This window comes from Eublepharis macularius, chromosome 14 (assembly GCF_028583425.1).
Source record: "Eublepharis macularius isolate TG4126 chromosome 14, MPM_Emac_v1.0, whole genome shotgun sequence".
Taxonomy (NCBI): domain Eukaryota; kingdom Metazoa; phylum Chordata; class Lepidosauria; order Squamata; family Eublepharidae; genus Eublepharis; species Eublepharis macularius.
In genome coordinates this window covers 44,759,374-44,902,303 of record NC_072803.1, presented here as the reverse complement: position 1 = coordinate 44,902,303, position 142,930 = coordinate 44,759,374, and the positions used below count along the sequence as shown (strand labels likewise).

The window sequence follows — 142,930 nt, the reverse complement described above, 5'->3', positions numbered from 1 at the left end:
TTGCTCCTGTGCCTTTTTAACAGCAGTTCAATCTTCATAGAACAGTGAAGGATAATTGACAAGTAGGCCACAGCCATGCCTTGTATTACGTTGTCTGATAACAGGAGATGGTTTTGGAATATTTCATAAATGAGCAACAGTTCTGTACCACTTGCCCGCTCTTTGTTGTGGACTTCCTGGAGGTGGGGAGAGGGCATCTTTTCCTTTTCCTTTTCCATGTTACTTGAAGTTTGAAACTGTGGATCCATCTGCCATTTGTCCCAGAGCACATACAATTCCCTCATTACAGACAAGGCCTTCTTTTTTACTAACCTTGCTTGGTTGTATGTCATTTCTTTCGGCTGTTGTATGGCTGTGTACATACTGTATTTAGAAATTGCATTCAGATGTGTACATAGTATAATATATTGGAATTTAACCAGCAGTTCCTCTACAATTACACCCTCACGGAGGGGTGGTTGTTGTTTTATACTGACAAATGACCAATAAATTCTGTTGGTTTTCAATTTTGTGGGGTGTTTTTTCTCTCTGCTTCTGCATAGGGTTGCCAATTCTGGCTTGGGAAATTGCTGGAGATATGAAGGCAGTGCCTTGAGAGGGCAGAACTTGGGGAGGGGATGAAGCCAGCAGAGTCCATACCCTGAAGATTCCAATTCTTCTAGGGGAACTAATCTCTGTAGTCTAGAAAGCCATTGCAATTCCAGGAGAACTCTGAGCCCCACCTGGAAGTTAGCAGCCCTGCTTCTGTGGCTTGTAGAGAACCAGATCCATGCTCGGGGCTATAGGGAAACAGACTGAAAATAAAACAGCCAATATTGTAATGCCCTTGTATAGAGCTTTAGTGTGTCCTCATGTAGCATATGTGCAGAGCTGGAAAAAGAACAGAAGACGGCAACCAAAATTGCGCAGGCGGGGCGGGGGGCGTCGGGGGGAGCGGCGCAGCCGCGACCCCCGGGGGCCCCCGGCCCGCCGCAGGCGGGGCGGGGGGCGTCGGGGGGAGCGGCGCAGCCGCGACCCCCGGGGGCCCCCGGCCCGCCGCAGGCGGGGCGGGGGGCGTCGGGGGGAGCGGCGCAGCCGCGACCCCCGGGGGCCCCCGGCCCGCCGCAGGCGGGGCGGGGGGCGTCGGGGGGAGCGGCGCAGCCGCGACCCCCGGGGGCCCCCGGCCCGCCGCAGGCGGGGCGGGGGGCGTCGGGGGGAGCGGCGCAGCCGCGACCCCCGGGGGCCCCCGGCCCGCCGCAGGCGGGGCGGGGGGCGTCGGGGGGAGCGGCGCAGCCGCGACCCCCGGGGGCCCCCGGCCCGCCGCAGGCGGGGCGGGGGGCGTCGGGGGGAGCGGCGCAGCCGCGACCCCCGGGGGCCCCCGGCCCGCCGCAGGCGGGGCGGGGGGCGTCGGGGGGAGCGGCGCAGCCGCGACCCCCGGGGGCCTGGCTGTCTTTGTCTTTGTCTTTGTCTTTGTCTTTGTCTTTGTCTTTGTCTTTGTCTTTGTCTTTGTCTTTGTCTTTGTCTTTGTCTTTGTCTTTGTCTTTGTCTTTGTCTTTGTCTTTGTCTTTGTCTTTGTCTTTGTCTTTGTCTTTGTCTTTGTCTTTGTCTTTGTCTTTGTCTTTGTCTTTGTCTTTGTCTTTGTCTTTGTCTTTGTCTTTGTCTTTGTCTTTGTCTTTGTCTTTGTCTTTGTCTTTGTCTTTGTCTTTGTCTTTGTCTTTGTCTTTGTCTTTGTCTTTGTCTTTGTCTTTGTCTTTGTCTTTGTCTTTGTCTTTGTCTTTGTCTTTGTCTTTGTCTTTGTCTTTGTCTTTGTCTTTGTCTTTGTCTTTGTCTTTGTCTTTGTCTTTGTCTTTGTCTTTGTCTTTGTCTTTGTCTTTGTCTTTGTCTTTGTCTTTGTCTTTGTCTTTGTCTTTGTCTTTGTCTTTGTCTTTGTCTTTGTCTTTGTCTTTGTCTTTGTCTTTGTCTTTGTCTTTGTCTTTGTCTTTGTCTTTGTCTTTGTCTTTGTCTTTGTCTTTGTCTTTGTCTTTGTCTTTGTCTTTGTCTTTGTCTTTGTCTTTGTCTTTGTCTTTGTCTTTGTCTTTGTCTTTGTCTTTGTCTTTGTCTTTGTCTTTGTCTTTGTCTTTGTCTTTGTCTTTGTCTTTGTCTTTGTCTTTGTCTTTGTCTTTGTCTTTGTCTTTGTCTTTGTCTTTGTCTTTGTCTTTGTCTTTGTCTTTGTCTTTGTCTTTGTCTTTGTCTTTGTCTTTGTCTTTGTCTTTGTCTTTGTCTTTGTCTTTGTCTTTGTCTTTGTCTTTGTCTTTGTCTTTGTCTTTGTCTTTGTCTTTGTCTTTGTCTTTGTCTTTGTCTTTGTCTTTGTCTTTGTCTTTGTCTTTGTCTTTGTCTTTGTCTTTGTCTTTGTCTTTGTCTTTGTCTTTGTCTTTGTCTTTGTCTTTGTCTTTGTCTTTGTCTTTGTCTTTGTCTTCGTCTTCGTCTTCGTCTTCGTCTTCGTCTTCGTCTTCGTCTTCGTCTTCGTCTTCGTCTTCGTCTTCGTCTTCGTCTTCGTCTTCGTCTTCGTCTTCGTCTTCGTCTTCGTCTTCGTCTTCGTCTTCGTCTTCGTCTTCGTCTTCGTCTTCGTCTTCGTCTTCGTCTTCGTCTTCGTCTTCGTCTTCGTCTTCGTCTTCGTCTTCGTCTTCGTCTTCGTCTTCGTCTTCGTCTTCGTCTTCGTCTTCGTCTTCGTCTTCGTCTTCGTCTTCGTCTTCGTCTTCGTCTTCGTCTTCGTCTTCGTCTTCGTCTTCGTCTTCGTCTTCGTCTTCGTCTTCGTCTTCGTCAGCAGACAGACTCCTCCTAAGAGTTTAATGGCTTCATTTTTACTATTTCCAATCATGTGACATTCTACCTAGCCAAAAGTACCACTATGCCCAGCTGCAAGATAAGAGAGATGGATAGTAAAAATGACAGGAAAAGTTACATCACCAGATCATCCTTGGTTTCTGCTAACAATTACAGAACATTTATCTGATACTCTTCACTATTTTTAATTGGCTGTCAAAGATAAAGAAGCACCAGTTATACACCATACTAGAAAAAGAACTACAGTGAAGTTCATACAGCGTTATTTGGAATGCATGTTTCACTAAGTATGTGTTCTAAACCATAAGCAGCAGTCTACTGGTTTGAATCCCACTACTGACATGAGCTCAGTAGGTGGCCTTGGGTCAGCCACTCCTCTCAGCCCCAGCAAAATAGAGGAGGAAAAAATCCACAGGGAATACAATACTAATTTACAAAATTACAAAACTGTAGTCAGAGTGCAAAGGCTACAAAATTTCATCATTGTATTCAAATAAGTAAATAACAATCTCTTGATGCAATTTTCAGGCACACACATCAACATTACAATAATCTTTTACATAATCATACAGGGCAAGTTGCAGTAGACACACACAATTCCCAACAATCTTGGAATAGTTACAACAATTCTTTCCAGGGCTCCCCTCAGTAAGTGAACGGTGAAGCCCAGCCGTGAAGCAAAGCTCCAACCCATGCTCAATCTGGCGCCGGCTATCTGTGGCAGCCTCTATCTGTGGCAGCCTCTATTTTGCTGTTTCGCAAGGGAATAGCCATTTTGTTCTCCACTCCTCTCAGCCCCAGCTCCATTGTGGGGATAAGAATAACACTAACTTGTTCACTGCTCTGGGTGAGGCACTAATATGTGTAGAAGAGCGGTATATAAGCACAGTTATTATTATTATTTATATTTCCATGACGCCATCCCTTGACCTGTGAAATTAAGTATTTTGATAAATATGAAAGTGATACAAAATATAAATGCATTGCATAATGTGTGAGTGTACATATACAAACTTTAAAAATTGTATTGGATAATACAGCAAAGCATGATTACTGACAAAGCTGCTTTCACTGCTTTCAGTGTGGAGAGCTGCTTGTAGATCAAAACAACCTGGCGAGCTGTCTTCATGCACAGTGCACTTGATTCTCTTGGCTTTCAATTCTGCTTTCGTTCAGCATGGGTAAATCAATGTGTCAGCAGTAAACATTTGTATCACTCCTCTCTGAATGACCTTTTAAATTTTACTGCCTATCGTGTCAAAGCAATTAAAATTAACAATACAGTTACTAAGCTGTTAAGATCAATTAATGGCTCTTAGGCTTTATTTATTGATCTAATGACATCTTCAAAACCCACTGGTAACAGACTATACATACTTCTCTTCTATCCACAATATATACACAAGGATTCATTACATATTCTTATCTTCTAAATTACATATTTAAATGACATATTCTTATCTCCTAAATTAATTAGTCAAACTCTTTACATCAAGGATTTGTGACAAGTTGCAGACGGACTATGCTTGGACAGAATGTACACTGAGAATAAATGACATCAAACAAATCGGAAACTAAATAAATAACTTTTATTTAACAAATAAATTTCTTCTGAAGTCTCTTTAGAAGTTAAACAATAGAAACAAACTATGTGGCATTCCTCAAATCCACGTGTAGGATGCTATGGAAGTGGTACTTAGAGGGAAATTAATCTCCGTTGCCTCCTGTCATGAAGAGCAAAAAGAAAACATTAGAAATGAAATGATATCTAGAATAAGAAAACTACAAGATGAACACAAAAAAGGCCACCCAATCTATAAACTTGCTTGCATGAAAATTAGAGGAAAAAACCTCCTCACATTCTATACAAGCTATTAAAGGCACCCAGGAAAAACTCAAACTAATTCTGTAAAATTAGCCGATGTATTTGCTGAATACTACCAAACCATTTGTACATCAGACAATCCTGACACTAATCATATTTTAAATTATTTATCATCACAGGAAATTTGGGGAAAAAAACTCACAAGAACATAAACAATATCTGGACCAACCAGTCACAACAGAAGTTGTTACAGTCACTATCAAATCCTTGAAAAAAATAACAAAGCTTCAGACAGGGATGGATTCCCTGCCAAATTTTTACAAAAAAATACATTCACCTACTTTCAACTCCACTAACTGCCACATGCAACTCTGTTATGTTAGGAGGTAGCATCCCTCTATCTTGGTCAGAGGCTGAAATAGTAGTTACTCCAAAAAAGGACAACCATATTACAAATACTAAATCTTCTCAACCAATACCCTTACTGAATCAAGACCAAAAGATATTTACAAGCATATTTGCCAAAACATTGTCTAAATTTAAATAACCAACTACATTCACCTTGACCAGACAATACACGTAACACTTTAACTATAATTAATTTCTGTGAAGCATACAAAACCCCTGCATTACTTCTGGCCTTTGATATAGAGAAGGCATTGGATTAAGTGGAAATACCATATCTAAAACTTTTACTTCAAAAAATGGGTTTTGGCGACCAATTCTAAAATGCCATTAATGCTCTTTATCTTTCTCCAAAAGCTACAGTTGGGACTAACAATGTACATTCAATAGATATCCATATAGCAAGGGGAACTAGACAAGGCTGTCCCCTTTCCCCATTTCTGTTTGCCATAACTATAGACAGGGCCAATGCTACCATTAGACCAACTAGGCAGCCGCCTTGGGCACAGACCTCAAGAGGGGCATAGTTTTAAACAGATTACTTTCTTGAAAAAAATGCAACTGAGAAAACCTATTGAGCACCCCCTAAATGGTCCTGTCCACAGACATCAAGCAGCTCAAAAGCTCACCGTAACTTTTTTATTTATTCATTTATTTATTTATTTGATGTATACCCTGCCCTCCTCACAGATGGGCTAAGGGTAGCTAACAACATTAAAAAATACATTAAAATCACAGAAACTTAAAATCAATAATATTTTTATAAAAATAATTAAAATAGTCCAGGAGCAGGCTATTTAAACAAATATTGGGAGTCCGTATACAGGCATGGCAGATGGCTGAGGGCAGCTCCGGAAGAAATGGTGGTCTTAGATAGAAGAAGAAGGACACTCGCTGGCACTCAGCCAAAGGCCCAGCAGAACATCTCACTTCATCCTGGGCATAAAGATAATCAGACCGGACGCATATCCATTGCGAAGCACATGACACATTCTCCCACCGCTTACAACAAAGAGATAAGGATGAAGTGAGTTTTTTCACTCACAAAACGGGTTAATAATAATTTGCCTGCGGGTTAATAATAATTTGCCTGCAAACTCCCGTCGGCGTTTTTTTCAAGCATTTATTCTATTTCTGGACCGTGAATGAACAACACCTTGCACAATCTCCCTACCCACCGGCTTCTTTCATTGTATCCAGCATTTGCACTTTAACGGATTTCGGACGGTGAAGATTGATGTTTTCATGTTCCAAACGGATGGATTTTGTATCTTTGTAATGATTTCATATTCCAAACGGATGGACTTCGTAATTTTGTAATTGTAATTATGATGTATGTTAAATTTATTATAGCACTTTTGCACCTTGCACTTTGGAAATATACATAATTACTTTCTAGATTTGTGTATCCCCAGTTTGTTGGTTTCTCTCAGTTTGGTTCTGGGGCTGCCCATTGTTTTCTTTCCTTAGGAATGAATCATAGAGCAAAGGTTGTTACATTTCACACTCCCGGAGCCCAGCCTCCCCCCCAAGTTCATACAGCAAAACTTCTCAGAGGTGCGCTGAGCTGGCCAAGGTCAAAACAGCAGATAAGACAGGATCCTTTCCCATGGAATCGGCTCCTTGCAGGTGTTGCCTGGAGGGAAAGAAGTCTAAACACTACACGATTAAATATGGCGTTACTTAGGTTAAAACAGTTTCTGACAATATGATTGGTTGAGGACAGAGAGGGTGGGTGGAGTGAATGCAGTTTGAGACTGAGAGTAGAGAGAAAATTTTTAGTCAGAAGAAAGCAGGCTAGCTGTGTGCTGCCTGAATATGTTGAAGTGTTTATGAGAGAAATATAACCTGTGTGGAACCTGAACTGAGCATGTTTGGGAAAGGACACTCAGTCAGGGAAAGAGAGGCCAGCTGTGTGAATGAGAGTAAATGAAGTAACTTTAAGAACCGAGAACTACGTTTATGAAACCGATACGCTTCTCGAATAAATACAAGCTTATTTTTGTTTTGCTATATCCCAGTGTAGCTGTCATTGCTATATCCCATTTCTATCTTCAGGGCCACATAGAACCACGAAGGAGCCTGACGCTTAGGAACGTTACCAAAGGGAAAATTTAAATAAAATATCTTGGAATAAAATATTCCGGGTGGCAGCAGACTACCCAGAGGGTTAAGGGATAGATTAAAAGAAAAATCTACCCTAAAGAAAGTAAAGGTCATAACACCATCCATCAGCAGATAGAGCTGAGTGTCATCTGCATACCAGTGACAACCTAGCCCAAAGCTGCGGGCTAACGGGGCAAGGGGGCACATATAGATGTTAAATAGCATCGGGGAAAGAATCGCCCCCGAGGGATGCCACATACCAAAGAATGGTAAGCAGACATCTGTTCCCTGAGTGCCACCCTCTGTCCTAGATTGTGAAGGAAGAAGTTCAGCCATTGCAGGGCTGTTCCACGAATCCCCACATCGGCAAGGCAATGGGTCAGAAGATTATGATTGACCATGTCAAATGCTGCTGTAAGATCTAAAAGTATCAGCAGTGCCGACCCACTCCGGTCCAGGTGTCGCCGCAGATCATCTGTGAGGGCAACCAGAGCCGTCTCTGTACCATGGCCAGGCCTGAAGCTGGACTGGAATGGATCCAGGATAGAGGCATCACCCAGGTATGGGTGATGGCGCCAGGACCTGATGGACTGACAGCTAAATTCTATAAGGTAATGGCTAATGAACTGGTGCCATTCTTAAAAGAAGTGATCAATGGAGTTTTGAGGGACCAAAGGACTCTAGATACTTGGAGTGAAGCCAATATATCATTGATCCCTAAAGAGGGACAAGACTTGACTAATGTTAAAAACTACAGACCTGTTTCGTTACTGAATAATGACTACAAAATCTTTGCGAAAATATTGGCGGAAAGAGTAAAGGGATGGATGTCCGAATTTATTGCGGAGGAACAAGCTGGTTTTTTACCAAATAGACAAATTAAAGACAATTTAAGGACAGTTATAAATGCTATTGAATACTATGACAAGCGTTGTGACAAGGAGGTTGGATTCTTCTTTGTGGACGCTGAAAAAGCATTTGATAATTTGAACTGGGACTTTATGTTTGCCACTATGGAACAGCTACAAATGGGGGAAAGATTCATAAGAGCAGTGAAAGAAATCTACAGGGACCAGAGTGCAGCAATTGTGGTGAATGACGAGGTGACTAAGAAATTGATTATAGGTAAAGGTACAAGACAAGGTTGCCCGTTGTCTCCACTGTTGTTTATTTTGGTTTTGGAAATATTGATGATACAGATTCGAGAGGACGATGCAATCCATGGAATAAAAATAAAAGAGTTTTCCTATAAGGTCAGAGCATTTGCGGATGATATAATGTTAATTGTGGAAGACCCAATTGAGAATATGCCAAAGGTAATAGAGAAAATTAAGGAGTTTGGAGATTTGGCAGGATTCTATGTAAATAAAAAGAAGTCAAAGATACTATGTAAAAATATGACTAAACAAAAACAACAGCAATTAATGGAAATAACAGACTGTGAAGTAACAAATAAGGTGAAATATCTGGGAATTGAATTGACTGCAAAGAATATAGATCTATTCAAGAATAACTATGAGAAACTGTGGACTCAGATAGAGCGAGATTTGATTAAATGGAATAGACTGAATTTGTCATGGTTGGGAAGAATTGCAGTAGTTAAGATGAATGTGTTGCCAAGAGTGATGTTTCTGTTACAAACAATACCAATCATTCGGGACTCTAAGCAGTTTGAAAAATGGCAGAGGAAAATATCGGATTTTGTCCGGACAGGCAAGAAGCCTCGAGTGAAAATGAAAGTATTGCAGGATTCAAAGGAGAGAGGTGGAATGCAGCTGCCCAACCTAAGACTCTACCATGATGCAATTTGTTTGGTGTGGTTGAAAGACTGGATGACGCTGAAAAACCGCAAACTACTGGCCTTAGAGGGATGCAAAAAAATATTTGGATGGCACGCATACTTGTGGTACGACAAAGTAAAAGCAGACTCTATGTTTTTACACCATTATATTCGGAGAAGCCTCTTTACAATTTGGAAGAAGTATAGAAATTACCTACAGGATGGAATCCCTTCCTGGGTGGTTCCATATGAAGTAATAGATCCGAGAACTGTCGATAATGAACAACAGTGCTTAACGTATAAGGAGATAACACGAATAGAATCTTCTAAATTAAGAATTAAGATGCAGGATGAGTTGTCTCCAAGTTATGATTGGTTTCAATATGGACAGATTAGAGATCTTTATAATTCGGACTGTGTGAAGGGAGGGATAAGAATGGAGAATTCGGAATTAGAGGAGGTAATTCTGCAAGAGGATAAAAAGGAAATCTCTAAGACCTACAAAGTGTTGTTAAAATGGTTTACAGAAGATGAGACAGTTAAAGTTCAAATGGTGAAGTGGGTAATAAACTTTAATAAAGAGATAACAATGGAGGCGTGGGAATACCTGTGGAAAAATACGCTGAAGATTACGACATGCACCAATATTAAAGAGAACGTCTACAAAATGATCTATCGTTGGTATTTGACACCAAAGAAAATTGCGCTAGGGAATTTGAACATGTCTAATAAATGCTGGAAATGCAAAAAGCATGAAGGATCTTTGTATCATATGTGGTGGACTTGTGAGGTAGCTAAGCAGTACTGGGGGGAAATAATAGAAGCAATAAGTGAGATTCTACAATTTCAAGTTAATAAGAACCCAGAACTGCTGCTACTGAACTTGGGAATGGAAGATATTCCAGCATAATATAGGACATTGTTATTCTACATGACAACAGTGGCCAGACTTTTATATGCGCAAAAATGGAAAGTACAAGAAGTGCCAACTATTGAAGACTGGATTTATAAATTGCTGTACATGGCGGAAATGGACAAAATGACAAGGAAACTGAGAGATCTCGATCCAGGACAGTTTAACATGGATTGGGAGAAGCTGAAGCAATATCTGGGGAAAAGATGGGAGGTGGGAGGAGAACTGTGGCAGTTTGAAAATTACTGAAATATAATAAAAGAAGAGAGAAGTGAATTTACCGGGGGGAGGGAATTTAAACAAGAAGTTCTAAGCAACTATTTTATTTGATTACTATATATAGTATTAAATAATAGAGGTGTTATTATAAGAACTATAAGGATATAAGTTAACCAAACATATTTCTGGCACATAACTGTATAAATAGATAAATTATATACTCAAAATAGACTGAATATAAGAAAGGTGGAAAGGTGGAAAGAAGTATATAGTAACATATAGAATATAAGTTAAATTGATTTATTTATATTGAATGTATACAGTGTTATAGAAGTACTTAGAAGTATGTAGAGTATGGATCAAATTGGTTGACCCATATTGATGAGAATAGAGTGATTAAGTAAGAGAATAGCAAATGGATAAAATGTTATATTATTAAAGAATATATGCTAGGAATGTAATAGTTAGCTTTATAAGTCAAAAGGGGAAGGGAACAAGATAGCACTGTGTTATAATATATAAGCTTAGAAGAGAACGAAAGTGTAGGTTTAATAGTATAAAGTAAGTCTGAAATGAGTAAGAAAAAAGATAGACAAGGGGTTGGAAAACTGTTGGAAGTCAACAAAAGGGCGGGGGAAAGGGAGGGGGTTAGAACCGAAACTATTTAAAGGGAAATGATTGTATTGAATATTTACATAATTTCTAATCCAATAAAAAAAAGAACCGAGAACTACGTTTATGAAACCGATACGCTTCTCAAATAAATAAAAGCTTATTTTTGTTTTGCTATATCCCAGTGTAGCTGTCATTGCTATATCCCATTCCTATCTTCAGGGCCACATAGAACCACAAAGGAGCCTGACGCTTAGGAACGTTACCAAAGGGAAAATTTAAATAAAATATCTTGGAATAAAATATTCCAAGTGGCAGCAGTCTACCCAGAGGGTTAAGGGATAGATTAAAAGAAAAATCTACCCTAAAGAAAGAAAAGGTCATAACACCATCCATCAGCAGATAGAGCTGAGTGTCATCCGCATACCAGTGACAACCTAGCCCAAAGCTGCGGGCTAACGGGGCAAGGGGGCACATATAGATGTTAAATAGCATCGGGGAAAGAATCGCCCCCTGAGGGATGCCACATACCAAAGAATGGTAAGCAGACATCTGTTCCCTGAGTGCCACCCTCTGTCCTAGATTGTGAAGGAAGGAGTTCAGCCATTGCAGGGCTGTTCCACGAATCCCCACATCGGCAAGGCAATGGGTCAGAAGATTATGATTGACCATGTCAAATGCTGCTGTAAGATCTAAAAGTATCAGCAGTGCCGACCCACTCCGGTCCAGGTGTCGCCGCAGATCATCTGTGAGGGCAACCAGAGCCGTCTCTGTACCATGGCCAGGCCTGAAGCTGGACTGGAATGGATCCAGGATAGAGGCATCACCCAGGTATACCTGCAGCTGTTCTGCTACTGCCCTCTCAATTACTCAAAGTTATCTCAGAAGTCTCAGTCAACTTGAGAGGAACAATACTTAGTAAAACTACTCCTTTTTAGCTCTCCAGAGAGCCAGCTAAAAGGAAGAAAGCAAACAAATTAAGTAACTGCAGACAAAAGTATCTCCTTTTCAAGTACAACACAATTCTCTCATTGTCTCACTGCAAACATGAGAAGGGGGTGGGAGTAGAAGACACTCTGTTGTGCCAGCCAGGAAAAAGGTGGGGAAATAGCTTCCAATGCTACAAAAAGAAACTTTTCAGCAACTTGAGGAAGCCAAGCAAGAAGTGAGAAGGAAAACAAAAGGGAAAAGTTGGGAAACTGCCTCCAGAGCTAAGAAAAAAACCCACTTCTTAGAGCAAACTGTATCCCAGCAACACCAAAAGAAGAGGCAGAGTGGAAAACACTAAAATCTTCACAGCTATTCTGATGTGTCTGGAAAGAAATGGGCAGAAAGTCAGCTTCATGGCTGCAATAAAAGGGAGGAAAGTAGGGAAATTCTGCTGTAGCAATGCGCATAGCATACTTGCTGCAGAGGAACAACTGCAGGGAAAAATACCTCTGCACTAGAACCTACATCTATATAGCCAAGCTTTTAAGGTTTCCTCAAAATCTGAAAATCCTTTAAAGAGTTATGATGACATCGTCCAGTCCTTAAGGCCACTTTTGGTAGGTGCTCGAGAGGGAAAACTGGTCAAGACCAATTTGTCATCTAAACCTTGGTTTGATCAAAGCTGTATTTGTGCTAAAAATGCTTTAATCTATGCCTATAAGCTAGCACTGAGAGCTGATGAAAAGACCAGACAAGATGCATATCGTTCTCTTTCATTTTTAAAAAAGAAGTATAAATCACTGGTTGCCCGCCGTAAGAAAGAACATACCAGAAAACTGTGGGCCAATATAACTGAAGCAGCTACGAGCAAAAACTCAGTGGTGTTCTGGAAACTAGTCTCAAACCGCGCCTCCACAGCCGCCTCCCCCTTGGCTTCCTCTATCCCCCCAGATAAATGGACTTCTTTTTTCCAAAAAATGTATGATGATCCGATTCAACCCCCTCCTGCCCTAACAATAGAAAATCTGGCCAAATGCCCCCCAGTTCATGCCGAAGAGGTAAAAGCTTATATTAGCCAGTTAAAGAATGCAAAAGCCCCTGGGCTTGATGGAATATCTCCAGAATTACTAAAAACAAATTAGGACTGGTGGGCAACTTTCCTAGCCTCCCTATTTACTTATATTGATGAAACCGGCTACATCCCCAATGATTGGGGAATGGCTATAGTAGTCCCCTTCCATAAGAAGGGAAAGAAGGAGGATCCATCCAATTATAGACCAATCAGCTTACTAAGCATTGTAAGCAAGTTGTCTACAAAACATCTGCTGGAGAAATTTTTAGACTGGCTAGAACAGGAGGATATAATTGCGGATGAGCAAGCTGGGTTTAGAGCTGGCAGGTCAACAATAGATCACTGCCTAGTAATGCAACACCTTGTAGAGAAAAACGCTACAGGAGACCAAGCATCACTTTACTGGGCATTTGTTGATTTAAAAGCAGCTTTTGACACAGTCTCTAGAAATAGACTTTGGAGAAAATTGCAGGCCTCCTCTATTGATAGGCGACTGCTGTCCCTTTTGGGGGCTATGCACAAGCAAACTGCCCTGACTAAGGTGCAGCCGAATTGGGCATTTGACTGACCCCATTCAAACTTACAGGCAGGTGTGCCTTCTAGCCCCCTTTCTGTTTATCTTCTACATCAACAATTTGGTAAACCTTTTGAATGACCCTGGATTGCACCCTCCCAAATTAGCAAATAGGCACATTCACGTACTGCTCTATGCAGATGATGCTGTATTACTTTTTAGGACCCCCATAGGGCTGAAACGAGCCCTAAAAAAATTCTCCCAATTCTGTGATACTGAACACCTTCTAACTAATTACCAAAAAACTAAGATCCTGGCTTTCGGTAAAAATCCAAAGATCAGACGATGGGAGCTTCAGGGGCATCAGTTAGAACAACTTACCAGCTTCAAATATTTGGGTGTAGTTTTGCAAGCCTCAGGTACCAAAACAACACATAGCAGCTTCATTGCTGATGTGGGAGAAAAAACAGCACACGGTATACTGAAATTCTATCGATCACAAGGGGGGCAGTATGTACCGGCTGCACTCAGTTTGTTTAAAGCCAAACCATTGGCCCAATTAGTATACGGATCATTCTTGGGGCTGCCATCCTCCTCTTTCCCTCAACTTGAGAGATTGCACTCCAAATTCCTTAGAGCTCTATTACAACTGCCCAAATGCATGCCTAACTCATGGGTTAGACTGGAAACAGGAAAGTTAAGGGTAGAGGCCAGAATCACCATCCTTTCAATTTTCAAAGGGCTGTTAGGACGTCTAAACCCGCAAGGTCTGCTCCCTCTGTTATTCCAAGACAATCTAATTGGCAAAAGGCAACTCTGAAATCCCTGGGAAAATTGGGTCTTTCCCCTCAAAGTTTGTTAGTCATGGGGTTAGACCGAGCAAAATTACTCATTAAGCAGAGAGTGACAGACATTGAAAGACAAACATTTTCTTAGAGCACCAGGTTTTATTTCTTCAGGTACTTTGTCTTTGTCTTCCCCGGGATCCAGTCTCAACTGCTTTTAAACTGATTTGCAAATGGTTTTATATGTACTGGTCGCAGACTGTAATAATAAACTTGACTTGACTACCTCTGCACTAAGAACAGCAGAAATACCTGAACCTACTTCATGGGGTGAAATATCCTAGCTACCACCAGAAGAAGCTGAGAAATGGAGAAAAGCGGAGGGTGTGGTGTCAGTGTTGAAGAGAATGATAGCACTTTGAAAGAGCGCCGTCTCTCCCATGCCTGAAATTTAAAATTTATGTTGAAAAGGTAAAGTAAAAATATTTACCCTTCCAACGTAAAGATACGCTAAGAGATCCGAAAGGCAGATTCATATTTATTAAAGGCACTATAGAAAACCCAACTTACACATTTGGCTCAATTTATGCCCCAAACCAAGACAGCCTAATGAAATTCTAAAACAAAGTTCATTAGAATACACATGTATCACTTAGTATAATTTGCTCTAAACCATATTTTCATGACAAACCCACAGAAACAGCAGCAACATAATCTAAGAGTATAATGGAGACCAACACAGAAACAGAAGGATTAAAAGTATCCTGCTCACTAGGTTGGAGGCAAGTTCTGACGACAACAGGGCCAACAACAAAGATTCTCAGGTCAAACTCCATGGTCAAGTAACAGATTCCAAAATCAAAGACTGTGACCCACCAAGGCTCAGGCAGCCAGAACCGAAGAGCTCACCAACAGCCAAGTGCAGAATACCACAATTGTGACTAGCTAATCCCATGCTAGCTGCTGCCTTATAAAGGGAGTTTCTCCTACAGGTGAGGCTGGGTTCATTAAGCTTCTTTCTCCAAGCTGGCTCATCTCTGCTACTCAGGAGGAGTAGATCAGATCCTGTACTGGCTCTCCTGACATTTCCTCAGCAGGGGGAAGGCCGTGGGCTGCCAGGCATGCGCTCCTGTGCTTGGTCCATGCCTCTGCCCTTACCCTCAGCCTTCGCTGCTCCTGGGGTTCTTTGGGAGACAGTGGTAGTTCTGGCAGCAGGCAGGTCCATGCTAAGGCCGCCTGGCTTGATGACACTGTGGTTGTCAACCCTCCTGGAGATCTCCACAAATTACAACTGATCACCAAATGACAGGTATTAGCATTTACTCCTCCTGAGTAGCAGAGATGAGCCAGCTTGGAGAAAGAAGCTTAATGAACCCAGCCTCACCTGTAGGAGAAACTCCCTTTATAAGGCCGCAGCTAGCATGGGATTAGCTAGTCACAATTGTGGTATTCTGCACTTGGCTGTTGGTGAGCTCTTCGGTTCTGGCTGCCTGAGCCTTGGTGGGTCACAGTCTTTGATTTTGGAATCTGTTACTTGACCATGGAGTTTGACCTGAGAATCTTGGTTGTTGGCCCTGTTGTCGTCAGAACTAGTGAGCAGGATACTTTTAATCCTTCTGTTTCTATGTGTTGGTCTCCATTATACTCTTAGATTATGTTGCTGCTGTTTCTGTGGGTTTGTCATGAAAATATGGTTTAGAGCAAATTATACTAAGTGATACATGTGTATTCTAATGAACTTTGTTTTAGAATTTCATTAGGCTGTCTTGGTTTGGGGCATAAATTGAGCCAAATGTGTAAGTTTGGTTTTCTATAGTGCCTTTAATAAATATGAATCTGCCTTTCGGATCTCTTAGCGTATCTTTATGTTGGAAGGGTAAATATTTTTACTTTACCTTTTCAACATAAATTTTAAATTTCAGGCATGGGAGAGACGGAGCTCTTTCAAAGTGCTATCATTCTCTTCAACACCGACACCACACCCTCCGCTTTTCTTCATTTCTCAGCTTCTTCTGGTGGTAGCTAGGATATTTCACCCCATGAAGTAGGTTCAGGTATTTCTGCTGTTCTTAGTGCAGAGGTAGTCAAGTCAAGTTTATTATTACAGTCTGCGACCAGTACATATAAAACCATTTGCAAATCAGTTTAAAAGCAGTTGAGACTGGATCCCGGGGAAGAACGATGAATAAATAAATATAAGAGTAAAAAAATAAGATCATAAATTAGTTGTTTAAGCTGCCTTATGTGATTTACGTTGCTTGTAGACCTGGGCACAGAATCTTGCTACTTGACATGGTGTCTGGTGATTCCGATCAGACAAAAGATAATCAAGTTTGATTTTATTTGAACTTCCAGGGAATCTTTCTATTAATGGACTGATGGGTTCCGCTCTAATTTTACTATGACTTGGGCAGTTGAAGAAGATGTGCTCCATTGAGTCAATTTCTCTTAGGGGATAGGAGCAAAGCCTAAGAGAGTAATGGACAGCTTTAAACTTTCCTTCCAGAACGGCAGAGGGTAGAGTTGAACTTCTAGCTAAAGCAAATGCCCTTCTGGAGTTACTTCTGGATTCAAGAAAGTAAAAATAGGCTGCAGGAGTGGCAATATATTTAGTAGTACCTGAAGAAATAAAACCTGGTGCTCTAAGAAAATGTTTCTCTTTCAGTGTCTGTCACTCTCTACTTAATGAGTGATTTTGCTCAGTCTAACCCCATGACTAGCAAACTTTGAGGGGAAAGACCCAATTTTCCCAGGGATTTCAGAGTTGCCTTTTGCCAATTAGATTGTCTTGGAATAACAGAGGGAGCAGACCTTGCGGGTTTAGACGTCCTGACAGCCCTTTGAAAATTGAAAGGATGGTGTTTCTGGCCTCTACCCTTAACTTTCCTGTTTCCAGTCTAACCCATGAGTTAGGCATGCATTTGGGCACTTGTAATAGAGCTCTAAGGAATTTGGAGTGCACTCTCTCAAGTTGAGAGAAAGAGGAGGATGGCAGCCCCAAGAATGATCCGTATACTAATTGGGCCAATGGTTTGGCTTTAAACAAACTGAGTGCAGCCGGTACATACTGCCCCCCTTGTGATCGATAGAATTTCAGTATACCGTGTGCTGTTTTTTCTCCCACATCAGCAATGAAGCTGCTATGTGTTGTTTTGGTACCTGAGGCTTGCAAAACTACACCCAAATATTTGAAGCTGGTAAGTTGTTCTAACTGATGCCCCTGAAGCTCCCATCATCTGATCTTTGGATTTTTACCGAAAGCCAGGATCTTAGTTTTTTGGTAATTAGTTAGGTGTTCAGTATCACAGAATTGGGAGAATTTTTTTAGGGCTCGTTTCAGCCCTATGGGGGTCCTAAAAAGTAATACAGCATCATCTGCATAGAGCAGTACGTGAATGTGCCTATTTGCTAATTTGGGAGGGTGCAATCCAGGGTCATTCAAAAGGTTTACCAAATTGTTGATGTAGAAGATAAACAGAAAGGGGGCTAGAAGGCACACCTGCCTGTAAGTTTGAATTGGGTCAGTCAAATGCCCAATTCGGCTGCACCTTAGTCAGGGCAGTTTGCTTGTGCATAGCCCCCAAAAGGGACAGCAGTCGCCTATCAATAGAGGAGGCCTGCAATTTTCTCCAAAGTCTATTTCTAGAGACTGTGTCAAAAGCTGCTTTTAAATCAACAAATGCCCAGTAAAGTGATGCTTGGTCTCCTGTAGCGTTTTTCTCTACAAGGTGTTGCATTACTAGGCAGTGATCTATTGTTGACCTGCCAGCTCTAAACCCAGCTTGCTCATCCGCAATTATATCCTCCTGTTCTAGCCAGTCTAAAAATTTCTCCAGCAGATGTTTTGTAGACAACTTGCTTACAATGCTTAGTAAGCTGATTGGTCTATAATTGGATGGATCCTCCTTCTTTCCCTTCTTATGGAAGGGGACTACTATAGCCATTCCCCAATCATTGGGGATGTAGCCGGTTTCATCAATATAAGTAAATAGGGAGGCTAGGAAAGTTGCCCACCAGTCCTAATTTGTTTTTAGTAATTCTGGAGATATTCCATCAAGCCCAGGGGCTTTTGCATTCTTTAACTGGCTAATATAAGCTTTTACCTCTTCGGCATGAACTGGGGGGCATTTGGCCAGATTTTCTATTGTTAGGGCAGGAGGGGGTTGAATCGGATCATCATACATTTTTTGGAAAAAAGAAGTCCATTTATCTGGGGGGATAGAGGAAGCCAAGGGGGAGGCGGCTGTGGAGGCGCGGTTTGAGACTAGTTTCCAGAACACCACTGAGTTTTTGCTCGTAGCTGCTTCAGTTATATTGGCCCACAGTTTTCTGGTATGTTCTTTCTTACGGCGGGCAACCAGTGATTTATACTTCTTTTTTAAAAATGAAAGAGAACGATATGCATCTTGTCTGGTCTTTTCATCAGCTCTCAGTGCTAGCTTATAGGCATAGATTAAAGCATTTTTAGCACAAATACAGCTTTGATCAAACCAAGGTTTAGATGACAAATTGGTCTTGACCAGTTTTCCCTCTCGAGCACCTACCAAAAGTGGCCTTAAGGACTGGACGATGTCATCATAACTCTTTAAAGGATTTTCAGATTTTGAGGAAACCTTAAAAGCTTGGCTATATAGATGTAGGTTCTAGTGCAGAGGTATTTTTCCCTGCAGTTGTTCCTCTGCAGCAAGTATGCTATGCGCATTGCTACAGCAGAATTTCCCTACTTTCCTCCCTTTTATTGCAGCCATGAAGCTGACTTTCTGCCCATTTCTTTCCAGACACATCAGAATAGCTGTGAAGATTTTAGTGTTTTCCACTCTGCCTCTTCTTTTGGTGTTGCTGGGATACAGTTTGCTCTAAGAAGTGGGTTTTTTTCTTAGCTCTGGAGGCAGTTTCCCAACTTTTCCCTTTTGTTTTCCTTCTCACTTCTTGCTTGGCTTCCTCAAGTTGCTGAAAAGTTTCTTTTTGTAGCATTGGAAGCTATTTCCCCACCTTTTTCCTGGCTGGCACAACAGAGTGTCTTCTACTCCCACCCCCTTCTCATGTTTGCAGTGAGACAATGAGAGAATTGTGTTGTACTTGAAAAGGAGATACTTTTGTCTGCAGTTACTTAATTTGTTTGCTTTCTTCCTTTTAGCTGGCTCTCTGGAGAGCTAAAAAGGAGTAGTTTTACTAAGTATTGTTCCTCTCAAGTTGACTGAGACTTCTGAGATAACTTTGAGTAATTGAGAGGGCAGTAGCAGAACAGCTGCAGGTATACCTGGGTGATGCCTCTATCCTGGATCCATTCCAGTCCAGCTTCAGGCCTGGCCATGGTACAGAGACGGCTCTGGTTGCCCTCACAGATGATCTGCGGCGACACCTGGACCGGAGTGGGTCGGCACTGCTGATACTTTTAGATCTTACAGCAGCATTTGACATGGTCAATCATAATCTTCTGACCCATTGCCTTGCCGATGTGGGGATTCGTGGAACAGCCCTGCAATGGCTGAACTCCTTCCTTCACAATCTAGGACAGAGGGTGGCACTCAGGGAACAGATGTCTGCTTACCATTCTTTGGTATGTGGCATCCCTCAGGGGGCGATTCTTTCCCCGATGCTATTTAACATCTATATGTGCCCCCTTGCCCCGTTAGCCCGCAGCTTTGGGCTAGGTTGTCACTGGTATGCGGATGACACTCAGCTCTATCTGCTGATGGATGGTGTTATGACCTTTTCTTTCTTTAGGGTAGATTTTTCTTTTAATCTATCCCTTAACCCTCTGGGTAGACTGCTGCCACTTGGAATATTTTATTCCAAGATATTTTATTTAAATTTTCCCTTTGGTAACGTTCCTAAGCGTCAGGCTCCTTTGTGGTTCTATGTGGCCCTGAAGATAGGAATGGGATATAGCAATGACAGCTACACTGGGATATAGCAAAACAAAAATAAGCTTTTATTTATTTGAGAAGCGTATCGGTTTCATAAACGTAGTTCTCGGTTCTTTTTTTTATTGGATTAGAAATTATGTAAATATTCAATACAATCATTTCCCTTTAAATAGTTTCGGTTCTAACCCCCTCCCTTTCCCCCGCCCTTTTGTTGACTTCCAACAGTTTTCCAACCCCTTGTCTATCTTTTTTCTTACTCATTTCAGACTTACTTTATACTATTAAACCTACACTTTCGTTCTCTTCTAAGCTTATATATTATAACACAGTGCTATCTTGTTCCCTTCCCCTTTTGACTTATAAAGCTAACTATTACATTCCTAGCATATATTCTTTAATAATATAACATTTTATCCATTTGCTATTCTCTTACTTAATCACTCTATTCTCATCAATATGGGTCAACCAATTTGATCCATACTCTACATACTTCTAAGTACTTCTATAACACTGTATACATTCAATATAAATAAATCAATTTAACTTATATTCTATATGTTACTATATACTTCTTTCCACCTTTCCACCTTTCTTATATTCAGTCTATTTTGAGTATATAATTTATCTATTTATACAGTTATGTGCCAGAAATATGTTTGGTTAACTTATATCCTTATAGTTCTTATAATAACACCTCTATTATTTAATACTATATATAGTAATCAAATAAAATAGTTGCTTAGAACTTCTTGTTTAAATTCCCTCCCCCCGGTAAATTCACTTCTCTCTTCTTTTATTATATTTCAGTAATTTTCAAACTGCCACAGTTCTCCTCCCACCTCCCATCTTTTCCCCAGATATTGCTTCAGCTTCTCCCAATCCATGTTAAACTGTCCTGGATCGAGATCTCTCAGTTTCCTTGTCATTTTGTCCATTTCCGTAGTTCTCGGTTCTTAAAGTTACTTCATTTACTCTCATTCACACAGCTGGCCTCTCTTTCCCTGACTGAATGTCCTTTCCCAAACATGCTCAGTTCAGGTTCCACACAGGTTATATTTCTCTCATAAACACTTCAACATATTCAGGCAGCACACAGCTAGCCTGCTTTCTTCTGACTAAAAATTTTCTCTCTACTCTCAGTCTCAAACTGCATTCACTCCACCCACCCTCTCAGTCCTCAACCAATCATATTGTCAGAAACTGTTTTAACCTAAGTAATGCCATATTTAATCGTGTAGTGTTTAGACTTCTTTCCCTCCAGGCAACACCTGCAAGGAGCCGATTCCATGGGAAAGGATCCTGTCTTATCTGCTGTTTCGACCTTGGCCAGCTCAGCGCACCTCTGAGAAGTTTTGCTGTATGAACTTGGGGGGGAGGCTGGGCTCCGGGAGTGTGAAATGTAACAACCTTTGCTCTATGATTCATTCCTAAGGAAAGAAAACAATGGGCAGCCCCAGAACCAAACTGAGAGAAACCAACAAACTGGGGATACACAAATCTAGAAAGTAATTATGTATATTTCCAAAGTGCAAGGTGCAAAAGTGCTATAATAAATTTAACATACATCATAATTACAATTACAAAATTACGAAGTCCATCCGTTTGGAATATGAAATCATTACAAAGATACAAAATCCATCCGTTTGGAACATGAAAACATCAATCTTCACCGTCCGAAATCCGTTAAAGTGCAAATGCTGGATACAATGAAAGAAGCCGGTGGGTAGGGAGATTGTGCAAGGTGTTGTTCATTCACGGTCCAGAAATAGAATAAATGCTTGAAAAAAACGCCGACGGGAGTTTGCAGGCAAATTATTATTAACCCGCAGGCAAATTATTATTAACCCGTTTTGTGAGTGAAAAAACTCACTTCATCCTTATCTCTTTGTTGTAAGCGGTGGGAGAATGTGTCATGTGCTTCGCAATGGATATGCGTCCAGTCTGATTATCTTTATGCCCAGGATGAAGTGAGTTTTTTCACTCACTCAGCTGCGCCGCTCCCCCCGACGCCCCCTGCCCCGCCTCCGGCACCTCTTGCTGGCGATTCCGTCAGCAGTTACACTTTTTGTATTGATATTAATGAATTTTTCTAGTGGCATGTGCAATAATATGTTTGGATATAAGACATTATTGAATATTTGAATGAAATTAACATTGTATGTATGGAACACTTTGTTGTTGCTAATTGTACTCTTGAATGATATTTAAAAGCTCTTTTAAATTGAACTTGAGGGTTCTATATATTTACTTTAGTTAGTTGGGCACGGTTATTTGCATTGTTGTTGGATTGACTCCATGCCTCTCTCTGTTTGTTTTTGCTGGTCTTACATTGAGAGCAATGTCTAATTTATCCTTTGAAGGGTTTTTGACTTTTTCAGAAGCTGATAAGGCTAGGATCCTAGCAGATATGTCTTCCATAATGAATGTTGCTAGGACATCGGATGAGGACTCTTGGGGGCAGTTGCAGTTCATAAAAAAGAAGAGAACTAGATATGATTTGCATGCAACTTCCCTTACTGATTATGTTCGTTGCAATAGGATCCCGAGGGGACTTAGAGTGAACAAAACCCCGGGCATGTTTCAGGGTAATGAGGAATTCAAGAGTCGGTGGGCAGCAGTCCTGAATAAGTGCTCTATGGACCTGATGCTATTGGTCATTGAACAAGCTAAGGTAGAGGTTAATAACTCAGATAAAGAGATTGCTGCCTTAGAAACCACTCTTAAACAGGATATGGTACGTACAGAATTTGACACAAAATTGGCCGAATTAGAAGTACAATTGTTAGATTTTGAGAAGAAGACCAAGGAACTTAAAATAAAAAAATCCGTAGAGATACTAAGGATTACTCTACGGGGAGAGTATACTCGTGGTGGCTGGAATCTAATACAGCATGTAAAAAAGTAACATGGTCAAATCCACTGGAAACTAATTCAGAATTAGATACTACCGATGGGGAAGAGACTGACACCTCAGTGGAGGAAAGTACCCAGAACAACACACGAGTAAATAGACTCAGTCGTAGCAAACCCAGAGGGAATTTTTTGGGGGGAGGCACCAGGGGACGGGGCAGGAGAACTTAGTAGTAAATTTATCCTCCAAGGAACTTTCTGACAAGGAAATGGAAGTGTTAAATCTCGGCTTAGGCTTTGTTCCCACCCCTCGATATAATGCCTTTAAGACGAGGGTGGATTTATTTAAACAAGTAAGACACTTGAAACTCCGGGATTTTTTTGGCGATTCCCCTCCATCCCGCAACATTCCAGCGGGACTTCGTTATCGCTCTAGTTTTGTTCCTGCAGTCACCAACCACTATATCCAAACCTTTGAGGCTATGGTTAACAAAGAGATTGAGGAAGCTGAAAGGATTCTACCTTTTAAAAGATCTAACCTCAAGCATGCACAGAGTTTGGCATTGCACTCTCTGATGCAGGATGAGTCTATAATAATTAAAGAGGCAGATAAAGGGCGTGCAATTGTAATATTGAATAAGCAGGACTATATTGGGGAAGTGGAACGCCAACTGAACGATAGAGAGAATTATACAAAAATCCCAAATGATCCTACAAGGAGAATAGCCGGCATTATAAAAAACACGCTGGATGAAGCTTTGGCTTTGGATTGGATCTCAGAGTCGGTGCATACAGCCTTGATTAATACTTGCCCTAGGACACCTATTTTCTATGTCTTACCTAAAATCCATAAACCAGGCTTCCCCCCCCCCCCCGGGACGCCCAATAATTTCTGGATCAGATTCCATCTTAGAGCCATTAGCCAAATATGTGGATAGTTTTTGCCAACCGTTTGTTAAGCAGCTGCCGTCATATATACAGGACACACGAGCCTTCATTAATGCAGTGGAAGGCATAGTTGTCCCACAAGGAGCAACGTTTGTAACTCTGGACGTGGCTTCCTTATATACTAACATCCCGCATGAAGAAGCCATGGAAGCCGTTAGAGTAGCTTGGGAGCATAGGATCACGTATAGCCCACCCTCTCATTTTTTGTTGGAACTATTGGAGATAGTCCTGTCAAACAATTATTTTCGTTTCCAGGACCAATTCTTTTTGCAGGTCCGCGGGGTAGCCATGGGTTGCTCCGCGGCTCCAAGCGTTGCAAATCTTTTCATGGGCCGGCTGGAGGAATCTTTTTTATTAAATCCAGTACAGAACCCCTTCCATGATAAAATTATCTTTTATTGCCGCTATATTGATGATCTTTTTTTGATTGTGTCTGAATATAGCATAGTAGAGGTGTTATGCGAGTGGATGAATACCTTGCATAATATTAGCTTCTCCTGGACGGCCAGTGAAAGTAATGTGAATTATCTGGATGTGTCCGTGATTCGTTCCAGGGATAATGTGATACAAATACAACCATATAGGAAGCCCACTGATAGGAATGCACTTTTGCACTTTCACTCCTTCCACCCTCCCCACCTCCGTAACAATTTACCCTATGGTCAATTTCTGAGGTTATGGCGAAATGCAACTACAGTACAAGATTTTCAGGTGCATGCGGCACGGCTAGAGAAACAACTTGCAGAGAGGAGGTACCCAGCCAAGGTGATTGGTCTGGGTAAGAGTAGAGCTATACGGAGGGATAGGCAGGAGGTGCTTAAGGGTACTGGAAGGGAGCAGAAGGATAGGTTCTGTTTTGCTTTGGATTATACACCACTGACGAAACAGATTAGAAGTATAATTTGGAAATACTGGACTCTAGTTGAAAATTTGCCAGGCTGTAAAGATAAACCTCTCATCGCCCTATGCAGGACTCAGAGTATTGGGGATAAATTAGTACATACTGATATGATAGGAAAAACTGGGAGTAGAGGACTACCGAGGGGGCATTATAAATGTGGCAAGTGCAATATGTGTGATTTTGTTATGTCACCACATCAAATGAAGGACTTGGGACTATATTGGAGGGAGTTCTCTAACTGCAACAGCCAAAATGTGGTATATTTAATTATGTGCCCTTGTAAAAAAATGTATGTGGGATGCACGGGACGTGTAATAAAGATAAGGATACAGGAACATCGGTCCAGATTACGAAGGAACGTGGAGGATGCACCGTTGGTAATGCATTTCAAGGCTATGGGACACAGTGAAAATGACTTTGTGTATACTGTACTATATAGGAGTCATCATAAGGATACAGCCTTGTCACAACGGGACCTATTGCAACAGGAGGCATGGTGGATGTTTAAATTGCATACGATGGAACCAAGGGGTTTGAACAATTCATTTGACCTAGCAGCATTCTTATGAGACATTTCAGGAGCACTAGCACTTTAAGAGTTGTGGGAATCTTTGATGTACCCTTGATTGATGTTACATTTAACAGCTACATGCTGTGAGAAGGATTTGCTAATGCCACGTAGTGAATTATTGCTTTGCACTTTGCACGTAAACGCTTTTTGACTGGAGGATTGTAAGTATGAGAATTGTTTTTATAAGGTATTTTCATGAAATAAAGATGTAGTTTTAATAAATGTAGGAAGTAATAATGCAGGAATTGGATATGTTTTTACCTTACAGTAACTAATGAGAATTGACATCTATCAAATTGGTAATTGTGAGTATGAATATCCCAATGAATGTTTCAGGATCTTTGTATGAAAAATGACTTTGTATGTTTCATGTATATTTCATGCTTGTATCTTATAGGAGTAACTGCTTTGAGAAAGGGGAATCCGGAACGGGCACCTCTTGCTGGCGATCCCGTCAGCAGTTACACTTTTTGTATTGATATTAATGAATTTTTCTAGTGGCATGTGCAATAATATGTTTGGATATAAGACATTATTGAATATCTGAATATTTGAATGAAATTAACATTGTATGTATGGAACACTTTGTTCTTGCTAATTGTACTCTTGAATGATATTTAAAAGCTCTTTTAAATTGAACTTGAGGGTTCTATATATTTACTTTAGCTAGTTGGGCACGGTTATTTGGATTGTTGTTGGATTGACTCCGTGCCTCTCTCTGTTTGTTTTTAATATGATTATAGAAGCAATACTGTTTGAATTATCTATAAACTTATTTGAGTTGGATTGTTAGTAAAATTACAATTTTATGAAATTTTTACCATTTTATAACATTACAACTTTGTACCAAAAAAGTTTTGCATGTAGAAGAGGTTGCCAAAAATAAAATTCCCCATCCCCATCCCAAGACCCAAAGACCCAAAGACAGCTGGGCCCCCGGGGGTCGCGGCTGCGCCACTCCCCCCGACGCCCCCCGCCCCGCCGCGCCGCTCCCCCCGACGCCCCCCGTCCCGCCTCTGCCATCTGTTATCAAACTCAGTTCAAGGTCTTGACTGTGACATGACCTTGGCCTGGCATATCAGTAGGACAACCTCTTCCTCTATGTTCCACCACAGCAGCTTTGCTCACCTGATCAGGGCTGTGTTCAGATACCGTCGAGGAGGGAGGGAGAAAGCTGCCATTTGTCTACTGAATGTAAAGCCTTTGTCCTTCACATATGTGAGAAGCTGTTCTCTTCCACATATGTGACAGGGGGAGGTAAACCCCCCCCCCCAATCCTTTCCTTTTGAGTGCTGACATCTACAATTGATGCCCTGGCTCCATTTTTTGGGGTTCACCAACGCACACTTTACAAACCAGTGGGTGAAGAAGACATCATTTGTGCATAGTTATCTACCTACCTCTTTGTGGCTGCATGGCAGACAGATGTTTGGGATATAAACTTCCCTGTGTCCCAAATACCTGGTTCCAGGTCACAGCATTAGCAAATATGAATGCTGTGCTGTCACAGGATGGCATTGTCAATGATATCAAAAGGCACTAAGAAGTACAGGAAAACAAACAAGGATGCAGTTTCCAAATAAGAGGATCAGTGTAGGGCATTCATCAGGGCAACAAATGATCTTAGTCTGCCATGATGAGGGCAACAATCAGACTGAAATGGATCATCTTTATGACGTGGCAACGGGGCTGGACAGGGTTGCCAAAGAAGCCATGGAAAATGGTTCTTCACCATTGGTCCCATCCCTCTTCCATCAACACTGCCTCATCTGGAGGAGATCCAACAGATAATGGGCTAATATGCAAGTACAAGCCAGCAGCAGGAGGCAGCACCACAGTGAAGCCAAGGACTATTGCTGCCTGTCTCCCTCGGCTCGTCTTTGCCTCACTTGCCTCATCATTGGTCATCTGTGGCTGGTGTCTCTGATCAAGAGGGATCACTGATGGGGCAACTGAGGCAAAGGCAAGCCAGGTGAGGAGGACAGGCAGCAGCTGCAGCACCAGGCTTTTCTGCACCACTAGACCACTGGCTGATTCTTGCCTAGCCAGCCTTATTGGCCCTCCTGGCTGCCTGGGCACTGACGTGTGTGTGTGTTGTATGCAGACAAGTGGTACCCCAGACCACCATCCCATAGGAAATTTTCTCCTAGAGGCCATAATGGCAAACCTGATCTTGCTTAGAAGCCCTTTATCTGTTACATTCTAGAGTATGATATTTGCTGCTTCACCATCCTCAGCCTCCCCAGTCTTACAGTTGCTGACTCCTGCTTGTGCCAGCAGATTTAGGGGTAATATCAGAGGATGGTGTGGTTTAGGAAGGAAAGGAACCTCGGTGGCATATAATGTCATTGAGTCCTCCCTCCAAAGCAGCTATTCCAGGGGAGTTGATCTCTCTTATCTGGAGATCAGCTGTAATTCCAGGAGAACTCCAGGCTCTATCTGGAGGTTGCAACCTTACGCAGTCTCCTTCTCTTCAAATCAGCTCTGCTGTTCCCTCCTGTATGCTTGAACCGTCTCTCCAAGCACCTGCTGACACTTTAGTCAAAACCCTCTTCAGATACCAATACTTCATGCAGCTTTCCAGCCAAGCTGTCACGAATTTTTGCATCACTGATTTTGTTCACATTAATCCACTGTTCACTGTACAAACACACACACCCTTTGCATCATTTTTGCACTCACCTTCATTTTGACCCTCTAACTGAATTGGTCTATGGGAAGCAATCCTTAAAGTGGATTCCTTTTTTTGGTTTATTATATATATTAATCGGACATCTCTTAATTTTTTTTTCAAATAAATAAACAAACAAATAACTGAAAAAATAGGACATATTTTTTTATTGTTACTTGGAGCATCCAGCCAGGTAACTCCTCTTCGCCTGAGGCTAAGTCCCAGGCTACCAACAGATAATTGTTGGGGTGGAGGGAAGCGAAAAACATGGTCTGGGTGTGCTTTCAGTCCCGAGTCTGCAGAAAACTGCAGTCTGTTTTGTGCTGTTCCATGAACATATTGGCATAGAAAGGGTTAATTGAAGGGTGCCAGTCCAGAGTTTTCATTTCTAAAATATTGTTCTGGAGTGTCTCTAACACATTCCACTGTTTTTTGTGGCACTGCCATTTCTTTAGTGCCCGTTCCGGGCTGTTTTGTGCTGTTCCGGGAGCTTTTTGGCATGGAACGGGTTAATAAAAGCGGGGCAGTCCAGAGTTTTCATTTCTAGAATATTATTCTGGGGTGTCTCTAACACATTCCACTGCTTTTTGTAGCACTGGCCTTTCTTTAGTGCCCATTCTGGGCTGTTTTGTGCTTTTCCGGGAGCTTTTTGGCATGGAGCGGGTTAATAAAAGCGGGGCAGTCCAGAGCTTTCATTTCTAAACTATTGTTCTGGAGTGTCTCTAACAAATCCCACTGTTTTTTGTGGCACTGGCGTTTCTTTAGTGCCCGTTCCGGGCTGTTTTGTGCTGTTCCGGGAGCTTTTTGGCATGGAACGGGTTAATAAAAGCGGGGCAGTCCAGAGTTTTCATTTCTAAACTATTGTTCTGGAGTGTCTCTAACAAATCCCACTGTTTTTTGTGGCACTGGCGTTTCTTTAGTGCCCGTTCCGGGCTTTGTGCTGTTCCGGGAGCTTTTTGGCATGGAACAGGTTAATAAAAGCGGGGCAGTCCAGAGTTTCCATTTCTAAAATATTGTTCTGGAGTGTCTCTAACACATCCCATTGCTTTTTGTAGCACTGTCCTTTCTTTAGTGCCTATTCCGGGATGTTTTGTGCTGTTCCAGGAGCTTTTTGGCATGGAATGGGTTAATAAAAGCAGGGCAGTCCAGAGTTTTCATTTCTAAAATATTGTTCTGGAGAGTCTCTAGCACATCCCACTGTTTTTTGTAGCACTGGCATTTCTTTAGTGCCCATTCCGGGCTGTTTTGTGCTGTTCTGGGAGGTTTTTGGCATGGAAAGGGTTAATTGAAGGGTGCCAGTCCAGAGTTTTCATTTCTAAAATATTGTTCTGGAGTGTCTCTAACACATCCCACTGTTTTTTGTGGCACTGGCGCTTCTTTAGTGCCCGTTCCGGGCTGTTTTGTGCTGTTCCGGGAGCATTTTGGCATGGAACGGGTTAATAAAAGTGGGGCAGTCCAGAGTTTTCATTTCTAAAATATTGTTCTGGAGTGTCTCTAACACATCCCACTGTTTTTTGTGGCACTGGCATTTCTTTAGTGCCCGTTCCAGGCTGTTTTGTGCTGTTCTGGGAGCTTTTTGGCATGGAATGGGTTAATTAAAGGGTGCCAGTCCAGAGTTTTCATTTCTAAAATATTGTTCTGGAGTGTCTCTAACACATCCCCCTCTTTTTTTGTGGCAGTGGCATTTCTTTAGTGCCCGTTCCGGCCTGTTCTGTCTCGTTCCGGCTTTTACCCTGTCCCTAAAAAATGGAAGCTTCCCACTGAAAATGCAAAGAACGAACAAGTGGTCAAATGTCTTTCTAACATCAGATCTTAGAAGGCTGACAGCGGAAGAAAAATGTCATAGAAATTGTATTAGCAATCCTGAAGATTTAATTTGATGTGAGCCGCCGTGAGCTCATTCGTGGACAGGACGGGGTATACATAAATAAATAATTTCCGTTGGTGCCCACAGTAAAAAGTAAGTGGAAGCCAAACTGTGTTCTAGTACCTTGTGTTGTGGGGAAAACCCATAAGTACAATCTTTTTCTAGGTTCTTTTTCCTCCAGTCGAACCCTCTCTTTATCAGCTGCATTTAGGTATCCTCAGAGTAGAAAGAGGTTGTATCCAGCATGGTGAAGAATTCTGGAGGACTCAAAAGCTTACACAGTTTCTGTCATTTGGGTTGGTCCTAAAAAGATATTATGTGGACTTTGGTTTTTGGCTTTTGCTTTGGACAAGTGTGGCTAAGCATAACCTCAGTTACAAACATGCCTCTGGTGACCTCTAGTGTGTATTCCTCTCAAAGGAATTGTTGCACCTGGTGATCTGATGCCATGAGCTTCACTAAACCCAAAAGCTTCTACTAGTTTGTTGGCCTCAAAGGTGCCCAGAGGATTTCTCTTGGGTTTTGCTGAAAAAATCCTCAGGCCACACATTCCAGAGAAGGAGGTACCAGAGTGCTGAGTCAATAGAAAAGAAGGTGTCCAAATCACATTGCAAGAAGAGGATCCCAGTTTAGAATGCTTCACTATGTTTTATATATTTAAAGTATTTATTAGCTGCCTTTCCATCTAGAAGAGCTCAAGGCCGCTTACAATATGAAACAGAAACATATAAAAATACATTTAAAACCCCATACATTAAAAAGTGGCTAAGCAAAAGCCATCTTAAATTTTAAAAAGTTTAAATCCCTGCAAATCTAATACAACAAACAGAACCCTTCTCCTGCTATGCTGTTTGCAGGGGTTTTTTTGTTTTTCTTTTAAATATGAGCAGGCCTTTTTTTCAGCTGGAACACGGTGGAACAGAGTTCTGGAACCTCTTGAAAATGGTCACATGGCTGGTGGCCCCGCCCCCTGATCTCCAGACAGAGGGCAGTTTAGATTGCCCTCTGCACCGCTGAAGCTTCAGTGGTGCAGAGGGCAATCTAAACTCCCCTCTGTCTGGAGATCAGGGGGCGGGGCCACCAGCCATGTGACCATTTTCACTGAGGGCGATTTAAACTTTTTTAAAAAAAACCTTGTTCCAGCTGACCCAAAGTGACGTCATTGGCCCTGGGAGCATGTATGCACTTTGCACATGCACATGTGGTTCCAGGGACACCACCTCCCACCAAGAGTTGCCCCTTGTGCTAGCAACCCACTGAGTTCCACCACCTCTTTTCCCAGAAAAAAAGCCCTGAATATGAGGGAATATTCAAGGTGGGGGCTGACCACCTGCAGCCTGAAGTGGTACAGTCCATTCCACCACCTCCGTGTTCCACCGTATCATTTCCTGCTTCATTCTATGGCATGTGCCAATGGGGTCTAACACAGCTTCTCCACTGGGATTAGCTTCAAACTGTGCTTGATCCCTGACTGAATTAAGGCATGCTGCAGAAACAATCTCCATGGGTCCTATAACATTAGCAAAAAGAAATCTAGTGATTAAGTAATTAGTCATTTTTAATATTTACATAATCTGAGGTGCTAAAATGTAGTTTGCTTAGTTTGTGCATAAATCCTGCTTTGGCTGGACTATACCTGGGTGAGGCAGAGAGCAGTCCTACATCCAAGAAAGAAGATTCCCTCTCTGTGTCTTTTAAAATGCAGCCACAGCAAGGGGGCAGCTGCTCTTGCTAGTGCATCTGTATTCATGGACGGGAAGGTAATAAGAGCTGTTAAAACCAGAATATTCAAGATTTAACAGAGGTTTCCACTTTGTCTGCATAATAAAGAGCTCCATAATGCCAGACATTCTACAGGTGCAGCTTCCCCTTTGCTAGGCCAAACTGCACCTGCTGAATCTGCTTCTGATGCACGAAGCAAAGGAGCCCAGCTTTAAAAAAAGGTGTCTTGGCAGGTGTGTGTGTGTATGTCGGTGTTTGTATTTTGCTTCATGTCGCTGTAAAATAGTGTCTGAGGACTCCTTTTCCTCTGCAGAGAAGATGGATACCATTACCTGGTGGCCCCTTATTACCCTGAGAGGGGTTGCCCCCTTAAAGCCAGCAGCATCTTTTATGTCTGACAATGGGGCCAGGCAGTCATGCAACAGGCATATTCGAGGGGCAGGTGGGTGCCTGCCACTCCAGTGTGGATAGCACGTATTGGGGAGTTTTAAAAGCTGCTTTTGAATGGGATTGCTCCACTGCAATAGGCTGAGGAAGCCAAAATCTCTGAGCTCCAAGTTCACCAGGAAATCCCTATGGGAGATGCAATTGCCTTGCTGCAACTGGGTCAGAGATGTATGGACAATGTGAGTGTGCGTTCACAGTTTTCTAACTGTTGCCCTCTTTTCCTTGTTCCATGTTCATGGATGGATCATCAATGTCCATGTTTCTTCTTGTTATTAAGCTTAGAGCAGTTTCCTTATTTGAGCCCTTTCACTTTGTGGTTCTATAGAATGGGGGGAAGAGGGGAGGCAACTGGGAAAAGTCCTTTAGGAGGAAACATCATCCTCCCCTCTCCCCAAGTGCAACAAGATGTGGCTTGGAAGGGGGTGCCTTAACCTTAGGCAGCAAAATTGATTCAACTGGCCATGCTTTTGAAATGAGCAAACAGCAGATCTGGCGGCAAAGATAGGGATCTGTCCTGCAAAATCCAGAATGCTTCCATTGAGCTCTCTGTGCAGGTTCTGAACATTTCAGAACTTATTCAGTGCCACTCAAGTCTCATTCTGGATCCTCAAAGTATACATAAAGACCCCAACAACTTTACACTCCAGTCCATTTGAATATTCATAATGCCTGTATTTCTATGATATTATCTTGAAGATGCCTTTGCGCCAAAATCTCTCACCTAATTGCTCAGTTTAGTATTTGACTGTTTGTTGATCACTCATCATTCTTTAAAGACTACAGATTCCACATGCAGTTCATCTCACAGGAAAGCACGTATAATGGCGCGGTTTATATCAATCACTACAAGACCCATGTTAAAGTGCAAACTGCATATCTAGCACCATGAAAAGTGCTTCTGATCCCCATACTTGGAATTTCCAGGAAATCTCCACATAGATGATGTTTAAACTTCTCTGGCATTTTTTTCTCAGAAAGTCTGCATCCCAGTCTCCCATCTTCAGCCCATGTGCCCTGCTGGACGAAGCAGAGGGGTAAGGCAACATTAAATTTTGATCTCTTCATTGAGAACCCACTTTCATCCCAGTTCTATCACCACATTCCAACTCTCTTATTCTGAGAGTAGAACCAGCCAATGGGCAGTGGCGTGGGCCTCAATGGGAAATTAGGGGGCTTATATCCTCCTGAATCCCTCACTTCTTGAACTATAGACTTTACTTCTATGTACTGTCTGTTGCTGTCAGTATGATCCTACTGGACAGTTTCTATGTCGTTTAATATTTAAATCTTAGAATTGCTTATGCTCTGCTTAGCATTTCTTTAACTCTGTATTAGATTCCTGGAAGTTTTAAAGCTTTGCAAATTTGCATTTATATACCCAATTGTACATTGTAATGTCTTTGAAATTGACTGTACTGACTCACACTGTGTAATCCACCAAGAGTCTCAGTGAGAAAGGCGGACTATAAATAATGTAAATAAATTAACATCAATTGTATAACACTGATTTTGTTCACTGCTCTGAGCAGGGCACTAATCTGTCTAGAAGAGCAGTAGATAAGTACAGTCATTGTTGTTGTTATTGCTGCTGCTGCTGTTATTGTATAGTGGCACCCAGAGTTCTCACTTTTTCTGGAATCTGTGCCTGATTCATCTTCTTCCTCGCTTGCTCCCTCCAACTCTGCCTGTTCACCCCTTTTTATGTACCAGGTTGTGTCCAGAGCCATTGCCCTGTCCACTTGCCACCTAGACCTTTTCTTCTTCCCAGATTCCCTGTCACTACTGGCTACCCACAACCATTAGAATTACCAGCTGAACAGGGGAAAAAACTATATGTAACCATCAACAGGCAACACTTTTCACTGGAAACTGAAACCTTTTCACCTGCTATGATCAGATCAATTTACATGTTATGGTCTGCATGGGTTGATCCTGGGCTCCCTGTGAGTTGTAGGCTCCTTTTCATTCTCAAACAGAAGGACCCTACCTAGTTTAGATCAGGACCATGGTCAGAAGCTGCTTCAGTGTTCCTGCGGGAGCCCTTTCAGATTGGGGAAACAGCACAGTGGAAAAGTCTGAAGCTCCTTCTCACCGTGGGCCACAGCCCCAGTCTAAGCGAGGCACCACACATAGGGGGATGAAGGAGCACCTGCAACTACGATGGAGTGGGGAGCTCCAGACACAACCTGTGTAGAATGCAATGTGCCATAATTGTAGTATTAAAAGCTGCTGATAAAGGCATAGTGCGAGGACTGGCTGAAGAGCTGGCAACCCTGTTAGCCTGTCCCAGGTGTGCCTGCAATCCTTGGCTTAGTCTGGTGCCCCCTTACCTGTTTTGTTATCCAATTGCAAGAATGGCCTGTTTTAGTAAGGACCACGGCATGTTCCAAAGCTTCCCTCTCTGTGTTCTTGCAGGAGATCTGCAATGGGATTCCCCCCTTCCTCTGGAAAACTGCCCCTCAAATGCCCCCCAACTGCCACCAGGTCAGCATCAAGATCAGAATTGTGGGTGGAGCAATGTTGAGATTTAAATGGGGGTTAAATTTAAATTAAGACTGTCTTACATTCATGGCTTCCTCCCACTTCCAGAGATCCCATTTTAGTATTGGGAACTTATTCATATGTTGCATGCAATCACTCATAGTTGCATCAAATTATCTCTGAGCATGGACGGTGTGCCTTTCTGTCACTGCTAAATAACCACAAGGCGCACAGCTGAGATTATTAAAGAAATGCCTCTTTTATTTCTGGCAAGGTTCTTTTGCCTTTAAATTTACCAGGCAGGCAGACATTTAAGAAGGAGAGCTGCCTTTTCCTCTCTTCCCCATGCTGAGCAGAAATGCAGTTGGTGAAAGTTTTGTTTCACTGTATAAATATTAGATATTCAGGAGTCCTTCCAGGCAAATAAAAGGAGGCAGATCTTGATAGGGAGAATTGGTGGGGAAGAGTGGCTTCCAGGCATCCTTGTAAGCTCCAGAACCTCTCAGTTTAAAGATTCAACTTCTGATTTCAGACACACCTCTGGTAAAGGAAACCAGATTTCCTGAGTGATTGTCCATACAGCAAGCATCAGAACATGGTAGCTGGACAGTGGCAGTAAAACGATCCTGATGTTAGTGGGAGGTTTGAAAATAAACTTTCCTGTCCAGATGATGTGCAAACCTACTTGAGCTGCACACTTCCTGGAAAAATTGTAGCAAAGCAGTTTTGGGAAACTATTCAGAGAGCCTGTTTGATGTAGTGGTTAAGAGTGTGGGACTCTAATCTGGAGAGCCGGGTTTGATTCCCCACTCCTCCACTTGTAGCCAGCTGGGTGACCTTGGGTTAGTCACTCTCTGGAGCTCTCAGTCCCATCCACCTCACAGGGTGATTGTTGTTGTGGGGATAATAATGACATACTTTGTAAACCGCTCTGAGTGGGCTTTAAGTTGTCCTGAAGGGTGGTATATAAACCAAATGTTGTTGTTGTTGTTATATGGCACTAAACTTACTTTGCAGCTACAGACTGTCTATACAAAGGAGACAAGTGCCTGCCTACCCACCTTGGGGAGACTGCAATTTTTGATAGGGAGGAATTTTGCAAAGAGAGTCCCAATAGCGTAGCATTCTATTCCCCCCCACCCCCACAGGAGGGGAAGGTTATTTTACACAATTACATTTTTGTGGGAAATGGGGGCATTTACCCCCTTGAAAATGGGACTAGCAGTTCATTCAAGGAGAAATAGCACCTGGATACATGGACTAAAGACCCCACACCCATAAACGACTCTGCTGGAACAACTGAAGAGTTGGCTTAATCCTTGGCAGTTGCCCTTCCAGCATCTGGTATTCATCAATCTACTGCCCCTGGACATGGAGGCTTTGCTTAGCCACCACAGATAACAATACACGGTGTTTTATCTCCCTTCCACCAAAACCATTTTAGTCCAATTTCACACAGACAGATGACTTTCATATAAAATTCCTAGCTCCCAGATTTTAATTCCATTGTCATACCTTCGCAAGTGCTTTTGTTGATGGGGGTGGTAAACCATTGATGTGAAGCAATTGTCTGAACGGCATGGTGGTATTACAAGCAACCACATGCATGTGGGGATAAAGAGAAAGGTATGAAAGGGAAGAGGGGGAAGATAATGATATTCTCCTTCTCTGCATGCTCTTGCCTTTCTAGGTGACAAAGCATCTATATACACAGTAACTATTAACCATATTCTGAGTGTCTTCAAGTGTTCAAAGCTGTTCACATACATTGTCTCAGTAATGTTAACAACAGTCCTGTAAGGTAGGCCAATATCACATTCCCATTACAGATGGAGGGGGTAGGCAGAAGCTGAGAGTGTCTGTTGAGTCCATGGTGGAGGTAGGATTTTAAGTGGGGAATACCTGTTTCATGCCCATGATACTTCAGGAAAAGCAGTAAATAATTTCACCTCAGCAGTTCCTGCATGTACAAAAAGTAAGTACTAAAGTGGTTTGAACAATCACCTGGCATCTACCCCATTAGGCCACAGTGGTCCTTGGGAGGTTGGCTGGGGTGGTAGGCCGAACCTTCATCAAGTCAGTGTTTCCCACAAAAATAGAGCATCTTGACAATTTTGGCTGTGAGGCCAGGTTGGTTCAGGTGCCCCTCAGACTGAGCCCCCCTCTCAAAATCTTGAAGTGCTGGGTGCAGATTGTCTGAAGGGTATTTCTGTTACTTCAGAAAATAGATGAGCAGAAAAACAAGGCACAGCGCCAACATCAGAACAATGAAGAAAATGCTTGCTATCCAAACTCCCTCTTCATGTCCTCTCAGTGAACTGGGGGATTCAGTGGGGATCATGTTGGTGAGGTTTAGCATATAGCCTAGGGTCCAGCCGATGTCTGAATTGGCAGCCTGCAGGAGGAAAGAACACACTGTAATCAAAGTGGGAAAGGGTGGTGCCCTGCCCCTCAGCACTGGCAATCCGAGGAAGGTGGCACATGAGGCACGGATGAAGTTCCTTCCTCTGACTGGTTGGTAGAGTTGCCAGCTCTCCATTAGGAAATTCCTGGAGGATTTTGGGGGTGAAGCCGGGAGAGGGTGGTGGGGTTTGGAGGGGAGGGACCTTAGCAGGGTATAATGCCATAGAGCCCATCCTCCAAAGCAGCCATTTTCTCCAGGGAGACTGATCTCTGTAGTCTGGAGATGAGTTGTAATTCCAGGAGATTTCCAGGCCCCACCTGGAGGCTGGCAACCCTACTTGTTGGCCTTTGCAGGATGCCTCCTTGACCTCTGCCCTCACCTGCATCTGGAAAGCAATATTGTCCCAGGTGTCATTGTTGAAGCCGTAACCTTTCAGGAGGAGCGTGAGGATGAAATTGGCACTGGCGCAGTAGTTCTTCAGGTGAGACGTCTTCTCTTTGGGGTATGTTGACTGCAACTGGAAAAAAGCAAGATATTTTTGACAAGAAATGTTGGATATTTATTGAAGAATAAGAATTTTACAAGCAAGATGTAAAGTTTTAAGAGGAGGAAAAGGCAGTTTGTTAGCGATTCCAGAGTTACGTAGAAAAGACTTTTCCTTCTTCTGGGCAAGCTGTAAACAAAACAGTTCTCCCGTTCAGCTTGAATGGGGGAAAGCTGGATAGAGAAGGTGCCTATTGACTAGTGCATATGAGATTACCTACACACTTCCTCTTTCTCCCACCTCCAACATTAGAGCAGTTTTTACAATTTTTTTTGTAAGAAGGCAGCTTCCCTAGTAGGTTTGCCAGGTGTCCGGTTTTCCCCTGGGCACTCCGGGTTTTTATGAGACTGCCTGGGGGAAATACATATAAATGGGCATATAAATGCCCAGTATTTTTTACTATGAGGGAGGAGGGGAAACTGGCTGTTGGCATTCACAAGCTTGACGTAGCACCAGCAGGTCTTCTTATGCCAGCTCCCCCTCCCCCCCCCCCGTTTCCAGGCACCCCAGCCTCTGCACCACCTCCGCCTCCTCCCTCGATTCCAGCCTGCCCAGGAAAGCAGCAGCCCACTCACCTACTCAAGTGCCAGAGGAGCACCCAGCCCAGACAGCCCAGCCCAGCCCAGCCAACCTCCTCCACCTTGCCCAAGAAGCTGTGGGCCCACTCACCTGCTCAGCCTCCTGAGCGCTGGAAAAGTGGCCAGCGATGACATTGCTCCATGAGCGGTGTCATTGCACCAGGCCCAGGAGCATGCACACGCTTTGCATGTGTGCGAGGAACTCCAGGGTCCATTTTTCAGGGGGCTTCAATCTGATAACCCTATTCCCTAGACCTAGTTTGACATTCTAGCCACTATACCATACTAATTCTCATAAAGATAGCCTGCGGAGAAGATATGGGGGGATGAGGGGTGGAACAGCAGATGGAGCAAGAGTTCAACATCTCCTTCCCACTCCTTGCTTGAAATATGTTCCCCACTGCTTTACAACTGCCCCACACAACCCACAATCTAAGGGTCTCTCTACACGAGATGCCTTGGCATGTGTTCATCAAGTGTAGGGAGATGCACTATTAGCCAGGAAGTGTAGTTTAAAAAGAAAGAGCAAGCTGAGATCGCTCCTCAGAGGGTTTGTTAATTTCATCTTTGCCTCCCTGAAGGCTCTGTCAGTTTCTCCTCTCAAGTCTAAAACTGTGTGGGATCGCAACCAGTGGACAGTGAGGAATGGAAATGGGCTGGAGCTGCCTTCCAAAGGCAGGCGTGGACCTGCAGAGGTTGTAATGGGCTGAAGTTTCCCAGCTGGCATTTCACAGCCCCTTCATACAGCAAAGCCGTTGCCCTGCTACTGGTTCTGTCTTTTTAAACTAGCCTTCCCGACTACCATTGCATCTCCCAACACGTGTTCTTCATGTGTCAGATATCTTATGTAGAAAGACTCTGAGGGTCTTGCTATACATTATGTTTCTGCATGGGCATGTACTGGTTTTAACATGCTCCCTGCAGCCACATGTCTCCTGTGAGGAACTGCTTCTTTTTAAAAAGGAGAGCTGAAACAAACTCAGAACAGCACGGGGGGGGGGGGAGAGACTCCTGCCCTCTCCCCAATGCCATTTTCTCACATGAAAACCATGTGTAAGGGGAGTTATTCCCCTGACTGCAACTCCACTTAGAATATCTGGGCACAGATTCTCCACGTGGAGCAGCAAAGTCAGCAAAATAACTCCTCCCATGTGTTGTTTTTGAGCAGAAAAATGGATTGGGGGAAGGCAGAAGCGCTCCCTTCCCTCTGGGTACCATTCTGAGCTTGTTTGAGGTCTCTTTAAAAGAAGCAGCAGCAGCAGTTCCCTTCAGCTGATGTGTGTCTGCAGGAAGCATGTTAAAACCAGTGCATATCTGCGCAGAAATGTATCGTAGAGAGACCCTCAGATGCAGGTCTGTGGTTATAGTATGTTATAGCTATGGTGGCCAGATGGGTCCTGCTGTGATTGTGGTGACTCACAGCATAGATCATGCATGTTCACAATATTTGTGTAGAAGAGGGAATTTTGATGGGTGCAGTTTGTCACGTCCTAGTATGGCAGAGCTTGGGAAAGCTGCATCTACTCTAACTTGTTTCTTGCACTCAGCCATCACATAGTTCAGGAGTCCATCTTCCTTAACACTCACTTGCCCTAATCGGAATTCTTTGCTTCAGAACTTGCTGCAGAGACCGCAAGCAAGCAAGAGTGAGCTTTATCTGTGAACCAGGCTGTCCACTATATGCCACAGGGGAATACCCACCTCGGCCCAGTTTTTGGCACAGAATGTCTGGACAGCAGCTTCTACCATGGCCAGTGGTTGCCCCTCGGTCAAGTTCAGGAAGTTGAAGGTGTAGTAATAAGCAGAGAAAGCCTGGCAGACAAACAGCAAGAGGTCAATGGAAGCGCCCATGTGGTGTGATGGAAAGGCAAATGGGCAGAAAATCTAGCAGGGAAGCGCTGAGAACGTCATTACAGGCAATATGTTTGAATTGCCCTTAAGGACTGGACTGCTAGGGCAGGCAGGCTCTGCAAGCTTTTGCTGGAATGGAGCAAAACAGCTCTAGTCTTGTGTAGGGTAATTTGTTAGCTAGGAATGGAAGCTTTCCTACAGAAGGTATTGCTTTTGGTAATCATACCAGACCCCTCACAAGCCTTGCAGAGCCTGAGTTGCTAGGCTTTTAACTATTTGGCAATGCCAGCTAACTTTTGCTAAACTGAAGCTGTTTGGTAGCTCAGTTCAAAGGTTTTGCAAGCAGATCTTGTAAGTGAATCTGAGCTGTACAGACACAGCAAACCAACATACAGTTAAGTCTACCTTTCGGCATTAACAGACATTAATACACATACAATTATTACTAATTATTTCGATCATTAGCAATATGACCAGAAAAAACATAATTGTTATGTGATGCACCCTGCTTTTTCCTGGCATTCTTGCTTTTTCCTGTTGAAGTCATGGAAATATGACCAAAGCTTCTTTTCCTAGAAGGCATGCCTATTGCTTTCTTATGGTGTTAAAGCCTTCCAATTTCCTTCCTGCCCAGAGCACTTGAATACTGGAAGGACTGTGATTGTCCCTCCTGTATTTTGCATGTAGGGTCACAGGTACCATAACTGGCAACTTTGGTTAAGGGATCTCAGGTTAGCTTGCCAATTGGACAGGAAAGCAGTGTCCTGTACTTTTAATAAAAATTTAATGAGTGGAATGGGCAGTTCCATGGCATGAAATTGAACAATGGCCGTTTCCACACTATTCGCCTTCATCCGGAACACTGCAGAATGTCGCAAAAAAAACGCGCAAGATAGCGTCCTCTCGCGCGAGAAGACGCTATCTTCCGTGGTTTTTTCGCGACGTTCTGCAGCGTTCCGGATGAAGGTGAATAGTGTGGAAATGGCCAATATCACCAGTAATTGCTTGCACATTAAAACTGCTATTTAATGGACAGCTAGAGGGACCAGTTTAAAAACTGGCAATCCTAATTTCAGGAAGAAAGTGGTAGGAAAGCCCTGAGACCCTGCTGCCAATCAGAGTAGACAGGATGTAGATGGACCAGTGGTCTGAATCACCATACAGTAGCTTCATATGCTTTTATTTAGCTAAGTCACATGATCAGACACGATCAGGTCCATGAAACAGAACCTTGTCCCCTAGTCTTTGTGCAAACCTAAGGAGCACAACACACACCTGACTCTCATCCCTGTCCCGAGCATTTCAGGATCAACTAATGCCATGTCATACCAGGAATTTTCCATTGACTTTTGGCTGGTAGACTCCATTGAATCCACAGGATGTGTTGTGACCACATGAGAAATTGAAGATCTTTTGAAAGGTTTCCCGACATTTGCTGGCATTACCCGTGCCCTGTAGAATCACATTCCCAGAGGCTGCAGATTCCTGCCGTTCAGCACATGGGCTGCTGTAGAAGGATGTCCTTGTGATGTTCTCAGAGTAACCCATGGGATAGCAGGGGTGCTCAAACCGATCTGAGCTGCTTGAGTTCTGGAAACAATACAAAAATCAGAGGCACCTTCACTTATGAACAACTTACAAAAGGGTAGAACACTACATGTGAAGGAAACAACTAATTTGCAAACATTAAAGGATTGACTTAATCACAATAAATACAATGAAATCACAATAAATACAATAAATATTTACTCAGTGAAAAATTATGTTCCAATCAAAAGGTAAACGTCAGTAGTCAATAAGAATAATCAATCAGCAAATGGTGCAAACTCAAGCCGCTGTTGTAAATTAATGAAGAATAACGTCCTTATGGTCCAAGCAACACATTATAGTGAAGTCCACCGAGAACATCCCATAGGTAAGTCTCCAGGTAAGTAACCAAACAGTTTTTTTGTTAAATAGATAATATTCCGTGTTTTCTTTTTCAGGTGATGTGTAGAAAGTCAGAACGCCCAGCAAGGGCGTAAACCGTCCGCCCAACAACCAGGGCCGGCAAACCCTGTTGTTTCATCCGAAGACCTCCTCCGGGGTGGTTACAAATCCACCAATAAAATATTGTGTATTCTCTATGAGTACTCTAATTTGCCATAAGGTGTACAGTCACAAAGTCAAAAGCAGCGGTAAAGAAGCCTGTGATGTTCTCAGAGTAACCCATGGGATAGCAGGGGTGCTCAAACCGATCAGAGCTGCTTGAGTTCTGGAAACAACAGCAAGAGTGAAACCCTGTTATACCAAAGGAAGTCGCTAAACCACCCCATTATAGCCACTGTACCGTGAAGGAAATGAGGGCTACAGAACACTGGCATAAATTAACGTTGATTGCTTTGGATGACTCATGACTACTAGTTACTGTAACAGTGGCTACATTGCTGGGCCAAGATCTTCAAAAGGTGGATGCAAACCTCCACTCTGCCAAGGAAGCTCACTGGATGACCTTGGGCCTGTCACTTTCAGCCTCACTTGCCTCTTAGGGATGTTGCTGCGAGGTTAAATGGAGAGGAGGAGAATGATGTAACCTGCTTTGGGAGCAAAGCATGGTATAAGCGTCTAAATAAATAAATAATATGTGTTGCCTTCTTGAACAAGTAGCACTAGCAAAGAAAACAGGGAGGATTTTTGCAGATAGTTAGCCAAAAAGAGCTTGGGTGAGCAAATGGGTGCCTCCCTTTCTCTCTTCATGTTCCTTGTGTACAGAAGTAAAAAGATTTCTTTAAAGTACCGAGTCTCCAACATTGCCTTTTTCCACAGGGGAACTGAATTCATAAAAAGCGGCCCTAAAACTTCTTACCACCTAGGAAGGAGTTGTGTCAGAGCACCTGCGCTTCATGCAGAAGGTCCCAGATTCAAGCTGCAACATCTCTAGGTTGGGAAAGGCTTTTTTGTGACTGAGGACTTTACATTATCCTCAGGTCTTCCTACATTCTCTTCAGGTCTGCCATACAGACTTTGATCAGACATACCTTGTGAGTTCTGTTCCTGGAACTCAATTCCCAGATATGTGGGAACCAGGGCTTTTTTTCAGGGGGAATGCGGGGGAACGGAGTTCCGGAACCTCTTGAAAATGGTCACATGGCTGGTGGCCCCGCCCCCTGATCTCCAGACAGAAGGGAGTTGAGATCAGGGGGCGGGGCCACCAGCCATGTGACCATTTTCTCCTAGGGCAACCCACTGAGTTCCACCACCTCTTTTTCAAGAAAAAAAGCCCTGGTGGGAACCAATTAATATTCAGAACTGTGGTACATGAGCACTTAAACGTCCCCCCCCCACACACACACAACACTTTCCTGACTGGAAATGGCCCTCAGAGCTCTTATTTGTCCCGCTGGGGAGATTTACATGTACTGATGGTGACAGGTAAATGTCCCCAATAGGACAAATTGCACCCTGCTGAGGGCCATTTCAGGTCATGGGGGGAGAAGCTTAGGTCCCCTCACATGCCATCTCATAGTACTTACCTGAATTGTGTCCCCACAGGCCTAGGAACTAAGTTCTGAGCATGGAATGTTCAAAACACATCTGATTGAAAATAGTATTATGGACGACCCAGGGAAGATACAAGGATAATGCAATACTTAAACCCACTTCAGTTAGACTCTGGAGATCTAGTGTCGGTCAGAGAAGAAAATAGGTGGATCAATGGCCTGACTCGCCCGAGATCAGGGGTTTCCAATGTGGTGCCCATGGGAACCACGGTACCTGCCAATACCTTTCCTGGCACCCATCAAGTGTTTTTATAAAGTGGGCAGGGCCAGGTGGACCTTTCCCCTTGCAGGGTGGCCACTGGATATCCAAATGACTGTGCATATTAAAAGGCATCTTGTTAAACAGAGCTTCTTTCTGAAATGTTGAACAGTTACTATTAGATTTAAGCATGGCCTCTCTCCCTGACATTATATGGTAGGCTCTCTCTCTTGTGGCAGCCATTCTGTGGTTGTTGTGCCCACCACCTTGTGCCAGAATTCCAAAGGTGCCCACAGGCTCCCAAAGACTGAGGGGCCCTGCCCTAGATAGGGTTGCCAGGTTCCCTAGGAGCCAAACCACGGGGTGGGGTGGGGGAACAGGAACTTACCTCCCATGACCAGCCATCACACTGGAAAATAACAGCATTTTCCAGCACAATAGGGAAGAGTACACACTTTGTGCATGTGCCTTCCGCCCCGCCAGCCAGGTTGAGTGGAGGAAGGCAAGAAGGAGCAGAAGATCCTCCACCCCAGGGGGTAGATGGTGGCAGCCCTAGTTGTCAGTGGTTCAGTGTTAAAAGACATCAACTTAAGTTCACGTGTGTTCAAATGTTAATGGAGACGGATTGTGGCAGAGGACAAAGTTTGTTTGCAAAAGGTCCCACGTCCAAACCTCAGCATCTATAGTTCAAGGATCTTTTGTAAGACGTGTTGGGAAAGACTTTTTCTTTGCCTGGGGGACCCTTGAAAAGCCATTGCCAGTTGGAGTAAATTTTAAAATTCTTTGTTTCCCCAAGGAATATCCCCTTCGTTTTTAGTCTGAACTCCTGTCCTTGCTCTCTCTTACCACAGTATGTGCTGGGGTAGCTTATGAATGTCAATGGGTGACTTACAACAATAATCCGGAGGGCGTGCAGGAGTGCCTGGTTCTGTCCATAGCACAGGTAGCTGTGAGTATAGATGGTGTAGTCAAACCCGTAGAGTCGGAACTGAGCAGCTTCCTCTCCCTCCGTGATTGGGCCAGCTGGGACAAAACTTATTTGAGTCGATGCCCCTCCAAGATCCAGGGCCCCCCAGATACTGGCTGATGAGGGGTGAATCCAGTCCCGGTATACTAGGGAATACTGAGAAGATATAACAGGGTAGTACAAATGACATCAAAGTGTTTTGATGGTAGAAGGATACAATTTTGAGGCCTGTCAATTTTTCTTGTCTTAAGATTGATCTCTGTGAAAGCTTATTTCTCCAGATTTGATTTATCCTAGTCAATTACATTTCCTAAAACACAGTTATCGATAATGAAAGGCTAGCTTTTAAAGACCTTGCCAGATCAATGCAAACCATTAAATGATTGCTTGGTAACCATGATCTTGAAATTACAGACAGGAATGTCTGAAACAGAACTGTCTTTGAACACGGATTGGCTCCTTGCAAGGTGGGTGGGATCAGAGGTATATAAATAAGTCAGGACAGCTGTGGCCAGGAATGGATCACTTTTGTCAAGTCCCTCCTGGTGAAACATTTGTATCTTCCACATGGGGACAGGATTTTGAGGTTTCCTCATTGCTGGTGCAGCTGCAATGGGGCTTCCCTGCCCCAGTCCCACAGAATATCAATATACTATTGTATATCAATATACTATTGTAACAATAGGTGTAGCAGTTTCTCTAAATTCCCAGCTTTCAATTTTACAAACGTAAGCCTTTCCCATGTCGATATATGCCTTTTCCCTTACTATCTCCACAAGGGAAAGGGCTAGAGATTTACTTAAAAAATAAAATCAGAGAATTCAGAGAAACAGCTACACTCGCTGGTATAATGCTATACAATAATATTCTAGAGCTGATTTAAAAAATAAAATAAAAAGCCTTCTCCCCATGGCAGGGGGAGAAAATGGCTGCTGTGAGGACAGGCTCAGGGAAAATGCCTGAAGTATAGGCCAAAAATCTGAATATTCCCACTCACACAGCAGACTTTATTGCAATCTTTCTCAAAACTTTGGAACAAAGAAGGTAAGAGAAAGATTGGAGAACAGATGTGCATCTTGAGAAATGCATCTTGATACTTCCCAATAGCATTGAACTTAGGGCAGATAACCCACGTGGAAGACACCACAATGTAGTTCTCCAATTTTTGGAGGACTTCCTATCCTACCTTACATAAAATGCTGAGGTTGTCCATACCCTGTTCCCATATTAAGCCTAAACCCTTTTAGAGTTTGGAAATGTCAGCCCCACCTTGGTGAAGGAGTCCAGCAGATAGTTGATGGTGATCCAGCCATAAGCACCCTCCTCCTTCCCAGTAAGGATTCTAGCCCCCTGGAAGTTTATGGGATATTCCTGGATAGTCTTGCTGACTTCTGTCAGGATCTGTGTTGCTGCAGACTCATTCTCTCGGCTGTAGGACCCAAAACAAAAGTATTGTAACAATATGAGGATAAAATGGGATGCAGGATTACACATAACCAGCCCTTCATTTTAAAAAAAATGGATTCTGCTGCTCCAAGGCAATCTCAGTTCTGCATCAGGGAAATATTAAGATGGCAACCAGTTAGGAAAACTGAGTTGGTTTTCTCTAGTGGATTGCTTTGTATAATTTGGTCCCAGCTCTTCACTACTGAAAATCTTGCTCAGCCCTACCTTTGGCTTTCGAGATCTATAAAAGGAATCCCACACACTCAAGCCCATTTCTGCTGTCTTCAGGACTAAGAACTTGTGTTTATTTATTTTACGTATTTAGGTTATTTATAGCCTGCTTTTCTCACTGGGACACAAGGTGGATAACACACAGAGTAAATCAATACAATCAACATAACCAACCAGAAATCTAAAAAAGAACTGAAGCAAAGCATAAGTATTAACTTTGTGTTAATTGATGCAAACTGATATATAGTAGAGTCCTGCCTGCAGCAACAGACAGTATGAACTATACACAGTAGTATAAACCACAGTTCCTAACCCTTTACTCAAGCATCTTTCTGAACCAATTACACTACAGCACTATTAGCTGTGTAGAAAAGCCCTCTTGAATAATTCAGTTTTGTATAGTTTGTGGAAAGTCAAGAGGGTGACCTTCTCAGGCAGGTCATTTCATATGGTGGGGGCCACAACAGAGAATGGATGTGTATAGGCAATTGTTGATTTTGCCCATTTGCTGGGTGGCGCCTGCAGAAGGCCTTGCTCTTACGAGTGAAGCTATCATGGCAGAGCATAGGGGGAGGGGCACAATCACAGATATGAGGGGCCATGATGAGCTTTACATATGATAGCGAGCACCTTGAATTGAGCCTGGTAACTGATGGGCAGCCAGTGAAGTGACTGCAGAATGGAAGTAATATGCATGCTCAAATGACACTGAAGCATTCAGTACCAACTGGAGTCTCCAAGTTGATTTTGATGGGAGTCCAATGTAAAATGCATTACAGTTGTCTAATCTCAGTGTTACTATGGAGTGGACCCAGGTGGCTAGATTGGCTGTATCAAGGTATGGGGCTATCTTCTAGGCTAGACTGAGTTAGAAGAAAGTGTCTTTTGCAGCTGCATCAACTTACTTCTACAGCAATAATGTTGCATCCAATACAACCAAGCTGAACTCCATCAAAAGTAGAGAACGCAGAGACATTCTAGAACGCATTAGCTCTGTCTTTTCAGCAACTCAGGCCCTCTACCACATTACGAGGAGTTAATGGCCCTTTTCACACTGCTTACCTTGAGTTGCAACGACGCGGAACATCACGCTAAAAACGCGGAACATCGCATTTTCTCACACGAGATTTGCGCGATGTCCAGAGGACAGTCTTGGTTTAACATTTATTTTTATTTTATATTTAACAATTCTTGACCAGCATGCCATAACTAGTTGTGCCCTATTTGAATGACAATTGAGCCAGAGATCTCACGCTTGAAAAAAAATTTTGTACAGCAGCTTTTAAGTGGACATTCGGGAGAAACTGGCAGAAACTGAGTGCCTGGCTTTGGGCTAAATACCTTGCTACAAGTGACATTTTACACGTGAAGGATAAAGGATAATTTTTGCAAGTCTTTCTGGGAACTGAAGTTCCTCTCCCCCACCCCTTTTCCTTTTGTTCCTTCCCCTCGCTGCCTGAAGAGATAGAGAAAGCCTGCGGCAACAGCAACTTTTGCAAGTCGTTTCTCCAGTCACAAGTCTGCTCTCAATGATCTTTGGGGCAGGCAGCTGCAACTTTCTCAGCTTTCTCCGGAGCATTCCCCCGCAGTTGCTTAGGGGAACTCCCCCGCAGCGAGGGGAAGGAACAGAAGGGAAAGGGGTGGGGGAGAGGAACTTCAGTTCCCAGAAAGACTTGCGAAAATTATCCTTTATCCTTCACGTGTAAAATGTCATTAGTTGCCAATTGCAGCATGCTAGGAAATTTATGTTGTTTTTTTTTAAAGGAATGGGTTGATTTTTAAAGTGGGATGCATTCTGTATGGTTCCAAAGGGCCCCATGCTTTTCTATGTAACTTGGGACAAAACATTTGTAGTTTTGGAATTAGGTGTCATCAATATGTAAGGTTGCCAGCTTCAAGATGGGAAATTCCTGAAGATCTTGGGGGTGAAACCTGGAGAAACCTGGAGAAAGTGGGGTTTGGGGAGGGAGAGGACCTTGGCATGGCAAAATTCCATAGAGTCCACCCCAAAAGTAGCCATTTTCTCCAGGTGAACTGATCTCTGTGGCCTGGAGACCAATTGTAATTCTGGGAGATCTCCAGCCACTACCTAGAGGCTGGTAACCCTATCAATATGCTAATGATACTCAACTCTATATATCCTTATCCAAGGCCCTTTTCACACTGCTTACCTTGAGTCGCAATGATGTGGAACATCGCGCTAAAAATGCGGAACATCACATTTTCTCGCGCGAGATTTGTGCGACGTCGCATGCTGGTCAAGAATTGTTAAATATAAAATAAAAATAAATGTTAAACCAAGACTGTCCTCTGGGTAAGTGGTAGCTAAGCTGTTCGATTTTATTCTGGTGTAATTTTAACAAAGGCAGAGCTCCTTCTTTCCAGCCCTATAGGAATCAAGGGCACACTTGGCAGGATAACCAAGATTCTCCCACTAAACTGCATTTAAAAACTGGTTTTCTTTTTTTATCAAAGCTTTTTTATGTTCTACGTTTTTAAAAAATTCTGCAGAATGTATAAAACTGAAATGTTCAGGAGGGCATTTTTATGAAGGAACTAGAGCTATAAGATAATGGAATAGTTAGGGAGGCTGCTTTTATATAGTTAATAGGATTGTAGTCTACTGCACTGTTTATTGTATGTGTTAATCTTGTTTTCACCACCTTTTGTAATCCATTTTCTGCATTGTTTATGGTATGTCAAAGCATTTGTTAATGTTTTTGTTGTTGTTCTAATTTTGAAATCCTAGTACTCTTGCATTGTTCATTGGCTGCCTTATGCTGTCTGATTATATTGTTTTTATATTTTGTAATCGCCTTGAGTCTCAGCAAAAAAGGAGGGCTATGAATGAAGTAGATAAGTAAATAAAGTAAATGAATTAAGCAACTGCTTCAGACTCAGGTTCTGAAAGAAAGAAAGAAAGAAAGAAAGAAAGAAAGAAAGAAAGAAAGAAAGAAAGAAAGAAAGAAAGAAAGAAAGAAAGAAAGAAAGAAAGAAAGAAATTCAGTAGAGCAATAGAGCCCAACAACAAAAATTACATCCAGAGATCAAGAACTACAGACCACACTTCATGATTAATTGAGCTCATTGACAAATCTGACTCTGTTAATAATAAAGTTGCAATCCTATGCTCATTTCCTTGGAATCCAGTCTAATGGAAATCTGTTGAATTTACTTCTGAATAAACAAGGATTGGATTGGATTTGTCCTTCTGTGTTTGCGTAGGAATTACACAGCCATGCTATTTTAGTGCAGGCTAGTTTTACCTGCAACAAGCAGGTATCCTTGTTAGAGAACACAGGGAAAGTAGGATCACCAAACTTCCCTCTATGTCCTCTGTGGCTCTGCCAGGTAGGAAAAGATTGCACCCCTCGCCCCCCCGCTCAATACAGGGGAATGATGCTTGGGGTTGGCCTCATGATGTGTCTGAAGGGCCCAACCCTGGGTCCTTCTGAATTACCAGCTATGGAGACGAGAGAGGAGACAATCTGACAGCTAAGGGGCAGCGTTATGCATTATCCCTGCAAATCAGTTTTTTAAACACTGGTGACTTGAATGTAGTGACATTGCCTGCCCGAGGAGGTCAGGAGAGCCCCCACTCTCCTGGATTTCTGCAAACGATGCAAAACCGAATGATTCAAAAAGGCTTTTAACTCAGATAGGAGGGCTGTATTGTAGGGAGGGGAACCATAGACCTCATCACTACGTTGCATCGGATTCTTACTAATGCTATGTCTTTGTGAACTTGTATCTCTTACCCTATGATATTGTTTATGGAAATGTTCCTGATATTGACTATGCTAATCTCACACTGTGTAATCCGCCTTGAGTCTCAGTGAGAAAGGCGGACTATAAATAAATAAATAAATAAATAAATAAATAAATAAATAAATAAATAAATAAATAAATAAATAGGTAAAGGAAAATTGTTAGCAACTGTATATTAGAGGCAGCAGTTGTATGCCTAAGGAAGGTTGTGAACATCCCAGCCGTTACACAATTCAAGGGATTTGCAAACTTCCTTGTGTGTATAACTTCCAGCTGCAATGTACAGCAGGTAGCCAGAAATGTTTGGGCCCTAGCTAAACTGCACTATAACCCCTCTGGCAATTTCTCCTGCAAACACTCACAAGCCATTTTTTCCCCAGTGGGACTTGTGAATAAGGGGGCTATTTTCCCCAAGAAAATACACACTCCACTGTGATCTCAGCCATGAAATTCTCATATTATGCTCAGGGCAGGAAACACACCCATTTATGGTATTAAACAGGGAAAAGAGCAGCCCATTTAGGTACCCTTGTCAAGAAGATAGTTTCAGGTGCGTAGCTGTGTTGGTCTGCAGTAGAAGGGCAAGATTCAGATCCAGTAGCACCTGAAAGACCAACTAGATTTTGAGGGTATGAGCTTTAAGCTCCCTTCATCAGATACATCATCTGATGACAGGAGCTTTGACTTTCAAAAGCTCATACCCTGGAAATCTTGTTGGTCTTTAAGGTGCTACTGGACTCAAAACTTGTTTTTGTCAGGAAGGGGGAAGACAGATTGCTTTTAATAAGCCAGGCTGAAGTCCTAAAAATGTATTGCACAACATTACATGATTGGTCAAAGGCAGCTTGATGGGAAAAGGGTAACAGCCCCCCAGTACAGGATTCCCTCCCTTCTAGGAATGAAAGGGTTAATTGTTCAGCTCTCTCAGTGGAAGTTTGCCAAGACCAGAATGACAGGAAAGAACAGAGCTGAAGTCTGAACAAATACTGAGAGGGGTGAGGAAGGTAAGAATTTGTCAGAGGAACTCAGATTTAGGTGGAAATGGAGAGGGGGCTGAGGCTGGAATTAACTATTTGCTGTGTGTACCTCAGTAGCCTCATACCAGCAGTGGCTCCCAAATAAGTGGGCGCCTCCCGTTGCCTGTCTGCAGGAATCACTGACATGGCTGCATCAAGGCATTCCCTGAGGGAGTCACCTGCCCGTGCTGGAACCTTGACAAAGCTCGAGATCCCAGATGCTGAAAGACAAGAAGTGGGGTCAGGGGTCACCCTGTGCCTGGATGGCCCTGAATAGTTAAAGAAACACACTTGACTGCTCCCTTCAAATCCCTCCTCAAATCTCAATTTTTTGGGGTGACCTTTTGTACCCCATATACCTTGGTCCAAATCATGAGAAAGGATCTAATTGCATGTTGCTGTGGTTTCCCCACATCCCTCCCTGTTGATGTAACCATTGTCTTCTTGCAGGCAAGCCTGTTTTTTCTTACAAAACTTGGTGAAGAGCAATGTAACTTAGAGCCAAGTTACAAATGACCCCTTACAACAGGTTGGACACTTGTCAGCTTCCCTCAAGTTTTGAAGGGAAATGTAGGTGTCCTGGTTTTACAGCTTGGCTCTCCATTACAGCTGCAAGACCAGAATGCCTACATTTCTCATCAAAACTTGAGGGAAGCTGACAAGTGTTTAACCTGTGTCAGGCGTCACTTGTTGCTTGGCTCTTAGAGAGGATGCTACAAAAAAGGCCAGCTTCATCACTTAGGAGGACAAACTGGATCTGATGGGGAATACAGCATAATGTAGAGGTCAGAATGCCAACCTAAGAATGCTGAGATGTTCAGTTCAGGGTATACTCCATTCCTATCCACCCACTCAGCATGAAGTACTGGGTGACCCATGGGTAAGCTACCCTCATTCACCGTCTGCTGAAGCTACTTCATAGGCTTGTTGTGAAGAGAAACTGGAAGAGGGGAGAACTGTGTGCCACAGAAAACTGGGGAAAGGGGTGAAATAAAAATGTGACTGATAAATGTATTCAAATGTATCTAACCTCTTGTTCACATCCTAAAGGAGGGTGGATGTATCTATTTTTCATGTATTTAATGAAATGTTCATAGATCTCCTTTCCCATTGACAATTGTGGCTCAGCATGGTGATAGAACAAGGGGGCAAAGGGAGCTAAAACCTGCCCCCCAACACAGATTGCCTCACTCAAAGAAAGGGGTCTCAAAGCAGCTTGCGACATCATTCATCTCTCTCTCTTTTATTCCCACAACAACCCTGTGAGGCAGATTAGGCTGAGAGGGAATTACGGGTCCAATATCATCCAGGGATAGGGTTGCCAGCTTCCAGGTAGTGGCTGGAGATCTCCCAGAATTACAACTGGTCTTCAGGCCAAGAGATCAGTTCACCTGGAGAAAATGGCTACTTTTGAGGGTGGACTCTATGGAATGATGCCATGCCAAGGTCCTTTCCCTTCCCAAACCCCACTTTCTCTAGGTTTCACCCCCCAGATCTCCAGGAATTTCCCAACTTGGAGCTGGCAACCCTATCCAGGGACCTGAACCAAAATTCTTCTGGGCTGTACGGAATCTCATCAGGCCCAAATGGCTTTACTGCATCCACTCCTGCCCCGCCCTTTTGACACAATGTCTGATGCACCAATATGAAACACTGGGAGCCACAGCAACTAACCACCACTCTCTCCTACCACCTTTAGCGTAAGTTGGAAAACTAACCATTCACATGACAGGAGAAGGTTTGGCTGACCATCCCAGTGTTGTTCTCTTTATCTGCTGGCCACTGGTAGACAAACAGGGCAGTGTGGGATGAACCTGCATCAAAAACCAGTCCATACTGGAAGGAAGAAATTCAGGTCAGGCAAGGGATGGACGTAGAGACTAAAGCAAACCTGAGCTACCAAATCAAATCAGCGCCTCTTCCAAACTCACAAGGAACTTAACTGCTCTCAGATGTGGAATGTTATGGGAGAACAAGATGGAGGTAAGGAAGCTCAAGTGATTGGTGCCTTCTGTCCCCTCCACTCTGCACCTATCTTGCTTCTCCCTCCAGTCTTCGAGCAAGCTGCAACCTCTTTTTTTCAAGCACAGCATTCATGTAATTTGTTCATTCTTTTCTTTTAAAAGAGGGAAATCTATTTTTATAAACTGCAAAGGTGATGTGGGGAGATGGGCTTGTGACATAAATGCAAGCCAATTAATGCTGGGCAGAGCTGGTTTCCCCTGAAAACTGGAAGAACTGGTTTCGCCAGGTTCAGACCTAGACAGGGAACTGGAACATCTGTACATAATGCCCAAAAAGTATAATCCTGCATCCAGCATTAATCGAAACATTAAAAACATATGCATTTTTCTGCATATGTTGCAGAATTTCTTTTGATTCTACTAGCCATTTGAAGAGCCAGGGCTTTTTTTCAGCTGGAACGCAGTGGAACGGAGTTCCGGAACCTCTTGAAAATGGTCACATGGCTGGTGGCCCGCCTCCTGATCTCAAGACAGAGGGGAGTTTAGATTGCCCTCCGAACCATGTGGTGCGGAGGGCAATCTAAACTCCCCTCTGTCTGGAGATCAGGGGGTGGGGCCACCAACCATGTGACCATTTTCTCCGAGGGCAACCCACTGAGTTCCGCCACCTCTTTTCCCAGAAAAAAAGCCCTGTGAAGAACCATATAATTATGAAAAAAACCCACATCTTCTCTCTCTCTCTCTCTCTCTCGTATGAAACTGAAGGACATTTTTCCTAATTTGCAAACTAATAATCCTGGAGGACTTTGGATAACTAGAAACTTTACTGGGATAACCTCCTTCCAATTTGGAATTAAACAGTTTGCAGACATAAGACAGAGCTTGTAATGTTCCTTGGCTGGCAAAGAAACATTTTATTTTTGGCAGTCAGCTTGAGGAAGAAACCTGTCGGACTTAGAAGCTTGTATCTTGCTATTTATTCTATATACCTTGTCTCAGAACAGTAGGTTGCACTCACCTTATTTTGCGGGGGTAGTGTGACATTATGTATACCCACCAAGATGAGAATCAGGGCTATGAGGGAGATTATGCCCAAAACCAAGAGGGCTACAGGGATGAAGGAACCATTCCATTTGATACCCATTTCTAAGAGCAAAAAGGAAGGAAAATGTAAAAATTACCTTATGCAATCAAGGACTAAGGGCCCATCAAGTTCAGCTTTCTGTTTTCAGCAGTGTCCAACCAGATGCTTCTGGGAACATCACAAACAGGGCAAGATGGATCTATCCCTCCCCTGCAGTTTGCCGCCAGCACCTGGCAATCAGAACACTGCTTCTGAACATGGAGGATCCATTGTTAGCTCTAATAGTCTCCACAAATTGTACCCATTTAAAAAAAAGTAGTTAATGGCTATCATTACCACATTCTGTGGTAAGCAAATATTCTCCTTGAGGTTTGGCATGTATAGAGCCTGGGTGTAATTCAGATGTATTATGAGTTGTTCCAGTGTAGACTAATGACTGAAGTTAACTCAGTAGATGGATGAGGATGAATATACATGTACAGTTGCATGGTTGTAGATTACTTTGATCTGAATGTTGATAGAACTGATAGAATTTTCAAGGAATATGCATTATAATCTACTGTGACTTCTGGAATCACATCTTAGTAATATCGGGCCTACGCACTATACTTATTTATTTACTTCATTCATTTATACCCTCTATTTCTCCCTAATGGGAATCCATCATTCCCTTATCCTCTGTTTTATCTTCACAACAACACTGTGAGGTAGGCTAAGCTGAGAGTCCAGGACTGGACCAAGATCACCCAGCAGGCTTCTGAACCTGGGACTCCCAGTTCCTAGTCCAACACTCTAATTACACCATGCTGGTTCTGCCTTATATGACGGATAGTGTGGTACAGGGATTAAAGTGTTGGACCCAGGTTCAAATTCCCACTCTGCCATGAAGCTTGCTGGGTAATTTAAGGCCACTCACAGGATTGTTGTGAGGTGAAATATACACTGACCAGAGCTTCTCTGGAGAAAGGCAGGATAAAAATATACTAAAATATGACCTTATAGAAATTCAACTCCCAATGTTCTTTTTAACTTTCCCAACAAACAACCTGAGGTTGAGAATCTGTCAGACTGATGCTCATCATCTTCATCCGGCTATGCGCCAGAATCAATGACACAGGTAACTAAAAGACTGACATGTACCACCAAAACCTTGTCACCCCATACCACACATGTCAGACACAGTAGGAGGTTTATCCCTGCTGAGTCTACATACAATTTGCTAACAATTGATACTGTTTCCTCCCTCTCTTGGGGCAGGGGAAGGGGGAAGACACCAAGGTTAACAGCACAATAGTGTTCATCAAATTATAAATATGGATGTGCATACTGGCCCTTTAAGTCTTCAACAAAAGAATAAAAAGCAGTGTGTGAGATTTGGACTGGGAAAATCACACCATGGGAAGGGTTCTCCCCTCTTCTCCACAAAGTGCCTTAGCTCCAAAAATTAGGAGTCCTTTTCCAACAGTCCTGAGGTAAAAACAAAAATTTCAGGGGACCCAGTCATGGATGACATGGCACAAGGGAGCAGGGGACCATGGCATCAGAATGCCTGCTTAAGAGCTACTGCCTCTTTAAAAAACTTGAGCTAGATAACACAGACAGTTATAGGGACACCTTCCTTTAAACCAGCCCTTTGATAAAGCTAAGCAGCTCTGGATCAGCATCTGAACTGAGGCCTCCTAGGAACTCTGGGTATGCTATCTTGATTTCTATGGATGAGAGTAAGAGAGACATGATATAAATAAATCTCCCATATAACTTGTTGCTTGGCCCCTCAGGCAGACTCATAAAAACAGAGGGACAGGGACAGAAGTAGAGGAAGAGAAAGTCCTCTTTGCAACTGGAGGAAATATTTGGGAGCCTTTTAGAACAGGAAAAGCTGCAGTGGTGAGTGAGATGGAGAGCGTGCTTTACACTTTTCCACCCATCAATTCCCTCCCTCTCCAAATCACACTGCAGTCAAAACCACATGCAACACATCTGGTGTGCTATGGGCTCCAGAAGACATCATGCCACTCAGGGGTCATTTCGTAGAAAAAGAGCTGGAGGAACTCCTTAGCATAACTCATTAGCATAACTCATTAGCATATGCCACATCCCTTGCTATCACCGGAAGTGTGTCATTAGCACAACTGATTTACATATGCCACACCTCCTGACATCCCATATCCTGGCTGTTTTGGACCCAATCCTGGCCATTCAGGGCCGAAATCGGGCCCAAAATGGCAAAAAGGGGCTGAAAATGGCCGAAAAGGGGCCCAAAATGGTCAGGATCGGGCCGCTGCTGAGTAGGAGAGTGATCCACCACCTGTCAGAGGCCTGATCCGGGCCGTTTCGGCCCCAATCCAGGCTGAAATGGACCCAAAATGGCCGAGGGTCAGGTGGGCGGGGCCACCTAACATGTGACACCCCCCCCTTTGGGCAACTGCTGGAATTGTGTTCCTGTGCGTTCCCCCTCAAAACGAGCCCTGATGCCACTGTAGATTTCCTAGCCTAGTTATTCTCAAATGGCATGCTATGGATACATTAACAATGCAATCTTAAACAGAGTTACACCTTTCTCAATTGGTCTTTGAAGGGTGTAACTGAGCTTAAGATGGCATAGCACTGTATGTCCTTAAAGGCTCACTTGAGCTCGCAACATCCATTTGCAGAACAGAAAGTCCATCTTGTCCATTTGCAGAACAGCATGTCCATTCTCTGCTTGAGTCACTGCATGAACAGCTATGCTTCCTTCCCTGTCATCCTCTGCTGAGGACAAGCAACCCTGCTGCATCTCTCAACTTCAGGGTGTGATTGGATTATTCAATTGTTCCCTATACAGAAATCACCTTTGGAGATGGCTATGTCTCTGTATAAGTCAATCAAGAGTCATGCCCAGAATACTGACTTGTTACAAAAACAAAAGCACACCGACTTTCATTTTAACTCTGAATAATAACAGCATTCAAAGCTGCTTCAAGTTTCCGGAAATGCTGCTATGGCCTTCCTCAGGCCACTGACAGCAACTCAACCCCTGCAGAGAGGGGAATGCCTCTTGGGTTTGCAAAGGAGGGTTAAACTGTACCTTTTGGCAGCTTGCCAGGTTTGCTGGCGTGGCTCAGGAGGGAATGAGTCTGAAGCATGTTTGTACATTACGGCAAGGTAAACACAAGGTGCATTCAGCACGGAGTGCTAATCTTCTCTCAAGGAAATTATTTTGCTCTCCTTTTGTGGTTTACTTTGCATTCTGTGATTGCAAATGATGGGGAAGTCCAGTCCAATGAAAAGAGGCATAAGAGATCTGTCTCCAAGGAGGCAAGGGAGGAGCTGAACCATATGAAACTGCTTCAGTGTCTGTCCATTGGTCCATCCTTTTTTTTTTTTTGAAAAATTTTTATTGGGTTAGAATCCATTATTTCCACATTTACATTCAATTTTCCCCAATTTTTTCATCTCTAACCCCCTCCCTTTCCCCCCCCTTTTTGTTGACTTCCAACAGCTTTCCAACCCTTTGTCCCCTTTCCCTTACTTTTATTAGCTTCCTCTATCTAAAACAAATATATATTCTCCATTATTCTAAGCAGTACATCCTTAACTATTTTTAACATTATATGCCCAAACTGTAAGTCTTTGTTTCCATCTTAGATAAACAATTTATCCCAATTTTTCAATTTCAGATATTTCTATATATCATAAACCATATAGATCATACATTCGTTTATATCAAACAATTTGACTTATTCTCTATATATATTACTCATTCTATCTTTTTATAATAGTTCTATATATCTCTCCTCACGTAGTCAATCAATTTGACCCATCTATATCTTCAGACATTCAGTTTGGTACAAAACTTATCAGAAAAAAAGAAAATATTGTTAGTTAATCGCTCCTTATATTTAGTCCTTATAATTAATTATTTTCTCTATGTTCTGTTTGTTAACCTATATATATCTATATATATGTCAATCTATTAATCTGACTGCTTATTAATTCACATTTATCTCTTCTCCCCCCGGTAAAGTCTCCCCCCTCTACTTCAATACTTCAGTAGTTCTCAAACTGCCACAGTTTTCCTCCCACCTCCCATTTCTTCTCCAGGTATTGTTTCAGCTTCTCCCAGTCTGTGTTGAACTGCCCTGAGTCCAGATCTCTCAGTTTTCTTGTCATCTTGTCCATTTCAGCCATATACAGCAATTTGTAAGTCCAATCTTCAATAGTTGGCACTTCTTGTACTTTCCATTTTTGCGCATACAAAAGTCTAGCTGCTGCTGTCATATAAAATATCAACGTCCTGTGTTGGGCTGGAATTCCCTCCATTCCCAAGTTCAGTAGCAGGAGTTCTGGGTTCTTATTAATTTGAAATTGTAAAATTTCACTCATTTCTCTTATTATTTCCCCCCAGTACTGCCTGGCTACCTCACACGACCACCACATATGATAGAGGGAACCCTCATGCTTCTTACATTTCCAGCATTTATTAGAAGTATTCAAATTCCCTAGCGCAATCTTCTTTGGTGTCATGTACCAACGATAGATCATTTTGTAAATGTTCTCTTTGATATTAATACATGTCGTTGTCTTCATTGTAGTTTTCCACAAGTATTCCCATGCCTCCATTGTTATTTCTTTATTAAAGTTTATAGCCCATTTCACCATTTGTGTTTTAACTATCTCATCCTCGGTATACCACTTCAACAGTACTTGGTATACCTTGGATATTCTTTTCTTATCTTCTTTAAGAAGGGTCTGCTCTAGTTCCGAATTCTCTATTCGTATACCTCCCTTTACAGAGTCCGAATTATATAAGTCTCTGATCTGTCTATACTGGAACCAATCGTAGTTAGGTGATAGTTCCTCTTGTGTCTTTATTCTAAGTTTGGATGCTTCAGTTTTAGTTATTTCTTTATACGTTAAACATTGTTGTTCATTATCAACAGCTCTCGGGTCTATCACCTCATATGGAACCACCCACAAAGGGGTTCCTTCTTGTAGATAAATTCTGTACTTCTTCCAGATTATGTATAGACTTCTTCGAACAAAGTGATGCAGGAACATCGAGTTGACCTTTACTTTGTCATGCCATAAATATGCGTGCCATCCAAATATTTTTTTATATCCCTCTAGGGCTAATAGTTTCTTGTTCTTTAATGTCATCCATTCTTTCAACCAAACTAGGCAGATTGCATCATGATAAAGTCTCAGATTGGGCAGTTGCATTCCGCCTCTTTCCTTTGCATCTTGTAAAACTTTCACTTTCACTCGAGGCTTCTTGCCTGCCCAAACAAAATCTGATATTTTCCTCTGCCATTTTTCAAATTGTTTGGAGTCTCTGATGATTGGTATTGTCTGTAGCAAAAACATTACTCTTGGTAACACATTCATCTTAACTGCTGCAATCCTGCCCAACCATGACAAATTCAATCTATTCCATTTAATCAAGTCTCTCTCTATCTGAGTCCATAGTTTTTCATAATTGTTTTTGAATAGATCTATGTTCTTTGCAGTTAATTCGACTCCCAAATATTTCACTTTACTTGTTACTTCACAATCCGTTGTTTCCATTAACAATTGTTGTTTCTGCTTAGTCATATTTTTGCATAATATCTTTGACTTCTTTTTGTTAATGAAGAAACCTGCCAAGTCTCCAAACTCCTTGATCTTATCTATCACTCTTGGCATGTTCTCCAATGGGTCCTCTACAATTAACATTATGTCATCCGCAAATGCTCTGACCTTGTATGAATAGTCCTTTATTTTTATTCCACGAATTTCATCATCTTGACGTATTTGTATCATCAGAATCTCCAATACTAAAATGAACAACAATGGAGATAACGGGCAACCTTGTCTTGTTCCTTTACTTATCGTCAATTTCTTGGTCAATTCATCATTCACCACGATTGCTGCAGTCTGGTCTCTATAAATTTCCTTAATTGCTCTGATGAATCTTTCTCCCAATTGTAGCTTTTCCATAGTGGCAAACATAAAGTCCCAGTTTAAATTGTCAAACGCTTTTTCAGCGTCTACAAAGAAGAAACCAACCTCTTTGTCACAACGCTTGTCATAATATTCAATAGCATTGATCACTGTCCTTAAGTTGTCTCTTATTTGTCTGTCTGGCAAAAAGCCTGCTTGTTCCTCCTCTATGACTTCCGAGAGCCACCCCTTCAATCTCTCCGCCAATATCTTCGCAAAAATTTTATAGTCATTGTTGAGTAGCGATATAGGTCTATAATTTTTCACATTAGTCAGGTCTTGGCCCTCTTTTGGGATCAATGATATATTTGCTTCACTCCAAGTTTCTGGAATCCTTTGATCCCTTAAAACCCCATTCATCACCTCTTTTAGGAATGGTGCCAGTTCATTAGCCATTGTCTTATAGAATTTAGCCGTAAGTCCATCTGGCCCTGGCGCCTTTCCTAGATTTGCAGATTGTATTGCCTTACTTATTTCCTCGTCAGTTACTTCACTATTCAACTTATTTCTCCAAGCTTCCGAGATTTCTGGAAGTTTGGTTTTCTCCAAATATGACGCTATTGATTCTTTGTTTACTTCTTTTTTATTATACAGCTTAGCGTAAAATTTATAAAAGGCTCTACTAATGGTAGCCTGCTCCAAATACGTTTTGTTATCTTCGCAAATTTTATTTATTATCTTCTTTTCCCTTTTCTTCTTCAATTGCCATGCCAGGTACTTCCCAGGTTTATTAGCACCCTCAAACGCTTTTTGATTCAGTCTTTTGAGATTCCACTCCAATTCTTTATTGCTCATTGCTGTTAGCTGTTCTTGAAGTATTTTAATTTCCTGGTATACCTTCTTTTTCCCTGGTCTCTTTTTTAGCTGTATTTCTTTGGCTTTTATTTTCTCCTCAATCTCTTGTCTTTTCTCCTCTTTCTTCTTTCTTGCTCTACCATTTAAGTCCATTAGTATGCCCCTTACAACCGCCTTGTAAGCATCCCAAACTTTATTGGTTGGTACTTCTTTATTCACGTTGTATTGTATAAAAAACTTTGTCTCTCTTCTCAATATTTCCATATTCTCTCTTTCCTGTAACAAGTCCTCATTTATTCTCCATGCTTTCCTTTTTCTCTTTTTTCCAAATTTCCACATAATTGGGTTGTGATCTGAGCCTACCATAGGCATTATTTCTACCTCCTTAGTCCATAATGCTAAGTCTTTTGAGGCCCAGATCATATCAATTCTTGATAATGTAGAATGCCTTGCAGAATAAAAAGTAAACTGTCTGCTTTTAGGATATTCTCTCCTCCATACATCTTCAAGAGTCTCTTGTTGAATCAACTCAAAAAAAAGCTTTGGTAATAGTCCTCTTTTCTTTTGTGCCGTTGTAGTCTTTTTGTCTAGTTCCAAGTCTGTCACTCCATTGAAGTCTCCAGCAAGAATTATCTGGTCATATGCAAGATCGTCTAAATGCTTCCTTAAATCCTCAAAGAAGCTTTCTTTTGCACCGTTAGGTGCATAAAGTCCGACTACCAACACTCTCTTTAAATTCCAAATACATTCCACTGCTACAAATCTAGCTTCCACATCTCTCATAACAAATTTTGGCTGTAGCTCCTCTTTTATGTACAACACCACTCCTCTTTTTTTCTTGTTGGAGGCCGCTACAAATTCTTTGCCCAGTTTTCCAGATTTTAAATATTTTACATCCTGCTTTCTGATATGGGTCTCTTGCAAACAAACAATGTCACATTTTTGTTTTAGTAGCCAGTGAAAAGTATTTTTCCTCTTATTCGGTGAGTTTAGTCCATTTACATTCCAAGATAATACTTTACACTCCATACTCATGATCTTGTTGGTAAGTCTTTTTCATTGTCCTTAATAAATCGCTCCATCTCTCGCTCAGATCTGATGCGTTTTTTGGCCCCTCCAAACTCAAAGGACACTCCTTCCGGTAACTCCCATCTGTACCTGATTTTCATGTCCTTCAAAATCTGAATTAGCACTTTATATTTTTTCCGGTCCAGTAACACTGATCTGGGCAGTTCCTTCATTATAATAATCGTCTTGCCATCAATCTCCAATGGATCTTGAAACTGTTTTGTCACAATCCTCTCTTTCATATTTCGTGTTGTAAACTGCACAATCACATCTCTTGGTAGTTTCCTCTGGGTTGCTATTCTCGAATTCACACGGTATGCCACATCTAGGATAGCCACAACTTCCTCCTCCTCCTTCCCCAGGTACTCAGCCAACACCTCAGTCATCTGTTCTTGCGCTGACTTTCCTTCCACTTCTGGCAAGCCACGAAAACGTAGCTGCTTCTCCATATGTTTAGTTTCTGCAACTGACATTCTCCCCTTCACCAATCTCATCTCTGTTTGTTGCGTGTCTGCTAAATTCTCCATCGCGTCTTCTACTGTTTTAACTCTCTGCTGCGTTCCTTGTAATTCACTTCGTATTGTTTCCATACCTTTTTTCACTTCTGACAGCTCCGATTTTACTGTCTGTGTAACCTCTTTAACCTCTTTTATCAGCTCCAATTTCGTGTCCTTAAGTTCTTTAATCATATCTAAAAGTTTTTTGTCCAGGTTTTTATCCAGGTTTTCTATTGCCGATTGCCACTCTTTTTTTGACATCGTGGGGCTTGCTTTAGCTCGCTCCCACGAATCCGCTCTCTTCCTTAACTCCGTGGCGTAAAATTTAACGTTTTTCTATTTTAAATATCCCGGTCTTCTTATAGAAATTAAATTTTAAAGAGTCCAAAATGTCGGGCGTCTTTTCTCTATGGTTTCTCTATGATTTTGTAATCCAAGATGGCCTACTTCCTCTTCCGCTGAAGCCGCGACCCTTCCCCTTTCAAAAATGGCGATTCCCTACTTCCTGCCCTCCAGCAAGGGCCGCTTCTCTCCAGCCACTCTATTGTTATTACGCACTTCCTGTCTCCTGTCTTCCCACAGCAGATCTCGCGATGGTGTCTTTTTCTCACAGCTCCAAAGCCACAGGTATTCAAAACAATAGTCCCATTTCTTTAATAACTTCTTTAAACTTAGTCTCTTTTTAAATTCAATTCCTGCCGAGTCTTCCCCTCCTTTTCACTAGTCTGTTGCAGTTTAAAAATCTACTTTTTTTCCTCTCTGTTTTTATCAATCTGTCCCGTCTCAGAAGATAATGATCTTTACCTTCTCTTCACTTTTCTCGGGTTGTAATCGCTGTTTCGATTTTAAGTTCTCCTCTCAGCTTCTTCCCCCAATCGAAGCTTGGGTATGTAGGTCTTATGCCAGCCGAATTGGCCCCAAAACTGCCGCAGAGATTATAGCCGACCCGTCGCAAGGTGGGACCTCAAGGATCGGGAGGGGACCCGTTGTGTAGAGCCCCCCCTCGTCCGAGATCTAGCTCACCCTAGGGTCTTGAGCGTTCTTTGCCTGCTCCCCGCCTGAGAGCAGTCGGCCGCGGGCTATTTTCACCCCGCCGGCCGGTTAAAACGGCAGTCCGGTCAGCTCCGCAAGTGGAGCTGCGTTAGACCTCCATGGATCCCAAACAGGAAGTGGTCCATCCTGCTGAGTATTGTGTACTCTAGCAAGCAATGGCTCCCGGGAACAGAAATAACCTTCCCCTCACCTGCCACCTCCTTTTAACTGAAGATGAACCTGAGAACTTTTTCATATAAAACACTTCATATAAAGTTCTTTGCCACTGAGTCACACAGCTGCTGCCTTAAATAAACAAGTTCAAAACCCATCAGCATGCGGATATGTTTTAAACATACAATCCGAACACATGAAGCTGCCATCAGACAGTCCATATATTTCAGTACTGCGACCTCTGACAGGCAGCAGCAGTTTTCCAGAGAAAGCTCTTTCCATGTATTACTACTAAAGATAGATCAAGATGGGTAGCCGAGTCAGTCTGTCTGTAGCAGTAGCAGTAGAAAACAGCAAGAGTCCAGTAGCACCTAAATGACTAACAAAATTTGTGGTAGGGTATGAGCTTTCGTGAGCCACAGCTCACTTCTTCAGATACAGCTTGAATGTGAGTCCAGCTGTCCTTCTATCTTGAAGAGTGGAGTGATTACAGAAACTGAATGACAGTCGCCGGTGAATGACAATGGCAGGCGTGAATGAATAGGGTGGGGTATACAGAGGGGTAGTGGGTGTGAAGAAATCAGCACTGATAATGAGTCAGGGAGCTTGTCTCTCAATTCAGTCCAAATGGAGGCATTGTCTTGTACTACTCAAGATGTACACATGAAGCTGCCTTATATTGAAGCAGACCAGGGGTCATTTCGTAGAAAAAGAGCGGGAGGATCTCATTAGCATAACTCATTAGCATATGCCACGTCCCTTGACATCACCAGAAGTGTGTCATTAGCACGAATGATTTGCATATGCCACACCTCCTGACATCACCTATCCTGGCTGTTTTGGACCCAATCCTGGCCATTCAGGGCCGAAATTTGGCCCAAAATGGCAAAAAGGGGCTGAAAATGGCCGAAAAGGGGCCCAAAATGGTCAGGATCAGGCCGCTGCTGAGTGGGAGAATGATCACTACCTGTCAGAGGCCCGATCTGGGCCGTTTCGGCCCCAATCCAGGCTGAAACAGGCCCAAAATGGCCGAGGGTCAGGTGGGCAGGGCCACCTGATGTGACCTCTTTGGGGAACTGCCAGAACTGCGTTCCTGCACGTTCCCCCTCAAAATGAGCCCTGAAGGAGACCATTGGTCCATCACCATCAGTATTTATTTTATTTTCTTTTATTTACTTTATTTATACCTTGCCTTTCTTCCCAATGGGGACCCCAAGCAACTTGCATCGTTCTCTCCTCCATTTTATCCTCACAACAACCCTGTAAGGTCAGCTATGCTGAGAGAGTGTGACTGGCCTAAGGTCACCCAGCAAGCTTCCATGGCACAACAGGGATTTGAACCTGGGTCTCCCAAATCCTTGTGCGACACTGTAACCACTACACCACACTCGCTCTGAGAAATTTCCGCTCAGACTGGCAGAAGCTCTCCAGGGTCTTCTGCCGATATCTTTCACATCGCTGGCACTATCTGATCCTTTTTAACTGGAGATAATGGGAATTAAACTGGGATCTTCTGGACGTCAAGCAGATGCGCAGCCACTGAGCAACATGGGGAGTGAACCTGGGACTTTCTATATACAAAACATTTGTTCTGCCAAGTTCACCAACAGTACCCCATCCAACATTACACAGATGAAAACAGAAGCAGCCTACCATATTGAATATCCTTATTATTGCACAACAAAGCTGGTTGTACTAAGGCAGCTGTTGCAACTCCCTTTCAGTGTGTAACAAAAATATGCACAAAAACCTTGGGGCAACTTACAGGGTGATATAGGCATATTGGCACAGAAAGTTTTGTGGACTTATAGCCCATTTCATCTGATGTGTGAAATGATATCTTAACTGGTGTACATACATAATCACAGGCATAAAGACAAATAAGTTATTAAACAATGGGGCTAAAAGGCAATTAAATTCAAGTCTGAGATTTCTATGGAAAGTATATTTAAGATAAGGACGGTGACTATTCATATAGTAGTAATTTGCATTGGCAGTACAATCTACCTGACTTTGCTTGGCTAATTTAACATCTGTAAAGGGAGAGAAACCCCTTGTTTCCATCAGGGTCTAGAATCAAATCTGCTGGAAGGAGGGAGTAGGTTTATATATTCCTCCTGACCAACTGCATAGCTTCCCTTTCCCCCCACTGGGCATGCCAAATCCTATGTATTTTTACTTGAAAGTAAATTCCATTTTCTTGAAAGAAATTTCTTTCTGAGTAAGTGACACAGGCTTGCAACCATGTTCTTTAATCTGTAACATGTTTTACAAACTGAATCCCTACAGTGAGTAGAATAACTGCCAGTGCCTGACATAAGATGAAACAAAAGGAAACGTGGCTTGGAAGAACGTAATTAGTTTGCTGTTGCTTCACACTGACCTTTTTCTTACTTGAGGATCCCTTTTTGGTTATTCAGGGCAAGTAGAATTAAAACCAATTCTATCTACACTTAATAAAATGCTATATTCTCTGTTAAAAACAGGCAATCCCTATTTAAAGATGAGAATAGTGGAACTATTTGTTTGTTTATATTCCATCTTTCTACTTAAGACACTCGAGAGGCTTACAAAGTAAAGTAAAATAGTAAAGTAATTAGGTCATTGTCAGCAAAGGTCTTACTGACCTTTTAAATTTGGTCACTTCCCTTTTTGCTTTCACAACGTATTGTATGCTCTTGCTTAATTACTTCCCATTAACTAACAGTCGCCATGGCATTCCTGAATAGATATATTCCTGGTGAGGTAGTGGTGTCTTAAATTATAGCTTTCCTTTTGCAGTCACAGTGACTGTTCATTCATTTTCTTTTGTTTTTCGTGCTCACCACTGTAATTATGGGAAAAACATGAACGAACAATTGCTTTTGCTGCAAAGAGAAAAGCTGTAATTGAAGTGTCCTCCACTCCCTGGCAATAACTGATTACGGATATATTCAGAAAAGCCAGGAAGTCGGCTGAAAAGTTGAAGCTTATTTAAGACAACTGTTAGGATACAAAAGCCCCTTTCAGACATTGGGAGTGGGGGTTAATAAATCTGCGAATGTGCCTGGGGAGAAATGGGATCCGAGCAGCAAGCTTCACTCTCAATGTATGCTCATTCATTGGAAATGCCTTATAGATCCTATTCACATACAAACATGCAAGGCTTTCTCCACAGGTTTGGGAAGGTTACTTTTTCAAGTTTCCTTATTGCTCAGAGAAAGCTATATTGTTTTATATAGGTGTTTGAGAGCAAATGCAGAGATGGGGGGCAGAGATTGTTGCCATAGCCGATAGTCATGAGTCCCTCCGAGAATGCCAAAAAAGGCTATACTATTTCATTCAAGTAGAAAATGGAGCAGTAAGTGGATGTTTCTTCTATCTCCACCCTTCTTTGTATAGTGCCCCAGTTGGCTCAATCCGTTGTTTAATGATCCCTTGTAACAGTTGTAAGTTACATATAGAAAAGGCCTGAGACAAATGCAGGGAACCACTCCCCTGGTCAACAAGGTCCATAAGCTTCAGCGACAAACAGCCTTGGTCACATTCCAAAGAGCCAGTGCCAAAAAAGAGGGCACTCACGAATCCTCCAGCCAAGCCCACTTACCACAAAGTGTGGCAATCCAGAAGAAGCTTTGTAGGTAGGGCCAAATGAAAGAAGGTATCGGCTTCTCTTTTGCCACCCCCCCCCCCCCCTGTTCTTGGCTTGTGGCTTCATTCCAACCCATAAACTGGCAACACCATCAGCAGGACAATGACAGAGAATCCAAGAAAAGGTGCTCCTTATTTTACAAACTGTGGGAAAAGCACCCTGAATCTAACTCCAAAGACCAATGAATAGTTGGGAGGAGCTGTGGATTCCTGTCCCTCTCAGAAATATTCCAGGCCCCATCTCTGAATTTTTAGTATATGTATGGGATATGTAGATGCAAAAGCTGGGTAGGATTTGTGTCTTTCCCTCCCCAGAGTCATTTCTCTAATTTGATCAAAACTCTTTACTCAGAATTCCTCAAAATTTACTCCGAACTTTTCCTGAGATTTTCACATTCATTTTTGTTCATAAATAGAGCCCTACGGGATTAAATCAATGCTCCATCTTGGCCAGTATCCATTTTTCCACAGGGCCCTAGAAGGCCTGCAGCAGTTGCTTCTTCTTCTAAGCAGAGATCCTCTGCATATAAAAATGGAGGTCCTATTTAGTTATCATGGTTAATAGCCACTGACAAGCCTTTCTGCCATGAATTTCTCTAATTCCCATCTGCACTAGCCACATTATTATATCTTATGACCAGGGCTTTTTTTCTGGGAAAAGAGGTGGTGGAACTCAGTGGGTTGCCCTCGGAGAAAATGGTCACATGGCTGGTGGCCCAGCCCCCTGATCTCCAGACAGAGGGGAGTTGAGATTGCCCTACGCGCCGCATGATCAGGGGGCGGGGCCACCAGCCATGTAACCATTTTCAAGAGGTTCCGGAACTCCGTTCCCCTGCGTTCCTGCTGAAAAAAAGCCCTGCTTATGACGGTGAATTCCACATGCAATGTGGGAAGAAGTTCTTTCTTCTGTGTGTCCTAAATTGACCTGCCCATAAACTTAGATTCCTCTACTGGGTATCATTTTATTTCTGGCCACAGTTCTGTACTATTTGTCACATTTTCACCTAGGACAAGAATTTGGGTGTACAAAGTTTTTAACTCCATTTCCCCCTCAAAATAACTCTTTGAGGTAGTTTCGGCTGAGAGTGTGACTGGCCCAAAGTCACCAAGTGAGTTTTACAGCAGAATGGAGATTTAAACCGAGATCACCATGTGAATCAGATCCTTTTTGCATGAATCACTAGAGCTCATTTGGCATTTTATATTATTTAATGTTTATCTTCTCTTTCCTCTAAGGAGTTTAAGGTGGAGTGTTTAGCGCTTAGCATTCAAGGTACAAGGAGGATGCTGTGATTTCTCCCAGGGTCCTGGCGATGTATACCCTTGGCTCAAGTGTATTACAAGCTATTACTGTGGCCCTCTTGAAGGTAAAGGTACAAGCACCAAGCACCAAGGTGCAAGCACCAAGTCATTACTGACCCATGGGGGGATGTCACATCACGAGGTTTTCTTGGCAGACTTTTTACAGGGTGGTTTGCCATTGCCTTCCCCAGTCATCTACACTTTACCCCCAGGAAACTGGGCACTCATTTTACTGACCTCGGAAGGATGGAAGGCTGAGTCAACCTTGAGCTGGACACATGAACCCGGCTTCCACCAGGATGGAACTCAGGTCGTGTAAGCAGAGCTTGGGCTGCAGTACTGCCGCTTACCACTCTGTGCCACGGGGCTCTTATATGTGGCCCTCTTAGCAAAAAGTTAATTTTGAAACTGCCCCTCCAGTCCCTCTAAAACATAACTAGCAGCTAACATACTTGTCAAGTAATTTATTGCATCCGTTTATTGCTGCAAACATCATACTGGCTCTTTTCCTTGTCAAATAAATCTAGAAGCTTAAAATAAGGAGAGGGGAACACTTCCACTCACACCAAGCCAAAAATGCAATTCTTAGTACTTTGAAAAGAACAAAACAAAGGTTCTCAGAATGTTTATGGTTCCCAGGGTGGAGAACTAACACCATTCCCAGCTGCCAAAGAACATTTCTGTTGTAAGCAAACTGAGAGACATACCCTCCTAAAAAAAACGATTGCCATCATGACCGTCACTAACATGGGGCGACTGCTAGGCTCGGAAGCCTGTTAGAGCAAGGTGGTTAAGAGGGTAAGATACAAACTGGGAAAACCCTGGTTCAAATCTTCCTTTTGCCAAGTTTCCACTAAAAAAGGCTTCTGCTTTTTTAGGCTCCCCCATCTGCAATACTAACCTACCTTACAGGATTGTTGTAAAGTCTACTGAGAATTTTTTAAAAATGCATTACTGAGTACACAGGCTGTTTCTGGTACCTCTAGCCTATGTCAGACATAACACAGTCAGGCGTGAATTGCAGGTTCCCCTCAATTCCTGTACATGTGACTGGGATCAGGAACATGGCCTATTTGAAGAACGTGCTTCAGCCTTACTCCTGACATCCTTTTCCTTTTTTTAAAAATTTTTTTTATTGGATTAGAAATCAATATAATGCTCATTACAATCAATTCCCTTTAAATATTCCAGTTCTAACCCCCTCCCTTCCCCCCCTTTTGTTGACTTTCAACAGTTTTCCAACCCCTTGTCCATTTTCCCCCTTACTCATTTCAGACTTACTTTATTCTATTAAACATATACTTTCATTCTCTTCTAAGCTTATCTATTATAACACAGTACTATCTCTATTCCCTTTCCCACTTAACTTATCAAACTAAGTATTACATTCCTGACATATATTCTTTAATAATGTAACATTTTATCTGATTTTTGTACTCTATACTCTGTCTTACTCATTCTAGTCTCGTCAATATGGGACAATCAATTTGTCCCCTATTCTGCATAACTCTGAGTATTTCTATAAACATTGTATACATTCAATATAAATCAATCAATTTAACTTGTACTCTATATATTGCTATTTACTTCCTTCCACCTTTCTTATATTCATTCTATTTTGATTATATATTTTACCTATTATACAGTTATCCGCCAGAAACATACTTAGTTAACTTATCCCCTTATAATTCTTAAAATAACACCTCTATAGTTTAATACCGTATATAATAATCTAATAAAACAATTGCTTAGAACTTCTTCTTTAACTTCCCTCCCCCCGGTAAAGTCACTTCTCTCTTCTTTTATTGTATTTCAGTAATTTTCAAACTGCCACAGTTCTCCTCCCACCTCCCATTTTTTCACCAAATATTGCTTCAGCTTCTCCCAATCCATATTAAACTGTCCTGGATCGAGATCTCTCAGTTTCCTTGTCATTTTGTCCATTTCCGCCATGTACAGCAATTTGTAAATCCTGTCCTCCATAGTTGGCACTTCTTGTACTTTCCACTTTTGCGCATACAAAAGTCTAGCCGCTGCTGTCATATAAAATAACAACGTCCTGTATTGTGCTGGAATATCTTCCATTCCCAGGTTCAATAGTAGGAGTTCTGGGTTCTTATTAATTTGAAATTGTAAAATCTCGCTTATTGCTTCTGTTATTTCCCCCCAGTACTGCCTAGCTACCTCACAAGTCCACCACATGTGATACAACGATCCTTCATGCTTTTTACATTTCCAGCATTTATTAGACATATTAGAATTCCCTAGCGCAATTTTCTTTGGTGTCAAATACCAACGGTAAATCATTTTATAAACATTTTCCTTAATATTGGTGCATGTCGTGATCTTCATCGTATTTTTCCACAAGTGCTCCCACGCCCGCCCCCCCCCCCCCGACATCCTTTTCCTGACCTTTTCATGAAGGGGGCATTTGACCTGTAGAGGAAATCCATGGGTATCCTATGGCACATATGGGTTTCCCCAAATAACCCTAACCCTCTAAAACTTTACCAGGTTGGAGAAAAGGCACTGGGAGGAAGACTGAAACCACTTTTCCTTGCACAGTACAGCACTCATCTGAATTTGGCATCAGGAATGAGGATATCCCGCAACTGATGTGTGACACAGAATGGAAACACCAGCCCAAACATGTGTTGTGTACTCCTCTATGTGTGAAATGTTAGGTGCTTCCTAAATCAATTTTATATCACATGATCCATGTAACTGTTGTTATTGTTTTTAACATTCATGTTTTGCTTGCAGCTTTGTATGTTTTCAATACAAAACTGATGACAGAAAAATAATCCTACAAATAAATGCTATGTCTAATTATTATTCAAGAATATGCCCCAGGCTACTTTATGCATATCTCTCCAGCAACTTAGCACTGACAGAAGTCTTGTATTTTTGGTGTGGCAGAGCTTGGACTCTCTGCACCAGCTCCCTGCATTTTCAGTTACTACCCTGATATTTGCAGGGGGAAAGAATCCAGTAATCTGAAGAAACTGGATGCAACTGCAATTGTTGATGGAGGGAATGAAATGAAAATTAACATCCATTTTTTAAAAATTTCAGAATTCAATCAGTAATCTCTGAATGCCGAATACTTTTCATATTTAACTTTTCAAAATTTTGACTTTGAGGAACACTGTTTAAAAAACACACCCATATTTCATTAATTGTTAAGGCAATAACATGAAACTATTCACTTGCTAAGCTCATTGGTTTTACCTCCTGTTTATTTTTTTAAAAGCCCAAATCCCCCAGCGTTCAAAATAGGGAAGACTAAAAATCAACAACCGTCAAATCAGGAAAATAAACTGCCTAATTTGTACAACCAAATCGGTATCCTTTACATCCCCCATACATTTATTTCACCTGCAGATGGAACAGCCGCTTTGTACCGAAGGAGGATCCAAGTGGTTTGTAAGGTCAGCCTTCTCCCAAGGCAGGCTATCCTTGCAGCTGAAGCATCTCTAACAGCTCTTCCTCCAACTTTCCAATGACAGGGCAAGGTGTACTTTGTTAAATCGCCCACCACAATAAGCCTGCAAGGCATGAAACAAATCTGAAGTAGTCGAAGAACTACAGAAGGCTAGCCATTGGGTCAAACCTCATATCGGCCACAAAAATGCATGACCTGGCCTCAGGCAAACCACTGTTCTCTGCCTCCCTTTTCTGGGATCTGAGGATAATTAGCCTGATCTACCTTTTGAGGATGTTGCAAAAATTAGTGAAACAAAACGTACCAAGGCCCCCATACAATGAAAAAAACCCAGTCACTGCATGATAACGAATTACTCAGTGTTATCTGCCTCAATTACTTTCTCTTCACTAAAGACTGCAACATTTTGGAAACTGAGCAACAGGTTGTCCATCCATTAACTAGCCCTACTGGGGACCCCCTGCACACTTAGTTTGCCAGACAATCTGTCTTGCAGACCAAAATGAGAACCCCTCCATATTCATCTCACTATTTCCCGAGATGGGTTGGGGAGAAATGGGCATTTGTCACTTACCTCCGGAAGGTAAAGCAGGGCGGGACTCGTGGGCACCAGAGCCAGAGAGAATCAGCACACTCGTCACCACCCAACTTTGACGTGCGGCTGTGCAAAGGTTGCCTGTTTGTCGAAGTTTGTTCAGTTAATCAAGCCCCCACCTCCTCCCTCTTCACCCGTCAATGCAACTGGAATCCTCTCTTTCCTTCCCCTTTCCTGGCTGCGGAGAGCACACACCCCCTCTGGCATATCCTGCCCACAGGTTTGTTTACAGGCCGGGCCCAAGCCAAGCGACTTCTCTAGTGGAGCACATCAAGTCACCAAGTGTGACTCGGAAGAAATTAAACAACAGTTTCCTTGATGCGTCCACAATGAGGATCAAGGACGTGGTGTTTGCCTTGGCTTCTCCTGTTTCAAATTGCTGCAGGTGAACAAGTACCTGTTGAAGCTGAGGAGAGAGGCACAAGGCAGGCAGTTTCTGTGTGTGCCACAAAGCTGGAGACTTCTGTTCTGGCCTGCATCCTCCACAGTTTAATCATGCACAGAATGCTTATTCTTGGAGACACAGTGAAAAAGCAGGCCAAGTGTACTGAAAACCTGTATACAAAAATCAATATAATTTATATGGGACATCCATGATTTCTCTGACACCACCAGCAAGCATGGCAGAGTGACAGAAGCCAAGAAAGGCAGGTCCCTGCCCAAAGAGCTTACAGTTTAAACCAACCACAAGAGCAACAATAAAAGGTGAAAGGTAACATGGGACAATGATGGTGGCTATCCACGACTACAACCAAATTTATCCTTCTTTAGTAGGGCTGGTTTCTCCCAAAAGATCCTGGGAACTGTATTGGCAAAGATTATGAGGATTACCTGCTAGATGTCTGTGTTAGGGCAGAGCCCCATGTCTGTATAACCCCAGTCTGTTTGCTTCCCTGGAGACCAGCGTTGGGGATTGCCTTCTTAAATTACTTGCCTTTGTTCATCGCTACCTCTCCAGCAGAGGGAAGGAGTTTTTGGGAAAATCTTGCCAGCTGTAGGACATCTAGCTGAATTTCTGTCTCTTTACTATCTGCCAGGGCTAGTCTGACAAATCCATGCCAAAAAATGTGCAAAGGCAGCAGACCCAAAGCTAGGGGTGGTCACTTTTATGCTGTGCTTGGGGACCACTGGGCTTACCAGCCTCCAAGAGGTAGCTGGAGATCTGCCAGAATTGCAACTGATCTCTAGGCCATAGAGAAGAATTCCCCTGGAGAAAATGGCTGCTTTGGAGGGTAGACTAGACTCTATGGCATAGGGTTGCCACGTCCCCTTATCTTCCTGGTAGGAGAGGGGGCACTCACCGGTTTTTTCTTCTTCACATGTGCATAGCACACGCATGGTCTTGGGTCTACATGATGACGTCACTTCTAGGAAATGATGTCATTGTGCAGGCCCAGGAGCACTCACGCCCTTCACGCTGGGCCAATTTGGGCCCAGCCTTCAACAGCAGCCATCAAGAACACCTATTTAGGTTCCATATATTCTTGTTCAAACAGAGTGCAAATAGTGTACTTGCAAGAGCACTGATAATTTGACCTTTGAGACTGTGATAGCCTAATGGGGAAGAGGACATCACTGGACTAGTTCAAGGTGTTTTCATCTATCACTCATTAGCTGACGGAGGCAGAATTGCAGTGGCAGAGGGCCCATTAATTAATCCCTTAATTAACCATAAATCAAAGGCAATCCGAGAAGACAGCTGCTTGCTGCAGCACCTTTTTTAGGGGCATGAGCAATTTTCCAGTTGCCTTTGTAGGCAAAAACTACTTCACAGTCCAACTTCTCATTCTTGTCTTGCTGAATGGCAGCCACATGAATATAAAGCATGTTTCAGACACTGACCACTAAATACACAACTGCCCTACTTCAGATTTTTATAGTGATCAAGTACTATTTCCACACAGGGATTTTTCCCCTCATGGACTGCAGGAAGCCCCCAAAGTAAAGGGAAGCATCCATCATTGTCCCCATTCTATATATGTCTGGCTCCCCTCCCCACGCTTTATCCTGCAGTCAATATAAACAGAATTTTCTCCAAAGTGAAGAAGGAACTTCAGAGGCGACTGTGGGTGCAGCATCCAGGTAAGGGGGGGGTGGCCCTAAGTGTCACCTTCCCAGCCCTTTAAAGGTTTTTTTTTCATTTCTTTACTGAGCAGCACTGCGGTAGTGATCCAGTGTGATTTGAGAAAAGCGTGATTTGAGATTTGAGGGTGAGGTTGAGGGGGTGGAACACTGTGCAGGGTTGCCAACTCTAGCTTGGAAAATTGGGTATTTGGGAGCGGAGCCTGGGTAGGGCAGAGTTGGGGATGGAGGGGAGCTCAGCAGGGATGTGATGTCATACAATCCACTGATTGAAGCAACAGAGCAAGGAACGGATGCGTAGATGCCATTTGTATCCATTCCCATGTCATTGGCTACTGGGGCACCCATCGGGTAGCAGCCAACGTGTATCAGGCAGCACAGAAGCACATCAAATTTCACCTTTCTAGCCGGTGTGACATTATCCTAACAATATGAAATATGCCTTTTCTTAGTTTTCCAAGTCTTTAGGTATTTAGATGCTAAGTTCGGTCAGGTTAGGGGTACGATATTAGTGATGAGACCTGTGAAAGAATGAAGAGAGCTGCAGGGGGAAATTTCTGAAATCGTCCATGTGTCATCATAACTGAGAATATTACCCAGAGGAGAGAGGGCGAGGAGCCCCCCTCCCGACATGTCTACATTTATTTCTCTGACCTAATTGTCTTCTGGTTTAACATAAACCAGATGCATTAACAGTAATAAGAAGCAAATATATGATGCCTCCTGCAATGAACAGAATTCACCTTGCAAGCTGGGCAAACAGCCCACGGCTGTCCAGCAAGTGGCAGCATGTTGAGTACCAGCAAAATCTAGTTAGTATCCTATGTCTCAATTTGTACTACATTATCAAGGGGAAGATCACCCAGGAACTGGCTCATTAAGCTTTAAAAGATCTGCCAGGGAGAAAAGAATGAGGAAAGGAGATTTGTTTAAGAGATCTGACGAAGAGAACTGTGATTCTCGAAAGCTTATGCTACAGTAAAGTTGGTTAGTCTTAAAGGTGCTACTGGACTCGATTTTGCTACTACAGACTAACACGGCTAAGTCCTCTTGTTTAAGAGAAGCAAGGAGACCATAAGAGAAGCAAGCACTTCCTCATCTCTTATTGCCAATGGATGACAAGGATCCTTGGTTTTGTGTGGCAAGAATAAGAAGCTGCAAAAGCCTCAAGTTTCAAAAAGTGGGCCATATGGCCAGTATACCCACATACATATCATCCTCCAGAGTAGTGGTGATTTCAAATTTCTCATCCCTGTTTTGATCTAAAGCCCTTCCATCTTTACATATTCTTGTACCTTTTCCCATTTCCTCACTTTCCCCCATAATTTACACATTGTTCAATGTTATTTGTGCATTAAGTAAACCAGGATTACACGTAAGTTATGCATACAAGTCATGCCTTGCATGCATAGATGTTGCATAAATGGTGTATAAAAAACATACAGCATGCATGCACAGTCCAATACTATCTACAAAACAAAGTACAAAAAGCAGAAAACTGAAACCAGTAGGGAAAAAAACTAAAAAACTAAACTAATATAACTAAGAAACAAGGAACATTCTGGCTTGTTGAAGGAACTGAAACAAGTGTTGTTCTAACCTTGTGTTTGGCTGTAGACAATAGATTGTGTAATGTGTTCAGGATGGTAGCTAGAAGCACATAGATATATGTAGTTGTTAGTGGATTTTCAGTACAAAGTGATGCTTCTCTTATACAGTGGTGTCCTGAAAATGGATCTGTTGTATGGACTGTTCTAGGCTCAGGTTGGTAATAAGGTGAAAAAGAAGTCCTGGTAGAATCACTCAATGGACTGGCATTCTCTAATGCAGTCCTGTTCTACAGCGAGGGTTCCCAGGTTGTTGCTATCAACCCTTGGGAGTTTCACCTGGGTGGAGCTTTGGGAAAACCATGTTTCTGATGCCATTAGGTCACTTCTGGTACAATGGATTGATAGGCTGTGACCACTTCCTGGTGAAGTTACATGGAAATAACCTAATACTGTTGATGATGCTGTTTCCCTCCTCCTATTTCTTTCTCCTGCTGTCAAATTGATTGGTGCCAGGATGATGAGCGCAGCAGTAAGAGATTGCCTGCCATTGATGGGCAACCCCATCTATAGCTGATGAGTGCATAGGAATCCTTGAGCCAAACATGACTGGGCAGAAGAAAGGATGGAATGGCAGGAGACAATATTAACTGGGTTAACCCATGAGCTCCCTCTCAATCAGAGGGAGCTGATTGAGAGCTATATATACAGGGATGCTGAAAATTTTGCAGAGAACATGTTTGATACATGAACTGATCATATGTGACACCCACAATCCCTCATGGAACTCTTTGCCTGTCCAAGGCTGTGCACTACTAGACTAGCTGCTTGATTTTCTTGCGCCTTGCAGGATGTTTGTGTGTGCACCTCTGCAGCAGGTCAAACTGATTCTAGAGTTGCAGATGGCAATTACATGGAATCTGTGTGAGGGTGAAAAACTATACCTCCTATAAGGCTGTGCAAAAATGCACATGCATTAAATAACATTGATAACACAGAATGAAATGAACACTAAACAAAAAACCTTTGTAAAGAATTTTTTTTTTATTTTTAAAATTGGCTAACATTTCTTCACTCTGTTTAAACTGTGTTCTTTGGCATGCACTAACATGGCTTGCGGGAAGAGTGGAAATTAGAACATCCTGGGCTGTGTGAGCACATTCAGGCATAAAACACTGCCAAAAGTACAGCATTGTACTGTCTGAAGTTGTGAAAAAGTAAACCAAACAGGCTCAAAGTGTTTGCTGACAGCTGAACTGCTCAATGAAAAATAATCTCCCTATTCTCAACTGGTGAACAGAACGTGAGTCGAACCTGTGTGTGTTCATGCACCTCCAATTACTCATAATTTCCAAAAACCAAATGTGCCTCCAATTTTAATTGAGGGTAAAAACTGTACTTCGGTTATGAAAAATTTAGGAAAGAAACTGTTGTACAAAATGTATATTGGTAGGCTAAATAGGAAGGAGGTTTGTTAGCATCCAAGGAGATGCAAAAGCATTTCTCACACCCTATAACCCTGACCTGGATAGCCCAGGAGAGCCTGATCTCAGAAGCTAAGCAGGGTCGGCCTTGGTTAATAATTGGACAGGAGACCTCCAGTGAAGACCAAGATTGCAGATGCAGGCAATGGCAAACCACCTCTGTTAGTCTCTTACTATGAAAACCTCACCTAGGGTCATCATATGACTTGAGGGGAGGATTTCAATCATAACCAGACTAGCAGCATGAATAGCCAACTAGCCTGAATCACATCAAAGCTTGGAAGCTAAGCAGGGTTTAATCCTTGGATGGGAAGACTGGGGTTGGTGTGGAGAGGAAAGCGATGGCAAACCACCTCTGCCCGTCTTTTGCCTTGAAAACCCATGGTCCTGAGGTTGCCGTAAGTTGGTTGCAACTTGACTGATGTGACAACTCCATGAAAATTCATTCCATGCTCCATGGCCATGAAAGGCCCTGTAACACTCAAGAAAATGCTTACACACTACAGAGATTCATAGGTATCATGAACCAGCCAGGTGTGTTTACACAAAAAGAATTCTGGATCCAGTGTATTCGACAGACAGGTAAGACAGAACGCAAATATCACGCACCAGGACCTTTTCTGTAAAGAGATCAGAACATGAGAACAAGATTTCAATGCTAAGCCTGCCAAGTGCATTTGGGATTCTTTTAAAAACTTGACAGGGACCTTGGCACCCAGTAATTCTATCACTCCACTGAATTTACATAAAGGAACTGAAAGATATGTGATGGGGGTGGAGAAGAGAAATATGCACAAATACTTCCTATTCATTTCACACATCCCCCCCTTTGTTGGCTTCCTCTTCACGCTTTCACCCTCAAAAAGATATCTATTTTGTCTGTTTGTTTTTAGAATGCAATGCCGTATTATAAAGGATCGTTCACACGCATGCCTTACCACAGAGCAATAGGGAAGTGTCCACTGACCTTTATTTACTCAAGTGCAGGGCAATTTATTCTTTGAGATGCACAGGAGGTGACTCAGGCAGATACTCTAGGCTGATTCTTCCATTCCAATATGCTGCCAGGCAGAGCTAGATTCGAGGGACAAGCTGGCAAGGTTCACTGCCTAGCAGAGAGCACACAGCTGAGGATAGTTGGCTCCTCTGCTCCCACTAGAAAATAGAAGAGTGTAACAGGGGCTTCTGGGATGATTTCTCATTTCCTGATAGAAGGGATGACAAAGGGGAGGAGGCAAGAGAGCAGTGTTCTTCTGCCTCCCCTTAGCATCCTTCCCTCTGGGAAATGGGAAATCACCTCAGCGGTTTTCGCAGCATCATAGAGACCTCTAGGGGGATCTTCCAGTTCTTAATTGGAGATATAATAGAAGGTGTAGAGGAGCTGCTCTCTGGTTCCCCAGTACAGCCTTACTGTTCCTAGAGAAATTATCAAGATGTTTAGTTGTGTGTTTGTGCAAGGACAATATTTGATACATAGCAATGCACTATTTGGGGGAGAGGTGCCCTGGAGGACATCTAGCTGGCTCTGCCTCTGGCTATGGACACCTGGACATAAGACTTGACATGTCTTTTGTCCAACTAGAAGATGGTGTGCAAAAATTAATGTGTGCACCTTTAACATCTCTGAAAGCTCCCACTGGGAAAGGATAGGACAACTGCCAAGTACTTTCTAAAAACTCTCCAGAAATGTTGCCTATTTAAGCCAGATTTGCTGAGGTCGTGAGTGATATAGCTGGAATCCATAGTCCAATCCAATATTGATCACTCCTACAATGGCAAGATTGAATATTAAAACTGCCCATTGTGCCATTTGCTATGCTCAGCAGGAAACTTCAGCAGGAAATGGGAGGGGAGATCTCAAAAGGTCAAGAGCAGGAGAATCCTCTTCACACCAACCATACCCGCAGAAAGCACGTATGCAAGATTCTCAAATGGGTCATTATTTTACAGAGCAAAGGACATGACTTTCTGCTGGAGATTTGCCAGAGCCAAAAGCCAAATCTATTAGGAGCTCCCCTGTCACCTAAGGTCCAGACTAAAGGATTTTAGTCGCCCTATCCTAGCAAAGTAAAATATTAAACAATTACACAATAAGTGCTTGTGCACAACTTAGACATTCTTGTAAATGTTTAAACATTAAAAATGCTTGAGAGGAGTGAGTGGGCACACCTCCTTGCATTGATGCAAATGTGCAGAGGGAGCAGGCTGAGTGGACAGCTGCCCATGTCCTTGGTGCTCCTGTGCCAGCAGGCAATTTCTCTGCCTCTAGAGAACTTACCTGTCCAGCAGGAATGACAGTCCTGGCCTGAAGGAAGGAAGGAAAGTTAATTTTCCTTGTTCATTTTGCGGTGTAGGGCAGCCTTTTGTCTGCCTCACGTACACATCCTTGAAGATGGAAGCGGTTTTTGCCTGGGGACAGGTTTGTTCGGGTTTCCCTGTTCTGCTGCCGATAGAGTACAGTAGCTACAGAGCAGTCTCCCTTTTCCAGTTACCTATCAGGAGCCATCCCCTCACCACCAGCCCACTATGGCCTTTTCATTAAAAAAAATATTGGTGTACAAATAATGTTGAGAAATTTGTATAATTCAGTGTGGGGGAAAAGAAAATGGCTTGAAAATACAGCTACGTGTTCAGTTTGCACAAGATAAAAGGTCATTTGGGGTTGAAACAGCAGAGCTGAGCAATTCCAGCCCACCACAAGTTTTTACGCTCCCTGCTGAGATGCATCTCCTTTGAGCTATGAGTGTTGACATTTATTATTTTGCAGATTGCTGCTGTATTTGTAACAATGCCTGAATTTTAAGAAAAGGTGCATCAATGCTTAAATAAATAACCCTCACAGACATGGAAGGCAGGCCAATTCAAGTACCCCTATTGTTACCGGAATTGGTCTCCTTGTGAGTAAGAGAATTTGTGGGGGAATTAGCAAGCAAGCAAGACAGCTATGCGAAAGGCTGGTAACTATGGGTTCTTGTGTCTATGAGGATCCCTTCTTCTAGAGAGCCCTTTCAATAAGCAGGCACATATTCAATCAAAAAGGGGTTTTTATTTAAAATATTACAGATCAATTGCACGCATAACATACAGCACACACACAGAGCTAACTAGAAAAAACAGTGAGGAAAGCTGGAGAGAGTTGCAGAATTGGTTTTATAGTTACCAGATCCAGAAGATTGAGGGTGTCCAAGGGAGAGCAGCTTCAGTGACCAGTACTTCATGGCAAGAGGAAGAAGGGCTCAGACATGCCATGTGAGGGCGTGTGGAAGGTCCAGAACACATACACACTGAGCACATGGCAGGACAGTCATATATACTGTGAAACATGCTCTGAGGCAGGACTGAGAGTCTCTACCCTAAAACAATGCCTTAATGGTTCTTCCCAGGGTGGGACAAAGGACTAGGAAACTGTCTCCAGGGTGGGACAATGAGCTAGGAAGGTTCGATTAGGTCCTCCTGGGAGGCACTATAGGTGTAAAAAGATTATCTATGACCCATGATGGCTGGATGGGCAAGGCTATATAATAGGAGAGTGGGTAAAGGGTAGAATTGGCAGGGTGTGTGAATGGATTCATTCAAGTACTTCTGGAGACCTCCATTGTTCTATGGTTATGCACAAACTGGGGTATGATGCTAAGTTAGCCTTACTTCACTTCTCACATTCTAGTATTTTTCCATCTCCTGCCTAGGCAGGCAGCTTGTCTGTGTTTTAGGCTGAATCCACACTTCCTTTTTGTTTCTGCGCCTTTTTCGCAACTGCGGCGCTATTCAAGCAGATACTCACACGCTTTCTCATTCCGCGTGTTCCCCGCCATCACCGCGCCACAATTGCACCTCCTTTCCGTACCATGTGATAATGGTGGAAATCTGTTTTTGCCCAGCGCATTTGCACAATAAAGAAAGGTCGGTATACCGCAAAACCTACTTTGTGAGCAACAGGGTTTCCGGTTGTTTTAATGTGACAAATTATTTTCAAATTTGCCTGCCATAACAACCAGCCAATTGTTAGAAAGTGGTCTGAGATGAGCAAAAAATGGGCCAATCAAAGTTGAGGAGGAGGGGACCTTGCCATTTCTTAAAAGTCGGAATATCGGTATAGCACAAAAGTAACTTTTTTAAAAAAAAAAAAGGCAAGTGACGTGCGCCGTCAATGCTGACGACAGAGGAGGGAACCGCCCACTATAACACTTTACTCAGTGGCGTGTAGAGAACTGATTGCGCCACGAAGACGCACTGGGAGGGTGAATGTGATGATGCACAGCATGGTAGCGGAATGAACCCAACTGCCATGACTGCACAAGATAAGCAGATGGTGAGTGCGTGTGGATTTGGCCTTAAACACGAGCAGAGGGGCTTATGATATTGCCATATTCATAAGCTTTAATATTGTGAGGGCAAGTATGACCACTTACACTATACTGTAGGAAAAGAGGAAATATCCTTCTTCTGAGATCCTATTCCGAGTGTCTTTGCCTTCAGAAATGAAGTAATGGACCATGAAAAACAGGTCCTTTTCTGTGGTGACAGCTTTGGGATGCCCTCCCCATAAACCTCCAACTGACAGCAAACTCATCAACTCTCCATTGCCAGATTAAATCATTTATTCAAGCAGGTATTTTTAGAGCCCTTCTTAAATTATGCTCATTCTCTTTTATACTGGATTCCACTAGTTGTATTCAGATGTCACAAGAAAAGGATTGTTGATCCTGAGCAACTTGTTTCTCCCTCCAATCTCCCTCCTCTTGTGAAGTTTGAACACTTTCCATTTTGAATAAACTACCAATTTGTTACGATATAGACTTCATTTAAATCCCCTTTTGTATTCTTGATTTGTGAGAAACGAACTCCAATTTGCTGAGGTGTCTGCATTCAGATGTCATGGTGAATACAAGCTTGATCAACCATGGAAGTGTTACAAACACAGTCCATGTGCTAGAGATGGACGGTGCTTGGAGGATTTAGGGGAACATATGAGCACAGCAGATACACCATTTGTGCAGGATGTTGCGAGAACTCTAAGTTTGTGGATGCCATTTTAAGTCAATTTTATGCCGTTTAAAGTCAATTGTTTTACACTGTTTCCTACTTTTTTACACCTTTTGCCATTCCATGTTTTTACACCATATGCTTGTTATTGTACTGTTTTGTGCTGTTTGTGCTTTTATTGGTTTGGACTTCTATTGATTTTAAAGTTTAAATTGTATGAGAAATAAAATGTTAATGTCCCTGATCAACATTTAAAATGTGTGGTTATTACTTTAAGAAACATGTAATCTGTAAGGGCGGTACAACTGCAGGAATTCCTGAATGATGCTCTAGTCCTGGACCCATTCCAGTCTGGCTTCCGTCCTGGCCATGGGACGGAGACAGCCTTGGTTGCCCTCACAGACGACCTTCGCAGGCATCTGGATCGAGGCGGGTCAGCGCTGCTTGTGTTACTTGATCTCACAGCAGCGTTTGACACGGTTGACTATGATTTGTTGGCCAGCCGCCTTGCCGACGTGGGGATTAGGGGGACAGTCTTACAGTGGCTGGTCTCCTTTCTCCAGGGTCGGGGACAGAGGGTGGCGCTCGGGGGAGATCTATCAGCCCGTCACCCTTTGGTGTGCGGGGTTCCCCAAGGGGCGATACTCTCCCCAATGTTATTTAACATCTATATGCGCCCCCTCGCCCAGTTGGTGCGGAGGTTTGGGCTGGGTTGTCATCAATATGCGGATGACACCCAACTTTTTCTGTTGATGGACGGCCGGCCAGACACGGCCCCAGACAATCTGGCCAGAGCTTTGGAGGCTGTGACGGCCTGGTTGAAACAGAGCAGGCTGAAATTGAACCCAGTGAAGACGGAGGTCCTGCAGCTGGGACGGGGGCTGCCAGATGTTGGGATCCAGCTCCCTGCCCTGGATGGGACACCACTGGCAACTTTGCCAGTGGTAAAGAGTCTGGGTGTGTTCCTGGATGCCTCCCTATTGATGGAGGCCCAGGTCACGGCGGTTGCCAAGTCTGCATTTTTCCATCTTCGTCAGATCAGGCAACTTGCCCCCTACCTGACGCCCCAGGACCTGGCTACAGTGATCCATGCAACGGTCACCTCCAGGCTAGATTACTGTAACTCACTCTACGCTGGGCTACCCCTGGGCCTGATCCGGAAACTACAACTGGTCCAGAATGCGGCGGCACGGGTCCTGACTGGTATACCTTACCAGTCACACATCACACCTGTCCTGCGCCAGCTGCACTGGCTTCCAGTTGAATTCCGAATCAGGTTCAAAGTGTTGGTTCTTACCTTTAAAGCCCTGAGTGGGTTGGGACCGGCATATCTTCGGGACCGCCTCTCCCTGTACGTTCCCCGGAGATCGCTCCGATCAGCGAATAAATATTTACTTGTGGTCCCTGGCCCTAAGGAAGCCCGCCTCGCTTCAACCAGGGCCAGGGCTTTTTCAGTCCTGGCCCCAGCCTGGTGGAATGCTCTGTCAATGGAAACCCGGGCCCAGCGGGACATATTATCGTTCCGCCGGGCCTGTAAGACAGAGCTGTTCCGCCAGGCGTTTGGTGATTGAAGGGGGCGGTGCCATGTCGGCCTCCCACCTTTGGGGTGGGGAAGGTTCTCCCCACCACTGCACCTTGTTAATTTGTTTTATTATTTGTATATTGATTTTAGTTTTTGTTTTTATCAATTTTAACTGTTCACTGCCCAGAGCCCCTGGGATGGGCGGTATATAAATTGAATAAATAAATAAAAATAAATAAATCTCAAAATTTTCAGTTTTATAAAGACTATGGTTTTTGAGCACATTAGTGAAATTCCTTCACAGATGCAGAATTTCCCTTGAAATATTTGGATTAAGTTAATCATTCTAGAAACTTTTAAACTGATTACAAAGAGTAAGAAAGGATTTTATCATATCACCATCTTTTTACAATCCTGAAATGCTAAATTTGGTCATATCTTAAGCTAAATCCTTTCAAAAAAGCAGTTTGTTGGCTTTAATATTATCTGTGTTTCTATTCGGCAATGGCCTTGGACAATGTAGAGGGGTGTCCATATAACATATTAATTATTAACTAATAACCACTGCTCAGAGGAGTAGTCATTTGGGCAAGCAGGGACTAGGGAAAGGTAAAATATTTAATTTGCAGATGAAGGAGCACCAAATTATGATAATTAGTTGGCAAATAAGTTGACTTGTCTTTATAAACCAATGTTTAGACAACCTTCTGATAGTTAAGGTGCATTTTTATTGACACAACTTTCACTTCATGGAGGTACCTTGGAACAGTCCAGCTTTGCTTCTTCTTGCTTTACAAAACCTTTTATCAGAGCCTAACAGGAAAACTGCAATTTTCTATTCTTGGCCTAATGAGGTACTCCACCCAGAAGTTTCAAGAAACCATTCCTGTAAAACTTTTTATTTCCCCGCAAATCCAGCTCTGTTATAATTGTCTCATTATATATAAACTCAGTTTCCTGGTGCATTGTGAGGTGATGCTACTGAGAAAATGTCACGCTTGTATGGAGGGCATTTTGATAAGGACCCAAAAAATGTTCATGGGGGCAGACAGGAATACCCCATTTCACTGGAAAAGTGCCTTGCGTGTGGAAAATTTTGTCTGGATCCAACCCATTGCCTGTGATATGTCCTTAACCACTGGCTAAGCAGGTGGAGTATTGTAGAATGTTTATGAACATTTGTGGAATGTTCATGAACATTCCAACTGTTCAGGAATTTAAAAGAAAAAAAACTGACAGTACACAAATCTAGGAACTGATAGTGAAATAGGCTGTAGCAGAGAGACAACACTGCCTTGTTAGAACCCTCATAATTCAACAGACTGTGCGTTTTTAGGACTGGCTCATGTATGGGGTGAGTATTGTGCAAAGAGGTGCACCAGAATCACAAACACAAAGTTGTTACTCTTCCCACAAAACGTATTTCAATGAAATAACCCAAGGATCCGTTTTTTTTCTACCAACATATAATCCCTTTAGAATGGGGACAAGGTATGGGACTGATGAACAAGAGAAAAGGTGTATGACTGCAGAAAAGAAGAACAGGAATCAATTCTCTGTCATCCTCAAGGTTTCTTTTTATTAAATCACTTCTTAAAACCTAGAAACGTCCATTTGTTTGGAAAATGATCTTCGAATACAGAGAAACAAGAGATGATAGACCCAGCTTGAAATGGCAGACAAAAAGACCTCTTTCTGGGAAAGGAGCCAGTAAGTTCGGTCTTTGACATGACTTCAGGTCGCTTGGAAGGAGAGACTTGGGGATGCAGAACTGCTTTGCTGGGTCATTGGCCAGAATTCTCTTTACAGCCAAGGCCAGATAGATGCCTCCGAGGACCACAACCCGCAGAACATGAAAACAAAGCAAGATCTTGGAGTCACCGAGCAAGGCAATTCATATGTCCACGAAATAATCACCTAATCTTCTGAGGCCCGTGGTCACTATCTAAAGAAGGGGGAGTATGTACAGCCAGAATTTCACAGTTGTCAGCAGTTCCCAACTGCGGATGAGACAAGCCATCACGTAGCTCGAGAAGAGGCTTTCCTCTTCTACAGTGGAAACTGCTGTGTTGAAAGGAGCAAGCAAATCTTCAACTGCACGCACTGCTTGTTCCTGCTAGTGTATGCCCCTTCTTTGGATCATAGCCTGTGTCCTTCACCAAAAGGACAGTCGGAAGCTAAAAGGCTGCCTGGGATCCAAACTGCAAAAAGGGCTTCAGGATCAAGGACCCCATCCATGACTTAACAAAACTCATGGCACTACTGCAAATTCTGACGCAAATAATCTGGAGTTCATGTCCCCCCTTTCTGTAGGACTGCCTCAAGGATGTTTCTTCTAAAAGCATCCAAGACAGGATGCCATTATCCAAGCCTCAGTTATCAAACAAAATTAACCCACTCAGTGACACACAGTCCTTCCTTCACAGTATCAACAAATCATCAGTTACCACCACCTCTCTGGGTTAATCTCACCCATTAAGTAGGCAAACACATTGGATGCTTCTAGTCCATTTAATTAAATAAGCTTGTTGGCGTTTATGTCAAAGTTTATGGAAACATACGAACTTCTTTGCATCCCAGGTCTCCACTTTACTCTATAGCCCTTTGGGGGGAACTTTATGGTTGCTTAGACCTGCATGATCATCTCCCCCCCCCCCCCGCCCCTGGTTACACCAAAAACATCTGTAACTATACCCTAAGGCTTCATCATCCATGCATCCATAACACTATGATTTGGGCCAAATGTATCCTTTCTATTAGCCCTAAATTTAGGACTCTAATTGCATTGGAACCTGTATGATCAACAATGAGAAAAGGCTGTAACCCTCTTGGGGATAAAGATGGTTATGCACAAAGAAACCCTTCACAGCTGGATTTGCATGGAAGGAAGAAAGATCAAAATGGGGCCACTGTCCTAGGAGACCCCAATGTGTTATTGCTTTATATTCCCCGGAAGGAATGGGTTAGCCCCAATGCAACACCAGTACAAGAGCACTTTCCACTGATATTTAGCTTAGTAAGGGTACAATTCTGCACCCTGGTCAGAAACAAACAATAGCAGCTTGCAGTCATAAAAAGCTTTGGAGAAGGCATAAAGCATTATCTTTTAATCTAATCATTGTGCTCCAAACCTCATTAAAAACACACACAAGTTTTCAGTAGAATCCAGAAACTCACAGTTTCAATCTTCAGAAGTAACTTCATTATGTGGAGTGCATGACTGAACCTATATACTAGATTTTAGTAAACTGACATCCATCCCTCACTAGCAGCCAGAAACCTAAAACACAAACCAGTATTATACTAGAGATTATTAATAAATGGACAGGCCTTTTGTTATTCCTGAGGCTACCTGGACTGGAGATTTAGATTTAGACTCCTACTTCACTAGGGCACTAAGAAGAGCATGGTCTGTTGTGTAGAGTTGGAGCTGGTGTTAAAAAAGGGCCACAGCTCTCTGGTAGAGCATACATAGTTTGGATGTAGAACATCCCGGGTTCAACCTCCAGGATACCTGGTTATCTCAGGTAGAAAGACCAGGGAAGATTTCTCTGCTCCAGACCATGCAGAGCTGATGGCACTCAGAACAGATCACACTGAGCTAAATGGGCCACCTCTCCACCTCTTATGTAAGTCAGTTCCTTAGGTCTAAAAGATGCTTATAATTTTTTTCAGAGTTGTTCTGATCTTTTTTCCACAAGCTGCACAAGGATATCACTGTATTGCATTCAACACAGTTCTGTAAAGTCAGGTTTTTCTCCTACACTTTGCCAGAAGAATATCCAAGCAAGCCCGATTGCTCAAGTATGACCACCATTGGCACAAATGCACGAAAGCCAGCCTGCGAGAATGGTGGAAGGCATTTGCATCAGCCTCAGAGCACCAATAATGTTGAAGCTCTCCAAAGACATATTATTACAGTGCTTAAAGCCACAGGACTACGGCAGTTGTACCGGGTTCACATCATAGGGGACTGAAATGACAGCATCTCAGGAAGACACAACATAACCTATCTAGGAAGCACCTCCTATGAGCCCTATGATCTACAGGGGAGGCCCTGCACTTTCTTCTCGTATCATGGGAAGCATTGTCAGCAGGGGACAGGACAAGGTTTACTTCTGTAGCATTCTCCCTGCTAAGCTCCAGAGAGGTGAGAAATATTTATGAGATTCCTAGGAGAGGTTCTGGCTTGCTGTTTTGCATCTTAAAATCTGATTTTAAGCAGGGAAGCTGTTACAATGCTCCTAAGTTGGGCAAGATCTTAGGAGAAATTTTGACTCGCCTGTATGTATCTTAATGTGCTATTAAGCTACTGGTCTTTATTTTTTTTAAAAAAAATTACTGGCAAGGGATGCTCTAATGTTCTTAGCCTAGTGCTCCATGAGAGTCCTTTTGAATTCATTCTGCATCAAAGTAGCATAGGTTTCTTTTCCCCAATCCACAAGGAGTCCAGTAGGACAGAGTAGAGCTAGCTTTCACGCTGTCCATAATTATCACCTTGACTGCAGAAAGACGTAGAAAGACGTCAAAATTGGATAACTGAGAGGCATCACCTCCTCCTCAATTCACTGAGGAGGTAGACCTTGGGAGCATACTCAGGGCCTGGCAGAAAGGAACTGCATGTAGGAGGACAACACAGAAGATTAGGTCCCTCCTAAAAATTCAGGACTCCAACAGCTAATAATGAGGTAAGCTTCTTTCCCCCACTTAAGAGCCAAGAGGGCTTCAGGTTCCCAAGAGGAGTACCTTAAGGGCTTTAAGCTATACCCTTTGAGGCCACCTCCTAGGCAGAGAAAACCAGAAAGAAGGAGAAGTAGCGTAATTGCCCACAGAGGGTAAGACAAGGACCAATGGCTTTAAAATTACTGGGAGGTAGATCTGGTTTAAAACATGGAGGAACTATTTTCTGACTCGAAGCACAGCAGTTCATGAATAAAACAAGGTGCCCAGGGAGGTTCTGGACTTTCCCCTGCCTTGTAAGTTTTGAGAAAATGCTGGTTGTGACTGAAGCCCTTCCAATTATATGATTCTACAATGCAGACAAAGGGCAGCATCTAAGGGCCACATCTAAGAGCTTCTTTGAGTCATTTGAACACCCCTCCCACCACTCAATACCACTACTTTAAATGTAACCTTTTCCTACACAGACAGAATCTAAGAAAATAGAGAGTAAAATATATAACTGGTATTGTCCTAAGATGTTGGTAATAGCTGCTAGCAGAGAGGGATTAAAAAAAAACCCACAGAGATTTATGAAAGATGGGTCTATCTGTTGCTATTAGCCACGATGACCAAGAATAGGACCTCCATGTCCAGGGGCAGTTTATAACAAATGTCAAGCAACTGGGAATGAGTCTGCCTATCAAACCCTCTCTGCAAGCTTCCCTGCTGGAATAACTGGGCAGCCACTGACTGCGCTCCGGCTAATAGACCTCCAATCTCACCATTCATTCGAAGCATGGCACAAGTGCTTATTCTGCCACAAGTACATAGTGGTTGAGTGATCCCTGGCAACATACACACACACACACATACTGTACTGCAAATATGATTGTGTTTATGCTTTCATGTACATGGAAATTACCTTGATATATGGAAAACATCATGTATCAAAATGCCCTCGAAACGTACAAAAGCTCTACCATGACACTTCTTTGAAGCAGTCTTGTGTTACAGCAGAGCATATCTGGCATCCCCCCAGGTGCAGCTGATTGGAGACCAAACCACTTACATTATTTATAAAAAAATCTTCTGTACAATTCTTTGCTCAACTGAGCCTGCAAATAAACATTGGAGCCCTCTGTCTCCCACAACAAACAGCAACTACAAAAGCACTCCATAGGGAAGTATTAGCATTACAAAATAAACTGCCAAGAGAATTACGATCTTATATTATTATTTTGAATGACTTCCCATTACCTCTTGATGAAATGGATTTTAAGGAGTAAAAGTTTTTAAAATGGTCCTTGTTCAGGTTTTCTTGCAAAACTTTTTACCAGCTTGTCAAGAAAATTATACAAACATGCCCAATCCAACATGCTGTTGGATTTAAGGGCTGCTGAGAAAGACACAATGTAAAGAATGGGACACTGGAAGGTTAATTCTGAAACAGGACAGTCAAATAGGTTTAGCAAAAAATAAATAAAGGACTTTAGTTTTTGGAACATATCCTTCAAAATTGAAATTCTGGAACTAAAACATGAAGATGGCAAACTAAAGAGTTAAATTTGTAAATACGACAAAACTTGAATGTCATTGTCATTTTCCGCCTGCTTTCTGATTCAGAAGCTCAGAAAAGTTTTCTAGCGCAAATAGAGACAGACAGTAAAAGGACTGGTGTTCAGCCATCAGTTGTTGGTGGTTTGGCTATCAATGGTACAAATAGCAAGAAAGGATGAAAAGCATCACCACAAGGAAAGGTCCAAGGAAGATTCATAATGTACACTTGTCTTCACGTCACCATTTTCTCAGAAAGCTAAGAATGCAGGGAGACCTCCAAATTAGTCTCCCCAACATTTCACTTTTTGTCAGGAACAAACAGTAAGCCCACCTCAAATAACCATGAAGATGACACCTGCCTTGGAGAGCACAGCCTCCATGGCTATTCATGTCGCTTGAACATGAAGGTGAGTATGAAAGAACCATCCACCTGTCTCAAAATATTTCCTCAAAAGGTACTAAGCAAAGAGCTGGATCATCCGACTACAGTCACACACAGACAACAACCACATACTAGCTTTGTCTGGAACAGAGATAGATTCTATCAAATGATCACTGACAAATTTTCCTTTCTGTGCCAACACAAAAAAAGGTATGGAGGGGAACACACCCCTCTGCACTGCACTTCAGTTTTACACACAAAGAAGACTTCCCCTCCAAAATCAAGCTGCCATGGCTGATGTTCTCAGCTCCACACAACAGCCAAAGAACTAAAAGCTATCTTTCAGATTCCCTTCTCCTCCTCAAAAAGACATCACAATTAAGAGCAGCGAGTGAGTCTGTTAACATGGCTAGTTGGTTGCGATATATATTTTCATGAGAACAGGGCAAGATTCCTCTTGGCTACATCGCTGTATTTCTAAACTAAAAATGTTGGACAAAACTCTAGTTTTGCCAAGCAGCAAATAAGAATGTGGGTTGTTCTTTCAACACAGGAACAATCTCCTTAAGGGAACCTACAGTTAAAGTGTCCTCCCAAGCTAGATTGGAATCCAAATTAAAAGTGCAGACATGCAGGTCTGCAAATTAGCACGTCAAAAACCAATCCTGCTGGTGATTACATATATATTTATATATATATATATATATACACACACACACACACACACACATATATGTCTACAGAAGATATATTACTATTTCAAATATATTTTCAAGCAGACAAAAAATATCTCATCTATTAATTACTGATGTGTGTTTACATCGATAGCTAATTAAATATTCCCTCTATTCATATAAAAATTGCACTTATTTTTCCCTATTAAAATTAGTAAGATTTTTAAAGTCTGGATTTTCTCTGATCAACGCAAAGGTTTTGGACCTTGCAGCTCAAAGCACGCGGGGTTGAGTATGGCGTTCCTTGCCTCCAAAAGAGAGACAGCTGTGCATGAAAAACAGGAGGATGCTGCACACAGATGCTCCCCCTTCATTCAGTAGCACAAAGAAAAAGATTGTCATTTGAGTTCTTGTAGTTAAGAAAACCTGAGCTTTAAGTGTCTTTTGAAAAGGACCTGCAGATGAGTTTGGCCCTTTGTGAACTAAATGAGCTCAGTCCAATCCCGGCCTGTTCCACAGCACTCCCACCAACAGCCATACGTGCTGGTCCGACTCTGCACGCCTGAGGTAGCAGGCCATCCTCTCCAAAGCTCTCGACGTCCCATCAGTGTTCCCGTCTAGCTCTGCGGTGCCACTGCCACCACCAAGGGGCTCCAATGGCCTCCCCTGTACCTTGGAAAAGGTCTCTCAGCACGAAGCTTGGCCATTTGGACTCCGCTGAAATCAGCCGCTCCTGGGTGATTTTGGGTGCCCTCATAAGATGTCATCATAATCCAGCAGTTTGGAGTGCTGGCGGGTCTTCCAAAGGCGGTAAAGGCGGAAATCAAAATAAGTTTCGATCATCTGCTTCCCTAGAAGCAGAACACAGACAAAGGTAAGTCAAGTCTGTGCAGCTAGAAAATGCAAAAACCTGTTTTTCAGAAGGAAAACCCCCCAAAAAACCAGGGATGGCCAATGCAAGACATAGCAGTTAACCATGGTTTTGGAACAAGGGTCAGGCTGCCAGATTGCAGTTCTTATACATGAATTCCCTCCCTGTTCTCCTGCCTCCATTCTCCCCCCGTCCAAACATACTTGTTAAGTGTTGTATCTTACTCTAAGTTGCTAACTCTGATCAGCATACTCTTTTTAGGGATCTGGTAGAACTACCCCAAGCCTCACACAAGGAGGTGGCCTCATCGATACTGCTGACTTTAATTTAACCATCAATGATGCCATCAAGACTATCAGTATCTATTCTCTTGATAATAATGGAATCTCATAGACATTTCTTTGGATGATTTCATACCTGCATTTGCTCAAAAAAAAGGAGGAAGATTATATAATTTTTACAATAACCTGAATCTAGTTTGTCATTAAAAATAAGCATATTCTTTATCTTTGCATCAGAGCAAACTGATGAAACAAGCAAGCATTGGATAAGCAAAAGGCATACTTCACAAGTCAGTTTGATAGTGGATTGCTTGCTCTTTCAGTTTGACACACAAAGCCTTAACATACAGTGAAATCCTAAGTAGAGTTACTGCAGTTTAAGACCATTGATTAAAAAAAGATGTTGCTTCTACATGGAGATTTTGCTCCAATTTGGTATAGAAACTGTCTAACTTTCCTCCGTCCAGGTCTTCCCCTGCTTCGTTCTAATTTTTCTCAAATATAGCTTAACATGATCTCTTCAGAAAGGTCGCAGTCAAGTATGTTTGCATGCCCTGTGGATGGGATGGTGCACATTTCTGGAGCTCCTACCCTCATCTGTGCCATTTCGCTAGACTCAGTCTCCAATCTCTTTTCAGGCTTTTAAAAACAAATATATTGCTATAACATCAAAACTCAGCAGTTAACAATAAAAATACCTTTAAAAGGCCTCTAGTTGCCTGGAGGAGATGTCTCTGAGTCAAGGGAAATCTAGGGAAAATTACCATGTGGACGCTCCATCACCAGTGAGTGCTCCACAGAAAACTGTTTCTGTGCGCAAGAAACATATATGTATATCTAATTTTGTTTCTAACTGAGGAAAATAATAGTATCGATGGTGAGGGTGCATTTAAAGTGAACATCCCACCCTCTTATCTCTCAGAATCAGGAACACTAGGTTAAGAACACTCCTAAACTCCAATACAGAATCCTGGTTGAGCAGAATTCACTTGCATAGGAAAGGATGCAGTGGCAAAATTTAGCAGCCAAATCCCCACATTCTGGTCAACTGTTAGATATGCACTAGGCTCTGAATTATGGATCTGGGCTTCATAAGAAAAGGGGAGAATTTGAAGGAATGTTCTTAGGAGATGTTAAAGGTCCTGAAGAATACAGCTTCCACGGGCAGCGAACAAAGTCATGAGGACTGCAGACTTCCTTCCAAAAATAAAACCAACTTTATAATATTAAAACCCATAGCCGTGCCTTAATTTTTTTCCTAGTAAGGGGAAGTGAACCAAACAGGGACTATTGGGTTTCCAAGTAAGTTATTCAAACCAATTTGCACTTTAAAAGGTGCTTAAAGTAGGTGAACTGATTATCACTACTGGGAGCAGGATGTGTATATGCAGAACTTCAGCATTCAAATGCCACAAGATTACTCATAAATTGTAGCATGCATCTCTGGGGCATTTGGCTACATGCACCTCTCTTTCATATGCTGCCAACGTATCAACCTGCAGCACTATATAAAGCATAATCTAACTCTTGAAACAATTAACAAAGCACTTACCTTGAGCAGAAAGTTCTAGTGGAGATTCAAAGGTAACTCGACAGGGGCTCATTAAGTTCTTCAGGTTTTGGAAAAGCTGAAAGACAAACGTATTCCAGAGTCACCCACTGGATAGAATCTGCTGTTTTGGGGGTAGATGTTGAGATACTTTGCATAACAGCCAAGTAGGCCACTTTCAACAATTAGGGGAGCTCACCCAGCCATTGACACTGATAATGGGGAAGGCGCATCAGCAAATGGGCAAAGAAAAGGAGGTGCATCTTCCTGCAGCAGTAAGACTTAAATGTGTCACAAGATGTGTTTGTAGCCTGCCAAGTAGTATTTAAAGCAAGGTAAGCACCAGCCAAGGAGGACTGCCTCTCAGCTCATATGAAGAGCCCAGGGTCACAGTACAAAGTGGAGGAGGAAGCAGAGCCAAGACAGCTGGCTTGATAACTCCCTTCCATTTTTATCAGAGGCCTCTGGGGGTGGGAAAAACGCAGGCGAGAAATAGACACCAAGTGCTCCCATGCCTTCACTTGAGATCCACGTCTGGATTTGACATCTACAGGCGGTTGCATTTCTGAGTTCCCCATCGTCCCAGTCGCTACACATTTCCTGAACACAAGCACTTCCTCCTCACTGGAACCGTAGGCACCTATTTCAATCAGTTTAGCTTATTTAAGTACAGTCCTTGCATGTCCCCCATCATCAGTGGTGGAGGAGAGCAGCAGAACGTGAGGTTTCTCAGGAAGAAATCAGCTGGGGCTGTGCGAGGTCACAACCAGCCTCCTTCCCCCACCCCAAACTGCCAAGGAAAATAAAACTAGACTACAGCAAGATCAGAGCGCAACTGCTATCTTAAACAGCTCCCCTACTGGGAGAAAGAATGAGCTCCTTCCCCATGAGACAAGGGCATGGAGACAGGAAGTAGGATCTCACCTTTTCTCCATTATGGTTTCCAAGTACATAGCACCCCATGATGTGAATCACATTCGGTTCAGGGTTCAGTTTGCTCATCAGATGGCCCAGCCGCTTCCAGAAACTGAAGAACAAGACGGCAGAATGCAATAACACGAACAAGAATGAAGTCTCAATGCCCCCCTCCACATGACCTGTGCGTAACAGGCTCACACGGAAGCAGGGAGACAAGCACCCATTCCCACCAGCCTTCAGCAGACCCTCAGGCTCCCTAGAATAATGGTAGACAGTGCTACCCAGATTTTCAAGGAAAGAAACGGATTTATGGTGGATGAAAGCTTTGAGGATTAGGTGCAGGAAGTGAACACTGTGGAGAGACAGATTTTAAAAGATACAGAAAGTACACCAACAGGAAAGCCAGCTATCACCACATACAATTCTGACATTGGTCAGAATTGCTCCTCTTATGCTTTTCCTTGGAAAACAGAGGATGTCTGGAGGTGAGTACACTGGTTTGGGGTGTTGTTGTTTTTTTAAAGCACAAGTGTAAGGCAACAGGAAAATACCAGAAAACCAGATGAATTCAGAATTCCCCTGAAGGTACAAGCGGCGACTTAAGAGGGCTCCCTGAGACATTTATTAACTTCATTACAGGCTGGTTTATCTGCCAAGGGAGACCCTGTGAACAGGCGGAATGCCAAACTGCTACATGGTAAGAAGTACAAATCACAATGGGGGGAAAAGGTTCACTCAAGGAACGTACTACAAATAAAAAGGCTGATCTCTACAGCACTAGCTGTTGTATCCAAAGGGAGTTCTGAAGAAGAAAATGAAGAACCATTTAACCAGGTATAGGGCTTTTAATTTTCAAATCACCTCACTTACATTACATTGATGTAATGTTACAACAGCCATGTAAGGTAGGCTGGTATTATTCTCCCCATATCACAGGTCTGCGGCTGAGAACGAGACAGGAGCTTGCACCTGGCCATCCCAGTGAGTTTGTGGCAAGAGGCAACATCTGAAATAGTCACGAGGATCACAGTCGTAGAGGTTTTCTGTGTAGCGCTGCTGCATTAGTTCTGGCCCCATACTGCTACAGTTTATCCCCTTGTCTTCCACACATTCTCTTGAGCCATTAGATTTTGCTTTGCATTTTTCCAGGTTTTTTTTCCCCGGTTCTTTTGGGACCACTTTTACCACCATCTTTTTCTAGAAATTGGATTTGAGTCACATTTGTTCATGTATATGTTTCCTGCACGTTTGTTGGTTCTTCCTACTTCCTGCCCACTTTCGGCTAACTGAACTGTGACTGTGAGACAACTCTGCCCTGTGCTCTTTTTCCTCCACCCTGGTAAAGAGGATTTTTTATTCCTTTTGTCAGCAAACGATCATGTTTTTTTTTCAATTTGCCTGATAACAATATATGTCTATATTGTTATAAGACAGCACAGGAGCAATCACTGCTCTTTTTGTGTGGTTGCAGCAATCGGTACCTTTATCCTTCTCTGCCCTGAAAAAAAAAAAGGTGTATCCATTTGCTTCCTTGAACTTTCAGAAGCTCACTGCAGTCTCTCACTCACTAGATCATGTCTTCCTCCTTCTCCACTTTTGCAAAGGTGGCGACTTTGTTCTTCAGGAGGTACAAGTGACCCGGGCCGCCCTGCAGGAGGAAGAAGGCAGAGTCTGCAGCAAACAGGCGAGCAATCCCCCAAGAGTGCAGCCACTCTGCTGTGGCAGAGCTTCTGTGGTTGCACAGTTTGGTCAACTCTGCCTCCACCCCTGCCACATGAAGCATGTTACCCCGATAGATCAACCCACCACCACCACTGCCTTCATTACAGTGCACAGGAAAAAGTATCCATTGGATTTACTTGCAAAGACATCCAAACTCTGAATGACTCTGCAATAGCTCTGCCTCACAAAGGAAGGTATCTGGTGCATTCTCCGACCCACTGATTACAGATGCAGCAATGGGCAGAGTTTATAACACACGAATGATAGCCAGATTCTGCCATGAGCATAGGCTGCACCCTGCTGGATCAAATCAGCTAAGGCCTCATCCCACTGCCCACAGATGTTTCCAGGATGCCCACAAGCAGGGCATAAAGATCCTGCTTCCGTTCCTCCTCCTTCTAGTCACCAGCCTCTCATGTGCAAACACATACTGCCTCTGAACAGAGAAGTTTCATTTAGCACTCGTGGCTAACAGGTGTATCCTTTGTGAATGTATCTGCACATTGTGATTGACTTCATTGAAATATATTTATTTGATACTAGTTTTCTACTTATTTTGCAGGTATGAACCTTTAAACATTTTTGTCTCACTTTTCCTTTTTTTCTCTGTATCAGATGCTTTGTGCACTAGGTCACGTATATTTATTGATAGGGTGCTATCTGTAATATTTTTATACCACTTAGGAAGGCCTTTGGGCCAAAAAAGCATCTGGTTTTATTGGTTCTGTACACATGGCAATGAGTTGTACTATTATACCTGTATATTAGTGATTTTATTTTATGTATATACAAGGTTTTAGTACATATATGTAGAACTGTATGATGTTTTAAATGTAATTTATGTATTTCTAAATTAAACTTTATGCTGGTGTTTTTAATTAATATTTTTAGTTATTTTCCACAATTTAATTTTTTCCCTGTTGTTCCAGCCCCTCGAACTATGTATTAGCCAGGCCAGTGGCATATTTTTTTTATATTCTGAAATCCACTCTGAGTCTTAGTGAGAGGAAGAGGGCTATAAATGAAGTTAGTAAGTAAGTAAATAAATTAATAAAACTTAGGAGATAGCTCTTAGGCAGTTAAGGAAAAACACTAACCCTGAAAAGTCAGAAAAGTTAAAAAAACTTGACACATTTTATAGTCCTTTACAGAGGCAGCAAATGGGGGGGGGGTCAGGGGGGAGATAAAGCCTTTCCAACCATCTTCTTGAATCCACCCCAGGGATCTGATGTGCTGGGCAATGGCTGTTGAGAAGGCACAGGTTTGGAATGTGGTGGTGTTCACTGAAATTGCAGCAGGGTGGAGAAAGAAGTGGTTTATGAGAACAATCTGTCATTATCAGCTACTTCACCACTCCTTTGGGGAGAGTATGCTCAGATATCAATAGCTGCAGGAAGCAGAGGCCAGTACATTCACTCTCCCCCAGAAAACAATGAACAGATGGCTGTCCAAGAGCACTTACATACCTGACAGAAAATTAGCATCTTCCAAATTTTGCAGCCTTTCCGATAGATATTCAACTTCTTCTCAATTTCCTCTGCAAAAGAACAGGGGGGAGGGATATGTGAACCCCAAAGTGGAAAAGGTAGGCAATTGCCAAAGTCTCCCCAAATGATCAGAAGGTCCAGTACTCTGACAATGCCCCCATTTTCATTTGGTACAGGGCTCCAAAGAAATCCAGAGGCAGTATGCAGTTTGTTCCCCTTTCTCCTTAGTTAAAAGGCACCTTGTTCAAAATCCTGGAGGTGGGCCTGACAGTAACATCTGGAGTGGGCCCAAAGTGCAGCAATTTTTTAAGTGCAAGAAAGTGAGAAATAAGTGGAATAATGTCTGAGTGCATGTTACCACATGCTCTTAAAATGGCACTAAATGCCACTAAGGAAAATAAGGGAGGAGAACAGAAAAAGGGTCAAGGCTTATTTACTGAGACTAGGTTGCGGGGGGCAGGGTGGGAGCTCAGGCCATAACAAGCAATAGATAGTGTAGCATAATGATTTGTGTTGAAATTCTCCCTCTGCCTTGAAACTCACTGGGTAACCTTGGGCCTGTTGTTCTGTCTCAGCATAACCCACCCCATAGGTTTGTTGTGCAAATAAAATGCAGGAGGGGAGAGAACCATGTACTCCCCCTGAGCTCCTTGGAGGAAGAGAGGGATAAAAACGTACTAAATAAAAAGAAGTGATCCTACTCTCATTTTCACAGGCTGGAAGAACAAAAGGAGGCTGAGAAAGGCATCCGTACCCATCCCTCTTCTGTATACATCATTGTCTCACTTGTGTTTTATCTGCAGCCACAAACTGGGAGCCAGTTTGGTGTAGTGGTTAAGAGTGCGGGACTCTAATCTGGAGAGCCGGGTTTGGTTCCCCACTCCTCCACTTGAAGCCAGCTGGGTGACCTTGGACTAGTCACGGCTCTCTGGAGCTCTCTCAGCCCCACCCACCTCACAGGGTGTTTTGTTGTGGGGATAATAATGTCATACTTTGTAAACCGCTGAGTGGCCATTAAGTTGTCCTGAAGGGCGGTATATAAATCAAATGTTATTATTATTATAAAGAATCAAGGGGCTGCTTTTTTTGTGTTCACCTGCCACTACCCACATATTTGCTACGAGTCTCTTCCTAGTGACTCCACTAGAAAACTAAACCCCTCAAACAACCTCTGCCCCTTCAGCCGTGTTCCCTTCATTCTCCGCTGCCAAATGCTCACATACCCAAAATGTCATCAAAGGTAGCATGTTCATGATCCTGCGAGGGGGAAAAAAAAGAGGCATGGCTGAAGTTCCACTATTTATCTAGCACATTTACTTAAAAGGAAGATGACCCTCCCCCAAAATGAGGTTATACATAAAAGCAGATGGCCCTGAATGTAAAACAACCCCTCCAAAAGAAGACAGCAGTATAGACTTTTTTTATTACATAGTAATCAATATACAATAAATATTATAGACTACAGAAGAAAATAACTACTTTCACTTTTTTTGCACCTCTGTGCATTGTAACTGTTCACAAGTAGTAATGGATCATGCTGTCTAACATTTTAAAAGACAAGAGACTGGCTTTAAAACACACACACACATACCCAGCAAGCATCAAACTACTAGGCAAAGGCTCAGATCTGAAACAGAATTACACCCTTCTAAAACCAATGAAATTAATGAGCTCAGAAGGGTGTAACTCTCCTGAGGAATGCACTGTTAACCCCCACCTCCAATCCAGCAGAACATTTAAAATTAACTACTTTCCTTATCCTTCTCTATCTAAAATGTCCACAAACTCATAACAACTATATGCTAATGTTGTGCTAAACTTCTGGAAACCCATGGGCTTTTTGAGTTTCTCTCTCCTGGGGGAAAAGAGCCAAGCTACTAGGTAACTCCAGCCTGCTGCACAGGGGAAGCAGCAAAAGCTTGTATGGAGTACTCTTCTGAGACAGAAACATGGATCTGTAAAGGAGCAAATCCATACCCATCCTGGGTCCTACCGCTTCTTATCATTTGCCAGGCAAGGAGCTGTAGTTTCTGAAGCTAATCAGCAAGTCCATCAAATGCCTTATCTCACCCCTTGAAACTCAAAGCATCTTGAAAGACTCAACATTGCTTTACCTGCCACTCTTCTCCTCTGGAGAATGAGCTGTCGTGATTACTCAAAAGCTTTCCCTGCATGTGCATGGAATCACCTCTCATACTCATTAAATCTGTATACCAGAGTGGAAGATAACCCCTCGGCCTTAGGAAGCTGGGGGAAATATAAAAAATATTGTCTTCCATTTGAGTAAATATGGTGCTAGCAAGGCACAATGGGATTATGCTGGGGACAGGTGGCAGTGTGACAGAGCCACTGTCATTTGTGATTTTTAACACTCATTTCCTTTCCCCTGTTACCATTTCTGGTCAAACAGGTTTTGTCACCATTATCATTTCACAGGTTTTGTTATCATTTTTGCTCAAACAGGTTTTGTAGGTTTTTGAAGCACTATAAAAACCTCAAGAACCTCTTTGACAAAAATTAGAGTGGGACAAAAAAAGAGAGTTGGCTTTAGAGAGTAAGCTCCTTTAAAACAAAGCTTATGTTACCCTCTAATGGACCATGCACACAATCAGTGGCATTATATTAGATGACAATACCTCTTCATCCAGCTTCCATTGTGTTTGGACACCCATAAATTATATCTGGATAAGATATTGTCAAAGCATCAATGCAATTCAATGTACTGTGAAAGCGGGGGATTTTTAAGATTAATGGTGCCAATGGATTCCTGATGAAGGGTTGTTTGGAATTGGAATTTACCTGGAAACCCCCCCCACCCCCCCATGCGATATAAAATAGCCATTATTTAATGTAACAGATGGAGTGATTATGTTTTCAAGTGTTAGTTAGCTATGCTTTATAAACACTTTTTTCTTCACTGGGTATCCCACTGAGGATCCAAGAGAGAACTAGTCAAATTATTTCACAAACCAGAAGATCAACTGAAGAACACAAGAGTCCTGCTGGATTAAACTAATTTGCCCATGTCGCCCAGTATCTGATAGTGGCCGTCTGGATACCTGGGAAGGCCCAAAGGAGAGGCACACAGGGAAAAGCCTCCTCACTGTTGCCTTCTTGGGGCAAGTATTTTGACCATTTAAGCCACCCTGGTTAACACCAGCTGTTGGACCTATCCTCCATGATTTTTTCTTATCTTTAAAAGCTGCCCAATGCATATGTGTGCAATTCAGCCACCCACTCAACTAGTCTGATTAAATATTTCAAGAAGCATAAGACCAGCTTCTGCTCATGCAGAAATCAGTGATTCAGCAGAAGTCATTATGTCAAGGAAAATAGCCAACATGGCATGAATCCAAATCTGTACCCCATTTCCTTTGTAGCTTCAGGTTTTCCACATACACCCCATCATATAGTATCTGTGACTCTACATCAGCATCTGGCAATGTTCATGCCCCAGAGAAATTCATAAGAATGGTCCCCCATCCCAAGTTTGGGCAGTTGCGGGTGGCACAGAATCACAAAGACCAACTTACATAGAGAATGGGGATGATGGATGGATCGTCCCTGCGGATGATTGTTGGAACGTATTCTGCTTTGGGCACCTTGGAAGAAATGAGCTGGAAGAGGGGAAGGAATGGGGGAGAAGAGAGAGTGTATTTTAGGTCCATGTGATGCAGAAGGCCAGGATGCTTGATACACCTCATATTCATTCAGGCCACAGGTTCCTCATCAAGGGCAGGACTTTTTTGCTGCTGTAGATGCGATAGCAAGATTTTCTTATCCATCAACTAACTTAAGACTAAAAATCTGATGGCAAAAAATTGCACACATCAAGATGCATGCTGAAAAGCTGAATGCCAGCCCCTGGAAATAAGAAGGAACCCATCCTTGGCAGGAACCACTCAGAAAGCACCATGGACTCAGATCCAACTAGCTTGAAATAGGAAACTCCACTGGAAAAGGGGCAGGGAAGTAGGACAAGAGAGGGAGAGGGAGCCAGTATGGTTAAGAGTCTTGGACTAGGATCTGGGGGAACTGGGTTTGAATCCCCACTCTGTCATGGAAGCTTGTTTGGTGCCCTGGGGCCAGCTTCTCTCTCAAACCAACCTACCTCATTAGGTGGTTGTTGTGAGGATAAAATGAAGTGAGAAAAGTTGTAAGACATTTTATGTTTTCATTGAGGAAAAAGCAGCATATAAATATGATAAGTAAATAAACAATGGACAGGCACCTGATTTTTGCAAGTCCTTGTTTAACTGACTTTTCACATATTTGGTTTTGGATCCAAACAACATCAAGCCAAGGACATTGCAATTCTCTTACACACCAAACTGTCCTGTTCAACCTTCATTCTTTTTACTTCTTTGGTTGCTGCTGGGATCAGCTTTGTGAATCCTGTGAGTGTGCTATGCAAGTGCAGAACATGGTACCAGGGCAAAACCCTGCATTTCACCTTTTTGCTGGTTTTAATAAAACTTCTAGCCAATACTCAATACTTTCATACTCAAGGAAAAACACTCTGCTTCCATCTTGGAGGGTTCCCTTTGATGACAACTTTTCTTCTATCCTGTATACATGAATGGGGACTTTTGCTCCATTCAGTGGTATGAAGCAATGAAAAGGTGGCAACTGAGAAAAATGAGACCACCCAAGGTCATATTAGCCCAGAGGACTGGGGCACTGGGTGAAGGGGCTCTTGGAATTCTGCATGCATCACTCACCATGATCTTGGGTGGGATGAAGTCCTCCCCACTGCAGGCTGCAGCTTCAAGCTCTTTCTCTGCCTCCCAGTTCAAGTCAACACTCTTATCAAGTGCGCAGCAGGAGTCCTGGAACTCATGGCCTGTAGGGTCCAAATCAAGATGAATATTATGAGGGACCTTAGGTAAGCACGCACTAGTACTAAGTTACCCTAGTCAAGAAGGGGCCTATGTGATTAGTGTTCTCTTTACTTGTCAAAATGGGACACTGATAAACTGCCCTGCAGATGATCAAGGCATTTGAGGATGCCTGATGCTGAACCCAAAAGAACACCAAATGCAGCTGTGAAGCAGTGGCTACTGCTTTTTTAGAGAACATGGCAGGCCCAGGCTAGGTCCCCGAAGACTACAAACAGGCCCTTTCAGCCGTGTACATGCCGTTGGCAATCATATCCAAAAGGTGACAAGAAAGTACTTATTTACACAATGCATAGTTCATTTATTGAACTTGCTGCCACAAGATGTGGTTCATTTATAGAACTTGCTGCCGCTGACATACATGGCTTTAAAAGGGGAAAGGAAGTTCCTTAAAGACTAACAGCCATGATGGCTCAATGGAGCTTCCATATTCAGAAGCAGTATACCTCTGAAAGATATGCAGAAGCATGAAGTCTTGACCTTCAAGTCCTGCTTGTAGACCTTCTAAGGCATTTTATTGACCGGAGTGGGAGACAGGATGTTGGACTACACGAATATTTGGTCTGATCTAACAGGACTCTCCTGATGCTATGCCAGAGGCTCTTGCTTGGTTCGTTTTTGCCATGTCTATTCCCACATACTACTTCTACCTTACCATTCTCTGCCTTTTCACATGTGATGACCAGCTCTCTCTTGCTCCAGAGAACCCACTTAATATCTAGCTCTATTTAGCAATGGATCCTCCTGTACTACTTGACAGCTAGACCTAGAAACATTCAGCCATAGAAGAGAAATATCTGCCTCAGAACTGCTTTTAAAATATCTGAAGGAGGAAAGGAATACTATCTCCCAAGAGAGGTACTGGGTATTATGATCACACACCCAGAACTTCCTGCAGAGGACAACCCAGTAATCCCAGTTGTGGACCAACCCCTGCAACTCTTTACAGAGCAGTATACAGCCACGCTGTCTTTCCTTGCTCCCCAACCACCAGTATCAGCCACAGCATGTGGAAGGCTTAGTTGCCATAGCTAACTGGACAGAACAGGGCCCTGGCTAACCTAAACACCTGCTGGTGGTGTTGGCACATGTTGTCTATCCAAATCACTTCCTTTGATATTGGCCATTTGAAGACAGCTAGTTTGGATTGGGGGATGAGGGCACCATCAGCAGGACATACTTTCTCGGGAGTCATTGAGGTTTTCAGGCTTAATGGGAGTCGGGTCGCTCCAGGATCGGCTGAAGCTCCTTTCTCGCCGCTCGGCAAATGCTACAAAGATTAAAAACAACAACTATTACAGCTCTACGACCAATGAAGACACACCCCTGGCTCCAAAGTTCATGCTCTAAACCACTCTGTTATGGACACACCAGAGAACAGAAAGGAAGGCTAAATTTCTATATGGGCTGATCCAAAGCAAGGCAAAAGCAACTGTCTAAGGGATGCTGGGATCCAGAACACAGTTCAGCATTGCCTCCCACTGCCTCAGTTCCCTCACTCACTCTGCGCCTTCATGCGACGGCTCCCCACCATGCGCAGATGCTTCCTGAAATTTCTGGAAGAAATGAAAAGGAGAAGATTGTCAATACCAGACATCCAAGAGAAGGGAGGGTCAACCTGGGGAGGTCCAAGGTGAAAGCATGTGTCAAGCTGTGTGCCAAGAGAATTTTGGAGAAGCAGGGGAGTCAAAAGAGCAAGGATTTTTCTCCACCTTTCCAGCAGAAACATATGGAGCTGCCCAGGATCCTGATCAAAGACACTCCAAACCTAAATGGATGCTTTGAGATGACAACCATTCATAAACATACTTCTGCTAATGTCAGCGCCTATCAGCGCGATCACAAACACAATGCACCTGCCAACTCATAGTAATTCTAGGAGAGAAAGCCAGTATCACACCACTTAGTAGTGGTTGTTCCCCCTTGATGCTTTGTTCCAGCTGGGCACCCAATATGGAGCTCTTTTGGGGGGCAGGGGGAGCATCAACATGCCATCGTCTTCTAATCATCCAGTTTCCAAGTTTTCCCTTGCTTTAGTATGAGTTTTCTGTAAAGATCACAGACCAAGTAAATTGGCATACTGTATCAATAGGAAGGTATGCTTTTTCCTTTTTTTAAAGATCCTACTAGCATTGGTGACTTGCTCACTAAGCCTCGTAAGATCTCGGAAGCTAAGCAGATTAGTAATTGGATGGGAGATCTCTAAAGATGACCAGGGTCGCTATGCAGAGGCAGGCAATGGCAAACTACCTCTGTTGGTCTCTTGCTTTGAAAATGCCAGCCACAAGTCAGCTATGACTTGACAGCACTTTCCATCACTACCACCACCAGCATGGGTACTATTTTCCACAGCTCTGCCCTGCATCTGCTACTTTCAAGCTTCCCTACATCACTGGAGTTCTTTAAAAAAAATTACAATTTTTTAAAATAAACCTGAGCCTCTGCTGGTGCAGGTAAAGGGAATGGCAGCCAGGGGAGTGTCTGAGGCAGGGAAGGTATGTGTGGATGCTGCTAATACAGTGAGCAACTCTGCAATTACATCAAGAGAGCATAGCAGAAGATTGCTGTTGTGTGGATACAGCCTGTGATGTATTAGTGAGCGCTATCACCACTGGAGGGCTCCGTTGTTACATCTGGTTGTCAGAACCATGTTTTATCTGCTAGCTTATCTAGGGATCGAAATCCCTTTTCTGAAAAGTTTGTGATCTGTCAGAGCTTTTAAGTAGCTGCTCCGGTTTCAGGGCACTCCCTGTGATCCACACAGGTGCTCAACCCTAGGAGAGTCAAGATTGACAATGAGCTGCGATGTGGGAAGTCCCTGATTCAAATCTCACCTCTGCCATAAACTCACCAGGAAGGCTTTAGGCAAGCAATCCCCTCTCAGCCTCAGCCCTCACTTTGCAATGTGGAGATGAAACCGATCTACCTTACAAGGCTAGGGTAAGGATTAAAATAAGATCTCTGTATATGCAGTGCTTTGAACACTGAAATCACTATACAAATGTTGAGTGTTATTATTATTACTATTGGAAGTCTGGAAATTAGGTATTAAATTGTCCTTTTCAGGAACAGATTTTAACATTTAATTTCACTGTTGAGAAAACTTTTAGTATAACATTCCATATATGTTGGTAAACCTAATGGATATGTATACTATTACTATTTTTGGTTTGTTGGGTTTCTTTTTAAATAATGTAAGTAGTAAATAAAAAAGAAATTTTAATAATAATCTTGACCCAAGAGGAAAAGCCTGCTTTCATTTTACCCACTTGAGGGCGGGGGAGACATCCATTCAATCACTGAAGATCTGTTAGTTGTTAAGAGAGAGGAACAAAAAAAGTAGATCATGTTCATAATTTTTCACTCAGAGATTAACATATCAGGATAGGAGAAGGGGGGGAGGCTCAGTGTACCACTGCAAACAGATGTGGCCTTAAGATTTTAAAAAGCAGAGGGCTTATCACAGACAGCAGACTTTGGGTAACATTAAGGGGGGACACGGTGTAATATTTTTTACTACCATACAGGGAATCATTAAGATTTTTTTGCCTCAGACACCAAAATGTTTTGGGCCATATGTGACTCAAGTAGCCAATCTGAATAGGACACCCCCAAATCTTTTCAAACATTATACAATATTCTGAGGCATAAATTTCAAAATATGTGAAAAAAGATACTTTTACGGAGATATAAATTCATCTGGTAGGAGGCCTCACAACGCTGGTACTCTACCAAGTAAATTGATACTACAGGAGTATGTTGCACAAGTATGTTTACAGAACACAATTTTAAATGGGACCTCCTCCTTGAAGTAGGAAACAGCCATGATATTTTCCTCAGGGACACTCCAATACATTTCTTGGAGCCAAGATTCATGAGAATAAGAAAGACCTCAACACCAAGCTGTTTTGGGTGTTGAGATGCAGAAGAATAGCCATCTTAGATGCTGCCTCATTGACTGTGTGAATGAGGACGAGAAGACAGCCCCCACCCATTCCTTGCCCCTGAGGAAGGAGGAGAAAAGTTACTCGAGTCAATTAACGGCTCTATAACAACGCAGGAATCCCTTCACTACATGTGGGTAGGCGGCAGCGTTTAAGAATCTAAGCACAAAGAACAGATTTCAGTCACAGAGAAGATGTTCTCTAAGAACAAAACCAGTCCATTCTTCCGAAAGAACACAATAGCCCACTACAGCCACATTCATGCTAGGCATGGTTACCATAGAGACACTCATGGGGCCCTGGTTGGGCCCAGCACAAGGCATAAACAGCCTGTTAGTCTAGGCAGAGACACACTTGGACCATTTGGGGTTGCCAGGCCCCCTCAATCTCCTGGCGGGGGACAGGGGCCTGACACTGATCTCTGGGGAGAGGGGGGGGTGCGCACGCACGGAGCGCCCCCCCCACAGGTGTGATGATGTCACTTCAGGGGTGATGTCATCGCGCAGCCCGGGTGCTGCAGAATGCACCTGAAACGGGCTGTCCTGCCGCGGACTGGGCCTGTTTTTGAGGTGCTGCAGAGCACACGAACGCTCCTGCGCTCCGCAGCGCCTCAAAACAGGCCCGATCTGCGGCAGAACGGGCCTGTTTTGGGGAGCTGCGGAGTCCAGGAGTGCTCCTGTGCTCCACAGCTGCTGAAAATGGGCCCATTAGCCATGGATCGGGCCTGTTTTGAGCACTGCGGAGCGCAGGAGTGCTCTTGCGCTCCGCAGAGGCCCCGATCCGGGCCAAAATGGGAAGGTGCATGCCCCCCCGCTGCTCAGGTAAGTGGGGGCGAGGTGTGGGGAGCAGGGGCGGGAGATCCCCCACCCCCACCGGGGGTCTGGGATCCCTAGGACCAATATATCCCTCTGCCAAAGACAACAGGTATTTCCAAGGCCACCAATAAGATGATAGGGCTCTCTTAGCTGTTCTCTCATCTACCCTCTTCAGAACTTCACTGTCTCTTCCAAAATTCTTCTTCCATCCTTCACAGAGCCCATCTTTGCAAGGGACATACCAAAGGATGTGAACCCAGCAATGCAGCAAGAATCATGGGCCCCGACTGGGGTCAACGGAGGAGGAAGACCTTGTAAAAAACAAGAAAGACTCTATCTTAGACTTTTCACTTGCCTATCAAGACATCTGGAAAATCTGACATCTGCAAAGGAAAAGTTTCCCCACCTGCCTGATTCCTTTCCATCTAGATACACTCACAAAATCCTTTTGTACAGGGTTCCTGGGGACTAGCAACACAAATGCCTCTTTAAACTCTTCACAGAACAAGCCATCACACCCACTTTCCCAGCCACACTTGATGAAGCCCCCTCCAGACCTTAACAATGCAGCTGCAATAATCCTATTTCCTTGCTCTTATAGACTGTATCAGGCGCAGTGTGGCACAAGCACTTTTTCAGAGCCAAGGAGATTCAGCAGGCCAGCCTAGCACCAAAGGGAAGGGAGAGATAGCATGTGTATCAAGCTCACATCTCCTACCAAACATGCAGTAGGTTCTGAGCAAGGATCTGGGATACAGAGGAAGAGGGAGAGCTTAGCACTGCAGTTTGGGATCCTGCCAAGGCAAGGCAGCAGAGACCAGCCAGCCAGCCTGGCTTCAGATTCAACCACTCACAAGGTCTAACCCTGTCAGGATAGCTAAGCCCTTCCTAAGTGCCATGTAGTAGCATGCTCTCAGCCTTGTTCCCTCCCAGCCAGAAAGGTAAAAGCAGCGAGAACTGAATTGCCACAACCTCCTGTTTGTGTCCAAAGTACAACCCCACTCAGAAAGGAGCCAACTTCCTCATGAGAGAAATAGCACTATTTGGAAGAACTGGGTACTCCATCACAGCCTTCTTAATGGGACACTTGCAAGACAGTTTTCCATCCATTATTGCCCCCCCCCTTTTTTTTAGTCCCCACTCAGCACAGCAAAAACCAAGCTTGACGGAGCCTAGGAAAATGTGCGGCTCTTCTCTTTGTAGAGTGACTCAGGGGGCGTGAGCTGGTTCAAACCTTGTCTCTGCCACAAACCTGCTCACTAGATGGCTTTAGGCAGACAACTCTCAGCTTCAGCCATTGTATCAGCAATATATGGATTATAATACAGGCTTTCATTAGGATTAGGGAGATAAATATCTGAAGAGATCTGAACAGTTTTAAAGTACTACATAAACATTAAGAGTAGACTTTGGATAACTCTAAACCACAGTGTTGGTTCCAGGTATTTTTCCACTCACAGGAAAGCATCTTCCACTCAAAAGGAGGTGATGTTTAACCCAAAGTCATTATTACATTGAAATAGCAAATCTGAAAGAACAGATTTTCAGGCATTAAGAATGACTGACTTCTATACTACTGGGGTCACTCTGGGTCCCAGAAGAACATCTGCCACACAAACAGACAGCCTACCACACAAGTGGTCAGGGTCCATATTAAAGCTGGTGCTATCTATCTTGTAAGGGCTTCACACATAAAACAGCAGATTTCTACTGCAGCTCTATACATCTGTCCTTCCTTCATGTAGTCAGGGAAATAAATGCAAAATACAGATGCAACATTGGACAAAACTGGGTAAGATATTTGTAACCTGCAGCATAAAAAAAAACATTTCTTTCTTCTTTGGAGGGAAACAGAGCAAACTTTTTACCACAGCTTGATTAAACATTCTTTCAGATTGCCTGGGAATGAATAAAATACCTTTGGAAGGGATAGATTCAGCCCACCAGGCTGCAAATGGACTATCCCAATCCAGGAGAACACTTATTCCTTTCCTGTAGCACCTTAAAGACCAACTAGATTTCCAGGGTATGAACTTTCAAGGGCCAGAGTTCCCTTCATCAGACTCTTGAAAGCTCATATCCTGGAAATCTAGTTGGTCTCTAAGGAGCTACTGGACCCGAATCTTGTTCTTCTACTAGAGACCAACATGGCTACCCACTTGAAATGTATTCCTTTCTCACCTTGATTTTGTAAGCAACTGGGACATGGGTATATGAAAACTGTTGCTTAGCTATTTCTATTTACAGAAAGGGCAGAAAATATGAGTTCTACATACTGGAGCCTCAGGAGATATTTAGCCTCAAGCTCCCCCCAAGTTTGGTTTGCAATTCCAAAGTGACAGTGCCCACTATGATCATGGGAACTGCCCGATTTATTTCCCACAGCACGTTCTCTGCAAGGATTCGCAGCATGGACACTGTGGGTATCTACAGCAATTTACCCGCCAGCCTTAAAAAAAAGCAGCACTGGTGCCCCCTGCAGGTGGCCCATGCAAACAACAAGGCAAGGATTGAACCCGTGCGAGGAAGAGATGCCCCCTACCTCTGAATCAGAGCTGCAGAATCATTTTCCCGCTTCCGCCTCTTCCTCTCTGCGTAGCCCCTGAATGCCCTGGGAAACCAGTTTCAAGCCATTAAACCAACTAGAACAGCTTCAAAACTGGGAAACAACATGGAAAAAAAAGAACACAGGACAGAGAGCGGGAGTGCTCCCACTAAATGAGAGGTGAACCTCTCAAGATGAAGAGGAGGAGGAGGCGACGCAGGCCACAAAATGATTCACAAAACAAGACAGGAGAGAAGCTGAAAGAACAGACAAGGATGTTAAATGTATGGCACACATCGGTCCTAGAGAAAGGAAAACCAGGAGACTGCATCTTGTGAAAACATGGGGAATGGGAGCTCAAAACTAGCACGGACACAGCGGCTCTCTATGTCCCCACCTCCATCTGTCCCCACCCCCACCGAGGACTACAGAAGGGGGAAGCCTCCAATTCCTGCCCTTCCACTGCACCAAAAAGCAAATAATCTAGAAGCAGCAGGGTACGATTGTCAGAGTTTCCATCCCCCCAGTCTGCTGGAAAAGACCACCGATGAAGAAAAGGGAGGCAAGCAGGAGGGAGAAGAGGAAACAGAGAAGAGGCTGACTCATTGCACAAACTGCAGCTTTTTTTGTGAGCTGGGTTTGATCCATGAGATGCCAGTCGCTGATCTTTGACGTGAAACAAGCCCAGAAGTAGGAGCAGGGGAGGTTGGTGTGGTAAAAAATGGAGTCTTGGACCCTGGAGACAAAAGCATCTCTGCTCTTCCAAATACAGTTAGACTGATCAGATTCTTCTGCAGGAGATGAGGCTAGACTGTCTTTAATTAACTTATCTTGGTGAACAAAATTGTGTGGAAACTGGGGGTTTTCTCCAAAGACAAGTGATAAGGGGATATGTGGGGGAGGGGAACAGCAATAACAGCTCTACTTACGAGATGCTGAGGATTCCAAGAAAAGCAGAGGGAAGAAAGAGAGAAGAAGATAGGTATTAGTGAAGAGATTCTTCTAAACAAAGCCATTTTTTCTGCAGAAGCAAACCATTGTGAACTTTGAAAAAAAAAGAAAAAGAAAAACCCGATATTTTTAAATTATCCTATTTCTGATATTGACCAAATCTGACTTCAGGCCTGTTCAAAATTTTGTCAGGGAATCACTGCACCACTAGCACAAAGTTGTCCTCCGTCTTTAATCATGTCATAGGAAACCTCAGGCAACTAGAATTTAATGGGCAAGCGGCTGTGCTGTGGGAGTTAGCATGTAACATGTGGGGAAGTTATGTCATTCAGCAAACTTGCACACAGATGCTACCATACAAGGAAACGTCATTCATCGCCATTTCCAAGAGAACTGAAGCACTTGCACTTGAAACAAGCATATTTAAAGTCAAGAAAATACTGCTGGAAGAAGAGCCAAAACAAAGATCAAATGTTCCATAGGAAAGCAGGAACAACAAATAAAAGGCAGAAACCATTCATTCATGTTACCCTTTGCCTCCCTCACCCAGCTGAAATTTAGAATGTGGGGTAGTCTTTCCTGTGATACTACTCTATGAATGCCCTGACTGCAGATGGTGCAATGTAAATATAAAGAGACTGACTAAAATGTCGACAAAACTGGGTAAGCGATTGAGCTTGTGGATTTTTGCTGCCAAAGCAACCCGCAGGACCCCTCCCCTCCCTGACCCTCTTCTTCCTTACGCTTGCATAGTTGTTGTAGCTGTTTGGAAAGTGAACAGGTTCTCTTTGGGAAACCAAGTCCTGATTGGAACGTCATCTGGAAGATGAAAAAAACAGAACAAAAACAGCTGTGATTATCTGGGAAAAGAAATGCGGGGGGGGGGGGCACTAATAAGAACACAACCTTAGAAAGCACAAGGTGACTGTGCTGATCTTTGGCACTCAGCACAGGAAACCAGGGAACTGCAGGATATTTTATTTATTTAAACATTTATACCTTGCTTTTCTTTTGAATGGGAACCCAAAGTGGCTTAAAACAACATTAATCCAAAAGCACTATAATCCATTTTATCCTCACAACAAACCTGTGAGATCAGGCTGAGAGGGAGTGACTATCCCAAGGTCACCCAGCGAGCTTCCTGGGTAAAGCAGAGATTTGAATCCAGGTCTCCCATATCTTACTCTGACACTCTAACCGCTATACTATGCAAACACTCAATGAAAGCAATTACATTCTATGGAACAGTATACTGCAGAGTTGCTGTGATTCTGAATTCTGCACTGGTAACAGCTGAATATCTCAGTACCTAGATTTTATGGATGACTAGAGTTTGTCTATTCCTTTTAAAAATGTATTAAAATGCAACAATACATAATCAGAACCAGTAGTCAGAGCAAACAGCTCAAGTTCACAAATTAAAAACAAGTGAAGGAAAATTCTATTCTTAGAATTTTCGATTGCTGTTAATTTGACTATCAATAACAATGTCCACATCTTTAAGAACCATTTAATTTGTCAGGCAATGTTGTTGATTGTTTCCAATAATGTGTAAATACAATCATATTCCATTCCTTTTATTGCTCCAGTATTTTGCTCAGACTTACGTTGTACTCCTTCTAGAGTAACTAAGAGAACTTCGAAAATTAAGTTTGAAACAAGAATATGCAAAATTGGCTACAGCTTTGAGTCCCTGCAGTCCATTTTCATCACTGTATGTTAATGACTTGCAAACATGTGCATCCATAAAATACCACAACAGACAATCCTAATATGATTGTATGTGGATGGATGAAGATTCTTTTGGTATGGTGTTTTACTGATGCCTGCAACCAATCCTGTGCATTGACAAACACCACACAAAAAGAATCTTCATGAGACCTTAACAACATCAAGATTGGTTGGAAGGGAAGAGACACAAATGAATGGAACTGGACACCGCAGCAAACTGTGCACACACAGTGATCAGTATAGAATTCAGAAATTTAAAAGTAGAAAAATGGAGAATTCCTAACCATTTCAGGTTCAGAAAGATCACCAGATAATTTGGGACTAAAATTTGGATAAAAAAAATTTCAAATACATTCCTCTTTCATTGCCCAATAATCCACACAGCTGCTGAAAAGACAACAGTCCCGGTCCGATTTGTAGAAAGTTAACTTCCTGATGGCAAACAGTTACAACAAGATAGCGCAAAACAAACATTGCAGCGTTTGCCTTTGCTTTGGGCAAATGTATTCCAACCAGAATGTCCTTGACTGGATTCTGAATTTTTTTAAAGTATTCGTGCCAGTTTGAATGAACTGTCTTTTTTGTATTCTCTCCAGCTGTATTCCTTGGACTGGATCCTACCACCTTTACCACAGGGGCAAGAGGAAGAAGGGGCAGATCTCTCTCCTCACTGCCAGCTTGTTGTCTTGCATGGCTTTTTGTTCATGATGGCCGTACAATCTCCAGCATAGTATTTTCAGGGGTCAAAAGGGGCTCCCTCCTCCCTCATGGGCCAGTGGAAAAACTGCTAGTATCCAACCACTGCTATTAGTCCTTCTGGCTAGTTATGGGTTTCTGTAAAGATTTAAGCTGTGCCCTATATTTTTATCAAAAAGTTATCATGCCTCATGTGGAACATGAAAAAAAAAGACTAGCTTACATTCACATTGTATATATTAGGTAAATTAAATTCATATATTTGTTATTAAGATGCCATTTATTCTACATTTACCATCCAAGTGGAAGACTAATGCAGAACACTGAAGCGCTGCATACACACCCTGATATACACAAACTGGAAATCAAGTTCAATCCTCTTCCCTTGCTTTCCGAGACTTTATCTATCATTGCTCCCAGAGTTTGAAATCTTTCTCAGCTTGTGTAGTGTGATTATTAAATACAGGCAGCCCTAGATATCTCATTCCACAAACTTTCTGGCACAATAGCCAAAAGGTGGGGAATCTATGCTGGGCTGATAATGCAAATCAGAAGTGCACAAAACAGAATTAAATTTTTCCATTGCTTATAACCATATAATGAAGCACCAGCTCAAGAGTCTGGCAATCTGTCCTGCAGATACAGACCTAGCAAACAGCAAGGGGACCAATTTTGAAGCTCTCTGTAGTGGAGCTAAGCAAGTTGGAAGAGCTCTGAGCCACAACGTAGCAGGTTCAAATTTCACCTCAGCTGCTCACCTAATAAGTGGCCTTTCTCCTCAGCAGTATGGGGATGATACTGGCCTATCTTACACAGATGCTGTCAGATGTATTGAGGTAAGGTTTGTAAAGCACTATTTGCCTACTGAAAGGCACATGGAGATGTTGTATTCTTCTTCTGACATATAGTTTCCAATAAAACATGCTGTTTTATTCATTTATTTAGGCATTTTTAGAGTGGCTTTCTCCTCAAAGTGACTGAAAACAGCATAGAGACAGTACCGAAATGCAATTCAAGCAACCAAAAGGTATATTAAACACATCCCAGGTGGGTTCTAAATTCCTGTAGGCTAATGCAGGCCCCAGGCTCCAAGGCTTGTGGCCAAAGGCTCATGCCTCTGGACCTGCCTTGACCAAGTACCTTCAAGCAAAGGAGACACTCTCTTGCTTCCGTTAGCAAGTTGTTTTCAGCCACTGAGATGGGGGAAAGAAATTCTTCCATAGTATTTCATATACTCTCTCACCCTGAACATAAATCGACTTCTTTCCGAAATTTGTTATGGGACTTGTATGCATGCATGGATTTGACTCTTGGGAGCAGCGTTTGAATTTTAAATCCCAAATTAGCCAGAACATTTATCACCAACAATGCTAAGAGCATACGGATAGAACGAGCTGTTCAGTCCCACACACAGGACAGCAATCTGACAGGCCGGAAACTTCACCCCCTGCTCTGCCAGGCTGAGCCACTGCTGTTAGAATTATAAACGCAGTGTCAGAAGAACACACAGCACTGCACAACGGATGTGTTGTCAAGGAAGACCCTGGAGGGCCTCCATTAGGCTGCTTTCCAGGTATTTACGCAACCCTCAAGGGTTGGCATGAACCATCTTAGGATACAGTAGGGATCCTTTAAAAAGGATCTAGCAGAGAGACAAAGCAGATACCAAAGAAGAACAATTAAAAATGGTGCAGAGGCACCGATCTTTCTTAGGGACAGGGCTCATTTTGAGGGGGAACGCACAGGAACGCAGTTCCAGCAGTTCCCCAAAGAGGTCACATCAGGTGGCCCCGCCCACCTGACTCTTGGCCATTTGGGGCCTGTTTCGGCCTGGATTGGGGCTGAAACGGCCTGGATCAGGCCTCTGATGCGTGGTGGATCACTCTCCTACACATCAGCGGCCCAATCCTGACCATTTTGGCCCCCTTTTCAGCCATTTTCAGCCCCTTTTTGCTGTTTTGGGCCCCATTTCGGCCTTGAATGGCCAGGATTGCGTCCAAAATAGCCAGAATAGGTGATGTCAGGGGGTGTGGCATATGCAAATCAGTTATACTAATGAAACACCTCCGGTGATGGCAAGAGGTGTGGCATATGCTAATGAGTTGTGCTAATGAGTTCCTCCAGTTCTTTTTCTACAAAATGACCCCTGTTTAAGGAGAATGTAAGAACTGTATGGCAGGATCAGATCAGTGGTCCACCTAGTTTAGCATCCTGTTTCCTGTTTTGCTTGCCTCCAAAAGCCTATGACATAGCATGCAGGAGAAAGATGGCAACGTCCCTGTTGCTATACCCCACCCCCCAGCCTTTGAACTTGAAGGTCTGACAGACATCACAGCTAATGGCCACCATGGGACCTCTCCACCTCTATGAATTTGCCTCATCTCTTTTTAATGAACACCATCTCCCATATGAACCTGCCTGAGACTCCAGTCATCTTTGGAGGCCATGCTTTGGGTACCCCCACCAAATGAGGCTAAACAGGTAGCAACCTAAGAAAAAGCCTTCTTGGTCATGGCACTGAAACTTTGGAACTCCCTCCAGGGAGATCTGTCTGTCTCCCTCTATTATTGCCTTCTGCCAGTGAGTGGAGACTTTTCTGTTTGGTGCACTCCAGTAAATTCTTATTGGCCCTCCTCTCTGCTTGTGTGTCTCTGTTTTTCATTGCATTGTTAATATTTATAAATATTTATATTTAAATACTATTTAATATTTATATTTAAATACTATTTTACTGTTTTAAATATTTAATGTCTGATGTTCACTGCCTTGGGGACCTGATTTGGGTGGAAAGGTGGCATATAAATGTGTTAAATAAATAAAATGAATGAACAGAATCCATCTGAATTCTTAGTTGTCACTGTACAGTGAATTCAACAAGCTAACTATGCGCTGTCAGAAGAATTATTTCCTTTTGTCTGAAAGGAATCAACTGCTCATCAACTTCATTGGGTGATCCTATGTTCTAATAAGCAAATTTATTTTGTTTGCCTTTCAAAACAAATCCTAGGTGAGTTCCAATTCACTTGGTAGGCTAACGTAGGCTCACCTGCATTAGAAAACATTGCAATACAAGCTGTCCCCGATTAGCAGCTGGCCAACAGTAAACAAAAGGAGGCATGTTTCACCCAATGCATAATTAACTTGCAGAATTAACTGTGGCAGGTAACTGCAATGCCATGAGTATGGCATAGATAAAACTAGCTCTACTGGCATCTATCAACCATGATAGCTACATGGAATCTTCTTGTTCTGTGGCAGTTTACCTCCAAGAATTGGATGCTGGGTATAAGTGATGGAGGATGAGCTTCCAAGGGGCATCTGGCTGCCCATTCTTGGAGACAGCAAGAAGGTCTGGATGACCTACCTAACATGGCAGCCCTTTTTGACTATTCTTCACTCACCCGACACACGGTCAATGCTGTACATCCTCTCCAACTTCTTTCGGCGCCAGCCAGTCTCGCCAGCCTGGTGATGATGGTGGTGGTGATGATGATGATGATGCTCGAGATCAAAGGCATGCTGTGAAGGAGCAGCCAACTGGGTACACCCGGGGCACTCCTTGGAGGCCTGCCGATTGCTTGTCCAGCCATCTTTGCAATGCCTGCTGATGTTATGAGAGCTGCCAGCGTTCTGCAAGGGCTGTCCCTGGGAGCAGTCGTCCTCCTCTTCTTCCTCAGCCTCAGGTCCTTTGATGACCACCAGCTCCATGCTCTCACTCTGGTGCTGGGACAGCATGGGCCGCTCACCAGAGATCGTGTAAACTCGGGGCTTGGGGCCCTCTCCTGTCAGCTTCTCACCACGCTCCTCTGAGAAGCTTCTTTCAAACTTGCCGTCCGATATGAGCGACAGTCGGCGCTTGTTCTGAGCAGCCTGGTGCATCTCTGGAGAGTCTTCTGGACCCACGTAGGATTCTGCCAAGAGGTGATCTGAAACAAGGACAGGCCTATGCACTTAAAAATGCCATCTGAACTATTTGCAACTAAAAGAAAAATGCTACAGAAAGGCAACAGCTTCAGCAGTAAAAAGAGCTGGATTTTGGGATCTGAATCATTTATGCAAACTGAAAGAAAGAGCACACTGGTCTTACTAGTTAGAGAGAGGGGCAAGGAGACCCATATCCAGCCACTCAAAATCATCGTCTAGTTTTTGGAGGCTTCCCTGGGCATTGCTCAGATATTTGCAACCATAATTACTAGTAATTTGCTTTAACAATCAACCTCCTTGGCTGCCAAAAGTCCAGATCTTCAGGAAGCCAAATTATATGCCCCCCCCCCCAAATTGGCCTTTTTGTTACCCTCTTGCCAAACTCCACCATACATAGCACTGTGTGCGTATCTTATGCAAATCAAACATACTAGCATAAGGTAGATTGCATATATATAGTCTCAACAAAGAACTCAAGAGTGTGATGCAGAAGTCACCTTTGCATGCCATACTTTATTTTTAAAAGCAGTCAGACCTTTAGTCTGTCTAACCCAATATTGTCTACTCTGACTGGCAGCAGCTGTCCAGAGCCCCAGGCAGAGAAAGATCCTTCTCAGCCCATTACTTGATATTCTTTAACCAGAGGTACTAAGGATTGGACCTAGGACCTTCAGCATGCAACGCTTGTGTTCTATCGATCAACCACAGCCCCTCACCAAAACAGCCCACTCCACACATGAAAAGTCCCTTGGGATGCCTCCTACCTGAGCCATTCCTGCCTTCAGGATGGTTTTGGGACAGGTAGTCTCCAAAGGCCCTTGCCGCTCTTGATACCACCAAGAAGTGCCAGAGCATGGAAAAGCAGAGAGAAAAACAGACAGGAATAGAGGAAAGTTAGCAGCCATACTGGGAATGCCTTTCGCCAACTTCTTCTTTATTCTCACTTATCCAACATGGGGTAATGCAGAGGGTCTCAACCTCTGATGACCCAGGCTCCCACCTCCAACCGGAAATCTGGGGCCAAGTTTTTATTTTTTTTTAATGTATACATCCTTCAAGAAAAGTGGAAGGTCAGTGGTAAAAGAGGAAGACCCATCATGAGATGGAATGACTCAATAAAGGAAGCCACAGCCTTCGGTTTAAAAGAGTTGTGCAAGACTGTCAATGATAGGATATTTTGGAACGCATTCATTCATGGTGTTGCCATAAGTCAGAAACAACATGCACATACATCCTTGTCTTTCTCAAGGTATATATACACACAAAGAGAACTGTGGTTCTCGAAAGCTTATGTGACAATAAAGTTGGTTAGTCTTAAAGGTGCCACTGGACTTGTTACTATTTTGCGACTACAGACTAACACGGCTAACTCCTCTGGATCTATACACTAGTTTGACAGCCTTTCCTTATTCCAAAAGAACCCTGTGAACTGTAGTTGTGAGTGTGAATTGGGGGGAGGAACAGAGATCTCTCTTTGCCCTAACATGAAGCTACAATTTCTAGCATTTCACGTGATAAGTTGATAAAGTGGTGAAAACTGGTATTAGTGCACACATAATTTCAGTTGTAGGACTGCATGCTCTTTTCTTCTCACTCTACTTTTTATATATTTTATTTAAAACATTTATATCATGCTTGCCCTTGGAAAGCTCCAAGTGGCTACCAGACCAAGTTAAAAACAGCCATTAGACTCACCCATGATAAGACATCACAAAAAAGAATACACAGATTTTACTACTCAGATAAACAACAGTGCCCACTCACTATCTAGTAACTATCAGCAGAAGGCTCTCTGGATATCTGGGATTTGCATTTTCCTAAAAGATAAGAGGTGCTGTTTCCATACATCCAGAGGAGTTAGCCGTGTTAGTCTGTAGTAGCATAATCGAAAAGAGTCCAGTAGCACCTTTAAGACTAACCAACTTTACTGTAGCATAAGCTTTCGAGAATCACTGTTCTCTTCATTAGATGCGCATCTGACGAAGAGAACTGTGATTCTCGAAAGCTTATGCTACAGTAAAGTTGGTTAGTCTTAAAGGTGCTACTGGACTCTTTCGATGTTTCCATACAGCAACACTGTTTCCAGAAGCACCCTTCATTTGTCTTGCTTCTTTTCCCCCAGCTGCTCTGTTGCCATCTCCCCCAAACCTGAGCTTGGTGCAATCTTTTTGAAAAGATCACAGCGAAGGCATCTTTGGATGCCATGTAGATGGGAAGGTGCATATTTTTGCAGGGCCCAGCCACACCAGCACCATTTCCCTTTCCTCCGCCCCACAGATGCCATTCCACTCCCACCTAGAGATTTTTTTTTAAAAAATGCTAGATTACTATAGCATTATAAGGTACCACTGCCACAATGTTCCAGACCTCCACTTTCTTTTTCCTTTTTTATAAAGTCATTTTCTAGCTCTTTTCCCTCCATAATGAAAAGGGATAGAGGCTTATTTTTTTTTATTTGAAAGAAAGCTGGGAAGTAGTAGATTGTGGCAATAAAAGCCCTCCAGCAAAAGGGAGGGGGAGGAGGGACGGTGGTTGCGGGAGGTTCATATGCGGAAGGAAACTACCAGGAAGCCATTTGTGTGGATGCTCTATTGTCACTGTGATGGGTTCTGCATTCGCAGCAGAATCCTCCCAGCACAGAAGCAGCCAGGTTAGGACTTGGCCTATTACTTTAAGGAGGCTGTTCTTTAATTGGGGGCAGGGCAAGTACAGAAAAAGCCCAATCTCTCAACAACTGCACTGCATGATCAGAAGGGATGGTCAGGAGAGCCAGTGTGGTGTCGTGCTTAGAGTGTCAGAGGATCAAGCTATACAACAACAACAACAACAACAACAACAACATTCAATTTATATACCGCCCTTCAGGACAACTTAATGCCCACTCAGAGCGGTTTACAAAGTATGTCATTATTATCCCCACAACAAACACCCTGTGAGGTGGGTGGGGCTGAGAGAGCTCCAGAGAGCCGTGACTAGCCTAAGGTCACCCAGCTGGCTTCAAACAGAGGAGTGGGGAATCAAACCCGGCTCTCCCGATTAGAGTCCCGTGCTCTTAACCACTACACCAAACTGGCTCTGTGCCGGTTTTTAAAGATTTGGGTCTGGGTTCCCCAAACCCAACTCAGCTTCCCTGCAGCCACACAGCTGCTTTGGGGAATGGGTGTTAAAAAATAAAGGAGAGTCCAAACGGCCTCAGAATGCCTCCACAGAGGGAGGAGGGGCTCCTCCTTCCCCTCTCAGGTCATTTCCCAATGTCAAAATAGCACGGGGGAGTGTCCCCCTCCCATTTTTACTGCTCCATGTGCACAGACAGCTCTATGTGGAGCAGAAAAGGCAGGGGGGGAAATCTCCCTTTCTACCAGAAAGCACTTCAATGCTTGCTTGAAGAATGGAGAATTTGTACCTCTCTTAACTTCCAGATTCAGAAAGTACACAAGCACGCTTTGCCAAGGGTCCCCAAGATCGTGGAGTCCAGCTCTGGAACACACACAGCCTTTTTCTCAGTCACTGCCAGCCAGGCTGATCGGAGAGAACGAGCCAGAAAGAGCCTCTGCGACTGCTGTTCCAACTAAGTTCTCACGGTTCTCAAGGACGCCTTTTGTTCTGTCTTTTTCAAAACTGCTTGGACAAAGAAGTGAGCAGCACTGGCATTTGCAGCCTGAAGGGAAGGGGAAGCTCAAAGAGCCAAGAGCCACTTACAACTGGGAAATTCCACGCTCTTTCCAACCTCAGTCACCCAAAGATGGGTCCACAGAGCCCTCATCTAAGCACAATCTTATAGACTGCACCATTCACATCCTTGTGCTACAGATACTTCCCTGCTTATCTTGTCAAAAACACGAATTTCAAAATTGCCTAGATACAAGGCCCTAGGGTCTAGAAAACAGATTTTCTTAAATCCCATGTCTCTGGAGCTGGGTTATCAGTGATGACAGATGTCATAGCCAGATCGCCCTCACATCCAGTATCAGTGATGAGATAAAGTTCAAGTTCAGATGCCCTTCTCAAATGCAAATAGTACCAAAAGCCTACACAGAATAGCCCCCAAAGGAATTTTACAGTAGGTTCCACTTTTGCACAAAGCTGCTCAAAACAATGAAACCATCTCTCTTTTATTTATTTGATATTTTTCTCACCCTTTTGCCAAGGGCAGTAACCTGTCCCTCTTCCTTTTAACCTCACAACAACTTTGTGAGGTAGGTGAGGCTAGGAATAAGAAAGAACGGCCAACCCAAGGTGACCCACTGAGTTTCACATCCAAGCACAGATATGAACCTGGGTCTTCCCAGCCCTAGTCCGATATTCTACACCTTACACCTCACTGCTTCTCATTTTGAAAACAAAAGCAAATCTCTCCAAGCTATTCTGAAATAGATACATTACCATTTCTTCACATTTTGCAAGTGTGAGCCCTGTGTGGGCTGGAGCCAAGCTGGCTTTGCAAACAAGATCACAAATGTTACAGCCTATGACTGTTTTTACCAGCTATGCACCTATGTGTCAGTCATCATTATTGCTTAGAATGCTCGATCCAACTTACATCATGTTTTACAGAGTTTTGAAAGAAATCAAAAATACAAGCCTCAACACTGCAACTGTGGAGGGGGAAACCATAAGGGGGAAAGAGAAATGGCAGAGGGAAGGGGTGCTAGGGAGAAATATGAACAATTATGGATGCGTAGGCTTAGGCTACAGTGCATTTAGACGTCACAGGATGTGGTTTCTTTAAAATGTGCTTTTTTCAACTAACTAGCAGATTTAAGTAACACATCTACAACTGTCCATTTCCTAACTCTTGTCCTTCGTCCCAAAAGAGAGAGGATCATTTTATGCTACTATCTCTGTGCCCACCACAAGGGGCAGTGCTACACAACAAACACTGGTTTGTAAATTAAGACATCACAACAGATCAACTAGAAACCCTAGTTTGAAAGCCTGATTTCATGCTTCAGATGGGTTGCTGTTTATAAGCCAAGGGCTGATCTGCAGCACAAAAGAAAATTCTTAGGCTTTCAGTGTGGAACAATATATCCTGCTTTCCTTGGTTACAGAGAAAGAAGAAAATCTGGGATGGAGATGGAATGGGTAAGCAGAACAGTAGCCAAGTTACCAAATTATTTGGGGTGGGTGAAAACCAAATGGTATCATGAAGAGATCCAGGAGGGTGTCTGCAACTTGGATGAGTGGGTGACAACACAGCAAATGAAATTCAGTGTAAGTAAATTATGAACACTGGAACAAAAAAAAATCTTAATTTTAAATATATGCGGCTGGGTCTGAACTGACAGAATCTGAAAGTTATCTTGAGGTTGTAGTGGACAGCTCAAAGAAAACTTCAATTCAACATGCAACAGCAGTGAAGAAGCCAGACTACATGCTGGGGATTATCAGGAAAGGGACTGAAGATAAAATGGCTAATATTTAATGCCCTCATACAGTGCTATGGAGCAGCCTCATTTGAATACAATGTACACTTCTGCTGCCATGTCTTAAAATGAATAAATAAATGTTGCAGCGCTTTACCTATGAGAAAAAAGACAGCTAAGGGGGAGACATGACAGAGATTAATAAAATTATGCATGGAATGGAGAAAGTGAACAGAGCAAGTTTTTCCTCCCTCTCCCATAATACTAGAACTCAGGGACCCCCAGTGAAAAAGATGACCAACAGATTCAGGACAGACAATAAGAAGCATTTCTTCAATCCATTAGTAATCATATTGTAGAATATAATTATATTGTGGAATATTCATTGCCAGGGCATATAGTGATAGCCATGACACAGATGACTTTAAAGGGGAAACAGATTGAGAGGTCCGTCAATGGTTTCTAGTCGAGGTGACTAAAGAGAACCTCCATATTCAGAAGCAGTAAACCTCTGAATCCCAGTGCTATGGGGCAACATCAGAAGAAGGCCTTGGCTTCTAGGCCCTGTTTGCTGCCCCCCCCCAGGCAACTGGTTTGGCCACTGCATGAAATAGGGTGCTGGACGTGACGGCCCACCGCCCTAATATAGCAATGCTCATCTTATGTTCTTAATGGGAGGGTCAGTAACCCCCTAGGATAGGGTTAAACAACAAAAATCTTGATTAGCCAAGTGTTTAAATGTTTGATGCTGGCACCCATCCAATGTTGGTAATGTTGCCCTTCCCCAGGCAGAGATGTAAAAAGCTAGTACACCTGAGAAGCGGATGAAGACCATTAAGATTCTGAAATGTTTTTCTGGTCTGGCCCAAGGCACGAAGAGGAATCACATGGACTTCAGAAGTGGGTAGACGCACCCAGGATACTGAAGTTCCATGATAAGCACTACGGGCATCTAACCTGACCCTCAAAAGAGCTGCTTGGGGAGCCTCAACAGAGATTGTGAACTGGCAGTGGAAAAGAGAGACGTTAACTCTCCCCCCTGCAAGTGCCATGGTTTTAGCCGGGGGCGGGGAGGGGGGGAGAGGTAGGCACAATTGGCTTGACTTGTCTTTTTCATCCACCAGGACTTAAAACAGCCCATATTTGGGGGGGGGGATTGGGAAAATGGTGCAGTGGGGAATAGGTAACCTACATACCCTGACCAGCACCATGACCCTGATCCAGCCATTAGGGATCCCTAGCAGCTTATTACTAGGGACAATTTAGATATTAGGATTTCTCATCATGTATACAATGCCTTGCCTTGAAAACCCTATGGGGTCACTGTAAGTTGGCTGCAACTTGAGGGCACCTTACACATGCCTGGGCTGCAGGAGTTTTGAGTGGGAGACAACAAAGCCAGAAGAGAATCCTAAAAGGACAGCTGCCCAGCTGACAGGGAGAGGTGAAAACTGACTAGTGAGATCCGTTTCATTCTGGCCAGGAGGTGAAAGGGGGGGGGATTACAAGCACCAGCTACTCCTCTTTGAACTAGTTTTCTATCTGCAAAAGAAGGCAGTTTCCCCAGTGGCTTTGTGCAAACACACACAGCTGGGCACTGCAATATTGCTATGGCTTTGATTTTTAAAATAAGGCTTGTAGAACACATCAGCTCCTGCCCCCGCCCCCGTCCTTGGCTGCAGCAGCCGCCCAGCCTGCCAAGCGAACGTCTTGAGAATTTTCTCCTCACGCTGTCTGATCTTTCCCTCTCAAGACAAGTCTTTGTTTCGGACCTCCCTTGGTAAATGCAAGCAGCCTGTTCCGGCCATGCACAGAGGATCTGCAGGTGCTGCCGTGGCTCCGCTAATTGAGGACGTAAATTAGAAGAATCCCAGCGGTGGCCTGAGATCTGGAAGCTCAGCACACCGAAGCCCGTTACCTCCATGCCACGCTTGCCGAAAGGGTTTTCCTTCTAAGCGGCTTTGAAATATAAGCATATAATTAGCATTTCACAGCCCACTGCTTCACTAAAAGTTGTTTGGCACCAACTGATTCTTGCTTGTCTGTGTCGCAGCCCCCTCCCCCAGCAATAATCCCTCTCTGGCACTGTTGAACATCTTGGCATGACTCAGTTCTCCCCAAAATAAGGCACTGGGGAGCAACAAGATCAGCCAACGCAGGGGTGGCTGAACATAATATGGAAACAGGAGCCAGATCCCTGGATGCTTCCCTTCTTACCCTGTCCTTGCTGCAACTCCTTTCCTCCTCAAATCAGGGGCAGCAGAACCAGAAAACAAAGGAGCCAAGTATATATATGCAAATAGCAACAAAACACTCTCTCCTGTTCTCCTTTCTAAATAACTTAGGAGTGAACAGAGATGTATGCTCTCCAGCTCTCCTGACAAGAAAAGACGGAAGGAAAGGAACCAACAGGCTGGCCAACAGCAAGACACCTGCAGCCAAAGGCTGATCACTGCACAGCCAATTGCCAAACAATGCACTAAAGACACAAAACAAGAAGCAAATACTTCTCTTGCAAGAAGCCAACAACTGTAGGGACCACTCAAACTACCACTGATCCTTCTCATTTGTGTGATGTGGTAGGAGACTGATATATTCCAAAGCATCTTTCCTGAGAGCATCATAGTGATCACATGCCCAGAGACACCCTATGGATGTATTTATTTTATTTATGTCATTTATAGTCTGCCTTTCTCACTGAGACTCAAGGCGGATTACACAGTATGAGATTAGTACGATCAGTATCAAGGACATTTCCATAAACAGTGCCATTGGGTAAATAGATACAAGTTTAAAAAGACATAGCATTAGCAAGAATCCAATACAGAGTAGAAGAAATACTGCAACAGAACATAATCAATTCTAGGACTGACATTAAGCACAGGTAGTATATAGGAGTATGTATTTAAAGCAACAGATAATATGTAAGGCAACATACTGGTGAAGTCTATGGTTCCTAACTCATTAGCGAAGCATCTGAGACCTCATCCCTACAATACAGCCCTCCCATTTGAGTAAAAAGCCTTCTTGAATAGTTCGGCTTTGCATCGTTTGTGGAAAGCCAGGAGAGTGGGGGCTCTCCTGACCCCCTCAGGCAGGCCATTCCACAGGGTAGGGGCCACTACAGAGAAAGCTCGTGCATGGGCTGCTGTTGATTTCGCCCATATGCAGCCTGGGACCTGCAGGAGACCCTGTTCAGATAAGCAAAGCTGCCGTGGAGGAACATAGGGAGGGAGGTGGTCTCGTAGGTATGCCGGACCAAGGCCATGAAGAGCTTTGTATGTAACAACCAATACCTAGAACTGAGCACAGTAACTGATGGGTAGCCAATGAAGTGACTGTAGCATCCAAAACTGTCCACCATTACAGACTACAAGTATAGAAACTCAAATTAGTATTACGCAAAGGCCCTTTCTCATCCAAAGAGAGTTATCCTACCTTGAATGAGAAGGAACAACCAGGAGGAGAAAAGAGTCAAACAAGGCACCTGATCAGTGTCAACACACTAAAGAAAAGCTACAACAGTGCCATGCTGAACCTGTGCAATACCCCCACCCCAGGACCATTTTGGATCCGGAATACAGAATGGGCAGGAGGCTGAAGCCCCTCCAGCCACTGCAGTGTCCATCTGAATCAGGCCCCTTCCATTGCTTTAGAACTGAGTTCCCATGAGGAACTCACAGGCAGCGTCCTGCTGCCAGTCCTTGCTGGGATCGTGTTAAATGTAACGTATAGCCTGGGCTTAAGAAAATGAGCTGTAAGCCAGGAAGTCCTCTTTTCAAATCAAGCCTTTGCCATTCACTCACCAGGTGAGGAGCAACCAGATCAGTCAAGACTGGGGATACATGGGTACTAATGCTGGAGCAATCTCCCTAGATGTTTCTCCCATAGATATGACCTCGCATGCAACCTTATTTCATGGGTTCCATGACCCATGATGACTGATGTAAGGGGAAAATATGGGGCATAATATCCATCCAGGTTAAACGGCTGTTTATGGAGGATTACAGAGATAATATATGTGAAAGGCCTTGAATAATTTGAAGCATAATAATAATATTTAGCAATTTTATAAACATCAGAAGAAATGAAGAGATGGATTTACAGAGCACCAACAAGTGTTTTTTCCACATGTGCCATGAAGAAAGAGAAGGGGGAAGTTAATAGCAGTAATTTTAAACAACTCTCTGTGCAATCTTTTTTTTAGGGGGATCATCTTCCATTCAAGGTCACTGTCCTTTCAGGTAAATATGATACAACCAGAACACGAGTTCATGAACCAGTCCTGGTGTCCTAATTTGCGTCCCATTTCTAGTTTTCTTTGCGTGGAAGTTAAAGCTACATTAAGTGCTAGCTTAATGACTACAAAATGGGAACAATCTACAAAATAACTACAAAATGTAATGTAATGTCTACAAAATGGGAATAATCAACGGGTGGTTGTAAGGATCCCGAAAGTACACAAAGAGTTTAGAAGACTCCAAGGTACTCCATCAGTGCTAATCGTCAAAGCTCCTCATCCCAGCCGTGATCTTGGCTGTCCTCTGCTTAAAGACAAAAAATTGGCCGTCCATTCACGAGTTTTCATCAGAACAAAAAGCTCATTCTCTCAGCTATTTTTCAATCCCCTCTAGATGCTCCAATTGCCATCCTGCCTGGATTTTCTTGGGCCACTTGAGCAAAGTTGCTGGCATCTGCAAAAGGTGTAGCTGACGTTTAGTTTAAAAAAAAAAACCAAGCCCCCCTCCCCAAAGAGCCACTTCTAATCCCAAAAGGGAAAATGCAGGTTTGTGATGAATCTAACACAGGGACAAGGGCTGCTCAAAATTTCAACAACAGGGCTGATGGGGAAAGACATTGTCTAAGGGGAAAATCGGGCAAAATCATCTCTCTTCATAATGATGGAGTCATTAATTTGGCAAGTTGGAGATGCTCTGCAGACTTAGGCTTCCGAAGGCATTTCTGCAGCAGAGGGAACGCTGCTTACAAAACGATACCTAAGGGAAAGCAACACGCTTTGCATTGCAGCACCCGAAGGAAATGAAAGAAGATGCAACAGCAGCCAAGAGGAGAAACGGGGAGACAGCATAGGAGCCCAAAGGGCATTTGCAGTGTACGGCTGATGCAATTTCAGAATGGGGTGGGGATTGTTTAGAGGGGAGAAAGATGAGCACAAAATTGGTGCTTCCAGATATGTGGAAGCAGAGCAAGAGTTGTTTTGGGTATGCATTTAATCCTGCAAATCTTGCAATATTTCAAATGCACAATGCTCCTGTGCATAAAAATGAAGAGACTAAATGGCACAGCACAGCAAACGGAAGCTGACCTTTTTTCATCAAGTAAAACAACATGGCTTCCACACATGGAGCATTTGCACAGTGAAGCACGGATGACCTGGGGCAAAATGCAGCACTGTGCAATGTAAATGCAGAAACTCAACATAAGAGACACACGCACACACAAGAATCACACATGCCTGGTTGTCAAGATACTATGTCATGCACAGAAATTTTAAATATTTTTCCTTCCCTGTCTAGCGGGGGATCAAAAGGCTTTGAAGTTCATCCCCACTTTCAAAAGCATTCACACTCCCACCATGCTGCAAGGTGACTTACACAACCCAGACCATGGCATGTCCTGAAACACAAAGCAGAAGCCCTGCAAGGAAGCAGCTGGAAGACAAAATTGCTTCAGGAGATTCATACAAGTGAGACAAGCCAGGTGCTACCAGAAGAAGGCAAAACAGGGTTGTTACCAATCTGACTTATGGGGGGGGGATTTCTTCTCCACTCCAACCCATCTCTGTCCTAATAACCCTGCTTGTTGTGACCTTCAGCCCCTTGCAGTGGCTCAAAAGCCAACTGCTTCCTTAAGCCACCCCCATCTTTTTCCCCTTGGTGTCCCCCTTATGCCTAAAACCTCCCAGTATTCTTCTTTTCTTTCACTTCTTACCCCCTCCTTCTTCACAAAGCCTTTCATAAGGGCAACCCTTTTGCCGTGCAAGAGTGGAACCATACAGGAAAAGCTTTTCCAGAATTGAAATGCTGAGGGGGATGAGAGAGAGACACACACACATTTCCCAAAGAAAAGGGTAGGGTGGGGAACCAAGAATTGAGAGTGGAAGATGCGGGATGCCTTCTTATACCAAGTCACACAGTTGGTTTACCTAGCTCAGTATTATCTCCTACAACTGACATACGCTCTCCAGCGTCTTTGGCAGAGGCAACACTGGCAACCAGAGACTCTTCTAACTGGAGATGCTGGAGACTGAAGCAGGGACCTCTTGCAAGCGACGCATACACTCAACCGCAGCCCCAAGAGCCAAACTACGCAGTTACGTTTTCTAACAAGTCCAGGTTCTTTGAACCGGCCTCACTTACCCCACAGTCACACAGTAGCTAAGGAGGACAGCATTATCAAGGTACACAGGGGCCAGTTTCAGTTTAGGACCACAACGAAGGGGAGAGACTCCTGCCTCCTCTGCACCAGCACCATTTTCCTGAGCTGCAAGGGCCTGGGAAGGGAGTTATGCACCCCTTTTTTTTGGAACTGCACATGGACAGAAGACGTCTTCTCCGGAATCAAACCACTGGCCCATTTAGCCCAATGTCTATTCCTAACGGCAGCTGTTCCTCAGGGTTTCAGGCATTCTTTAAATGGAGATGCCACGGATTTAACTTGAGACTTCCACCACTGTACCACAGCACCTCCAGTGAGGACCCTTTCAGGATCCAATGGGCCCCCAACTAAGGATACAGGGCTCTGAAAGAGAAAGTCACAAGGGGACCTTTTCAATCCCTGCTGCCTATGAACACAAGAGACCTCTAAAGCTAGAAACAGCAATTGTTCATAACACCTGTGCACTGAGACTCACATCTGACTGCTCTGCCTCTTCATCTATTTCTCTCTTCCTCCTCTCCCCCATATTAAAAAGCCATGTTAAAAAACACACAAATGGAGTTACCTAATTAATACCCCCTCCATGAAAATAATGTAATGATCTTATTAATTCAATCATTAATACATATAATTCTGTAAACATATATTAATGTAATTGTTTAGATTTCCAAGTCTAGCTGGTCTGCAGAGTCCCTTCAAAAGCTCACACCCTGGAAATCTAGTGGGTCTTTAAGGTGCTATTGGGCCTGGATCTTGCTCTTTGTAGATCAACATGGCTACCCACCTGAAAATGCATTTATTTAGTCCATTTTTATGCTGCCCTTCCCTCCAGGGAGCTCAGGGTGGCAAATGGCATTCTCCCTTCTTTCACAACTGCCTTGCAAGATAAATTAGGCTGAGAGAAAGTGACAGGCCCAAGGTCACCCCACAAGAGTGGGGATTTGAACCTACATCTCTCAGATCCTAGTCCAACACACTAACAACTACACTATGCTGGTAATAAGCTGTTAACATAGATCAGTTTAAATCAGAGACTAAGTTCATACAAACATCTAAGAGTCCCAATTTTTAAACCTGCAAGACTCATCAAATTTTTGGTACGCACAAAATTTAGCTGGGAAGCCCTTTATCCCTCCCCGCTTTCGATGCACCCACCACACCACCAGAGAAGCAGTAGCATCCTGTATCTAAGGGCCAGCATTTAGAAACATTCCCTGCCTTGGCAGAAATGATTTATCTGTTTGCCTCTATTTGGTTGTTTACAAGGGCAAGACAAAGCTGTGCTGAACTTAATTAACCATCTTGGGAAGTGTTCCCGTCAGCTATGCAGGCTCTGAAAACCAAGCGACGGAGCGAACCTGGAGACTGCCCGCCGTGGTTCTGAGCAATCAGCTGATGCTGTCTTCCCACTGAGCAACGGGGCTGCCCCTAGCTGTGTAGCTGGGGTAAGGGGGGAAAGAGGAGAAGCTGCCCTGGACCCAATTACTGAGCTGAGACTGGACATTCATGATTTCCTAGTTCAGCCTTACTCCACTGCAGTGGATTTCAAACTTTATCAACCCAAGGTTTCCTCTCCCATTTTCATTTTTTTGCAGCACCCCTTCCTTCCTCCCTTGCCAGAATCCAGAGTGCACCAGATAGCTCCTCCGCCTTAGAAATGGAGAAGGAGGTTCCCTCCTTTTTGCCCGCACTCTGCTTGTCCAGGGTGGGAGGCAAAGCAAAGTCCTTTCCAAGGCACAACAGCACTTGTGTCACAGAGGCTTCTGCCCCTTCCTGGGACCAGAAGAAGAGAGCTTTGGCTCTCAAAAAAGTGTACCCTGAAAATCTTGTTGTTCTCTAAAATGCCGCTGGACTCAAATCCTGTTTCTGGGAGCTGGTGCTCTTGTGCGAGGTTGGAGGCACCAGTGGCAGTGAGACTGCTGTCCTGAGTAGTTCTACTTCTCAGCATGGTCCATTGTTGTGGGTGGCACCCTAAGAGCAAGCAGATCCCCATCTGTTCTGGTGGATGGTCATCTCATCCCCCTGCGATTGTCAAACAAGACCAACCCTCCCCTGAGTATCCTTGCACACCTGTTTAAGGAACTGTACTCTATGGAATTATGTGGAGCACCAAACAATAGCTCTAAAAACAACCCTATTCTGTACACTTGTAGCATACCCCATTACTCTGCTGCCTACTCAAAAATTCAAAGTTCAAGCCCCATTTTTGTTCACAGCACATTGCCTTGCCTTGAACTAAGCCATGCTCCTTCAGCCTCGGGGCCAAACTACTGGAGTTTCATGATGGAACATCATTAATTAGGCCCTAATAAACCACTGGGAGAAGAAGCAACGTGGGTCAGGGCCACTGCAGTGAGCAAGAAAGGGTTAACTCTCCCCACACCACTCCAGTGAGTAGCTACACTAAGAAATGGCCCCTCCTGGGTTTGACATTCCAGTAAAAAAAAAAAAAAGACAGGTAGAAGGTAAGTACTTCCCTCCTTAAAGTAGCAGGTGTGAGGCAGGGCATTTCTTGTCAAACAAACTGCACTGGAGAGGGTGAAAAAAAGAGTTAAAGTGATTCTCCCTTCTAGTGCTAGGGCCCATATACAGATTCTGCTCCCACCAGAGATTTTTATAGGTCAGGGCCCATGTCTGCAGGTCCAGTCACCAGACTCCATCAACATATGGAGCAACACAACCTCAGTTTCTCCTTCTGTAAAATGGAGATAGCGGCAATCTACCTCACAGGTCTGCAGCGAGGCCAACTGAACTGCAAAGTGTGTTTCGTCATTAAACGTGGTGTCTTATCAAAGCAGGCATCATTCTATGCTATGTGTTAAAATCTTCCAAAGAGCTGTGGAGAGTTGTGTGTAGCCTGTGGCTCGAAGAGGGCATGCAGGCAGTTTTAATCTTGCTTCTGATTCCCTCTCTTAGAGTTTCTCAAACCCTTAAGGTTCCGTTGGCACATGCACATAACTTTACTTGACTGCTCAACAACTGGTAATGGGTCACCCCTGCCTTCTCTCTTGTGATTTCCCTACATTTTAATTACTTGACAGCAGACAACTGATGATTGAATGTGTGAACCATTGCCTTGGAAGAGTCATGAGCATTTTTTTTCTGTGATCTTTGATCTGCAATCGCCTTTTCACACGGGCAAGTCACCACCTGATGTCGCACATGCAAAAACAAACTCCTGGGACAGCTCTCAGCCAAACTGTGCCTGAGAGTCCATGAAAACTCTGTTGGTAACATTTAATCTGCAATAACTTAGTCATAGCCATCAAGTGACGAATACATATGCATGACTACTCATCCCGTGAAGAACCCTATTCGACTCTGCTTCACAGGATGGTCAAATGCAAGCAAAGACACACACATGCAAATACTCATACTCATGGCTTGCTTTACTTGGCCAGGCAGGGTTAGCTGTGATGAGGATCACTGAAATGGTTTCTCTGATGATGATCAGAACACTATTGAGCATTTTACTGGTCCTACTTAAAGCTCAATGCACGCACACACCTTGGAATAATGGTCTGCATAATCTCAGCGCCACCTCTGAGGAAACAACTGTGGTCTATTTATCAGCAATAGGATTCAGCAAGGATTCCACTTCATTAAGAGAGCACACCCTCCACGGGCCTTTTCTTCCCAGCTCCCCTATGCTTAGAGTGTGCATTCACTTTCCCCAAGTTTGCCTGTTGTTGCAGTCAAAATCAGCTTACACCCTGTACTAAAATACATCTCAATGTTGTAGCAAGGTAAGTCAAATTCTGCACCATGAAAAGTCAACATTGGATACATCAAGGTGCCTTACGCACAGTCAGTCCAGCTCGCTGTGGCTCATCTCCTCTGACTGGCAAGGACTCTCCATGGTCTCAGGCAGAGAAAAGTCTTTCCCAGCACCCAACATACTTGGGATGTGAACTGGTTTTTTTTTTAAATGGACAGCATAGCTCCCACTGAGCTATGGCTCTCCTATTTGCCATAAAAATTCTGGAAATCTTGTGTATGCTCTAATTTTGCTTACTCTGCTCTTTTGTCTCTGAGATTCCACTAAGTACCTTCCACACGTTTTCAAGCCTAAGGGCTAGAATCTTGTGGTTCCTGGGGGCTGTATTTTTAAACATTCGAATTGCAGGATTCTGTGCTGTCAATCAAATTTCCATTCTTGATGAAAATCGGTGCCTTCAGAGACCTGCACTGTGTGGACAAATGAGGGACCCTGCTCTTGTGGGTGGGAGAGATTGTGATTCTGTTTGTGATCAGCACAAGACCATTCAATTTAGTGTTTTAAAAAAGCAATCTTGCATCACAAGGACCATGTTGTCCAAAACCCTACTGTAACAGGGTTCCTGCATCACGCATTTGACAAAGTGAGCTCTGACTCATGCAAGCTTCTACCATAATAAGTTCATTAGTCTTTAAGATGCCAAAAGACTCTTTCTTATGGCTGCAACAAACAGCATAATCCTAAGCAATGTCACACCATTCTAAACCCATTGGGCTTACAAAGGTGTAAAAATCAGTTTAAGACTGCACTGTAAGACACTTATCCCTCTGGAATTTGTGTAGGATTCCTACAGGAACACAACCTATAAGACGAACAGACAGAAAGGAACTCTTGCAGATCTGGTTACATGTGCTCATGGCTACACACAAGCATCCTCAGTTGGGCAAAGCACCTCCATAGGGCTATTTCAGGACAGGTGGGGAGGGTGGTTCTATAGTTCCAATCTGAATTAGGCCCATGAGCAACTAGGAGGCATGGAACTCCAGAGCTTGTCTTTGTAACACATGGCTGGGCCCACTGAACACTCTATACAGCATTCTCGCAGTTACACACAGGTTCCTGGTACCCTCCTCAGAAACCAGCTTCTTATCCTTTCATCCATTCGTATCTTTTTTTAAAAAAAACGTAGCGACATAAACTACAAGCAGCCTACATCTGTCCAGGATTATTTTTATTTCTATCAGCATCAACCCTTCTGTTAAGGCCATGTCTGCAGAGCTTGCAATTGTCTTTGGGTTTGTTTCATCTGCAAATTCACTTATGATCCTTCTCCATACTTTCGGCTGGGCTCAGCAACAGGGGCAGTAGGTGCATACAATGCAGCATGCACTAACAAAGCACAGGACACAGCGGCAAGGAACAGACCCTGCCACCCCCACTCCGCACAACATATACTCAGGCGGCCTTTTGTGGGCGGACATGATGAAGTCTCCTTGCAGGTGGATTCTCCAAGATCGGCAGAGGAGATCCCAAGACTTGCAAGCAAAGGCAGCTGCTGCTTTCTTCTTAATAAGTGTCACAACTGCGCAGGCAGCTTACCCGCAGCCCCGTTCTGCATTCCTGGAGCTGGAAGTTCACAGGAACTGCCGTGGGCTCTTTGGGACTTGGCCAACAAAGGTCCAGGGCTAGGCGGCAAGCCAGACGCTTCATACCTCACGTCAGATGCTATTTCAACCCGGTGCAAAGCGACAGCCGGACTAAAAATACGGAGCAGCATGTACAGCTCCACAGCACAGCACGGCGCGAGAGTAGAGAGGGCGGCGGCGGCAGCATCCCCTGATCCACGCTCAATCAGTTTTAAGCAAACCAGGAAGGCACAATGCCCAGAGAGTGGGCTCCATACTGTTGGCAAGAAACTGTGCTAGACCCCAAGAAAGCACCTGACCCTGGGGAGATGCTCGGCTTCCCCTCTGATCCCCCCCCCCCCGCCCCCAGGAAAGAAGCACTGCCACTAGCTAAAATGATGCAAGGGCTCTCCCATAGGATCAAAGCACAAGACAATCATAGTCCACCACTCTCAGATGAACCTGTGCTCTAGCTGCCCGCTCACTTCCTTGCAGGGACTTGTCACATCAGAGGAGCTCTGCTACAGCAGATCCAAGATACTCAGCGAGTCCTGCGTTCCGTTTCCAGCAGCAGCGGCCAGGCAGATGCCCCCAGGAAGCACACGTGCAAGGCGTGAAGGCAACAGCACCCCCCCCCCATCTTTTGTTCCCAGCATCTGGTATCCAGAGGTACATGGCCACGTTGCTTCTATGCACGGAACAATGTTGTTCGGTTACGCACCCGCTGGGTCGGGTTCTCTTTGCACCCCCGCTCGCCCCCTCCCATATATCAGGACACCTTCGCTCCCCTCCACGCGCTGGAGATAGTCACTTAGACCCCCGCCCCCGCCTCCTCGCCCCCTCCCTTGCCACACGTTCAGCTTTGCACGATACGGACACCCACTCAAGCCCCCCCCCCCTGCACATTCACGAGTTCCTTTGCACACTCGCCCCCTCCGCTCTCCCTCTGCATGCAACCTCTCCCGGGGAGGGAAGAGACGGGACCCCCTTGCCCCTCTTTCCCCGCGCCCTCGCCGGCCAGCCGGACTCTGCACGGCCCCTCCTATGCCCCGGCCCTCCGTGGCACCCAACCCTCATTTTGCAGCTGTGCCCCCGCCCGCGATCTCGCCCCCTGCCCGTGATTCACCTGACTTTGGCCGCCACCGACGCCACGGCCTCGTTGCGAAGGGCGCGGCGCTTGGAGACGGCCGTGCCCATGGTGGTCGTCGAGGCTCATCTCCCCCGCCGCCGCGCCGAGCCGCCCATGCCGCCCCCCCGGGGCCCCGGCCAGGCTGCGAGCGCGGCTGCTTCGGGCCGCTCTCAGTCCGCCGCCTCCTCCCCGGCGGGCCCCGCGAGTGGCGCTGGAAGAGGAGGAGGAGCCGCCGCCTCGCCCGGCCGCCCCTCGTCGCGCATCGCGGCTGCCCATTGACTGCAGCTCCAGCGCCGCAGGAGAGCCCGGGCGGGGCGGGGCGCAGGAAGCCGGGCGGCGGCATGGCTATATTTGGGCGCCTCGGGACGCCCCCACCCCGACGCCGACATGAGGGGGGCGGAGCGGAGCGGAGCAGCCGGGCGCTCCATCGGCGTACCGGAGCTCGCAAAGCATGGCAGAAGCGGGAGGCGAGAGTGCTTCTGAACAAGTGCAGAAAGCAAGGGGGGGGGGGGGGCTTATGAGCCCAAAAGAGTTCCCTAAAAAACAGAGATCGAACCGGGATGTGAAATTTCTTCCGACCTGTACTACGCTTTTCATACACGGTATTAACTCAACTGAAACCATGGGGCGAAAGAGCCCGGGGGGGGGGGGGCGTAAGGGATCTCCTGAGTGCCTGTGTAGCTGTAAAGGCGTAGTCCGGTAGTCTGAATAACCAAAAGGCTACCATGAGGATGGTTTCGGGTAGGTAGTCGTGTTGGTCTGCAGTAGAGCAGGATTTGGGTCCAGCGGTGCCTTGGAGACCGGCAAGATTTTCAGGATGTCAGCTTTCAAGAGTTTTGGCACCTGAAGAAGGGAGCTTTGACTCTCGAAAGGTCATACCCAGAAAATCTTGGGGGTCTCTTAAGGTGCCGTTGGACTCAGATCCTGCTGTTCAAAATGCTACCGAGATGGCTCTGAGGGATGAGACCAGGTATGGGGAAAGGGAGTCGGGGGATGGAATTAGGCACTTAGCAGCGGCGCCTGCCTTTGCACCCTTCTTCCCCCACCTTTCCTTCCTTTCCATCTTCTCACATTCTCACCTTTCCCCATCCCTTTGCAACAATAATGGGGGGGGCTGTCCCGCAACTAGTAACTTTACAATAGTAACTGAATAGGGGGGGGGAGGCTGGAGAGTGGGTGGGAGCTGTTCAACGCATGGGAAAGCAAGAGGAGAGAAGGTGGCGTGTGCAAGCGTTGGTTCTGTCTTGGCGCTTTTCCTTCCCCAGCCCAACCTCTTTCCCAGCCCCCTGCAGTGCCTCACTGCTCTCTACTGGCTTTTGGAGATGTAGTTCAGGTAGTAGGGTTGCCAGCTTCCAGGTGGTGGCTGGAGATTTCCCGGAATTACAAGTGATCTCCAGGCAACAGAGATGTTCACCTGGAGAAAATGGCTGTTTGAGGGGTGATCTCTATGGCATCCTCCCCAAACCCTGTCTTCTCTAGGCTCCACCCCAAACCTGGAGTTGGCTTCTCCAGACTCCACTTGCAACCTGGAGCTGGCAACCCTACTTACCACCCATCTCTTTGCCATCTTCCTATATCTCCTCAACCCAGTGCCCCTCTCCAGCTTCTCAGCCTCTTGGGCCAGCCCTAAATGGGTCACCCTATGAAGTAAATATGGACTTGTGGGTCACCATCTCAAAAAAGGTTGGAAACCACTGCCCTAGACTCTCTAATGTTTCAGGTGGGAAATTGGAAGAGATCCCCCACCCCACCCCAATCATACACAGAATTTGCATCATTCAGCATCATGCAGGGTGAAGTAAAGGGAATTAATTCACAGCTGGGTAAGGAGAGCCAAGCTTTCACCCCAAAACTGTTTCTCCTTGCCTAGCCTCAGACTTGGTTGAAATAAGAGAAGCCGGCTCAGCCTCCTTCTGAGCATGTGCAAAGCTCATTTCTATCTCACATAAGTGGTGACATCACAACAAGAGGAATGCAGCGTCAGCCAAAGTTTAGTTGCCATAGGAACGTATAACACCAGATGGCTGCTGCTCATGTGCAAAGTGCAATGGTATCGGACACCTACACAAAGTGACAGATCACAGCCAGCTAGCTATATTTGATTCAAGGCCCCCTAAAGGGCAGGGGTGTGGCCTTCACTGACAATGGCCACAGTCATTTCCATCTTTCCTTCACTAAAACCAGCAGCCACTCTCCAGACACACATTATGGATTTGTAGGAAGGCAACATCCTCTGGGAAGGCTTGGGTCTCAGCATCCTCGGCTGCAAGATTTGTAGCCAAATGCATGCAGCCCATCAGCCTACTTAGGAACAAATATGAACCTATGAAGCAGAGCAAGGCTACAGTGCAGTGGCAGAGCATCTGCTTTGCATGCAGAAATTCCCAGGTTCAAGGCGTACTATTGTCAATGAAAATGATTAGGTACTAGGTGCTGTGGAAAACCTCTACCCGAGACCCTGGAGAACTGCTACCTATCAGAGTGGACAATAGTGGCCCTGAAAACCAATGATCCAACTTGGTATAAGGCTGCTTCATGTGAACCAGACCATCTCGCTCACTCTTGTCTGCTCTGACTGGCAGTGACTTCTCAGGGTATCTAGGGGAGCTAGGCATTAAAAATAAATTGGGCATGAAAGAGAGGTTGTGAGAGCTGAACATGAAAGATTCATGCTTTACTTTCTGGTCCCCAATTCACTGATGATGTGGACTTCCTCAGACAGCAGCACCTACTCTGGCTGAAAAAGCTTCCCAGGTTTGCATGGGGGAGCCTTCCAGGCATTCAGCACAGGTACACATATAAAGCAGATGGTAGTAACTAGCAGTGATTTATCAGAGATAGGTAGCTTTTTTTTTAAAGAAAGATCATCCCTGGTAAATGGGGACTATTAGAGCAGATGACACTGATTTATGCTCTGCAATCTGCGCAGAGTGGTAAGCTGCAGTACTGCTGCCCAAGCTCTGCTCATGACCTGAGTTCGATCCTAGCAGAAGCCAGGTTCAGATAGCCGGCTCAAGGTTGACTCAGCCTTCCATCCTTCCGAGGTTGGTAAAATGAGTACCCAGTTTCCTGGGGGTAAAGTGTAGATGACTGGGGAAGGCAATGGCAAACCACCCCGTAACAAAAAGTCTGCCAAGAAAACGTCGTGATGCGACGTCCCCCCATGGGTCAGTAATGACTCGGTGCTTGCAGAGGGGACTACCTTTACCGTTTTTATCTGCTCTCATAAAATTATTTAAGTATACAGTTTAAGGCATAAAATAAGAAAAGTGCCTTAGGTGAAGTATTTCTAAGCAAGTGCAGCTGGAAAGGGTGGAGGTTCTTGCTTCATTTGTAACAAAACACCATCTTTGGGGACAGCATACTCATGTTGGTGGTTGAGGATTTATTTATTTAAAACATTTGTATGTCACCTTCTGCCCAAATAGGATCCTCAAGGTGATGAACTTGCAAACATTAAAAATATTAAACAATAAAAGATCTGATTTCAATTATGATCAATGCGGCCAAACCCACAATCACAAAATCATGGAAATCCGAAGTCCCACTCACAATACAGTCTTGGATTAATAAATTATGGGAATTTCTCACAATGGAGAAAATCACAGACCACATCTCAGCCACTGAAAACCAGAACTTCCAACCCAATTTCTATGAGAAATGGTGGACTTTTCTGGACTATATGGAAAAGCAAAACAAATACTTGCAGTCAATACCTGACAATCTCAAAGTTATAGCAATTTATTCAATTTTATGTTCTTTCATTGTCTTTACCACATATATTGTAAATACTGCCAAGGCAATTGATACGCTGTCTCGAGCACATGTTTATATTCGTACTGTTTATATAGTTATATGGTTATATATTTGGTTTTTTTACTATTGCATATTGTCAAAAAATTCAAAAATAAAAATTTAAAAAAATTAAAAAATATATTAAAACAATTTAAATTTAAACTTAAAACAACATTTAAAGTAGTATAAAACATTTCAATAAAAACACTGCAGCAGGGAAGATGAACAATAATCACTTCAGGTACATCCTGCCGAAGGGTGGCATGACTAAAAAAAAGAATATAAAATCTCTTTGTTTTCCTCCAGCAGGATCCATTCAGGTATTGTCTTTTTTTTAAAGCCTGGAAGCGCAAATTGTAGTGGTTGCATGCAGCAGAAGCGAAGAGCTCAGAGTTTTCTCCCTCTCCACCTGAACTTCCTGGAAAATTAATCTCGTCGGGGCTCTAATGGTGGGGATATTTGCTCGGCTGCGTGCTCCTTTTTCTATGAAGCCCTTAATTGACCAGACAGCTGAGAACTGCTGGCTGGCTAGCCTTCTCCAATTTCCTCCTCTGCAGCAAATCACGAGCAATTTGGACTGTGAACATCAACCTCGTCCCCGCAACAATCAGTGGGTACATAAAAAGAACTACTTTGCCTGGAGGTTCAACAGCGGAACTTGGACCGTGGCAGGTAACATGCCAGCCGTGGCTGAGTCAGCTGCCCTGCCAAACAAACTAGAAATTATTCAGAAGAGACCCACAAAGACCATCAAGGGCCTAGAGGGCAAGCGAAAAATTACTAAAGGACATTGTTGAAGAAATCTTACTTGAGTTGTTGTGTTATAATTATTGGATTATGTTTTGAATCTTTCCTCACAGAGACCCTGGGGACAGAATATATCTGCACCAGAGTTCTTTGGCTGCATTTGATTTTTCTAGAATTGCTCCTCCTTGGCTCTTGTTGTCCCTGTTTGATCGTGTTCTCCTTTTGTGCATTTACAGTGTGCACGTACGAAAATCCACACAGGAGGAATGTAGGTCAAGAGACTCGATGTGGTGTTACTCAGAAATGTGTACTCGGGTGCCTACTGTTTTGCTCTTCCAAGCAGAACATGAAGTGAAACCTGAAAGGTGGTAAAAGTACTGAGTCATCTGAGGGTGTCAGACAAGGATTTGGAAGTCTTGAATCTTGAATCTTCAAGCTGCCTCAGAAGCTTGCTAGGTGGGATCTTGTACCAGTTACACTCTCGCAGCCTCACCTACCTCACAGGGTTGTTGTTACTAGGATAAAATGGAGGCGTGAAAAATGATGGCATAAGCTGATTTTGAATCCACATTGGGGAGAAACGAGGACTACAAATATCCAAATAAATAAATCATGGTCAAGCTCTAAGCCTTGCCTGCAGCAATTCCCAGGTTCAATTCCTGGTATCTCCAGTTCAGTGGAAAGCATCGGGGAACAACCTTTCTGTGCCTGACCTGAGAGCTGCTCTCACCCTGAGTAAACAATACTAGGCAACAGACCAGTGGTCTGACTCTGTTTCAAGCAGCTTCCTACGCTAATCCGACCAAGCAGCAATTTCACCCTAGGCCGCCTGCCAATGTATGGTAGAATGGTCATCCATGTGGGCTCAAGATTTCTCATGAATGTCTCTCCAATAAGCCTCCTTCTTTCCCACATGGATATTGCGGGGCACTGCCACAGTGGTGGAGCCAAAGTCTCATCCACCAAAGGTTTCAGACACACAAATGCATTCCTTTCCCCAAGCCTCGCAGATGTGCCAAAACTTTTTATCTTCTCAGTGAAGCAGTGCAATCAATCAGGGGCTGAGACTTCTGCGCTCAAAGCCGCTCAATTAGAGAAACTCCAAATAGCGTAATTGGGAAAAAATTATGCCAATCAGGAAAATTAGCATCTGTTTACTTTATATGTTGTGATAGGACAAGAAAAAAAAAATTGGGCAGATTAGTCATGTGTTGCAAGGACAAAAGCGCCAAGCTCGCAGCATGTCCTGCTTGCCAGTTTCTGCTTTGAAAAGTATGAGAAGAGCCCAGGGTAGGAGCAAGGAAACAGAACATTGGTGGGTTATGGGGGAAGTCAGGACAGAAGCTGGTGGGCAAGAGGCAGAATTTGGAGGAATCTGGACTGGCAGGCTAGCAAACCAGTAATTTAGGTATCATGGGCGGAGCCTGATGGACTCTGCTAGTGAAGGGGAGGAGCCTAACAAGATTTTTAATAATCTGCCAGTTTATGGGTGGAGTCAGAATAGAATCTGTCTCATCATGGGAGGAGCTGAACAGAAATCTTAATTAGCTAGCAGAACAGTAGACTATGAGCATGAGCTTACTGTTAATATTGCCATTTTTTCCCTGACAGGACTGCCTGTTATTTAACAACTGCATGGCAGGCAGAAATTCAACTGGCAAAGATTACCAGCCAAAACTCACCAGTTGCATTTCTGCCCATCTTACAACTCTTTATTATGGGCAAAGGAGTCTGGCAGATAAATTAAAGTGGCCCCATTTATCAATATAGCACTTTTAATTTGCAAAGAGCTTTTCCTCTGGAGCCTACTTAACCACCCTGCAAAGCAGGCCCTCATTATTCACAATGTACAGATTGGAAATTGAGGTTGGGAGACAGTGATGTGCCCAAGGCTATCTCCCAACCTCAATTTCTAATCCTCAAAGAGTAGATATTGAACCTGAAACTGAAGATCTCTACCCATGGGTTTGTTTTTAGAGCTGCCAACTTATCGCCTTCTGCAACTGTGCCTTTGACAGCAGCTGGTTTTGTGATGCTTTTGCATCTGATGATTTTTATCTCGTTGCTGTGAAATCATTGCTGGCTGATGTCTACACATCATGATGCCATTTAAGGCACAAGAGCAGACCTGTGGTGTATTTATTGTATACATTATAATGGAGCAGACTGTTCTCCCCTCTAACATTTTATTTATTTATTTACCTTATTTATAGTCTGCCTTTCTTACTGAGACTCAAGGAGAATTACTCAGTATAATTCAATAGGATCAACAGCAACGCAACAAGGTATAGATTGCAGAAATTCCATAAGAAGATGGCCACTACAGAGAATACAGGCGGACGGCCAGCAGTTGATTTTCCTATTTGTATGGTGGCTCCTGCAGAAAGCCCTGTTCAGATGAGCGAAGCTGCTGTGGTGGAGCGTAGGGAAAGGGGCAGCCCCACAGATATGAGGGGCCAAAGCCATGCAGGGCTTTGTATGTGATAGCCAAAACCTTGAATTGAGCCTGGTAACTGATGAGTAACTGTTTGAATGACTGCAGGAT

At 43.6% G+C, this 142,930-nt stretch overlaps 2 protein-coding genes across 11 annotated transcripts; both read right to left on the bottom strand.

The window, feature by feature from the left end:
• Window positions 1-35,771: 35,771 nt before the first annotated feature.
• Window positions 35,772-72,476, bottom strand: ENTPD8 (ectonucleoside triphosphate diphosphohydrolase 8). Of its 7 annotated transcripts, none has more exons than XM_054998297.1 (11): window positions 72,361-72,476; window positions 71,720-71,889; window positions 53,980-54,133; window positions 52,553-52,670; window positions 50,905-51,055; window positions 45,643-45,802; window positions 44,299-44,529; window positions 40,998-41,258; window positions 39,519-39,629; window positions 37,075-37,212; window positions 35,772-36,686 (listed from the first exon to the last, which is right to left on the bottom strand). In XM_054998297.1, exons 4-11 carry the CDS (start codon window positions 52,584-52,586, stop codon window positions 36,504-36,506), a joined length of 1,269 nt encoding a protein of 422 aa, XP_054854272.1. In that variant the 5' UTR covers window positions 52,587-52,670; window positions 53,980-54,133; window positions 71,720-71,889; window positions 72,361-72,476; the 3' UTR covers window positions 35,772-36,503. The 7 variants fall into 7 exon arrangements, with proteins under 7 accessions (XP_054854272.1, XP_054854269.1, XP_054854267.1 ...); XM_054998294.1 differs by lacking the exon at window positions 53,980-54,133 and adding an exon at window positions 53,817-53,944; XM_054998292.1 differs by lacking the exons at window positions 53,980-54,133; window positions 72,361-72,476 and adding an exon at window positions 53,817-53,944 and having other exon boundaries at window positions 71,720-72,317.
• Window positions 72,477-85,565: 13,089 nt separating this feature from the next.
• On the bottom strand, window positions 85,566-136,026 carry NSMF (NMDA receptor synaptonuclear signaling and neuronal migration factor). Of its 4 annotated transcripts, none has more exons than XM_054998324.1 (15): window positions 135,841-136,026; window positions 118,371-118,432; window positions 117,084-117,608; window positions 111,999-112,074; window positions 110,302-110,370; window positions 104,504-104,556; window positions 104,181-104,270; window positions 102,824-102,945; window positions 101,636-101,719; window positions 99,326-99,359; window positions 98,082-98,152; window positions 96,462-96,541; window positions 94,900-95,002; window positions 93,979-94,054; window positions 85,566-92,125 (listed from the first exon to the last, which is right to left on the bottom strand). In XM_054998324.1, exons 1-15 carry the CDS (start codon window positions 135,909-135,911, stop codon window positions 92,028-92,030), a joined length of 1,614 nt encoding a protein of 537 aa, XP_054854299.1. In that variant the 5' UTR covers window positions 135,912-136,026; the 3' UTR covers window positions 85,566-92,027. The 4 variants fall into 4 exon arrangements, with proteins under 4 accessions (XP_054854299.1, XP_054854301.1, XP_054854300.1 ...); XM_054998326.1 differs by lacking the exon at window positions 135,841-136,026 and adding an exon at window positions 121,010-121,088; XM_054998325.1 differs by lacking the exon at window positions 110,302-110,370.
• Window positions 136,027-142,930: the final 6,904 nt, after the last annotated feature.

Excerpts from the sequence above, each read along its gene's own strand:
- NSMF (XM_054998324.1), bottom strand. The coding sequence starts at position 135,911 with ATGGGCACGGCCGTCTCCAAGCGCCGCGCCCTTCGCAACGAGGCCGTG. Across the intron at positions 112,075-117,083 it reads CAGCATTGACCGTGTGTCGG|ATGACGTTCCAATCAGGACT; the intron begins GTGAGTGAAGAA and ends TTCATCTTCCAG. Across the intron at positions 104,557-110,301 it reads TCTGCAGCTCTGATTCAGAG|AAATTTCAGGAAGCATCTGC; the intron begins GTAGGGGGCATC and ends CATTTCTTCCAG.
- ENTPD8 (XM_054998292.1), bottom strand. The coding sequence starts at position 71,900 with ATGCCTTGCAGGCTTATTGTGGTGGGCGATTTAACAAAGTACACCTTG. Across the intron at positions 52,671-53,816 it reads CACTACCCCCGCAAAATAAG|TATGGACTGGTTTTTGATGC; the intron begins GTGAGTGCAACC and ends TCTTCCTTCCAG. Across the intron at positions 41,259-44,298 it reads ACGCCCTCCGGATTATTGTT|AACTCAAGCAGCTCAGATCG; the intron begins GTAAGTCACCCA and ends TATTGTTTCCAG.